Source organism: Ranitomeya imitator, chromosome 1 (genome assembly GCF_032444005.1).
Source record: "Ranitomeya imitator isolate aRanImi1 chromosome 1, aRanImi1.pri, whole genome shotgun sequence".
NCBI classification, from domain to species: domain Eukaryota; kingdom Metazoa; phylum Chordata; class Amphibia; order Anura; family Dendrobatidae; genus Ranitomeya; species Ranitomeya imitator.
The window spans coordinates 649,266,083-649,410,261 of record NC_091282.1 but is presented as its reverse complement, the minus strand read 5'-3'; the positions used below and the strand labels follow the sequence as shown (position 1 = coordinate 649,410,261).

The 144,179-nt window shown below is 47.6% G+C and overlaps 1 protein-coding gene across 2 annotated transcripts; it reads right to left on the bottom strand.

Moving 5' to 3' along the window:
* Positions 1-80,390: 80,390 nt before the first annotated feature.
* On the bottom strand, positions 80,391-127,668 carry LOC138658000 (uncharacterized). Of its 2 annotated transcripts, XM_069745582.1 has the most exons (6): positions 127,552-127,668; positions 108,319-108,642; positions 93,261-93,566; positions 84,412-84,555; positions 82,642-82,676; positions 80,391-81,307 (listed from the first exon to the last, which is right to left on the bottom strand). In XM_069745582.1, the coding sequence occupies exons 1-6, from the start codon at positions 127,592-127,594 to the stop codon at positions 81,281-81,283; spliced, it is 879 nt and encodes a 292-aa protein (XP_069601683.1). In that variant the 5' UTR covers positions 127,595-127,668; the 3' UTR covers positions 80,391-81,280. The 2 variants fall into 2 exon arrangements, with proteins under 2 accessions (XP_069601683.1, XP_069601684.1); XM_069745583.1 differs by lacking the exon at positions 93,261-93,566 and having other exon boundaries at positions 81,137-81,307.
* Positions 127,669-144,179: the final 16,511 nt, after the last annotated feature.

Below are 144,179 nucleotides of genomic sequence, written 5' to 3'. Positions count from 1 at the left end.
GCACTGTTCATATTCCCCCTTGGCTGTCCCATATTGTGCTCTGCACTTTTCATACTCCCCCTTGGCTGTGCCCCATACAGTGCTCTGCACTGTTCATATTCCCCCTTGGCTGTGTCCCATATAGTGCTCTGCACTGTTCATACTCCCCCTTGGCTGTGTCCCATACAGTGCTCTGCACTGTTCATATACCCCCTTGGCTGTGCCCCATACAGTGCTCTGCACTGTTCATATTCCCCCTTGGCTGTGCCCCATATAGTGCTCTGCACTGTTCATATTCCCCCTTGGCTGTGCCATATAGTGCTCTGCACCGTTCATATTCCCCCTTGGCTGTGCCCCATATAGTGCTCTGCACTGTTCATATTCCCCCTTGGCTGTGCCATATAGTGCTCTGCACCGTTCATATTCCCCCTTGGCTGTGCCCCATATAGTGCTCTGCACCGTTCATATTCCCCCTTGGCTGTCCCATATAGTGCTCTGCACTGTTCATATTCCCCCTTGGCTGTGCCCCATATAGTGTTCTGCACTGTTCATATTCCCCCTTGGCTGTGCCCCATACAGTGTTCTGCACTGTTCATATACCCCCTTGGCTGTGCCCCATACAGTGCTCTGCACTGTTCATATTCCCCCTTGGCTGTGTCCCATACAGTGCTCTGCACTGTTCATATTCCCCCTTGGCTGTGTCCCATACAATGCTCTGCACTGTTCATATTCCCCCTTGGCTGTCCCATATAGTGCTCTGCACTGTTCATATTCCCCCTTGGCTGTGCCATATAGTGCTCTGCACCGTTCATATTCCCCCTTGGCTGTGTCCCATATAGTGCTCTGCACTGTTCATATTCCCCCTTGGCTGTGCCCCATACATTGCTCTGCACTGTTCATATTCCCCCTTGGCTGTGCCCCATACAGTGCTCTGCACTGTTCATATTCCCCCTTGGCTGTGCCCCATATAGTGCTCTGCACCGTTCATATTCCCCCTTGGCTGTGTCCCATACAGTGTTCTGCACCGTTCATATTCCCCCTTGGCTGTGTCCCATACAGTGCTCTGCACTGTTCATATTCCCCCTTGGCTGTGTCCCATACAGTGCCCTGCACTGTTCATATTCCCCCTTGGCTGTGTCCCATACAGTGCTCTGCACTGTTCATATTCCCCCTTGGCTGTGTCCCATACAGTGTTCTGGACTGTTCATATTCCCCCTTGGCTGTGACCCATACAGTGTTCTGCACTGTTCATATTCCCCCTTGGCTGTGCCCCATACAGTGCTCTGCACCGTTCATATTCCCCCTTGGCTGTGCCCCATACAGTGCTCTGCACTGTTCATATTCCCCCTTGGCTGTGTCCCATATAGTGCTCTGCACCGTTCATATTCCCCCTTGGCTGTGCCCCATACAGTGCTCTGCACCGTTCATATTCCCCCTTGGCTGTGCCCCATACAGTGCTCTGCACTGTTCATATTCCCCCTTGGCTGTGTCCCATATAGTGTTCTGCACTGTTCATATTCCCCCTTGGCTGTGCCCCATACAGTGTTCTGCACTGTTCATATTCCCCCTTGGCTGTGCCCCATATAGTGCTCTGCACTGTTCATATTCCCCCTTGGCTGTGCCATATAGTGCTCTGCACCGTTCATATTCCCCCTTGGCTGTGTCCCATATAGTGCTCTGCACTGTTCATATTCCCCCTTGGCTGTGCCATATAGTGCTCTGCACCGTTCATATTCCCCCTTGGCTGTGTCCCATATAGTGCTCTGCACCGTTCATATTCCCCCTTGGCTGTGTCCCATACATTGCTCTGCACTGTTCATATTCCCCCTTGGCTGTGCCCCATATAGTGCTCTGCACTGTTCATATTCCCCCTTGGCTGTGCCCCATACAGTGTTCTGCACTGTTCATATTCCCCCTTGGCTGTGTCCCATACAATGCTCTGCACTGTTCATATTCCCCCTTGGCTGTGTCCCATACAATGCTCTGCACTGTTCATATTCCCCCTTGGCTGTGTCCCATACAGTGTTCTGCACTGTTCATATTCCCCCTTGGCTGAGCCATATAGTGCTCTGCACTGTTCATATTCCCCCTTGGCTGTGTCCCATACAATGTTCTACACTGTTCATATTCCCCCTTGGCTGTCCCATATAGTGCTCTGCACTGTTCATATTCCCCCTTGGCTGTGCCATATAGTGCTCTGCACTGTTCATATTCCCCCTTGGCTGTGTCCCATACAGTGTTCTGCACTGTTCATATTCCCCCTTGGCTGTGCCATATAGTGCTCTGCACTGTTCATATTCCCCCTTGGCTGTGTCCCATACAATGCTCTGCACTGTTCATATTCCCCCTTGGCTGTCCCATATAGTGCTCTGCACTGTTCATATTCCCCCTTGGCTGTGCCATATAGTGCTCTGCACCGTTCATATTCCCCCTTGGCTGTGCCCCATATAGTGCTCTGCACTGTTCATATTCCCCCTTGGCTGTGCCATATAGTGCTCTGCACCGTTCATATTCCCCCTTGGCTGTGCCCCATATAGTGCTCTGCACCGTTCATATTCCCCCTTGGCTGTCCCATATAGAGCTCTGCACTGTTCATATTCCCCCTTGGCTGTGCCCCATATAGTGTTCTGCACTGTTCATATTCCCCCTTGGCTGTGCCCCATACAGTGTTCTGCACTGTTCATATTCCCCCTTGGCTGTGCCCCATACAGTGTTCTGCACTGTTCATATACCCCCTTGGCTGTGCCCCATACAGTGCTCTGCACTGTTCATATTCCCCCTTGGCTGTGTCCCATATAGTGCTCTGCACTGTTCATATTCCCCCTTGGCTGTGTCCCATACAGTGCTCTGCACTGTTCATATTCCCCCTTGGCTGTGTCCCATACAATGCTCTGCACCGTTCATATTCCCCCTTGGCTGTGTCCCATATAGTGCTCTGCACTGTTCATATTCCCCCTTGGCTGTGCCATATAGTGCTCTGCACCGTTCATATTCCCCCTTGGCTGTGTCCCATATAGTGCTCTGCACTGTTCATATTCCCCCTTGGCTGTGCCCCATACATTGCTCTGCACTGTTCATATTCCCCCTTGGCTGTGCCCCATACAGTGCTCTGCACTGTTCATATTCCCCCTTGGCTGTGCCCCATACAGTGTTCTGCACTGTTCATATTCCCCCTTGGCTGTGCCCCATATAGTGCTCCGCACTGTTCATATTCCCCCTTGGCTGTGTCCCATACAGTGCTCTGCACTGTTCATATTCCCCCTTGGCTGTGCCCCATACAGTGTTCTGCACTGTTCATATTCCCCCTTGGCTGTGCCATATAGTGCTCTGCACCGTTCATATTCCCCCTTGGCTGTGTCCCATACAGTGTTCTGGACTGTTCATATTCCCCCTTGGCTGTGACCCATACAGTGTTCTGCACTGTTCATATTCCCCCTTGGCTGTGCCCCATACAGTGCTCTGCACCGTTCATATTCCCCCTTGGCTGTGCCCCATACAGTGCTCTGCACTGTTCATATTCCCCCTTGGCTGTGTCCCATATAGTGCTCTGCACCGTTCATATTCCCCCTTGGCTGTGCCCCATACAGTGCTCTGCACCGTTCATATTCCCCCTTGGCTGTGCCCCATACAGTGCTCTGCACTGTTCATATTCCCCCTTGGCTGTGTCCCATATAGTGTTCTGCACTGTTCATATTCCCCCTTGGCTGTGCCCCATACAGTGTTCTGCACTGTTCATATTCCCCCTTGGCTGTGCCCCATATAGTGCTCTGCACTGTTCATATTCCCCCTTGGCTGTGCCATATAGTGCTCTGCACCGTTCATATTCCCCCTTGGCTGTGTCCCATATAGTGCTCTGCACTGTTCATATTCCCCCTTGGCTGTGCCATATAGTGCTCTGCACCGTTCATATTCCCCCTTGGCTGTGTCCCATATAGTGCTCTGCACCGTTCATATTCCCCCTTGGCTGTGTCCCATACATTGCTCTGCACTGTTCATATTCCCCCTTGGCTGTGCCCCATATAGTGCTCTGCACTGTTCATATTCCCCCTTGGCTGTGCCCCATACAGTGTTCTGCACTGTTCATATTCCCCCTTGGCTGTGTCCCATACAATGCTCTGCACTGTTCATATTCCCCCTTGGCTGTGTCCCATACAATGCTCTGCACTGTTCATATTCCCCCTTGGCTGTGTCCCATACAGTGTTCTGCACTGTTCATATTCCCCCTTGGCTGTCCCATATAGTGCTCTGCACTGTTCATATTCCCCCTTGGCTGTGTCCCATACAATGTTCTACACTGTTCATATTCCCCCTTGGCTGTCCCATATAGTGCTCTGCACTGTTCATATTCCCCCTTGGCTGTGCCATATAGTGCTCTGCACTGTTCATATTCCCCCTTGGCTGTGTCCCATACAGTGTTCTGCACTGTTCATATTCCCCCTTGGCTGTGCCATATAGTGCTCTGCACTGTTCATATTCCCCCTTGGCTGTGTCCCATACAATGCTCTGCACTGTTCATATTCCCCCTTGGCTGTCCCATATAGTGCTCTGCACTGTTCATATTCCCCCTTGGCTGTGCCATATAGTGCTCTGCACCGTTCATATTCCCCCTTGGCTGTGCCCCATATAGTGCTCTGCACTGTTCATATTCCCCCTTGGCTGTGCCATATAGTGCTCTGCACCGTTCATATTCCCCCTTGGCTGTGCCCCATATAGTGCTCTGCACCGTTCATATTCCCCCTTGGCTGTCCCATATAGAGCTCTGCACTGTTCATATTCCCCCTTGGCTGTGCCCCATATAGTGTTCTGCACTGTTCATATTCCCCCTTGGCTGTGCCCCATACAGTGTTCTGCACTGTTCATATTCCCCCTTGGCTGTGCCCCATACAGTGTTCTGCACTGTTCATATACCCCCTTGGCTGTGCCCCATACAGTGCTCTGCACTGTTCATATTCCCCCTTGGCTGTGTCCCATATAGTGCTCTGCACTGTTCATATTCCCCCTTGGCTGTGTCCCATACAGTGCTCTGCACTGTTCATATTCCCCCTTGGCTGTGTCCCATACAATGCTCTGCACCGTTCATATTCCCCCTTGGCTGTGTCCCATATAGTGCTCTGCACTGTTCATATTCCCCCTTGGCTGTGCCATATAGTGCTCTGCACCGTTCATATTCCCCCTTGGCTGTGTCCCATATAGTGCTCTGCACTGTTCATATTCCCCCTTGGCTGTGCCCCATACATTGCTCTGCACTGTTCATATTCCCCCTTGGCTGTGCCCCATACAGTGCTCTGCACTGTTCATATTCCCCCTTGGCTGTGCCCCATACAGTGTTCTGCACTGTTCATATTCCCCCTTGGCTGTGCCCCATATAGTGCTCTGCACTGTTCATATTCCCCCTTGGCTGTGTCCCATACAGTGCTCTGCACTGTTCATATTCCCCCTTGGCTGTGCCCCATACAGTGTTCTGCACTGTTCATATTCCCCCTTGGCTGTGCCATATAGTGCTCTGCACCGTTCATATTCCCCCTTGGCTGTGCCATATAGTGCTCTGCACTGTTCATATTCCCCCTTGGCTGTGTCCCATACAATGCTCTGCACTGTTCATATTCCCCCTTGGCTGTCCCATATAGTGCTCTGCACTGTTCATATTCCCCCTTGGCTGTGCCATATAGTGCTCTGCACCGTTCATATTCCCCCTTGGCTGTGCCATATAGTGCTCTGCACCGTTCATATTCCCCCTTGGCTGTGCCCCATATAGTGCTCTGCACTGTTCATATTCCCCCTTGGCTGTGCCATATAGTGCTCTGCACCGTTCATATTCCCCCTTGGCTGTGCCCCATATAGTGCTCTGCACCGTTCATATTCCCCCTTGGCTGTCCCATATAGTGCTCTGCACTGTTCATATTCCCCCTTGGCTGTGCCCCATATAGTGTTCTGCACTGTTCATATTCCCCCTTGGCTGTGCCCCATACAGTGTTCTGCACTGTTCATATACCCCCTTGGCTGTGCCCCATACAGTGCTCTGCACTGTTCATATTCCCCCTTGGCTGTGTCCCATACAATGCTCTGCACTGTTCATATTCCCCCTTGGCTGTCCCATATAGTGCTCTGCACTGTTCATATTCCCCCTTGGCTGTGCCATATAGTGCTCTGCACCGTTCATATTCCCCCTTGGCTGTGTCCCATATAGTGCTCTGCACTGTTCATATTCCCCCTTGGCTGTGCCCCATACATTGCTCTGCACTGTTCATATTCCCCCTTGGCTGTGCCCCATACAGTGCTCTGCACTGTTCATATTCCCCCTTGGCTGTGCCCCATATAGTGCTCTGCACCGTTCATATTCCCCCTTGGCTGTGTCCCATACAGTGTTCTGCACCGTTCATATTCCCCCTTGGCTGTGTCCCATACAGTGCTCTGCACCGTTCATATTCCCCCTTGGCTGTGCCCCATACAGTGCTCTGCACTGTTCATATTCCCCCTTGGCTGTGCCCCATACAGTGCTCTGCACTGTTCATATTCCCCCTTGGCTGTGCCCCATACAGTGCTCTGCACTGTTCATATTCCCCCTTGGCTGTGCCCCATACAGTGTTCTGCACTGTTCATATTCCCCCTTGGCTGTGCCCCATACAGTGTTCTGCACTGTTCATATTCCCCCTTGGCTGTGTCTCATACAGTGTTCTGCACTGTTCATATTCCCCCTTGGCTGTGCCCCATATAGTGCTCTGCACTGTTCATATTCCCCCTTGGCTGTGTCCCATACAGTGTTCTGCACTGTTCATATTCCCCCTTGGCTGTGCCCCATATAGTGCTCTGCACTGTTCATATTCCCCCTTGGCTGTGCCCCATACAGTGCTCTTTACTGTTCATATTCCCCCTTGGCTGTGTCCCATATAGTGCTCTGCACTGTTCATATTCCCCCTTGGCTGTGCCCCATACAGTGCTCTGCACTGTTCATATTCCCCCTTGGCTGTGTCCCATATAGTGCTCTGCACTGTTCATATTCCCCCTTGGCTGTCCCATATTGTGCTCTGCACTTTTCATATTCCCCCTTGGCTGTGCCCCATACAGTGCTCTGCACTGTTCATATTCCCCCTTGGCTGTGTCCCATATAGTGCTCTGCACTGTTCATACTCCCCCTTGGCTGTCCCATATAGTGCTCTGCACTGTTCATATTCCCCCTTGGCTGTGCCCCATACAGTGCTCTGCACTGTTCATATTCCCCCTTGGCTGTGTCCCATATAGTGCTCTGCACTGTTCATACTCCCCCTTGGCTGTGTCCCATACAGTGCTCTGCACTGTTCATATACCCCCTTGGCTGTGCCCCATACAGTGCTCTGCACTGTTCATATTCCCCCTTGGCTGTGTCCCATATAGTGCTCTGCACTGTTCATATTCCCCCTTGGCTGTCCCATATTGTGCTCTGCACTTTTCATATTCCCCCTTGGCTGTGCCCCATACAGTGCTCTGCACTGTTCATATTCCCCCTTGGCTGTGTCCCATATAGTGCTCTGCACTGTTCATACTCCCCCTTGGCTGTCCCATATAGTGCTCTGCACTGTTCATATTCCCCCTTGGCTGTGCCCCATACAGTGCTCTGCACTGTTCATATTCCCCCTTGGCTGTGTCCCATATAGTGCTCTGCACTGTTCATACTCCCCCTTGGCTGTGTCCCATACAGTGCTCTGCACTGTTCATATACCCCCTTGGCTGTGCCCCATACAGTGCTCTGCACTGTTCATATTCCCCCTTGGCTGTCCCATATAGTGCTCTGCACTGTTCATATACCCCCTTGGCTGTGCCCCATACAGTGCTCTGCACTGTTCATATTCCCCCTTGGCTGTCCCATATAGTGCTCTGCACTGTTCATATTCCCCCTTGGCTGTGCCCCATACAGTGCTCTGCACTGTTCATATTCCCCCTTGGCTGTGCCCCATACAGTGCTCTGCACTGTTCATATTCCCCCTTGGCTGTGTCCCATATAGTGCTCTGCACTGTTCATATTCCCCCTTGGCTGTCCCATATAGTGCTCTGCACTGTTCATATTCCCCCTTGGCTGTGCCCCATACAGTGCTCTGCACTGTTCATATTCCCCCTTGGCTGTGTCCCATATAGTGCTCTGCACTGTTCATACTCCCCCTTGGCTGTGTCCCATACAGTGCTCTGCACTGTTCATATACCCCCTTGGCTGTGCCCCATACAGTGCTCTGCACTGTTCATATTCCCCCTTGGCTGTGCCCCATATAGTGCTCTGCACTGTTCATATTCCCCCTTGGCTGTGCCATATAGTGCTCTGCACCGTTCATATTCCCCCTTGGCTGTGCCCCATATAGTGCTCTGCACTGTTCATATTCCCCCTTGGCTGTGCCATATAGTGCTCTGCACCGTTCATATTCCCCCTTGGCTGTGCCCCATATAGTGCTCTGCACCGTTCATATTCCCCCTTGGCTGTCCCATATAGTGCTCTGCACTGTTCATATTCCCCCTTGGCTGTGCCCCATATAGTGTTCTGCACTGTTCATATTCCCCCTTGGCTGTGCCCCATACAGTGTTCTGCACTGTTCATATACCCCCTTGGCTGTGCCCCATACAGTGCTCTGCACTGTTCATATTCCCCCTTGGCTGTGTCCCATACAGTGCTCTGCACTGTTCATATTCCCCCTTGGCTGTGTCCCATACAATGCTCTGCACTGTTCATATTCCCCCTTGGCTGTCCCATATAGTGCTCTGCACTGTTCATATTCCCCCTTGGCTGTGCCATATAGTGCTCTGCACCGTTCATATTCCCCCTTGGCTGTGTCCCATATAGTGCTCTGCACTGTTCATATTCCCCCTTGGCTGTGCCCCATACATTGCTCTGCACTGTTCATATTCCCCCTTGGCTGTGCCCCATACAGTGCTCTGCACTGTTCATATTCCCCCTTGGCTGTGCCCCATATAGTGCTCTGCACCGTTCATATTCCCCCTTGGCTGTGTCCCATACAGTGTTCTGCACCGTTCATATTCCCCCTTGGCTGTGTCCCATACAGTGCTCTGCACCGTTCATATTCCCCCTTGGCTGTGCCCCATACAGTGCTCTGCACTGTTCATATTCCCCCTTGGCTGTGCCCCATACAGTGCTCTGCACTGTTCATATTCCCCCTTGGCTGTGCCCCATACAGTGCTCTGCACTGTTCATATTCCCCCTTGGCTGTGCCCCATACAGTGTTCTGCACTGTTCATATTCCCCCTTGGCTGTGCCCCATACAGTGTTCTGCACTGTTCATATTCCCCCTTGGCTGTGTCTCATACAGTGTTCTGCACTGTTCATATTCCCCCTTGGCTGTGCCCCATATAGTGCTCTGCACTGTTCATATTCCCCCTTGGCTGTGTCCCATACAGTGTTCTGCACTGTTCATATTCCCCCTTGGCTGTGCCCCATATAGTGCTCTGCACTGTTCATATTCCCCCTTGGCTGTGCCCCATACAGTGCTCTTTACTGTTCATATTCCCCCTTGGCTGTGTCCCATATAGTGCTCTGCACTGTTCATATTCCCCCTTGGCTGTGCCCCATACAGTGCTCTGCACTGTTCATATTCCCCCTTGGCTGTGCCCCATACAGTGTTCTGCACTGTTCATATTCCCCCTTGGCTGTGCCCCATACAGTGCTCTGCACTGTTCATATTCCCCCTTGGCTGTCCCATATTGTGCTCTGCACTTTTCATACTCCCCCTTGGCTGTGCCCCATACAGTGCTCTGCACTGTTCATATTCCCCCTTGGCTGTGTCCCATATAGTGCTCTGCACTGTTCATACTCCCCCTTGGCTGTGTCCCATACAGTGCTCTGCACTGTTCATATACCCCCTTGGCTGTGCCCCATACAGTGCTCTGCACTGTTCATATTCCCCCTTGGCTGTGCCCCATATAGTGCTCTGCACTGTTCATATTCCCCCTTGGCTGTGTCCCATACAGTGTTCTGCACCGTTCATATTCCCCCTTGGCTGTGTCCCATACAGTGCTCTGCACTGTTCATATTCCCCCTTGGCTGTGCCCCATACAGTGTTCTGCACTGTTCATATTCCCCCTTGGCTGTGCCCCATACAGTGTTCTGCACTGTTCATATTCCCCCTTGGCTGTGTCCCATACAGTGCTCTGCACTGTTCATATTCCCCCTTGGCTGTGCCCCATACAGTGTTCTGCACTGTTCATATTCCCCCTTGGCTGTCCCATACAGTGCTCTGCACTGTTCATATTCCCCCTTGGCTGTGTCCCATACAGTGCTCTGCACTGTTCATATTCCCCCTTGGCTGTGCCCCATACAGTGTTCTGCACTGTTCATATTCCCCCTTGGCTGTGCCCCATATAGTGCTCTGCACTGTTCATATTCCCCCTTGGCTGTGCCCCATACAGTGCTCTGCACTGTTCATATTCCCCCTTGGCTGTGTCCCATACAATGCTCTGCACCGTTCATATTCCCCCTTGGCTGTGTCCCATATAGTGCTCTGCACTGTTCATATTCCCCCTTGGCTGTGCCATATAGTGCTCTGCACCGTTCATATTCCCCCTTGGCTGTGTCCCATATAGTGCTCTGCACTGTTCATATTCCCCCTTGGCTGTGCCCCATACATTGCTCTGCACTGTTCATATTCCCCCTTGGCTGTGCCCCATACAGTGCTCTGCACTGTTCATATTCCCCCTTGGCTGTGCCCCATACAGTGTTCTGCACTGTTCATATTCCCCCTTGGCTGTGCCCCATATAGTGCTCTGCACTGTTCATATTCCCCCTTGGCTGTGTCCCATACAGTGCTCTGCACCGTTCATATTCCCCCTTGGCTGTGCCATATAGTGCTCTGCACTGTTCATATTCCCCCTTGGCTGTGTCCCATACAATGCTCTGCACTGTTCATATTCCCCCTTGGCTGTCCCATATAGTGCTCTGCACTGTTCATATTCCCCCTTGGCTGTGCCATATAGTGCTCTGCACCGTTCATATTCCCCCTTGGCTGTGCCCCATATAGTGCTCTGCACTGTTCATATTCCCCCTTGGCTGTCCCATATAGTGCTCTGCACTGTTCATATTCCCCCTTGGCTGTGCCCCATATAGTGTTCTGCACTGTTCATATTCCCCCTTGGCTGTGCCCCATACAGTGTTCTGCACTGTTCATATTCCCCCTTGGCTGTGCCCCATACAGTGTTCTGCACTGTTCATATACCCCCTTGGCTGTGCCCCATACAGTGCTCTGCACTGTTCATATTCCCCCTTGGCTGTGTCCCATACAGTGCTCTGCACTGTTCATATTCCCCCTTGGCTGTGTCCCATACAATGCTCTGCACTGTTCATATTCCCCCTTGGCTGTCCCATATAGTGCTCTGCACTGTTCATATTCCCCCTTGGCTGTGCCATATAGTGCTCTGTACCGTTCATATTCCCCCTTGGCTGTGTCCCATATAGTGCTCTGCACTGTTCATATTCCCCCTTGGCTGTGCCCCATATAGTGCTCTGCACTGTTCATATTCCCCCTTGGCTGTGCCCCATACAGTGTTCTGCACTGTTCATATTCCCCCTTGGCTGTGCCCCATATAGTGCTCTGCACCGTTCATATTCCCCCTTGGCTGTGTCCCATACAGTGCTCTGCACCGTTCATATTCCCCCTTGGCTGTGTCCCATACAGTGTTCTGCACCGTTCATATTCCCCCTTGGCTGTGTCCCATACAGTGCTCTGCACTGTTCATATTCCCCCTTGGCTGTGCCCCATACAGTGCTCTGCACTGTTCATATTCCCCCTTGGCTGTGCCCCATACAGTGCTCTGCACTGTTCATATTCCCCCTTGGCTGTGCCCCATACAGTGCTCTGCACTGTTCATATTCCCCCTTGGCTGTGCCCCATACAGTGTTCTGCACTGTTCATATTCCCCCTTGGCTGTGCCCCATACAGTGTTCTGCACTGTTCATATTCCCCCTTGGCTGTGTCCCATACAGTGTTCTGCACTGTTCATATTCCCCCTTGGCTGTGTCCCATACAGTGTTCTGCACTGTTCATATTCCCCCTTGGCTGTGCCCCATATAGTGCTCTGCACTGTTCATATTCCCCCTTGGCTGTGTCCCATACAGTGTTCTGCACTGTTCATATTCCCCCTTGGCTGTGCCCCATATAGTGCTCTGCACTGTTCATATTCCCCCTTGGCTGTGCCCCATACAGTGTTCTGCACTGTTCATATTCCCCCTTGGCTGTGCCCCATATAGTGCTCTGCACTGTTCATATTCCCCCTTGGCTGTGTCCCATACAGTGTTCTGCACTGTTCATATTCCCCCTTGGCTGTGCCCCATATAGTGCTCTGCACTGTTCATATTCCCCCTTGGCTGTGCCCCATACAGTGCTCTTTACTGTTCATATTCCCCCTTGGCTGTGCCCCATATAGTGCTCTGCACTGTTCATATTCCCCCTTGGCTGTGCCCCATACAGTGCTCTGCACTGTTCATATTCCCCCTTGGCTGTGTCCCATATAGTGCTCTGCACTGTTCATATTCCCCCTTGGCTGTCCCATATTGTGCTCTGCACTTTTCATACTCCCCCTTGGCTGTGCCCCATACAGTGCTCTGCACTGTTCATATTCCCCCTTGGCTGTGTCCCATATAGTGCTCTGCACTGTTCATACTCCCCCTTGGCTGTGTCCCATACAGTGCTCTGCACTGTTCATATACCCCCTTGGCTGTGCCCCATACAGTGCTCTGCACTGTTCATATTCCCCCTTGGCTGTGCCCCATATAGTGCTCTGCACTGTTCATATTCCCCCTTGGCTGTGTCCCATACAGTGTTCTGCACCGTTCATATTCCCCCTTGGCTGTGTCCCATACAGTGCTCTGCACTGTTCATATTCCCCCTTGGCTGTGCCCCATACAGTGTTCTGCACTGTTCATATTCCCCCTTGGCTGTGCCCCATACAGTGTTCTGCACTGTTCATATTCCCCCTTGGCTGTGTCCCATACAGTGCTCTGCACTGTTCATATTCCCCCTTGGCTGTGCCCCATACAGTGTTCTGCACTGTTCATATTCCCCCTTGGCTGTGCCCCATATAGTGCTCTGCACTGTTCATATTCCCCCTTGGCTGTGCCCCATACAGTGTTCTGCACTGTTCATATTCCCCCTTGGCTGTCCCATACAGTGCTCTGCACTGTTCATATTCCCCCTTGGCTGTGTCCCATACAGTGCTCTGCACTGTTCATATTCCCCCTTGGCTGTGCCCCATACAGTGTTCTGCACTGTTCATATTCCCCCTTGGCTGTGCCCCATATAGTGCTCTGCACTGTTCATATTCCCCCTTGGCTGTGCCCCATACAGTGCTCTGCACTGTTCATATTCCCCCTTGGCTGTGCCCCATACAGTGCTCTGCACTGTTCATATTCCCCCTTGGCTGTGTCCCATATAGTGCTCTGCACTGTTCATATTCCCCCTTGGCTGTGTCCCATACAGTGCTCTGCACTGTTCATATTCCCCCTTGGCTGTGTCCCATACAATGCTCTGCACTGTTCATATTCCCCCTTGGCTGTGTCCCATATAGTGCTCTGCACTGTTCATATTCCTCCTTGGCTGTGTCCCATATAGTGCTCTGCACTGTTCATATTCCCCCTTGGCTGTGCCCCATACAGTGCTCTGCACCGTTCATATTCCCCCTTGGCTATGCCCCATACAGTGTTCTGCACTGTTCATATTCCCCCTTGGCTGTGTCCCATATAGTGCCCTGCACTGTTCATATTCCCCCTTGGCTGTGTCCCATACAATGCTCTGCACTGTTCATATTCCCCCTTGGCTGTCCCATACAGTGCTCTGCACTGTTCATATTCCCCCTTGGCTGTCCCATACAGTGTTCTGCACTGTTCATATTCCCCCTTGGCTGTGCCCCATATAGTGCTCTGCACTGTTCATATTCCCCCTTGGCTGTGCCCCATACAGTGTTCTGCACTGTTCATATACCCCCTTGGCTGTGCCCCATACAGTGCTCTGCACTGTTCATATTCCCCCTTGGCTGTGCCTCATACAGTGTTCTGCACTGTTCATATTCCCCCTTGGCTGTGCCCCATACAGCGTTCTGCACTGTTCATATTCCCCCTTGGCTGTGCCCCATACAGTGTTCTGCACTGTTCATATTCCCCCTTGGCTGTCCCTTATAGTGCTCTGCACTGTTCATATTCCCCCTTGGCTGTGCCCCATACAGTGCTCTGCACCGTTCATATTCCCCCTTGGCTGTGTCCCATACAGTGCTCTGCACCGTTCATATTCCCCCTTGGCTGTGTCCCATACAGTGTTCTGCACTGTTCATATTCCCCCTTGGCTGTGCCCCATATAGTGCTCTGCACTGTTCATATTCCCCCTTGGCTGTGTCCCATACAGTGTTCTGCACTGTTCATATTCCCCCTTGGCTGTGCCCCATACAGTGCTCTGCACCGTTCTTATTCCCCCTTGGCTGTGCCCCATACAGTGCTCTGCACTGTTCATTTTCCCCCTTGGCTGTGCCCCATACAGTGCTCTGCACCGTTCATATTCCCCCTTGGCTGTGTCCCATATAGTGCTCTGCACTGTTCATATTCCCCCTTGGCTGTGCCCCATACAGTGCTCTGCACTGTTCATATTCCCCCTTGGCTGTGCCCCATACAGTGTTCTGCACTGTTCATATTCCCCCTTGGCTGTGTCCCATACAGTGCTCTCCACTGTTCATATTCCCCCTTGGCTGTGCCCCATACATTGCTCTGCACTGTTCATATTCCCCCTTGGCTGTGCCCCATACATTGCTCTGCACCGGTCATATTCCCCCTTGGCTGTGCCCCATATAGTGCTCTGCACTGTTCATATTCCCCCTTGGCTGTGCCATATAGTGCTCTGCACTGTTCATATTCTCCCTTGGCTGTCCCATATAGTGCTATGCACTGTTCATATTCCCCCTTGGCTGTGCCCCATATAGTGCTCTGCACCGTTCATATTCCCCCTTGGCTGTGTCCCATATAGTGCTCTGCAATGTTCATATTCCCCCTTGGCTGTGCCCCATACATTGCTCTGCACTGTTCATATTCCCCCTTGGCTGTGCCCCATATAGTGCTCTGCACTGTTCATATTCCCCCTTGGCTGTGCCATATAGTGCTCTGCACTGTTCATATTCCCCCTTGGCTGTCCCATATAGTGCTCTGCACTGTTCATATTCCCCCTTGGCTGTGCCATATAGTGCTCTGCACTGTTCATATTCCCCCTTGGCTGTCCCATACAGTGCTCTGCACTGTTCATATTCCCCCTTGGCTGTGCCTCATACAGTGCTCTGCACTGTTCATATTCCCCCTTGGCTGTGCCCCATACAGTGTTCTGCACTGTTCATATTCCCCCTTGGCTGTGCCCCATACAGTGTTCTGCACTGTTCATATACCCCCTTGGCTGTGCCCCATACAGTGCTCTGCACTGTTCATATTCCCCCTTGGCTGTGCCCCATATAGTGCTCTGCACTGTTCATATTCCCCCTTGGCTGTGTCCCATACAATGCTCTGCACTGTTCATATTCCCCCCTGGCTGTCCCATATAGTGCTCTGCACTGTTCATATTCCCCCTTGGCTGTGCCAGATAGTGCTCTGCACTGTTCATATTCCCCCTTGGCTGTGCCCCATATAGTGCTCTGCACTGTTCATATTCCCCCTTGGCTGTGCCCCATACAGTGCTCTGCACTGTTCATATTCCCCCTTGGCTGTGCCCCATACAGTGTTCTGCACTGTTCATATACCCCCTTGGCTGTGCCCCATACAGTGCTCTGCACTGTTCATATTCCCCCTTGGCTGTGTCCCATACAGTGCTCTGCACTGTTCATATTCCCCCTTGGCTGTGTCCCATACAATGCTCTGCACTGTTCATATTCCCCCTTGGCTGTCCCATATAGTGCTCTGCACTGTTCATATTCCCCCTTGGCTGTGCCATATAGTGCTCTGCACTGTTCATATTCCCCCTTGGCTGTCCCATACAGTGCTCTGCACTGTTCATATTCCCCCTTGGCTGTGCCCCATACAATGCTCTGCACTGTTCATATTCCCCCTTGGCTGTGCCCCATACAGTGTTCTGCACTGTTCATATTCCCCTTTGGCTGTGTCCCATACAATGCTCTGCACTGTTCATATTCCCCCTTGGCTGTGCCCCATATAGTGTTCTGCACTGTTCATATTCCCCCTTGGCTGTGCCCCATACAGTGTTCTGCACTGTTCATATTCCCCCTTGGCTGTGCCCCATACAGTGTTCTGCACTGTTCATATACCCCCTTGGCTGTGCCCCATACAGTGCTCTGCACTGTTCATATTCCCCCTTGGCTGTGTCCCATACAGTGCCCTGCACTGTTCATATTCCCCCTTGGCTGTGTCCCATACAATGCTCTGCACTGTTCATATTCCCCCTTGGCTGTCCCATATAGTGCTCTGCACTGTTCATATTCCCCCTTGGCTGTGCCATATAGTGCTCTGCACTGTTCATATTCCCCCTTGGCTGTCCCATACAGTGCTCTGCACTGTTCATATTCCCCCTTGGCTGTGTCCCATACAGTGCTCTGCACCGTTCATATTCCCCCTTGGCTGCGCCCCATACAGTGCTCTGCACCGTTCATATTCCCCCTTGGCTGTGCCCCATACAGTGTTCTGCACTGTTCATATTCCCCCTTGGCTGTGTCCCATATAGTGCCCTGCACTGTTCATATTCCCCCTTGGCTGTCCCATATAGTGCTCTGCACCGTTCATATTCCCCATAGCTGTGCCCCATACAGTACTCTGCACTGTTCATATTCCCCCTTGGCTGTGCCCCATACAGTGTTCTGCACTGTTCATATTCCCCCTTGGCTGTGCCCTATACAGTGCTCTGCACTGTTCATATTCCCCCTTGGCTGTCCCATATAGTGCTCTGCACTGTTCATATTCCCCCTTGGCTGTGCCCCATACAGTGTTCTGCACTGTTCATATACCCCCTTGGCTGTGCCCCATACAGTGCTCTGCACCGTTCATATTCCCCCTTGGCTGTGTCCCATACAGTGCTCTGCACCGTTCATATTCCCCCTTGGCTGTGTCCCATACAGTGCTCTGCACTGTTCATATTCCCCCTTGGCTGTGCCCCATACAGTGTTCTGCACTGTTCATATACCCCCTTGGCTGTGCCCCATACAGTGCTCTGCACTGTTCATATTCCCCCTTGGCTGTGTCCCATACAGTGCTCTGCACTGTTCATATTCCCCCTTGGCTGTCCCATATAGTGCTCTGCACTGTTCATATTCCCCCTTGGCTGTGCCATATAGTGCTCTGCACTGTTCATATTCCCCCTTGGCTGTCCCATACAGTGCTCTGCACTGTTCATATTCCCCCTTGGCTGTGCCCCATTCAGTTGTAAGAGGGTGAACTGTAGTCCCACTGAGAGGACACTAGGACCCTGTGGTTTTTGCCTGTTGCAGCAGAGGACAGACCTCCCAGAGACAATGTGTGCTGCGGGGTGGGGTCTAGTGTCTCGAGTGTAAAGTGAAAGTAGGAAGTGAGAGCTGAGAGAGAAAAGGCGGGAAGAAAAGGAGAAGCTGCTGTGAGATCTTAAAAAGAGACTGTGTGGATTTACTGCAAGTGTTTTTGGAGGAAAAGAAGCTTTTGAGAGACTTTTTGTTGCTAACGTTCCCCTGGAGAAGAGCTAACCTTTTGTTTAACTCTGTGAGAGACTTGTGTTGCTAACGTTTCCTGGAGAGGAGCTAACCCTTTATCTAAGAAAAGACGGAGACTTTGCTAAGAACCCAGTACGAATTTGGAAGTCTGTGGATTCCCTGTGCATTGAGTGGAGAAACAAGTCTGGACAGACTGCTGATACAGAGACGGACGGATTGTCGTGGAAGCATTCCTAGGAGCTACAGAAGCAGAGACTACATCGTGAGACCACTAACTAAGTCCCCGGCATTTGGGCTCGGCATCGGCCGACAAGACAAGAGGAGCTTGCTGTAACTTATTGGCGCTGAAGATAAGGATTGGCTGCAGCCTGTGCGGATTCCTGCCTGAGAGGAAATCCATTTCAGGATACGGTACCATAGTTATAGATACCCGGGTATCTCTGCTCAGAGTGTTAAATTGTTACTTTAGAGGTGTATCTTATATTAGAGTTGTGTAAGTTATACTCAATGTGCCGTTCCAGGGGCTCCCTTGATAACACTACATTCAATTTACACTTGTTCCTGTTTTTAGTTGCCTGTTAGGTAAATTTCTTACTAGTCTGCTGTAGTATACAGTTCTCAGGAGACCTTGGAGTGGCACAGTGATTTCAGCTGCTGCTGAGCTAGTGTATCTTTGGGGTACATCTGCCTTAATATTCTCCATATTACCTTGATTAATTTGCCTTTGAGTAAATACCGTTGGAGATTTCTGCCTTGGTCTTGGTTTGTGACTCACTGGATCTTATTCGGACCTCTGGTCATTACATTTTTGGCGTAGTCGGCAGGATCCAGTGTTTGTCATGGACGAGGGCGAGGGTGGAAATGACCCCGCTGTATCCGCATCCTCCTCGGGGGTTGGGGTTCCCCTGGCGGCCGCTGCGACTCCGGGAGGGTATGTGCCTGTAGGAGCTTTACTTCAGCACATGCCGAAATACGATGGGCGCAATATGGCGTTGCAAGATTGGGCTGAGAGAATCCGGAGTATTCTGCGCATGTGTAATTTGACCCCCGCGTTACGCGCTGAGCTGGCATTAAATGCACTGGAGGGTGATATTAGGCGTATGGTGATGGTGCGCCCAGAATCAGAGAGGGATACATTAGAAAAGATTTTGGAACTGTTAGAGGGGAGTTTGGGGGGCCGAGCGCGTGTGGCCCAGCTTCGGTCCCTATTCTTTAATCGTCCCCAGAGAGAGTGTGAGTCCCTGATGCAGTACTCTAATATTTTACAAGAGATGTTGAATGAGATGCAGCGACTAGACCCGGGGGCCATGGGGGCATTCCGGGAGGTAGACCGCTTGCTCCGGGACCAATTCATCACCGGTTTAGCCCATAGACTTCTCCGGGACAAGCTGTTGGAAATGGCCCGGGTTGCACCAGAGTTATCTTTCTGGCAGATTTACCGAGCTGCAGTGGAAAGGGAAGAGAAATCAGCCTATGTTCCCGAGGGGTCAGTGAACAGTGCCCAGCTGGAGGAAGGTGGGTCATCAGGGTCGGGGGGAGAGGGGCTGGTAAGCGTGGTACAAGCTTTGCGTGCTGAGGTGAAGGAGTTGAAGCTGAAATTGTCTCAACTGACAGTTGATCCCGCCTCTACCCCCTCACGGGAACCTCCTGCCCCACCCCCTGGAACGGTGACCCCGCAAATGGCCAGGTCGTCCTATCAGAATGAGTCAAGCCCTCGCCCACGAGGAACAATCACCTGCTGGAAGTGTGGCCGCCAGGGACACATCTCGCGTTACTGCCGGGTGCTTACAGCCCCAGAAACCCCGTCGCCGGCTTTAAACTTCCGGCCGCTGCCATGAGAGGGCAAGCAGCAGCGGCCCCACCCACACAAAGCCCTCGACGGAATGAACAAGATTTGTTTGCATGTAGTCCAGTGATAGAAGCAGAGTTTGAAGGGTGGAAGATGAGGTGCTTGGTTGACACGGGATCCGAATGTACTATAATGCCTCTAGAAGTATATGAGAGATACTTCAGTCGACTAGTGATTCCAGAGGATGGCCGAGTGATACGACTGACCGCCGCAAATAATGGTCAATTGTCAGTCAAAGGGATCGTGTGGATGCAACTAAAAATGTTTGGTCAAGAGCTGGGGCAGAAAGGGGTAGTACTGGTGGATCACCCCCCTAGAAGAGGGATGGAAGTGACGCTCGGAATGAACATGCTGCGAGATTTGAATCACCAGATGTATGCCAGTGAAGGACCCCGATACTGGGCCCGTGCGACAAGACACCGACCCACACAGAGAATTCTACACCGTCTAGTGCTGAGTTGCGACTTGCTGAAAAGTGCGGTCCCAGGTGGCCGGGTGGGCCGGGTCCGAGTGACTTCGAGGGCCCCGATCCTGCTGGGACCCAGACAAGAGGAACTCTTAATGCTGCCTGTGGGAGCTGCACAGAGATTGAATGGGCTTGAAGTGCTACTTGAGCCCGCCCGAGAGGGTTCCTCATTTGCCAAGGTACATGTGGCCCGGTCTTTGGCGATTGTGAAGAATGGACGAGTGCCGGTCCGATGCATCAATGTTTTAGATGAAGCTGTTGCAATTCCCGCTGGGACCATACTGGCTGAACTGTTCGTGCCGGCAGAGAAGGTGCCGGAAAATGCAGGGTTCGAATTGCGACCAGACCAACAGTCATCCTGGACATTCGCGGTCGAGGTAGGCCGGACTGAACCTCCTACGGAGGAATGGAATGTTCATGTGATCATGGAGCAGATGGGAGTGGATCGGGAGAAGCTGACCCCCGTGCAGTTGGAGCAGTTGGAGAGAGTTTTGTGGGAACATCAAGAGACATTTTCCCGACATGGAGAGGACTTCGGGTGTACCCAGACGATTGAGCATGAGATTCCAACGGGGGATACTCCACCCATTAGAGAAAGATATCGTCAAATTCCTCCAGCGCTCTATCAAGAGGTGAAGAGCATGGTGGCCAGTATGCTGGAAAACCAAGTGATCCGAGAGAGCCGGAGTCCCTGGGCGGCCCCTGTAGTCTTGGTCCGCAAGAAGGATGGGACACTCCGATTTTGTGTGGACTATCGGAAATTGAATGCCCACACCGTACGGGACGCATATCCTTTACCCCGTATTGAAGAATCCCTGTCGGCCCTGGGTCGGGCCAAGTATTTCTCAACGTTGGATTTGGCAAGCGGGTACTGGCAGGTCCCAATGGCTGAAAAAGATCGGGCCAAGACGGCGTTTGTCTTGCCAATGGGGCTCTTTGAGTTCAACCGGATGCCCTTTGGCCTCGCTACCGCCCCAGGAACCTTCCAACGCCTGATGGAACATTGCTTGGGCGATCTAAATTTTGAATCAGTCCTGATATATCTAGACGACATTGTGGTGTTCGGAACCTCATTTGAAGATCATCTGGAGAAGCTGCGTCAAGTTCTCCGGCGGCTCAAGAGCTACGGCCTGAAAATAAAGCCAAAAAAATGTCAACTGTTACGAAACCAGATTGAATATTTGGGGCATCTGGTGACCCCGGACGGGGTACTACCTTTAGCCAGTAAGATTAAGGCAGTACAAGAGTGGCCACCTCCTTGTGACCTGCGAGAAGTGCGGGCCTTCCTGGGCCTAGCAGGATACTATCGGTGGTTTGTGCCTAAATTCTCACAAGTGGTGAGTCCCTTGAATGAACTTTTGAGAGGGACAGCGCTGGGTCCTCGAAATCGCCCCATTCCATGGGGGCCCCTACAGAAAAAGGCATTTGATGGAGTGAAAACCGCCCTAACGAGTGCCCCATTGCTGGCCTACGCCCGGTTTGACACCCCTTTTTTGTTGTATACCGATGGTAGTCTTCATGGGTTGGGGGCAGTACTAGCACAGGTGCAGGACGGCCGAGAACGAGTGATTTCTTATGGCAGCAGATCTTTAAGAGACTCCGAGCGAAATCCGGCTAACTACAGCTCATTCCGGCTGGAATTGCTGGCCCTGGTGTGGGCAATGACAGAACGCTTCGCCGAGTATCTAACAGGAGCTGAGGTGCTAGTCATGACAGATAACAACCCGCTAGCTCACTTAGAGAATGCAAAACTGGGGGCGTTGGAGCAGCGGTGGGTCGCCAGACTGGCCAAGTTCAATTACCGCATTAAATTTCGCTCTGGTCGAGAGAACGGCAATGCAGATGCATTGTCAAGGGTGCCCCTTGGGTCATCCGGGGAAGATGTTGACAAACAACTTGAGGATACTGAAACTCCAGCTTTGGGGCAGATACCTATCTTCCAAAGTGTGGTACACTCAAGTGGGGTGGCCACCGGGATGCCCTGTGTCCTGGGTAAAACACCCTCAGATTGGACAAGAGTCCAGGATGAGTGTCCGGACATTGCACTTGTGCGCCGTTGGGTACAAAACAAGGCCTGGCCCAGTGCAGAGGACAAGGCTCAGTTGTCCATGGAAGGAATGAAACTCCTTCGACAATGGGATAAATTGTGTGTGGAGCAAGGTCTTTTGTATCGTAAGGTGTACCTGCCATCGGAGCTGCAGCATCGGTACCAACTGATAATTCCTGTGGGGATGGGGCCGGTGGTCGCTCGTGAGGCGCATGAGAAGGGGGCCCATTTTGGAAGTGAAAAGACACTTCAGTGGTTGCAGCGAGTCCTCTACTGCCCTGAGTTGGGAGGGATGGTGGCCGACGCATGTCGGCAGTGCCGAATTTGTGGGCTCAACAAAAGCCCTGAGCAGCGGGCTCCCACACAGTCTATTAAGACTTCAGCTCCACTGGAGCTACTCATGATTGACTACGTGTTGATAGGGTACTCTACGTCAGGGTACTCCTATTGCCTGGTGATGACAGATCACTTTACCAAGTATGCTGTAGCAGTGCCGACAAGAGATCAGACGGCCAAGTCGGCGGCTGAGGCAGTGTGCCGACATTTCTTCCAAGTGTTCGGGTGTCCGCAGAGAATACATTCAGATCAAGGGGCCTGCTTTCAGGGGACGCTGATGAAAGAGTTGCACCAGCTCTATGGTATCGAGCAGTCGAGAACAACGCCTTACCACCCTCAGGGTAACGGGGCGTGTGAGCGTTTTAATCGGACCCTGTTGCAAATGTTGAGGTCCTTAGAGAGTCAGCAACAGACATGCTGGCCTGAGTATCTCCCCGAATTGATGTGGGCTTACAATAACAGGGTGCACAGTACTACTGGTTACTCACCACACATGTTGATGTTTGGTAGACCTGGCCGAGACATTGAGGATTTGAACATGCCAGATCCCTCCTCCGCCCCCCTTCGGACTGCATCCGAGTGGGTACGAGAGCATCGGCGGCGGTTGAGGGTGGTGCATCAGGTGGTGGGCGACCGCCTTCGACAGGTGGTCCATAAGGACACGCGACCTGTACAAACAGAGCTGTTCTCTCCGGGGGACAGAGTGTTGGTAAGGACAAAACGACGGTCAGGAAAGCTGAGTGACCGATGGGAGGCGATACCGTATCTGATAAAAAAACAGGTGAACCCTGAGATTCCAGTGTACGAGGTCAAACCGGTGGGGACAGGGGGGCCAACCCGTAATTTGCATCGTAACATGTTACAACGGTGCTGGTTTGAAGATTCGGCGCCTACTCCCCTAGAGCCAGAGGCCATGTTCCAAGGGGCGGAAGCTCTGAATGATCTTGAGTTTGATGGTGTGCTTACTCCTGCGCCTGCTTATTTGCCCCCTGTGACCGATCTGGCCTCGGGTGATGAGAATGTTGGGGATATGGAGGATGTTGTTGAGGAGAGTGCATCAGGTCAACTGCTTGGTCGTGACGCTGTATCACAGGACATCGAGCCGCAGGAGGAGACAACTCCACTTACGCCCACTAACACGACCACGGAAGAGACTCTAGCTCCCTCTAAGGTCGCACCTGTTGATGTAGGACTCAGGAGAACTACACGATCTACGGCAGGAATACCGCCTCAGCGATATGCTCAAGATGAATTTGAGTGGGAAGGTATGTCGAGGACGCCAACCTCTAGTGGGGTGGCATGTAAGAGGGTGAACTGTAGTCCCACTGAGAGGACACTAGGACCCTGTGGTTTTTGCCTGTTGCAGCAGAGGACAGACCTCCCAGAGACAATGTGTGCTGCGGGGTGGGGTCTAGTGTCTCGAGTGTAAAGTGAAAGTAAGAAGTGAGAGCTGAGAGAGAAAAGGCGGGAAGAAAAGGAGAAGCTGCTGTGAGATCTTAAAAAGAGACTGTGTGGATTTACTGCAAGTGTTTTTGGAGGAAAAGAAGCTTTTGAGAGACTTTTTGTTGCTAACGTTCCCCTGGAGAAGAGCAAACCTTTTGTTTAACTCTGTGAGAGACTTGTGTTGCTAACGTTTCCTGGAGAGGAGCTAACCCTTTATCTAAGAAAAGACGGAGACTTTGCTAAGAACCCAGTACGAATTTGGAAGTCTGTGGATTCCCTGTGCATTGAGTGGAGAAACAAGTCTGGACAGACTGCTGATACAGAGACGGACGGATTGTCGTGGAAGCATTCCTAGGAGCTACAGAAGCAGAGACTACATCGTGAGACCACTAACTAAGTCCCCGGCGTTTGGGCTCGGCATCGGCCGACAAGACAAGAGGAGCTTGCTGTAACTTATTGGCGCTGAAGATAAGGATTGGCTGCAGCCTGTGCGGATTCCTGCCTGAGAGGAAATCCATTTCAGGATACGGTACCATAGTTATAGATACCCGGGTATCTCTGCTCAGAGTGTTAAATTGTTACTTTAGAGGTGTATCTTATATTAGAGTTGTGTAAGTTATACTCAATGTGCCGTTCCAGGGGCTCCCTTGATAACACTACATTCAATTTACACTTGTTCCTGTTTTTAGTTGCCTGTTAGGTAAATTTCTTACTAGTCTGTTGTAGTATACAGTTCTCAGGAGACCTTGGAGTGGCACAGTGATTTCAGCTGCTGCTGAGCTAGTGTATCTTTGGGGTGCATCTGCCTTAATATTCTCCATATTACCTTGATTAATTTGCCTTTGAGTAAATACCGTTGGAGATTTCTGCCTTGGTCTTGGTTTGTGACTCACTGGATCTTATTCGGACCTCTGGTCATTACACAGTGCTCTGCACCATTCATATTCCCCCTTGGCTGTGCCATATAGTGCTCTGCACTGTTCATATTCCCCCTTGGCTGTGCCCCATACAGTGCTCTGCACTGTTCATATTCCCCCTTGGCTGTCCCATATAGTGCTCTGCACTGTTCATATTCCCCCTTGGCTGTGCCCCATACAGTGTTCTGCACTGTTCATATTCCCCCTTGGCTGTGTCCCATACAGTGTTCTGCACCGTTCATATTCCCCCTTGGCTGTGCCATATAGTGCTCTGCACTGTTCATATTCCCCCTTGGCTGTGCCCCATGCAGTGCTCTGCACTGTTCATATTCCCCCTTGGCTGTGCCCCATACAGTGCTCTGCACTGTTCATATTCCCCCTTGGCTGTGCCCCATACAGTGTTCTGCACTGTTCATATTCCCCCTTGGCTGTGCCCCATACAGTGCTCTGCACTGTTCATATTCCCCCTTGGCTGTGCCCCATACAGTGCTCTGCACTGTTCATATTCCCCCTTGGCTGTGCCCCATACAGTGCTCTGCACTGTTCATATTCCCCCTTGGCTGTGCCCCATACAGTGCTCTGCACTGTTCATATTCCCCCTTGGCTGTCCCATATAGTGCTCTGCACTGTTCATATTCCCCCTTGGCTGTGCCCCATACAGTGCTCTGCACTGTTCATATTCCCCCTTGGCTGTGCCATATAGTGCTCTGCACCGTTCATATTCCCCCTTGGTTGTGCCCCATACAGTGCTCTGCACTGTTCATATTCCCCCTTGGCTGTGCCCCATACAGTGTTCTGCACTGTTCATATTCCCCCTTGGATGTGCCCCATACAGTGTTCTGCACCGTTCATATTCCCCCTTGGCTGTGCCCCATATAGTGCTCTGCACTGTTCATATTCCCCCTTGGCTGTGCCCCATACAATGCTCTGCACTGTTCATATTCCCCCTTGGCTGTCCCATATAGTGCTCTGCACTGTTCATATTCCCCATTGGCTGTGCCCCATACAGTGCTCTGCACTGTTCATATTCCCCCTTGGCTGTGCCCCATATAGTGCTCTGCACCGTTCATATTCCCCCTTGGCTGTGCCCCATACAGTGCTCTGCACTGTTCATATTCCCCCTTGGCTGTGCCCCATACAGTGTTCTGCACTGTTCATATTCCCCCTTGGATGTGCCCCATATAGTGCTCTGCACTGTTCATATTCCCCCTTGGCTGTGCCCCATATAGTGCTCTGCACTATTCATATTCCCCCTTGGCTGTGCCCCATACAGTGCTCTGCACTGTTCATATTCCCCCTTGGCTGTGCCCCATACAGTGCTCTGCACCGTTCATATTCCCCCTTGGCTGTGTCCCATATAGTGCTCTGCACTGTTCATATTCCCCCTTGGCTGTGCCATATAGTGCTCTGCACTGTTCATATTCCCCCTTGGCTGCCCCATATAGTGCTCTGCACTGTTCATATTCCCCCTTGGCTGTGTCCCATACAGTGTTCTGCACTGTTCATATTCCCACTTGGCTGTGCCCCATACAGTGTTCTGCACTGTTCATATTCCCCCTTGGCTGTGCCCCATACAGTGTTCTGCACTGTTCATATTCCCCCTTGGCTGTGTCCCATATAGTGCTCTGCACTGTTCATATTCCCCCTTGGCTGTGCCCCATACAGTGCTCTGCACCGTTCATATTCCCCCTTGGCTGTGTCCCATATAGTGCTCTGCACTGTTCATATTCCCCCTTGGCTGTGCCCCATACAGTGTTCTGCACTGTTCATATTCCCCCTTGGCTGTGTCCCATATAGTGCTCTGCACCATTCATATTCCCCCTTGGCTGTGTCCCATACAGTGTTCTGCACTGTTCATATTCCCACTTGGCTGTGTCCCATATAGTGCTCTGCACTGTTCATATTCCCCCTTGGCTGTGCCCCATACAGTGCTCTGCACTGTTCATATTCCCCCTTGGCTGTGCCCCATACAGTGTTCTGCACTGTTCATATTCCCCCTTGGCTGTGTCCCATATAGTGCTCTGCACTGTTCATATTCCCCCTTGGCTGTGTCCCATACAGTGCTCTGCACTGTTCATATTCCCCCTTGGCTGTGCCCCATACAGTGCTCTGCACTGTTCATATTCCCCCTTGGCTGTGCCCCATACAGTGCTCTGCACTGTTCATATTCCCCCTTGGCTGTGCCATATAGTGCTCTGCACTGTTCATATTCCCCCTTGGCTGTGCCATATAGTGTTCTGCACTGTTCATATTCCCCCTTGGCTGTGCCATACAGTGCTCTGCACTGTTCATATTCCCCCTTGGCTGTGCCCCATACACTGCTCTGCACTGTTCATATTCCCCCTTGGCTGTGTCCCATACAGTGCTCTGCACTGTTCATATTCCCCCTTGGCTGTGCTCTATATAGTGCTCTGCACTGTTCATATTCCCCCTTGGCTGTGCCATATAGTGCCCTGCACTGTTCATATACCCCCTTGGCTGTGTCCCATACAGTGTTCTGCACTGTTCATATTCCCCCTTGGCTGTGCCATATAGTGCTCTGCACTGTTCATATTCCCCCTTGGCTGTGTCCCATATAGTGCTCTGCACCGTTCATATTCCCCCTTGGCTGTGTCCCATATAGTGCTCTGCACTGTTCATATTCCCCCTTGGCTGTGCCCCATACAGTGCTCTGCACTGTTCATATTCCCCCTTGGCTGTGCCCCATACAGTGCTCTGCACTGTTCATATTCCCCCTTGGATGTGTCCCATACAATGCTCTGCACTGTTCATATTCCCCCTTGGCTGTGCCATATAGTGCTCTGCACTGTTCATATTCCCCCTTGGCTGTGTCCCATACAGTGCTCTGCACTGTTCATATTCCCCCTTGGCTGTGCCCCATACAGTGCTCTGCACTGTTCATATTCCCCCTTGGCTGTGCCATATAGTGCTCTGCACTGTTCATATTCCCCCTTGGCTGTGCCATACAGTGCTCTGCACTGTTCATATTCCCCCTTGGCTGTGCCCCATACAGTGCTCTGCACTGTTCATATTCCCCCTTGGCTGTGTCCCATACAGTGCTCTGCACTGTTCATATTCCCCCTTGGCTGTGCTCTATATAGTGCTCTGCACTGTTCATATTCCCCCTTGGCTGTGCCATACAGTGCTCTGCACTGTTCATATTCCCCCTTGGCTGTCCCATACAGTGCTCTGCACTGTTCATATTCCCCCTTGGCTGTGCCCCATACAGTGTTCTGCACTGTTCATATTCCCCCTTGGCTGTGCCATATAGTGCTCTGCACTGTTCATATTCCCCCTTGGCTGTGTCCCATACAGTGCTCTGCACCGTTCATATTCCCCCTTGGCTGTGTCCCATACAGTGCTCTGCACTGTTCATATTGCCCCTTGGCTGTGCCCCATACAGTGCTCTGCACTGTTCATATTCCCCCTTGGCTGTGCCCCATACAGTGCTCTGCACTGTTCATATTCCCCCTTGGCTGTGCCATATAGTGCTCTGCACTGTTCATATTCCCCCTTGGCTGTGCCATATAGTGCTCTGCACTGTTCATATTCCCCCTTGGCTGTGCCCCATACAGTGCTCTGCACCGTTCATATTCCCCCTTGGCTGTGTCCCATACAGTGCTCTGCACTGTTCATATTCCCCCTTGGCTGTGTCCCATACAGTGCTCTGCACTGTTCATATTCCCCCTTGGCTGTGTCCCATACAGTGCTCTGCACTGTTCATATTCCCCCTTGGCTGTCCCATACAGTGCTCTGCACTGTTCATATTCCCCCTTGGCTGTGTCCCATACAGTGTTCTGCACCGTTCATATTCCCCCTTGGCTGTGCCCCATACATTGCTCTGCACTGTTCATATTCCCCCTTGGCTGTCCCATATAGTGCTCTGCACTGTTCATATTCCCCCTTGGCTGTGCCCCATACAGTGCTCTGCACTGTTCATATTCCCCCTTGGCTGTGTCCCATACAGTGCTCTGCACTGTTCATATTCCCCCTTGGCTGTGTCCCATAGAGTGCTCTGCACTGTTCATATTCCCCCTTGGCTGTCCCATATAGTGCTCTGCACTGTTCATATTCCCCCTTGGCTGTGCCCCATACAGTGTTCTGCAGCGTTCATATTCCCCCTTGGCTGTGTCCCATACAGTGCTCTGCACTGTTCATATTCCCCCTTGGCTGTGTCCCATACAGTGCTCTGCACTGTTCATATTCCCCCTTGGCTGTGCTCTATATAGTGCTCTGCACTGTTCATATTCCCCCTTGGCTGTGTCCCATACAGTGCTCTGCACTGTTCATATTCCCCCTTGGCTGTGTCCCATACAGTGCTCTGCACTGTTCATATTCCCCCTTGGCTGTGCCATATAGTGCTCTGCATTGTTCATATTCCCCCTTAGCTGTGTCCCATACAGTGTTCTGCACTGTTCATATTCCGCTTTGGCTGTGCCCCATACAGTGCTCTGCACTGTTCATATTCCCCCTTGGCTGTGCCATATAGTGCTCTGCACTGTTCATATTCCCCCTTGGCTGTGCCCCATACAGTGCTCTGCACTGTTCATATTCCCCCTTGGCTGTCCCATACAGTGTTCTGCACTGTTCATATTCCCCCTTGGCTGTCCCATATAGTGCTCTGCACTGTTCATATTCCCCCTTGGCTGTGCCCCATATAGTGCTCTGCACTGTTCATATTCCCCCTTGGCTGTGCCCCATATAGTGCTCTGCACTGTTCATATTCCCCCTTGGCTGTGTCCCATACAGTGATCTGCACTGTTCATATTCCCCCTTGGCTGTGCCCCATACAGTGCTCTGCACTGTTCATATTCCCCCTTGGCTGTGCCATATAGTGCTCTGCACTGTTCATATTCCCCCTTGGCTGTGCCCCATACAGTGCTCTGCACCGTTCATATTCCCCCTTGGCTGTGTCCCATATAGTGCTCTGCACTGTTCATATTCCCCCTTGGCTGTGCCATATAGTGCTCTGCACTGTTCATATTCCCCCTTGGCTGTGCCCCATACAGTGCTCTGCACCGTTCATATTCCCCCTTGGCTGTGTCCCATACAGTGCTCTGCACTGTTCATATTCCCCCTTGGCTGTGCCATATAGTGCTCTGCACTGTTCATATTCCCCATTGGCTGTGCCCCATATAATGTTCTGCACTGTTCATATTCCCCCTTGGCTGTGCCCCATACAGTGCTCTGCACCGTTCATATTCCCCCTTGGCTGTGTCCCATATAGTGCTCTGCACTGTTCATATTCCCCATTGGCTGTGTCCCATATAGTGCTCTGCACTGTTCATATTCCCCCTTGGCTGTGCCCCATATAGTGCTCTGCACTGTTCATATTCCCCCTTGGCTGTGCCCCATACAGTGCTCTGCACCGTTCATATTCCCCCTTGGCTGTGCCCCATACAGTGCTCTGCACCGTTCATATTCCCCCTTGGCTGTCCCATATAGTGCTCTGCACCGTTCATATTCCCCCTTGGCTGTGTCCCATATAGTGCTCTGCACTGTTCATATTCCCCCTTGGCTGTGCCCCATATAGTGCTCTGCACTGTTCATATTTCCCCTTGGCTGTGTCCCATATAGTGCTCTGCACTGTTCATATTCCCCCTTGGCTGTGCCCCATACAGTGCTCTGCACTGTTCATATTCCCCCTTGGCTGTGCCATATAGTGCTCTGCACTGTTCATATTCCCCCTTGGCTGTGCCCCATATAGTGCTCTGCACTGTTCATATTTCCCCTTGGCTGTGTCCCATATAGTGCTCTGCACTGTTCATATCCCCCCTTGGCTGTGCCCCATACAGTGCTCTGCACTGTTCATATTCCCCCTTGGCTGTGTCCCATACAGTCTTCTGCACTGTTCATACACCCCCTTGGCTGTGCCATATAGTGCTCTGCACTGTTCATATTCCCCCTTGGCTGTGTCCCATACAGTGCTCTGCACTGTTCATATTCCCCCTTGGCTGTCCCATATAGTGCTCTGCACTGTTCATATTCCCCCTTGGCTGTGCCCCATACAGTGTTCTGCACTGTTCATATTCCCCCTTGGCTGTGTCCCATATAGTGCTCTGCACTGTTCATATTCCCCCTTGGCTGTGCCCCATACATTGCTCTGCACTGTTCATATTCCCCCTTGGCTGTGCCCCATACAGTGCTCTGCACTGTTCATATTCCCCCTTGGCTGTGCCCCATACAGTGCTCTGCACTGTTCATATTCCCCCTTGGCTGTGCCCCATACAGTGCTCTGCACCGTTCATATTCCCCCTTGGCTGTCCCATATAGTGCTCTGCACCGTTCATATTCCCCCTTGGCTGTGTCCCATACAGTGCTCTGCACTGTTCATATTCCCCCTTGGCTGTGCCCCATACAGTGTTCTGCACTGTTCATATTCCCCCTTGGCTGTGCCCCATACAGTGCTCTGCACCGTTCATATTCCCCCTTGGCTGTCCCATATAGTGCTCTACACCGTTCATATTCCCCCTTGGCTGTGTCCCATATAGTGCTCTGCACTGTTCATATTCCCCCTTGGCTGTGCCATATAGTGCTCTGCACTGTTCATATTCCCCCTTGGCTGTGCCCCATATAGTGCTCTGCACTGTTCATATATCCCCTTGGCTGTGTCCCATATAGTGCTCTGCACTGTTCATATTCCCCCTTGGCTGTGCCCCATACAGTGCTCTGCACTGTTCATATTCTCCCTTGGCTGTGTCCCATACAGTGTTCTGCACTGTTCATACACCCCTTGGCTGTGCCATATAGTGCTCTGCACTGTTCATATTCCCCTTTGGCTGTGCCCCATACAGTGCTCTGCACTGTTCATAATCCCCCTTGGCTGTCCCATATAGTGCTCTGCACTGTTCATATTCCCCCTTGGCTGTGCCCCATACAGTGCTCTGCACTGTTCATATTCCCCCTTGGCTGTGCCCCATACAGTGTTCTGCAGCGTTCATATTCCCCCTTGGCTGTGTCCCATACAGTGCTCTGCACTGTTCATATTCCCCCTTGGCTGTGTCCCATACAGTGCTCTGCACTGTTCATATTCCCCCTTGGCTGTGCTCTATATAGTGCTCTGCACTGTTCATATTCCCCCTTGGCTGTGTCCCATACAGTGCTCTGCACTGTTCATATTCCCCCTTGGCTGTGTCCCATACAGTGCTCTGCACTGTTCATATTCCCCCTTGGCTGTGCCATATAGTGCTCTGCATTGTTCATATTCCCCCTTGGCTGTGTCCCATACAGTGTTCTGCACTGTTCATATTCCGCCTACGCTGTGCCCCATACAGTGTTCTGCACTGTTCATATTCCCCCTTGGCTGTGCCCCATACAGTGCTCTGCACTGTTCATATTCCCCCTTGGCTGTCCCATACAGTGTTCTGCACTGTTCATATTCCCCCTTGGCTGTGCCATATAGTGCTCTGCATTGTTCATATTCCCCCTTGGCTGTGTCCCATACAGTGTTCTGCACTGTTCATATTCCGCCTACGCTGTGCCCCATACAATGTTCTGCACTGTTCATATTCCCCCTTGGCTGTGCCCCATACAGTGCTCTGCACTGTTCATATTCCCCCTTGGCTGTCCCATACAGTGTTCTGCACTGTTCATATTCCCCCTTGGCTGTGCCATATAGTGCTCTGCACTGTTCATATTCCCCCTTGGCTGTGCCCCATACAGTGCTCTGCACTGTTCATATTCCCCCTTGGCTGTCCCATACAGTGTTCTGCACTGTTCATATTCCCCCTTGGCTGTCCCATATAGTGCTCTGCACTGTTCATATTCCCCCTTGGCTGTGCCCCATACAGTGCTCTGCACTGTTCATATTCCCCCTTGGCTGTGCCCCATACAGTGCTCTGCACTGTTCATATTCCCCCTTGGCTGTGCCATATAGTGCTCTGCACTGTTCATATTCCCCCTTGGCTGTGCCCCATACAGTGCTCTGCACTGTTCATATTCCCCCTTGGCTGTCACATACAGTGTTCTGCACTGTTCATATTCCCCCTTGGCTGTCCCATATAGTGCTCTGCACTGTTCATATTCCCCCTTGGCTGTGCCCCATATAGTGCTCTGCACTGTTCATATTCCCCCTTGGCTGTGCCCCATATAGTGCTCTGCACTGTTCATATTCCCCCTTGGCTGTGCCATATAGTGCTCTGCACTGTTCATATTCCCCCTTGGCTGTGCCCCATACAGTGCTCTGCACCGTTCATATTCCCCCTTGGCTGTGTCCCATATAGTGCTCTGCACTGTTCATATTCCCCCTTGGCTGTGCCATATAGTGCTCTGCACTGTTCATATTCCCCCTTGGCTGTGCCCCATACAGTGCTCTGCACCGTTCATATTCCCCCTTGGCTGTGTCCCATACAGTGCTCTGCACTGTTCATATTCCCCCTTGGCTGTGTCCCATATAGTGCTCTGCACTGTTCATATTCCCCATTGGCTGTGCCATATAGTGCTCTGCACTGTTCATATTCCCCATTGGCTGTGCCCCATATAATGTTCTGCACTGTTCATATTCCCCCTTGGCTGTGCCCCATACAGTGCTCTGCACCGTTCATATTCCCCCTTGGCTGTGTCCCATATAGTGCTCTGCACTGTTCATATTCCCCATTGGCTGTGTCCCATATAGTGCTCTGCACTGTTCATATTCCCCCTTGGCGGTGCCCCATATAGTGCTCTGCACTGTTCATATTCCCCCTTGGCTGTGCCCCATACAGTGCTCTGCACCGTTCATATTCCCCCTTGGCTGTGCCCCATACAGTGCTCTGCACCGTTCATATTCCCCCTTGGCTGTGTCCCATACAGTGCTCTGCACTGTTCATATTCCCCCTTGGCTGTGCCATATAGTGCTCTGCACTGTTCATATTCCCCATTGGCTGTGCCCCATATAATGTTCTGCACTGTTCATATTCCCCCTTGGCTGTGCCCCATACAGTGCTCTGCACCGTTCATATTCCCCCTTGGCTGTGTGCCATATAGTGCTCTGCACTGTTCATATTCCCCATTGGCTGTGTCCCATATAGTGCTCTGCACTGTTCATATTCCCCCTTGGCGGTGCCCCATATAGTGCTCTGCACTGTTCATATTCCCCCTTGGCTGTGCCCCATACAGTGCTCTGCACCGTTCGTATTCCCCCTTGGCTGTGCCCCATACAGTGCTCTGCACCGTTCATATTCCCCCTTGGCTGTCCAATATAGTGCTCTGCACCGTTCATATTCCCCCTTGGCTGTGCCCCATATAGTGCTCTGCACTGTTCATATTCCCCCTTGGCTGTGTCCCATATAGTGCTCTGCACTGTTCATATTCCCCCTTGGCTGTGCCCCATACAGTGCTCTGCACTGTTCATATTCCCCCTTGGCTGTGCCATATAGTGCTCTGCACTGTTCATATTCCCCCTTGGCTGTGCCCCATACAGTGCTCTGCACCGTTCATATTCCCCCTTGGCTGTGTCCCATATAGTGCTCTGCACTGTTCATATTCCCCCTTGGCTGTGCCATATAGTGCTCTGCACTGTTCATATTCCCCCTTGGCTGTGCCCCATACAGTGCTCTGCACCGTTCATATTCCCCCTTGGCTGTGTCCCATACAGTGCTCTGCACTGTTCATATTCCCCCTTGGCTGTGCCATATAGTGCTCTGCACTGTTCATATTCCCCATTGGCTGTGCCCCATATAATGTTCTGCACTGTTCATATTCCCCCTTGGCTGTGCCCCATACAGTGCTCTGCACCGTTCATATTCCCCCTTGGCTGTGTCCCATATAGTGCTCTGCACTGTTCATATTCCCCATTGGCTGTGTCCCATATAGTGCTCTGCACTGTTCATATTCCCCCTTGGCGGTGCCCCATATAGTGCTCTGCACTGTTCATATTCCCCCTTGGCTGTGCCCCATACAGTGTTCTGCACTGTTCATATTCCCCCTTGGCTGTGTCCCATATAGTGCTCTGCACTGTTCATATTCCCCCTTGGCTGTGCCCCATACAATGCTCTGCACTGTTCATATTCCCCCTTGGCTGTGTCCCATATAGTGCTCTGCACCATTCATATTCCCCCTTGGCTGTGTCCCATACAGTGTTCTGCACTGTTCATATTCCCCCTTGGCTGTGTCCCATATAGTGCTCTGCACCATTCATATTCCCCCTTGGCTGTGTCCCATACAGTGTTCTGCACTGTTCATATTCCCACTTGGCTGTGTCCCATATAGTGCTCTGCACTGTTCATATTCCCCCTTGGCTGTGCCCCATACAGTGCTCTGCACTGTTCATATTCCCCCTTGGCTGTGCCCCATACAGTGTTCTGCACTGTTCATATTCCCCCTTGGCTGTGTCCCATATAGTGCTCTGCACTGTTCATATTCCCCCTTGGCTGTGTCCCATACAGTGCTCTGCACTGTTCATATTCCCCCTTGGCTGTGCCCCATACAGTGCTCTGCACTGTTCATATTCCCCCTTGGCTGTGCCCCATACAGTGCTCTGCACTGTTCATATTCCCCCTTGGCTGTGCCATATAGTGCTCTGCACTGTTCATATTCCCCCTTGGCTGTGCCATATAGTGTTCTGCACTGTTCATATTCCCCCTTGGCTGTGCCATACAGTGCTCTGCACTGTTCATATTCCCCCTTGGCTGTGCCCCATACAGTGCTCTGCACTGTTCATATTCCCCCTTGGCTGTGTCCCATACAGTGCTCTGCACTGTTCATATTCCCCCTTGGCTGTGCTCTATATAGTGCTCTGCACTGTTCATATTCCCCCTTGGCTGTGCCATATAGTGCCCTGCACTGTTCATATACCCCCTTGGCTGTGTCCCATACAGTGTTCTGCACTGTTCATATTCCCCCTTGGCTGTGCCATATAGTGCTCTGCACTGTTCATATTCCCCCTTGGCTGTGTCCCATATAGTGCTCTGCACCGTTCATATTCCCCCTTGGCTGTGTCCCATATAGTGCTCTGCACTGTTCATATTCCCCCTTGGCTGTGCCCCATACAGTGCTCTGCACTGTTCATATTCCCCCTTGGCTGTGCCCCATACAGTGCTCTGCACTGTTCATATTCCCCCTTGGATGTGTCCTATACAATGCTCTGCACTGTTCATATTCCCCCTTGGCTGTGCCATATAGTGCTCTGCACTGTTCATATTCCCCCTTGGCTGTGTCCCATACAGTGCTCTGCACTGTTCATATTCCCCCTTGGCTGTGCCCCATACAGTGCTCTGCACTGTTCATATTCCCCCTTGGCTGTGTCCCATATAGTGCTCTGCACTGTTCATATTCCCCCTTGGCTGTGCCATATAGTGCTCTGCACTGTTCATATTCCCCCTTGGCTGTGCCATACAGTGCTCTGCACTGTTCATATTCCCCCTTGGCTGTGCCCCATACAGTGCTCTGCACTGTTCATATTCCCCCTTGGCTGTGTCCCATACAGTGCTCTGCACTGTTCATATTCCCCCTTGGCTGTGCTCTATATAGTGCTCTGCACTGTTCATATTCCCCCTTGGCTGTGCCATACAGTGCTCTGCACTGTTCATATTCCCCCTTGGCTGTCCCATACAGTGCTCTGCACTGTTCATATTCCCCCTTGGCTGTGCCCCATACAGTGTTCTGCACTGTTCATATTCCCCCTTGGCTGTGCCATATAGTGCTCTGCACTGTTCATATTCCCCCTTGGCTGTGTCCCATACAGTGCTCTGCACCGTTCATATTCCCCCTTGGCTGTGTCCCATACAGTGCTCTGCACTGTTCATATTCCCCCTTGGCTGTGCCCCATACAGTGCTCTGCACTGTTCATATTCCCCCTTGGCTGTGCCCCATACAGTGCTCTGCACTGTTCATATTCCCCCTTGGCTGTGCCATATAGTGCTCTGCACTGTTCATATTCCCCCTTGGCTGTGCCATATAGTGCTCTGCACTGTTCATATTCCCCCTTGGCTGTGCCCCATACAGTGCTCTGCACCGTTCATATTCCCCCTTGGCTGTGTCCCATACAGTGCTCTGCACTGTTCATATTCCCCCTTGGCTGTGTCCCATACAGTGCTCTGCACTGTTCATATTCCCCCTTGGCTGTGTCCCATACAGTGCTCTGCACTGTTCATATTCCCCCTTGGCTGTCCCATACAGTGCTCTGCACTGTTCATATTCCCCCTTGGCTGTGTCCCATACAGTGTTCTGCACCGTTCATATTCCCCCTTGGCTGTGCCCCATACATTGCTCTGCACTGTTCATATTCCCCCTTGGCTGTCCCATATAGTGCTCTGCACTGTTCATATTCCCCCTTGGCTGTGCCCCATACAGTGCTCTGCACTGTTCATATTCCCCCTTGGCTGTGTCCCATACAGTGCTCTGCACTGTTCATATTCCCCCTTGGCTGTGTCCCATATAGTGCTCTGCACTGTTCATATTCCCCCTTGGCTGTCCCATATAGTGCTCTGCACTGTTCATATTCCCCCTTGGCTGTGCCCCATACAGTGCTCTGCACTGTTCATATTCCCCCTTGGCTGTGCCCCATACAGTGTTCTGCAGCGTTCATATTCCCCCTTGGCTGTGTCCCATACAGTGCTCTGCACTGTTCATATTCCCCCTTGGCTGTGTCCCATACAGTGCTCTGCACTGTTCATATTCCCCCTTGGCTGTGCTCTATATAGTGCTCTGCACTGTTCATATTCCCCCTTGGCTGTGTCCCATACAGTGCTCTGCACTGTTCATATTCCCCCTTGGCTGTGTCCCATACAGTGCTCTGCACTGTTCATATTCCCCCTTGGCTGTGCCATATAGTGCTCTGCATTGTTCATATTCCCCCTTGGCTGTGTCCCATACAGTGTTCTGCACTGTTCATATTCCGCTTTGGCTGTGCCCCATACAGTGCTCTGCACTGTTCATATTCCCCCTTGGCTGTGCCATATAGTGCTCTGCACTGTTCATATTCCCCCTTGGCTGTGCCCCATACAGTGCTCTGCACTGTTCATATTCCCCCTTGGCTGTGCCATATAGTGCTCTGCACTGTTCATATTCCCCCTTGGCTGTGCCCCATACAGTGCTCTGCACCGTTCATATTCCCCCTTGGCTGTGTCCCATACAGTGTTCTGCACTGTTCATATTCCCCCTTGGCTGTCCCATATAGTGCTCTGCACTGTTCATATTCCCCCTTGGCTGTGCCCCATATAGTGCTCTGCACTGTTCATATTCCCCCTTGGCTGTGCCCCATATAGTGCTCTGCACTGTTCATATTCCCCCTTGGCTGTGTCCCATACAGTGATCTGCACTGTTCATATTCCCCCTTGGCTTTGCCCCATACAGTGCTCTGCACTGTTCATATTCCCCCTTGGCTGTGCCATATAGTGCTCTGCACTGTTCATATTCCCCCTTGGCTGTGCCCCATACAGTGCTCTGCACCGTTCATATTCCCCCTTGGCTGTGTCCCATATAGTGCTCTGCACTGTTCATATTCCCCCTTGGCTGTGCCATATAGTGCTCTGCACTGTTCATATTCCCCCTTGGCTGTGCCCCATACAGTGCTCTGCACCGTTCATATTCCCCCTTGGCTGTGTCCCATACAGTGCTCTGCACTGTTCATATTCCCCCTTGGCTGTGCCATATAGTGCTCTGCACTGTTCATATTCCCCATTGGCTGTGCCCCATATAATGTTCTGCACTGTTCATATTCCCCCTTGGCTGTGCCCCATACAGTGCTCTGCACCGTTCATATCCCCCTTGGCTGTGTCCCATATAGTGCTCTGCACTGTTCATATTCCCCATTGGCTGTGTCCCATATAGTGCTCTGCACTGTTCATATTCCCCCTTGGCTGTGCCCCATATAGTGCTCTGCACTGTTCATATTCCCCCTTGGCTGTGCCCCATACAGTGCTCTGCACCGTTCATATTCCCCCTTGGCTGTGCCCCATACAGTGCTCTGCACCGTTCATATTCCCCCTTGGCTGTCCCATATAGTGCTCTGCACCGTTCATATTCCCCCTTGGCTGTGTCCCATATAGTGCTCTGCACTGTTCATATTCCCCCTTGGCTGTGCCCCATATAGTGCTCTGCACTGTTCATATTTCCCCTTGGCTGTGTCCCATATAGTGCTCTGCACTGTTCATATTCCCCCTTGGCTGTGCCCCATACAGTGCTCTGCACTGTTCATATTCCCCCTTGGCTGTGCCATATAGTGCTCTGCACTGTTCATATTCCCCCTTGGCTGTGCCCCATATAGTGCTCTGCACTGTTCATATTTCCCCTTGGCTGTGTCCCATATAGTGCTCTGCACTGTTCATATCCCCCCTTGGCTGTGCCCCATACAGTGCTCTGCACTGTTCATATTCCCCCTTGGCTGTGTCCCATACAGTCTTCTGCACTGTTCATACACCCCCTTGGCTGTGCCATATAGTGCTCTGCACTGTTCATATTCCCCCTTGGCTGTGTCCCATACAGTGCTCTGCACTGTTCATATTCCCCCTTGGCTGTCCCATATAGTGCTCTGCACTGTTCATATTCCCCCTTGGCTGTGCCCCATACAGTGTTCTGCACTGTTCATATTCCCCCTTGGCTGTGTCCCATATAGTGCTCTGCACTGTTCATATTCCCCCTTGGCTGTGCCCCATACATTGCTCTGCACTGTTCATATTCCCCCTTGGCTGTGCCCCATACAGTGCTCTGAACTGTTCATATTCCCCCTTGGCTGTGCCCCATACAGTGTTCTGCACTGTTCATATTCCCCCTTGGCTGTGCCCCATACAGTGCTCTGCACCGTTCATATTCCCCCTTGGCTGTCCCATATAGTGCTCTGCACCGTTCATATTCCCCCTTGGCTGTGTCCCATACAGTGCTCTGCACTGTTCATATTCCCCCTTGGCTGTGCCCCATACAGTGTTCTGCACTGTTCATATTCCCCCTTGGCTGTGCCCCATACAGTGCTCTGCACCGTTCATATTCCCCCTTGGCTGTCCCATATAGTGCTCTACACCGTTCATATTCCCCCTTGGCTGTGTCCCATATAGTGCTCTGCACTGTTCATATTCCCCCTTGGCTGTGCCATATAGTGCTCTGCACTGTTCATATTCCCCCTTGGCTGTGCCCCATATAGTGCTCTGCACTGTTCATATATCCCCTTGGCTGTGTCCCATATAGTGCTCTGCACTGTTCATATTCCCCCTTGGCTGTGCCCCATACAGTGCTCTGCACTGTTCATATTCCCCCTTGGCTGTGTCCCATACAGTGTTCTGCACTGTTCATACACCCCTTGGCTGTGCCATATAGTGCTCTGCACTGTTCATATTCCCCTTTGGCTGTGCCCCATACAGTGCTCTGCACTGTTCATAATCCCCCTTGGCTGTCCCATATAGTGCTCTGCACTGTTCATATTCCCCCTTGGCTGTGCCCCATACAGTGCTCTGCACTGTTCATATTCCCCCTTGGCTATGCCCCATACAGTGTTCTGCAGCGTTCATATTCCCCCTTGGCTGTGTCCCATACAGTGCTCTGCACTGTTCATATTCCCCCTTGGCTGTGTCCCATACAGTGCTCTGCACTGTTCATATTCCCCCTTGGCTGTGCTCTATATAGTGCTCTGCACTGTTCATATTCCCCCTTGGCTGTGTCCCATACAGTGCTCTGCACTGTTCATATTCCCCCTTGGCTGTGTCCCATACAGTGCTCTGCACTGTTCATATTCCCCCTTGGCTGTGCCATATAGTGCTCTGCATTGTTCATATTCCCCCTTGGCTGTGTCCCATACAGTGTTCTGCACTGTTCATATTCCGCCTACGCTGTGCCCCATACAGTGTTCTGCACTGTTCATATTCCCCCTTGGCTGTGCCATATAGTGCTCTGCACTGTTCATATTCCCCCTTGGCTGTGCCCCATACAGTGCTCTGCACTGTTCATATTCCCCCTTGGCTGTCCCATACAGTGTTCTGCACTGTTCATATTCCCCCTTGGCTGTCCCATATAGTGCTCTGCACTGTTCATATTCCCCCTTGGCTGTGCCCCATACAGTGCTCTGCACTGTTCATATTCCCCCTTAGCTGTGCCCCATACAGTGCTCTGCACTGTTCATATTCCCCCTTGGCTGTGCCATATAGTGCTCTGCACTGTTCATATTCCCCCTTGGCTGTGCCCCATACAGTGCTCTGCACTGTTCATATTCCCCCTTGGCTGTCACATACAGTGTTCTGCACTGTTCATATTCCCCCTTGGCTGTCCCATATAGTGCTCTGCACTGTTCATATTCCCCCTTGGCTGTGCCCCATATAGTGCTCTGCACTGTTCATATTCCCCCTTGGCTGTGCCCCATATAGTGCTCTGCACTGTTCATATTCCCCCTTGGCTGTGCCATATAGTGCTCTGCACTGTTCATATTCCCCCTTGGCTGTGCCCCATACAGTGCTCTGCACCGTTCATATTCCCCCTTGGCTGTGTCCCATATAGTGCTCTGCACTGTTCATATTCCCCCTTGGCTGTGCCATATAGTGCTCTGCACTGTTCATATTCCCCCTTGGCTGTGCCCCATACAGTGCTCTGCACCGTTCATATTCCCCCTTGGCTGTGTCCCATACAGTGCTCTGCACTGTTCATATTCCCCCTTGGCTGTGCCATATAGTGCTCTGCACTGTTCATATTCCCCATTGGCTGTGCCCCATATAATGTTCTGCACTGTTCATATTCCCCCTTGGCTGTGCCCCATACAGTGCTCTGCACCGTTCATATTCCCCCTTGGCTGTGTCCCATATAGTGCTCTGCACTGTTCATATTCCCCATTGGCTGTGTCCCATATAGTGCTCTGCACTGTTCATATTCCCCCTTGGCGGTGCCCCATATAGTGCTCTGCACTGTTCATATTCCCCCTTGGCTGTGCCCCATACAGTGCTCTGCACCGTTCATATTCCCCCTTGGCTGTGCCCCATACAGTGCTCTGCACCGTTCATATTCCCCCTTGGCTGTGTCCCATACAGTGCTCTGCACTGTTCATATTCCCCCTTGGCTGTGCCATATAGTGCTCTGCACTGTTCATATTCCCCATTGGCTGTGCCCCATATAATGTTCTGCACTGTTCATATTCCCCCTTGGCTGTGCCCCATACAGTGCTCTGCACCGTTCATATTCCCCCTTGGCTGTGTGCCATATAGTGCTCTGCACTGTTCATATTCCCCATTGGCTGTGTCCCATATAGTGCTCTGCACTGTTCATATTCCCCCTTGGCGGTGCCCCATATAGTGCTCTGCACTGTTCATATTCCCCCTTGGCTGTGCCCCATACAGTGCTCTGCACCGTTCATATTCCCCCTTGGCTGTGCCCCATACAGTGCTCTGCACCGTTCATATTCCCCCTTGGCTGTCCAATATAGTGCTCTGCACCGTTCATATTCCCCCTTGGCTGTGCCCCATATAGTGCTCTGCACTGTTCATATTCCCCCTTGGCTGTGTCCCATATAGTGCTCTGCACTGTTCATATTCCCCCTTGGCTGTGCCCCATACAGTGCTCTGCACTGTTCATATTCCCCCTTGGCTGTGCCATATAGTGCTCTGCACTGTTCATATTCCCCCTTGGCTGTGCCCCATACAGTGCTCTGCACCGTTCATATTCCCCCTTGGCTGTGTCCCATATAGTGCTCTGCACTGTTCATATTCCCCCTTGGCTGTGCCATATAGTGCTCTGCACTGTTCATATTCCCCCTTGGCTGTGCCCCATACAGTGCTCTGCACCGTTCATATTCCCCCTTGGCTGTGTCCCATACAGTGCTCTGCACTGTTCATATTCCCCCTTGGCTGTGCCATATAGTGCTCTGCACTGTTCATATTCCCCATTGGCTGTGCCCCATATAATGTTCTGCACTGTTCATATTCCCCCTTGGCTGTGCCCCATACAGTGCTCTGCACCGTTCATATTCCCCCTTGGCTGTGTCCCATATAGTGCTCTGCACTGTTCATATTCCCCATTGGCTGTGTCCCATATAGTGCTCTGCACTGTTCATATTCCCCCTTGGCGGTGCCCCATATAGTGCTCTGCACTGTTCATATTCCCCCTTGGCTGTGCCCCATACAGTGCTCTGCACCGTTCATATTCCCCCTTGGCTGTGCCCCATACAGTGCTCTGCACCGTTCATATTCCCCCTTGGCTGTCCAATATAGTGCTCTGCACCGTTCATATTCCCCCTTGGCTGTGCCCCATATAGTGCTCTGCACTGTTCATATTCCCCCTTGGCTGTGTCCCATATAGTGCTCTGCACTGTTCATATTCCCCCTTGGCTGTGCCCCATACAGTGCTCTGCACTGTTCATATTCCCCCTTGGCTGTGCCATATAGTGCTCTGCACTGTTCATATTCCCCCTTGGCTGTGCCCCATATAGTGCTCTGCACTGTTCATATTTCCCCTTGGCTGTGTCCCATATAGTGCTCTGCACTGTTCATATCCCCCCTTGGCTGTGCCCCATACAGTGCTCTGCACTGTTCATATTCCCCCTTGGCTGTGTCCCATACAGTCTTCTGCACTGTTCATACACCCCCTTGGCTGTGCCATATAGTGCTCTGCACTGTTCATATTCCCCCTTGGCTGTGCCCCATACAGTGCTCTGCACTGTTCATATTCCCCCTTGGCTGTCCCATATAGTGCTCTGCACTGTTCATATTCCCCCTTGGCTGTGCCCCATACAGTGTTCTGCACTGTTCATATTCCCCCTTGGCTGTGTCCCATATAGTGCTCTGCACTGTTCATATTCCCCCTTGGCTGTGCCCCAGTGTTCTGCACTGTTCATATTCCCCCTTGGCTGTGCCCCATACAGTGCTCTGCACCGTTCATATTCCCCCTTGGCTGTCCCATATAGTGCTCTGCACCGTTCATATTCCCCCTTGGCTGTGTCCCATACAGTGCTCTGCACTGTTCATATTCCCCCTTGGCTGTGCCCCATACAGTGTTCTGCACTGTTCATATTCCCCCTTGGCTGAGCCCCATACAGTGCTCTGCACCGTTCATATTCCCCCTTGGCTGTCCCATATAGTGCTCTACACCGTTCATATTCCCCCTTGGCTGTGTCCCATATAGTGCTCTGCACTGTTCATATTCCCCCTTGGCTGTGCCATATAGTGCTCTGCACTGTTCATATTCCCCCTTGGCTGTGCCCCATATAGTGCTCTGCACTGTTCATATATCCCCTTGGCTGTGTCCCATATAGTGCTCTGCACTGTTCATATTCCCCCTTGGCTGTGCCCCATACAGTGCTCTGCACTGTTCATATTCCGCCTTGGCTGTGTCCCATACAGTGTTCTGCACTGTTCATACACCCCTTGGCTGTGCCATATAGTGCTCTGCACTGTTCATATTCCCCTTTGGCTGTGCCCCATACAGTGCTCTGCACTGTTCATAATCCCCCTTGGCTGTCCCATATAGTGCTCTGCACTGTTCATATTCCCCCTTGGCTGTGCCCCATACATTGCTCTGCACTGTTCATGTTCCCCCTTGGCTGTGCCATATAGTGCTCTGCACTGTTCATATTCCCCCTTGGCTGTGCCCCATACAGTGCTCTGCACCGTTCATATTCCCCCTTGGCTGTGTCCCATACAATGCTCTGCACTGTTCATAATCCCCCTTGGCTGTGCCATATAGTGCTCTGCACTGTTCATATTCCCCCTTGGCTGTGCCCCATACAGTGCTCTGCACCGTTCATATTCCCCCTTGGCTGTGTCCCATACAGTGCTCTGCACTGTTCATAATCCCCCTTGGCTGTCCCATATAGTGCTCTGCACTGTTCATATTCCCCCTTGGCTGTGCCCCATACATTGCTCTGCACTGTTCATATTCCCCCTTGGCTGTGCCATATAGTGCTCTGCACTGTTCATATTCCCCATTGGCTGTGCCCCATATAGTGCTCTGCACTGTTCATATTCCCCCTTGGCTGTGCCCCATACAGTGCTCTGCACCGTTCATATTCCCCCTTGGCTGTGTCCCATATAGTGCTCTGCACTGTTCATATTCCCCATTGGCTGTGTCCCATATAGTGCTCTGCACTGTTCATATTCCCCCTTGGCTGTGCCCCATATAGTGCTCTGCACTGTTCATATTCCCCCTTGGCTGTGCCCCATACAGTGCTCTGCACCGTTCATATTCCCCCTTGGCTGTGCCCCATACAGTGCTCTGCACCGTTCATATTCCCCCTTGGCTGTCCCATATAGTGCTCTGCACCGTTCATATTCCCCCTTGGCTGTGTCCCATATAGTGCTCTGCACTGTTCATATTCCCCCTTGGCTGTGCCCCATATAGTGCTCTGCACTGTTCATATTTCCCCTTGGCTGTGTCCCATATAGTGCTCTGCACTGTTCATATTCCCCCTTGGCTGTGCCCCATACAGTGCTCTGCACTGTTCATATTCCCCCTTGGCTGTGCCATATAGTGCTCTGCACTGTTCATATTCCCCCTTGGCTGTGCCCCATATAGTGCTCTGCACTGTTCATATTTCCCCTTGGCTATGTCCCATATAGTGCTCTGCACTGTTCATATTCCCCCTTGGCTGTGCCCCATACAGTGCTCTGCACTGTTCATATTCCCCCTTGGCTGTGTCCCATACAGTCTTCTGCACTGTTCATACACCCCCTTGGCTGTGCCATATAGTGCTCTGCACTGTTCATATTCCCCCTTGGCTGTGCCCCATACAGTGCTCTGCACTGTTCATATTCCCCCTTGGCTGTCCCATATAGTGCTCTGCACTGTTCATATTCCCCCTTGGCTGTGCCCCATACAGTGTTCTGCACTGTTCATATTCCCCCTTGGCTGTGTCCCATATAGTGCTCTGCACTGTTCATATTCCCCCTTGGCTGTGCCCCATACATTGCTCTGCACTGTTCATATTCCCCCTTGGCTGTGCCCCATACAGTGCTCTGCACTGTTCATATTCCCCCTTGGCTGTGCCCCATACAGTGTTCTGCACTGTTCATATTCCCCCTTGGCTGTGCCCCATACAGTGTTCTGCACTGTTCATATTCCCCCTTGGCTGTGCCCCATACAGTGCTCTGCACCGTTCATATTCCCCCTTGGCTGTCCCATATAGTGCTCTGCACCGTTCATATTCCCCCTTGGCTGTGTCCCATACAGTGTTCTGCACTGTTCATATTCCCCCTTGGCTGTGCCCCATACAGTGCTCTGCACCGTTCATATTCCCCCTTGGCTGTCCCATATAGTGCTCTGCACTGTTCATATTCCCCCTTGGCTGTGCCCCATACAGTGTTCTGCACTGTTCATATTCCCCCTTGGCTGTGCCCCATACAGTGCTCTGCACCGTTCATATTCCCCCTTGGCTGTCCCATATAGTGCTCTGCACCGTTCATATTCCCCCTTGGCTGTGTCCCATATAGTGCTCTGCACTGTTCATATTCCCCCTTGGCTGTGCCATATAGTGCTCTGCACTGTTCATATTCCCCCTTGGCTGTGCCCCATATAGTGCTCTGCACTGTTCATATATCCCCTTGGCTGTGTCCCATATAGTGCTCTGCACTATTCATATTCCCCCTTGGCTGTGCCCCATACAGTGCTCCGCACTGTTCATATTCCCCCTTGGCTGTGTCCCATACAGTGTTCTGCACTGTTCATACACCCCTTGGCTGTGCCATATAGTGCTCTGCACTGTTCATATTCCCCTTTGGCTGTGCCCCATACAGTGCTCTGCACTGTTCATAATCCCCCTTGGCTGTCCCATATAGTGCTCTGCACTGTTCATATTCCCCCTTGGCTGTGCCCCATACATTGCTCTGCACTGTTCATATTCCCCCTTGGCTGTGCCCCATACAGTGCCCTGCACTGTTCATATTCCCCCTTGGCTGTGTCCCATACTGTGCTCTGCACTGTTCATATTCCCCCTTGGCTGTGCTCTATATAGTGCTCTGCACTGTTCATATTCCCCCTTGGCTGTCCCATACAGTGCTCTGCACTGTTCATATTCCCCCTTGGCTGTGCCATATAGTGCTCTGCACTGTTCATATTCCCCCTTGGCTGTGTCCCATACATTGCTCTGCACTGTTCATATTCCCCCTTGGCTGTGCCCCATACAGTGTTCTGCACTGTTCATATTCCCCCTTGGCTGTGCCCCATACAGTGCTCTGCACTGTTCATATTCCCCCTTGGCTGTGCCCCATACAGTGCTCTGCACTGTTCATATTCCCCCTTGGCTGTGCCCCATATAGTGCTCTGCACTGTTCATATTCCCCCTTGGCTGTGCCCCATACAGTGCTCAGCACTGTTCATATTCCCCCTTGGCTGTGCCATATAGTGCTCTGCACTGTTCATATTCCCCCTTGGCTGTGTCCCATATAGTGCTCTGCACTGTTCATATTCCCACTTGGCTGTGCTCTATATAGTGCTCTGCACTGTTCATATTCCCCCTTGGCTGTCCCATACAGTGCTCTGCACTGTTCATATTCCCCCTTGGCTGTGCCCCATACAGTGCTCTGCACTGTTCATATTCCCCCTTGGCTGTGCCATATAGTGCTCTGCACTGTTCATATACCCCCTTGGCTGTGCCCCATACAGTGCTCTGCACTGTTCATATTTCCCCTTGGCTGTCCCATACAGTGCTCTGCACTGTTCATATTCCCCCTTGGCTGTCCCATATAGTGCTCTGCACTGTTCATATTCCCCCTTGGCTGTGCCATATAGTGCTCTGCACTGTTCATATTCCCCCTGCACTGTTCATATTCCCCCTTGGCTGTGCCCCATATAGTGCTCTGCACTGTTCATATTCCCCCTTGGCTGTGCCCCATACAGTGCTCTGCACTGTTCATATTCCTCCTTGGCTGTGCCATATAGTGTTCTGCACTGTTCATATTCCCCCTTGGCTGTGCCATATAGTGCTCTGCACTGTTCATATTACCCCTTGGCTGTGCCCCATACAGTGCTCTGCACCGTTCATATTCCCCCTTGGCTGTGTCCCATACAGTGCTCTGCACTGTTCATATTCCCCCTTGGCTGTGCCATATAGTGCTCTGCACTGTTCATATTCCCCATTGGCTGTGCCCCATATAGTGCTCTGCACTGTTCATATACCCCCTTGGCTGTGCCCCATACAGTGCTCTGCACCGTTCATATTCCCCCTTGGCTGTGCCCCATACAGTGCTCTGCACCGTTCATATTCCCCCTTGGCTGTGCCATATAGTGCTCTGCACTGTTCATATTCCCCATTGGCTGTGTCCCATATAGTGCTCTGCACTGTTCATATTCCCCCTTGGCTGTGCCCCATACAGTGCTCTGCACCGTTCATATTCCCCCTTGGCTGTGCCATATAGTACTCTGCACTGTTCATATTCCCCATTGGCTGTGTCCCATATAGTGCTCTGCACTGTTCATATTCCCCCTTGGCTGTGCCCCATATAGTGCTCTGCACTGTTCATATTCCCCCTTGGCTGTGCCCCATACAGTGTTCTGCACTGTTCATATTCCCCCTTGGCTGTGCCCCATACAGTGCTCTGCACCGTTCATATTCCCCCTTGGCTGTGCCCCATACAGTGCTCTGCACTGTTCATATTCCCCCTTGGCTGTGTCCCATACAGTGTTCTGCACTGTTCATACACCCCCTTGGCTGTGCCATATAGTGCTCTGCACTGTTCATATTCCCCCTTGGCTGTGCCCCATACAGTGCTCTGCACTGTTCATATTCCCCCTTGGCTGTGTCCCATATAGTGCTCTGCACTGTTCATATATCCCCTTGGCTGTGCCCCATATAGTGCTCTGCACTGTTCATACTCCCCCTTGGCTGTGTCCCATACAGTGCTCTGCACTGTTCATACTCCCCCTTGGCTGTGCCCCATACAGTGCTCTGCACTGTTCATATTCCCCCTTGGCTGTTCCCCATACATTGCTCTGCACTGTTCATATTCCCCCTTGGCTGTGCCCCATACAGTGCTCTGCACTGTTCATATTCCCCCTTGGCTGTGCCCCATACAGTGTTCTGCACTGTTCATATACCCCCTTGGCTGTGCCCCATACAGTGCTCTGCACTGTTCATATTCCCCCTTGGCTGTCCCATATAGTGCTCTGCACTATTCATATTCCCCCTTGGCTGTGCCCCATACAGTGTTCTGCACTGTTCATATACCCCCTTGGCTGTGCCCCATATAGTGCTCTGCACTGTTCATATTCCCCCTTGGCTGTCCCATACAGTGCTCTGCACTGTTCATATTCCCCCTTGGCTGTGCCCCATATAGTGCTCTGCACTGTTCATATTCCCCCTTGGCTGTGCCCCATACAGTGTTCTGCACTGTTCATATTCCCCCTTGGCTGTGTCCCATACAGTGCTCTGCACTGTTCATATTCCCCCTTGGCTGTGCCCCATATAGTGCTCTGCACTGTTCATATTCCCCCTTGGCTGTGCCCCATACAGTGTTCTGCACCGTTCATATTCCCCCTTGGCTGTGCCCCATACAGTGCTCTGCACTGTTCATATTCCCCCTTGGCTGTGCCCCATACATTGCTCTGCACTGTTCATATTCCCCCTTGGCTGTGCCCCATACAGTGCTCTGCACTGTTCATATTCCCCCTTGGCTGTCCCATATAGTGCTCTGCACTGTTCATATTCCCCCTTGGCTGTGCCCCATACATTGCTCTGCACCGTTCATATTCCCCCTTGGCTGTGCCCCATACAGTGCTCTGCACCGTTCATATTCCCCCTTGGCTGTGTCCCATACAGTGCTCTGCACTGTTTATATTCCCCCTTGGCTGTGCCCCATACAGTGCTCTGCACCGTTCATATTCCCTCTTGGCTGTGTCCCATACAGTGCTCTGCACCGTTCATATTCCCCCTTGGCTGTGCCCCATACAGTGCTCTGCACTGTTCATATTCCCCCTTGGCTGTGCCCCATACAGTGTTCTGCACTGTTCATATTCCCCCTTGGCTGTGTCCCATATAGTGCTCTGCACTGTTCATATTCCCCCTTGGCTGTGCCCCATAGAGTGTTCTGCACTGTTCATATTCCCCCTTGGCTGTGTCCCATATAGTGCCCTGCACTGTTCATATTCCCCCTTGGCTGTGTCCCATATAGTGCTCTGCACTGTTCATATTCCCCCTTGGCTGTGCCCCATACAGTGCTCTGCACCGTTCATATTCCCCCTTGGCTGTGCCCCATATAGTGCTCTGCACTGTTCATATTCCCCCTTGGCTGTGTCCCATATAGTGCTCTGCACTGTTCATATTCCCCCTTGGCTGTGCCCCATACAGTGTTCTGCACTGTTCATATTCCCCCTTGGCTGTGCCCCATACAGTGTTCTGCACTGTTCATATTCCCCCTTGGCTGTGTCCCATATAGTGCTCTGCACTGTTCATATTCCCCCTTGGCTGTGCCCCATAGAGTGTTCTGCACTGTTCATATTCCCCCTTGGCTGTGTCCCATATAGTGCCCTGCACTGTTCATATTCCCCCTTGGCTGTGTCCCATATAGTGCTCTGCACTGTTCATATTCCCCCTTGGCTGTGCCCCATACAGTGCTCTGCACCGTTCATATTCCCCCTTGGCTGTGCCCCATATAGTGCTCTGCACCGTTCATATTCCCCCTTGGCTGTGCCCCATATAGTGCCCTGCACTGTTCATATTCCCCCTTGGCTGTGTCCCATATAGTGCTCTGCACTGTTCATATTCCCCCTTGGCTGTGCCCCATACATTGCTCTGCACTGTTCATATTCCCCCTTGGCTGTGCCCCATACAGTGTTCTGCACCGTTCATATTCCCCCTTGGCTGTGCCCCATACAGTGCTCTGCACTGTTCATATTCCCCCTTGGCTGTGCCCCATACATTGCTCTGCACTGTTCATATTCCCCCTTGGCTGTGCCCCATACAGTGCTCTGCACCGTTCATATTCCCCCTTGGCTGTGTCCCATACAGTGCTCTGCACTGTTTATATTCCCCCTTGGCTGTGCCCCATACAGTGCTCTGCACCGTTCATATTCCCTCTTGGCTGTGTCCCATACAGTGCTCTGCACTGTTCATATTCCCCCTTGGCTGTGTCCCATATAGTGCCCTGCACTGTTCATATTCCCCCTTGGCTGTGTCCCATATAGTGCTCTGCACTGTTCATATTCCCCCTTGGCTGTGCCCCATACAGTGTTCTGCACTGTTCATATTCCCCCTTGGCTGTGTCCCATATAGTGCCCTGCACTGTTCATATTCCCCCTTGGCTGTGTCCCATATAGTGCTCTGCACTGTTCATATTCCCCCTTGGCTGTGCCCCATACAGTGCTCTGCACCGTTCATATTCCCCCTTGGCTGTGCCCCATATAGTGCTCTGCACTGTTCATATTCCCCCTTGGCTGTGCCCCATACAGTGTTCTGCACCGTTCATATTCCCCCTTGGCTGTGCCCCATACAGTGCTCTGCACTGTTCATATTCCCCCTTGGCTGTGCCCCATACATTGCTCTGCACTGTTCATATTCCCCCTTGGCTGTGCCCCATACATTGCTCTGCACTGTTCATATTCCCCCTTGGCTGTGCCCCATACAGTGCTCTGCACCGTTCATATTCCCCCTTGGCTGTGCCCCATACAGTGCTCTGCACTGTTCATATTCCCCCTTGGCTGTGCCCCATACATTGCTCTGCACTGTTCATATTCCCCCTTGGCTGTGCCCCATACAATGCTCTGCACTGTTCATATTCCCCCTTGGCTGTGTCCCATACAGTGCTCTGCACTGTTCATATTCCCCCTTGGCTGTGTCCCATATAGTGCTCTGCACCGTTCATATTCCCCCTTGGCTGTGCCCCATACAGTGTTCTGCACCGTTCATATTCCCCCTTGGCTGTGTCCCATACAGTGTTCTGCACTGTTCATATTCCCCCTTGGCTGTGTCCCATACAATGCTCTGCACTGTTCATATTCCCCCTTGGCTGTGCCCCATACAGTGCTCTGCACTGTTCATATTCCCCCTTGGCTGTGTCCCATACAGTGCTCTGCACTGTTCATATTCCCCCTTGGCTGTGTCCCATACAGTGTTCTGCACTGTTCATATTCCCCCTTGGCTGTGTCCCATACAGTATCTGCACTGTTCATATTCCCCCTTGGCTGTGCCCCATACAGTGCTCTGCACTGTTCATATTCCCCCTTGGCTGTGCCCCATACAGTGTTCTGCACTGTTCATATTCCCCCTTGGCTGTGCCCCATACAGTGCTCTGCACTGTTCATATTCCCCCTTGGCTGTGTCCCATACAGTGTTCTGCACTGTTCATATTCCCCCTTGGCTGTGCCCCATACAGTGCTCTGCACTGTTCATATTCCCCCTTGGCTGTCCCATACAGTGCTCTACAATGTTCATATTCCCCCTTGGCTGTGCCCCATACAGTGCTCTGCACTGTTCATATTCCCCCTTGGCTGTGTCCCATACAGTGCTCTGCACTGTTCATATTCCCCCTTGGCTGTGCCATATAGTGCTCTGCACTGTTCATATTCCCCCTTGGATGTGTCCCATACAGTGTTCTGCACTGTTCATATTCCCCCTTGGCTGTGTCCCATACAGTGTTCTGCACTGTTCATATTCCCCCTTGGCTGTGTCCCATACAGTGTTCTGCACTGTTCATATACCCCCTTGGCTGTGTCCCATACAGTGTTCTGCACTGTTCATATTCCCCCTTGGCTGTGTCCCATATAGTGCTCTGCACTGTTCATATTCCCCCTTGACTGTGTCCCATATAGTGCTCTGCACTGTTCATATTCCCCCTTGGCTGTGCCCCATATAGTGCTCTGCACTGTTCATATTCCCCCTTGGCTGTGCCCCATACAGTGTTCTGCACTGTTCATATTCCCCCTTGGCTGTGTCCCATACAATGCTCTGCACTGTTCATATTCCCCCTTGGCTGTGCCCCATACAGTGTTCTGCACTGTTCATATTCCCCCTTGGCTGTGCCCCATACAGTGTTCTGCACTGTTCATATTCCCCATTGGCTGTGTCCCATACAGTGTTCTGCACTGTTCATATTCCCCCTTGGCTGTGTCCCATACAGTGTTCTGCACTGTTCATATTCCCCCTTGGCTGTGCCCCATACAGTGTTCTGCACTGTTCATATTCCCCCTTGGCTGTGTCCCATACTGTGTTCTGCACTGTTCATATTCCCCCTTGGCTGTGTCCCATACAGTGCTCTGCAGTGTTCATATTCCCCCTTGGCTGTGTCCCATACAGTGCTCTGCACTGTTCATATTCCCCCTTGGCTGTGTCCCATATAGTGTTCTGCACTGTTCATATTCCCCCTTGGCTGTGTCCCATACAGTGCTCTGCACTGTTCATATTCCCCCTTGGCTGTGTCCCATACAGTGCTCTGCACTGTTCATATTCCCCCTTGGCTGTGCCCCATACAGTGTTCTGCACTGTTCATATTCCCCCTTGGCTGTGTCCCATACAGTGTTCTGCACTGTTCATATTCCCCCTTGGCTGTGTCCCATACAATGCTCTGCACTGTTCATATTCCCCCTTGGCTGTGCCCCATACAGTGTTCTGCACTGTTCATATTCCCCCTTGGCTGTGTCCCATACAGTGTTCTGCACTGTTCATATTCCCCCTTGGCTGTGCCCCATACAGTGCTCTGCACTGTTCATATTCCCCCTTGGCTGTGTCCCATACAGTGCTCTGCACTGTTCATATTCCCCCTTGGCTGTGTCCCATACAGTGTTCTGCACTGTTCATATTCCCCCTTGGCTGTGTCCCATACAGTGTTCTGCACTGTTCATATTCCCCCTTGGCTGTGCCCCATACAGTGCTCTGCACTGTTCATATTCCCCCTTGGCTGTGCCCCATACAGTGTTCTGCACTGTTCATATTCCCCCTTGGCTGTGCCCCATACAGTGCTCTGCACTGTTCATATTCCCCCTTGGCTGTGTCCCATACAGTGTTCTGCACTGTTCATATTCCCCCTTGGCTGTGCCCCATACAGTGCTCTGCACTGTTCATATTCCCCCTTGGCTGTCCCATACAGTGCTCTACAATGTTCATATTCCCCCTTGGCTGTGCCCCATACAGTGCTCTGCACTGTTCATATTCCCCCTTGGCTGTGTCCCATACAGTGCTCTGCACTGTTCATATTCCCCCTTGGCTGTGCCATATAGTGCTCTGCACTGTTCATATTCCCCCTTGGCTGTGCCATATAGTGCTCTGCACCGTTCATATTCCCCCTTGGCTGTGCCCCATACAGTGTTCTGCACCGTTCATATTCCCCCTTGGCTGTGTCCCATACAGTGTTCTGCACTGTTCATATTCCCCCTTGGCTGTGTCCCATACAATGCTCTGCACTGTTCATATTCCCCCTTGGCTGTGCCCCATACAGTGCTCTGCACTGTTCATATTCCCCCTTGGCTGTGTCCCATACAGTGCTCTGCACTGTTCATATTCCCCCTTGGCTGTGTCCCATACAGTGTTCTGCACTGTTCATATTCCCCCTTGGCTGTGTCCCATACAGTGTTCTGCACTGTTCATATTCCCCCTTGGCTGTGCCCCATACAGTGCTCTGCACTGTTCATATTCCCCCTTGGCTGTGCCCCATACAGTGTTCTGCACTGTTCATATTCCCCCTTGGCTGTGCCCCATACAGTGCTCTGCACTGTTCATATTCCCCCTTGGCTGTGTCCCATACAGTGTTCTGCACTGTTCATATTCCCCCTTGGCTGTGCCCCATACAGTGCTCTGCACTGTTCATATTCCCCCTTGGCTGTCCCATACAGTGCTCTACAATGTTCATATTCCCCCTTGGCTGTGCCCCATACAGTGCTCTGCACTGTTCATATTCCCCCTTGGCTGTGTCCCATACAGTGCTCTGCACTGTTCATATTCCCCCTTGGCTGTGCCATATAGTGCTCTGCACTGTTCATATTCCCCCTTGGATGTGTCCCATACAGTGTTCTGCACTGTTCATATTCCCCCTTGGCTGTGTCCCATACAGTGTTCTGCACTGTTCATATACCCCCTTGGCTGTGTCCCATACAGTGTTCTGCACTGTTCATATTCCCCCTTGGCTGTGTCCCATATAGTGCTCTGCACTGTTCATATTCCCCCTTGACTGTGTCCCATATAGTGCTCTGCACTGTTCATATTCCCCCTTGGCTGTGTCCCATATAGTGCTCTGCACTGTTCATATTCCCCCTTGGCTGTGCCCCATACAGTGTTCTGCACTGTTCATATTCCCCCTTGGCTGTGCCCCATACAGTGTTCTGCACTGTTCATATTCCCCATTGGCTGTGTCCCATACAGTGTTCTGCACTGTTCATATTCCCCCTTGGCTGTGTCCCATACAGTGTTCTGCACTGTTCATATTCCCCCTTGGCTGTGTCCCATACTGTGTTCTGCACTGTTCATATTCCCCCTTGGCTGTGCCCCATACAGTGCTCTGCACTGTTCATATTCCCCCTTGGCTGTGTCCCATACAGTGCTCTGCAGTGTTCATATTCCCCCTTGGCTGTGTCCCATACAGTGCTCTGCACTGTTCATATTCCCCCTTGGCTGTGTCCCATACAGTGCTCTGCACTGTTCATATTCCCCCTTGGCTGTGTCCCATATAGTGTTCTGCACTGTTCATATTCCCCCTTGGCTGTGTCCCATACAGTGCTCTGCACTGTTCATATTCCCCCTTGGCTGTGTCCCATACAGTGCTCTGCACTGTTCATATTCCCCCTTGGCTGTGCCCCATACAGTGTTCTGCACTGTTCATATTCCCCCTTGGCTGTGTCCCATACAGTGTTCTGCACTGTTCATATTCCCCCTTGGCTGTGTCCCATACAATGCTCTGCACTGTTCATATTCCCCCTTGGCTGTGCCCCATACAGTGCTCTGCACTGTTCATATTCCCCCTTGGCTGTGTCCCATACAGTGTTCTGCACTGTTCATATTCCCCCTTGGCTGTGTCCCATACAGTGCTCTGCACTGTTCATATTCCCCCTTGGCTGTGCCCCATATAGTGCTCTGCACTGTTCATATTCCCCCTTGGCTGTGCCCCATACAGTGTTCTGCACTGTTCATATTCCCCATTGGCTGTGTCCCATACAGTGTTCTGCACTGTTCATATTCCCCCTTGGCTGTGTCCCATACAGTGTTCTGCACTGTTCATATTCCCCCTTGGCTGTGCCCCATACAGTGTTCTGCACTGTTCATATTCCCCCTTGGCTGTGTCCCATATAGTGCTCTGCACTGTTCATATTCCCCCTTGGCTGTGTCCCATATAGTGCTCTGCACTGTTCATATTCCCCCTTGGCTGTGTCCCATATAGTGTTCTGCACTGTTCATATTCCCCCTTGGCTGTGTCCCATACAGTGCTCTGCACTGTTCATATTCCCCCTTGGCTGTGTCCCATACAGTGCTCTGCACTGTTCATATTCCCCCTTGGCTGTGCCCCATACAGTGTTCTGCACTGTTCATATTCCCCCTTGGCTGTGTCCCATACAGTGTTCTGCACTGTTCATATTCCCCCTTGGCTGTGTCCCATACAATGCTCTGCACTGTTCATATTCCCCCTTGGCTGTGCCCCATACAGTGCTCTGCACTGTTCATATTCCCCCTTGGCTGTGTCCCATACAGTGTTCTGCACTGTTCATATTCCCCCTTGGCTGTGTCCCATACAGTGCTCTGCACTGTTCATATTCCCCCTTGGCTGTGCCCCATATAGTGCTCTGCACTGTTCATATTCCCCCTTGGCTGTGCCCCATACAGTGTTCTGCACTGTTCATATTCCCCATTGGCTGTGTCCCATACAGTGTTCTGCACTGTTCATATTCCCCCTTGGCTGTGTCCCATACAGTGTTCTGCACTGTTCATATTCCCCCTTGGCTGTGCCCCATACAGTGTTCTGCACTGTTCATATTCCCCCTTGGCTGTGTCCCATACTGTGTTCTGCACTGTTCATATTCCCCCTTGGCTGTGTCCCATACAGTGTTCTGCACTGTTCATATTCCCCCTTGGCTGTGTCCCATACAGTGCTCTGCACTGTTCATATTCCCCCTTGGCTGTGCCCCATATAGTGCTCTGCACTGTTCATATTCCCCCTTGGCTGTGCCTGTTGGAATAAGTTTAAATGCAACAACTCCATTCCTGTTGTAGTCTGCATTGAATGTCTATGAGTGTTCATTTGTCAGCTATGCTGTGATTGTTAAAGTTTGTACAAAAAGGTCAGAGGACTCTCACTGATTGCATCATTCTGCTGCTGTTTCCTTCACAGAGAGACATGTGTTACATGGACTAGATTATATCGGTAGTTACTGTCAAAGCTTTCTTATTTTGTTCCAGTTCAAGCTGTATATATTAAACACAGTTTGCCTTACGTTGGATTCTGCTGCTTATATGAAGTAACACGCGCTGCTGTGGTAATACTCCGGCTAACAGGTTATGGGCCCAGCCACCGGAAAGTAAATGGTAAAAAGCCCAGTCACCGGAATAAGCAGCGAGCCAAGCGCAGACAGCACAGAGGAACCCCCGGAATACAAGGACACCGGAACGCAAAGGTACCGCAGTGTACAGAGCACCGGACAGCGCAGCTTAAAGGGCCAGTAACAAACAAAAAAAAAAAAAAAAAAGGTACAAGAGACAAGAATGTCTACAGAAAGGAATGCAGTGAAGTACACAGTGCCAAGTCTCACAAATCACAATTACAGCTCCTGGAAATTCAAGGTAAAGATGTTACTTATAAGAGAGGGTACATGGAAATGTATTGAACAGCCTGTGCCTGACCCAGTACCGGGTGATTGGCTAGAGACTGATCAGAAAGCACAAAGCACTATTTCCCTCAGCATAGATGATAACCAGATTGTACATGTATGCAAATGTGATACTGCAAAGAAAATGTGGGAAGAATTACAGAAAGTGCATGAAAGGTCAAATCTCAGCAATAAGCTATATCTTATGAGAAAGCTGTATCAGTCTAAATTAAGTGATGGCCAGCATATGCAGGACTATATCAGAAACACCCTAGAGATTGTGGAGCGCCTAAGGGGTATTGGTGAAGAAATTAAAGATTTTCATGTTGCTGCATTACTATTAAGTGGTCTTCCAGAAAGTTATGACACGCTTGTGACTGCATTAGATGCCAGACCAGATGATGAACTCACACTAGAATATGTGAAAGGGAAACTTGCAGATGAATACAAGAGAAAGTCAGAGACTATTAGCAATAATATATGCAAAGCAGAAGCAGCATTAAAGACACAGTACTTTTCTAAAGCTCAGAGTCATTTAAAGGAAACTCGTGAATGTTTTGTCTGTAAAAAGCCTGGTCACCTTAAAGCAGACTGCAGAGTGTGGAAAGCAAGAATGAATCAGTTTAAAAAGCAGGACAGTCATCAAAAGGTTAAAACAGCTGTAAAGAAGGAAGATGCATGTATTGCGACTGCATTTGGGGTCAGCACAAGCCCATATGCAAACCATGTTTGGTGTATTGACTCTGGAGCGACTGCTCACATGACACGTGATAAAGATTTCTTCATTAATCTAGATGAAAGCAAGTCTGAAAAGGTAATTTTAGCTAATGGTCACTATATGACATCAGAAGGAATAGGAGATGGTTATCTCCATTGTCAAGTTCAATCCTCAGCACAAGTCAGAAAAATCCCAGTTAAAGACGTGCTGTATGTTCCCAAACTTGAAAGTAACCTTTTATCTGTAAAGAAGCTTGCACAACAGGGAAATATAGTTACATTTAAGGATGACAGATGCATCATTTCAAAGAAGGGTCATACCCTTGCCGAAGGAAAAATCAAAGATGAACTTTATCAGCTGAAATGCAATGAAACTGTTTACAGTGCTAGACAAGATTTTCATAAGGACTGTATTCATGTGTGGCACAGACGCCTAGGCCACAGAGATCCAGAAGCAGTAAAGAAACTAGCTCAACTTGCAAATGGTATTGCAATCAACCAGTGTAATCAAACAATGAAGTGCACAAGTTGCCTAAAAGGGAAAATGTCCAGAAAATCGTTTCCTAAAGTAAGCACTACTAAATCTGCACAGATACTGGATTTGATACATACAGATGTGTGTGGTCCAATGAGTGTTCTTACTCCCAGCAAGAAGAGATATTTTCTCACATTCATTGATGATTATTCCAGATATACTGTTACTTACCTACTTCAAAGTAAAGATGAAGTTCCACAGAAACTTGAAGAATATCTTGCTGCAGTTCTTAACAAATTTGGAAGAATACCAAAGGTACTGCGAGCAGATAATGGAACTGAATATACAAGTGGTAAAGTGCAAACCATCCTGAAAAAGAATGGAATCGTGTTCCAGACAACCGTTCCATACAACCCAGAGCAGAATGGGACAGCAGAGAGAAAGAACCGAACTCTTTGTGAAAGTGGAAGAAGTATGCTATTTGATGGAAACCTACCTACAACATATTGGGGAGAAGCCATCATGACTGCTACCTATCTTCAAAATCGACTGCCAAGTAAAGCTACAAGTAAAACTCCATATGAGCTATGGAACTGTGAGAAGCCCAACCTGAAGCATCTCAGGATATTCGGAAGCAAAACTTTTGTGCATGTTCCCAAAGAAAAACGTTCTAAGTGGGAATCTCATGCAAAGGAAGGAGTTCTTGTGGGGTACAGTGAAACTCAGAAAGGATACAGAATCCTGCACCCACAGACCAACACAGTAACAATCAGCAGAGATGTAGTGATTGATGAAAACTCAGTATCGCTCAAATTTCATGAGGTTACGCAAATAATTCAACCTAAGGAACAAGAATTTCAGTCAGTGATTCCAGACATTGAAGAGAATCTCAAAGAAAATACTGAAGTCTGGATATGCTCTGAAAATACTGAAAAAGAAACAGAAGAACCAAGCCAACCTCAGGAGATCAGAAGATCAGAAAGATCAAATAAAGGAATTCCAGCTAAACGCCTTTCTTATATGGTCAGATCAATTCCAGAAGAAGAGCCACAGTCATGGCAGGAAATGCAAAAACTGCCTATTCATAAGAAGCAAAAATGGATAAAAGCTGCTGATGAAGAAATGGAATCCCTTCATAAGCTCAAAACATGGGAGCTCACAGAGCTACCTCAAGGCAAGAAAGCAATTGGATGTAAGTGGGTCTTTAAGAACAAATATGACTCCGAAGGTAATGTTCACCGTTTTAAAGCAAGATTGGTCGCAAAAGGATATTCACAAAAATATGGTGAAGATTATGATGCTACTTTTGCTCCAGTTGCCAAGCAAACTACATTCAGAACTTTATTATCCATAGCTGCTGTTCAGCAGATGAAAGTAAGACATTTTGACATCAAAACAGCCTTTCTACATGGAGACATTGAAGAAGAGCTGTACATGACTCAACCAGAAGGCTATGTTAAAAGGGGTAAAGAGAACCTTGTTTGCAGAATGCAAAAATCTCTCTACGGCCTTAAGCAATCAGCAAGAGCATGGAACACTAAGATGAACAAAGTGTTAATCGACGAAGGATTTAAAAGGTCTCAAGCGGATCCATGTTTGTATACAAAAGGTGTATCACAAGATTGGATGTATGTTATTCTATATGTGGATGATGTAATAATAGCGCATCAAGAAGAGAGAGAAATTTCAAAACTAGGTCAAATTCTGAACAAGCATTTCGAGACCAAGGACCTTGGAGATGTGACATACTATTTGGGAATCCAAATCCAGAGAGAGGAAGATGGAAGTTTTCTTCTTAATCAAAATTCTAAAATCTCCACAGTTCTAAACCAGTTTGGAATGTCAGAAGCCAAAGGCATATCAACTCCAATGGATCCATCTTACCTAAAATTGGAAGGAGAAGAAGATCTGCTACCCACAAATGACAGTTACAGACAAGCAGTGGGGGCACTTCTATACATAGCAACCACAACCCGTCCAGATATCTCAGCCACAGTGGGAATTCTCTGCCGACGTGTAAGCAAGCCACGCCAAAGAGATTGGAATGCAATTAAGAGACTTCTTCAGTATCTTAAGGCAACCCAAGAGTTAAGTCTAAAGATTTCTGCATCAGGAGATCTAATTCTCAGAGGATATGTAGATGCAGATTGGGCTGGAGACTCAAGTGATCGAAGATCAACAAGTGGTTACTTGTTCAAGTTAGGACACACTTCAATCTCATGGTCCAGTAGAAAACAAGTGTCAGTTGCATTGTCTTCTACAGAAGCAGAATATACATCAGCTGCTCATGCAAGTCAAGAGTTAATTTGGTTGAAGCAACTTTTGGAAGAATTCGGCAAACCACTAGCTGAACCAACTGTTATCTATGAGGACAACCAAGGATGTATCAAGCTCGCCAGCAGTGAAAGGATAAGTGCAAGAACAAAGCACATTGATGTTAAACATCATCGTTTGCGTGACTTAGTAGAGCGTGAAGTTCTAAAGTTTGTTTACTGTGAATCTGACAAGATGTTAGCAGATGTTTTGACAAAGCCATTGTCAAGAGCCAAGTTTGAAGAATTCAGAACTGCAATGGGACTAACAGGATAAGCAGTTGTTGAGTGGGGGTGTTGGAATAAGTTTAAATGCAACAACTCCATTCCTGTTGTAGTCTGCATTGAATGTCTATGAGTGTTCATTTGTCAGCTATGCTGTGATTGTTAAAGTTTGTACAAAAAGGTCAGAGGACTCTCACTGATTGCATCATTCTGCTGCTGTTTCCTTCACAGAGAGACATGTGTTACATGGACTAGATTATATCGGTAGTTACTGTCAAAGCTTTCTTATTTTGTTCCAGTTCAAGCTGTATATATTAAACACAGTTTGCCTTACGTTGGATTCTGCTGCTTATATGAAGTAACACGCGCTGCTGTGGTAATACTCCGGCTAACAGTGCCCCATACAGTGTTCTGCACTGTTCATATTCCCCATTGGCTGTGTCCCATACAGTGTTCTGCACTGTTCATATTCCCCCTTGGCTGTGTCCCATACAGTGTTCTGCACTGTTCATATTCCCCCTTGGCTGTGCCCCATACAGTGCTCTGCAGTGTTCATATTCCCCCTTGGCTGTGTCCCATACAGTGCTCTGCACTGTTCATATTCCCCCTTGGCTGTGTCCCATACAGTGCTCTGCACTGTTCATATTCCCCCTTGGCTGTGTCCCATATAGTGTTCTGCACTGTTCATATTCCCCCTTGGCTGTGTCCCATACAGTGCTCTGCACTGTTCATATTCCCCCTTGGCTGTGTCCCATACAGTGCTCTGCACTGTTCATATTCCCCCTTGGCTGTGCCCCATACAGTGTTCTGCACTGTTCATATTCCCCCTTGGCTGTGTCCCATACAGTGTTCTGCACTGTTCATATTCCCCCTTGGCTGTGTCCCATACAATGCTCTGCACTGTTCATATTCCCCCTTGGCTGTGCCCCATACAGTGCTCTGCACTGTTCATATTCCCCCTTGGCTGTGTCCCATACAGTGTTCTGCACTGTTCATATTCCCCCTTGGCTGTGTCCCATACAGTGTTCTGCACTGTTCATATTCCCCCTTGGCTGTGCCCCATACAGTGCTCTGCACTGTTCATATTCCCCCTTGGCTGTGCCCCATACAGTGTTCTGCACTGTTCATATTCCCCCTTGGCTGTGCCCCATACAGTGCTCTGCACTGTTCATATTCCCCCTTGGCTGTGTCCCATACAGTGTTCTGCACTGTTCATATTCCCCCTTGGCTGTGCCCCATACAGTGCTCTGCACTGTTCATATTCCCCCTTGGCTGTCCCATACAGTGCTCTACAATGTTCATATTCCCCCTTGGCTGTGCCCCATACAGTGCTCTGCACTGTTCATATTCCCCCTTGGCTGTGTCCCATACAGTGCTCTGCACTGTTCATATTCCCCCTTGGCTGTGCCATATAGTGCTCTGCACTGTTCATATTCCCCCTTGGCTGTGCCATATAGTGCTCTGCACTGTTCATATTCCCCCTTGGATGTGTCCCATACAGTGCTCTGCACCGTTCATATTCCCCCTTGGCTGTGCCATATAGTGCTCTGCACTGTTCATATTCCCCCTTGGCTGTGCCATATAGTGCTCTGCACTGTTCATATTCCCCCTTGGCTGTGCCATATAGTGCTCTGCACTGTTCATATTCCCCCTTGGCTGTGCCATATAGTGCTCTGCACTGTTCATATTCCCCCTTGGATGTGTCCCATACAGTGTTCTGCACTGTCCATATTCCCCCTTGGCTGTGCCCCATACATTGCTCTGCACTGTTCATATTCCCCCTTGGCTGTGCCCCATACAGTGTTCTGCACTGTTCATATTCCCCCTTGGCTGTGTCCCATACAGTGCTCTGCACTGTTCATATTCCCCCTTGGCTGTGCCATATAGTGCTCTGCACTGTTCATATTCCCCCTTGGCTGTGCCCCATACAGTGCTCTGCACTGTCCATATTCCCCCTTGGCTGTGCCCCATACATTGCTCTGCACTGTTCATATTCCCCCTTGGCTGTGTCCCATACAGTGCTCTGCACTGTTCATATTCCCCCTTGGCTGTGCCATATAGTGCTCTGCACTGTTCATATTCCCCCTTGGCTGTGCCCCATACATTGCTCTGCACTGTTCATATACCCCCTTGGCTGTCCCATACAGTGCTCTGCACTGTTCATATTCCCCCTTGGCTGTGCCCCATATAGTGCTCTGCACTGTTCATATTCCCCCTTGGCTGTGCCCCATACAGTGCTCTGCACTGTTCATATTCCCCCTTGGCTGTGCCCCATACAGTGCTCTGCACTGTTCATATACCCCCTTGGCTGTGCCCCATATAGTGCTCTGCACTGTTCATATTCCCCCTTGGCTGTCCCATACAGTGCTCTGCACCGTTCATATTCCCCCTTGGCTGTGCCCCATATAGTGCTCTGCACTGTTCATATTCCCCCTTGGCTGTGCCCCATACAGTGTTCTGCACTGTTCATATTCCCCCTTGGCTGTGTCCCATACAGTGCTCTGCACTGTTCATATTCCCCCTTGGCTGTGCCATATAGTGCTCTGCACTGTTCATATTCCCCCTTGGCTGTGCCCCATACATTGCTCTGCACTGTTCATATACCCCCTTGGCTGTCCCATACAGTGCTCTGCACTGTTCATATTCCCCCTTGGCTGTGCCCCATATAGTGCTCTGCACTGTTCATATTCCCCCTTGGCTGTGCCCCATACAGTGCTCTGCACTGTTCATATTCCCCCTTGGCTGTGCCCCATACATTGCTCTGCACTGTTCATATTCCCCCTTGGCTGTGCCCCCATACAGTGCTCTGCACCGTTCATATTCCCCCTTGGCTGTGCCCCATATAGTGTTCTGCACTGTTCATATTCCCCCTTGGCTGTGCCCCATACAGTGCTCTGCACTGTTCATATTCCCCCTTGGCTGTGCCCCCATACAGTGCTCTGCACCGTTCATATTCCCCCTTGGCTGTGCCCCATATAGTGTTCTGCACTGTTCATATTCCCCCTTGGCTGTGCCCCATACAGTGCTCTGCACTGTTCATATTCCCCCTTGGCTGTGCCCCATACATTGCTCTGCACTGTTCATATTCCCCCTTGGCTGTGCCCCATACAGTGCTCTGCACCGTTCATATTCCCCCTTGGCTGTGTCCCATACAATGCTCTGCACTGTTCATATTCCCCCTTGGCTGTGTCCCATACAATGCTCTGCACTGTTCATATTCCCCCTTGGCTGTGCCCCATACAGTGTTCTGCACTGTTCATATTCCCCCTTGGCTGTGTCCCATACAGTGCTCTGCACTGTTCATATTCCCCCTTGGCTGTGCCCCATACAGTGCTCTGCACTGTTCATATTCCCCCTTGGCTGTGCCATACAGTGCTCTGCAGCGTTCATATTCCCCCTTGGCTGTGCCCCATACAGTGCTCTGCACCGTTCATATTCCCCCTTGGCTGTGCCCCATATAGTGCTCTGCACTGTTCATATTCCCCCTTGGCTGTGCCCCATACATTGCTCTGCACCGTTCATATTCCCCCTTGGCTGTGCCCCATATAGTGCTCTGCACCGTTCATATTCCCCCTTGGCTGTGCCCCATACAGTGCTCTGCACCGTTCATATTCCCCCTTGGCTGTGTCCCATACAGTGCTCTGCACTGTTCATATTCCCCCTTGGCTGTGTCCCATACAGTGCTCTGCACTGTTCATATTCCCCCTTGGCTGTGCCCCATACAGTGTTCTGCACTGTTCATATTCCCCCTTGGCTGTGTCCCATACAATGCTCTGCACTGTTCATATTCCCCCTTGGCTGTGTCCCATACAGTGTTCTGCACTGTTCATATTCCCCCTTGGCTGTGCCCCATATAGTGCTCTGCACTGTTCATATTCCCCCTTGGCTGTGTCCCATACAGTGCTCTGCACTGTTCATATTCCCCTTTGGCTGTGCCCCATACAGTGCTCTGCAGCGTTCATATTCCCCCTTGACTGTTTCCCATATAGTGCTCTGCACTGTTCATATTCCCCCTTGGCTGTGCCATATAGTGCTCTGCACCGTTCATATTCCCCCTTGGCTGTCCCATACAGTGCTCTGCACTGTTCATATTCCCCCTTGGCTGTCCCATACAGTGCTCTGCACTGTTCATATTCCCCCTTGGCTGTGCCATATAGTGCTCTGCACTGTTCATATTCCCCCTTGGCTGTCCCATATATTGCTCTGCACTGTTCATATTCCCCCTTGGCTGTGCCCCATACAGTGTTCTGCACTGTTCATATTCCCCCTTGGCTGTGCCCCATATAGTGCTCTGCACTGTTCATATTCCCCCTTGGCTGTGCCCCATATAGTGCTCTGCACTGTTCATACACCCCCTTGGCTGTGCCCCATACAGTGCTCTGCACTGTTCATATTCCCCCTTGGCTGTGCCCCATACAGTGCTCTGCACCGTTCATATTCCCCCTTGGCTGTCACATATAGTGCTCTGCACTGTTCATATTCCCCATTGGCTGTGTCCCATACAGTGCTCTGCACCGTTCTTATTCCCCCTTGGCTGTGTCCCATATAGTGCTCTGCACTGTTCATATTCCCCCTTGGCTGTGCCATATAGTGCTCTGCACTGTTCATATTCCCCCTTGACTGTGTCCCATATAGTGCTCTGCACCGTTCATATTCCCCCTTGGCTGTCCCATATAGTGTTCTGCACTGTTCATATTCCCCCTTGACTGTGTCCCATATAGTGCTCTGCACCGTTCATATTCCCCCTTGGCTGTCCCATATAGTGCTCTGCACTGTTCATATTCCCCCTTGGCTGTGTCCCATACAGTGTTCTGCACTGTTCATATTCCCGCTTGGCTGTGTCCCATATAGTGCTCTGCACTGTTCATATTCCCCCTTGGCTGTGCCATATAGTGCTCTGCACCGTTCATATTCCCCCTTGGCTGTGTCCCATATAGTGCTCTGCACTGTTCATACTCCCCCTTGGCTGTGCCATATAGTGCTCTGCACTGTTCATATTCCCCCTTGGCTGTGCCCCATATAGTGCTCTGCACTGTTCATATTCCCCCTTGGCTGTGCCCCATATAGTGCTCTGCACTGTTCATATTCCCCCTTGGCTGTGCCCCATATAGTGCTCTGCACTGTTCATATTCCCCCTTGGCTGTGCCCCATACAGTGTTCTGCACTGTTCATACACCCCCTTGGCTGTGCCCCATACAGTGCTCTGCACTGTTCATATTCCCCCTTGGCTGTCCCATTTAGTGCTTTGCACTGTTCATATTCCCCTTTGGCTGTGCCCCATACAGTGTTCTGCACTGTTCATATACCCCCTTGGCTGTGTCCCATACAGTGCTCTGCACTGTTCATATTCCCCCTTGACTGTGTCCCATATAGTGCTCTGCACTGTTCATATTCCCCCTTGGCTGTCCCATATAGTGCTCTGCACTGTTCATATTCCCCCTTGGCTGTGCCCCATACAGTGCTCTGCACTGTTCATATTCCCCCTTGGCTGTGCCCCATACAGTGTTCTGCACTGTTCATATTCCCCCTTGGCTGTGCCCCATACAGTGTTCTGCACTGTTCATATTCCCCCTTGGCTGTGCCCCATACAGTGTTCTGCACTGTTCATATTCCCCCTTGGCTGTGCCCCATACATTGCTCTGCACTGTTCATATTCCCCCTTGGCTGTCCCATATAGTGCTCTGCACTGTTCATATTCCCCATAGCTGTGCCCCATACAGTACTCTGCACTGTTCATATTCCCCCTTGGCTGTGCCCCATATAGTGCTCTGCACCGTTCATATTCCCCCTTGTCTGTCCCATATAATGCTCTGCACTGTTCATATTCCCCATAGCTGTGCCCCATACAGTGTTCTGCACTGTTCATATTCCCCCTTGGCTGTGCCATATAGTGCTCTGCACTGTTCATATTCCCCCTTGGCTGTGCCCCATACAGTGCTCTGCACTGTTCATATTCCCCCTTGGCTGTGTCCCATACAGTGTTCTGCACTGTTCATATTCCCCCTTGGCTGTGCCCCATATAGTGCTCTGCACTGTTCATATTCCCCCTTGGCTGTCCCATATAGTGCTCTGCACTGTTCATATTCCCCCTTGGCTGTGCCCCATACAGTGTTCTGCACTGTTCATATTCCCCCTTGGCTGTGCCCCATACAGTGCTCTGCACTGTTCATATTCCCCCTTGGCTGTGCCCCATACATTGCTCTGCACTGTTCATATTCCCCCTTGGCTGTGCCATACAGTGCTCTGCAGCGTTCATATTCCCCCTTGGCTGTGCCCCATACATTGCTCTGCACTGTTCATATTCCCCCTTGGCTGTGCCCCATACAGTGCTCTGCACCGTTCATATTCCCCCTTGGCTGTGTCCCATACAATGCTCTGCACTGTTCATATTCCCCCTTGGCTGTGTCCCATACAGTGCTCTGCACTGTTCATATTCCCCCTTGGCTGTGTCCCATACAATGCTCTGCACTGTTCATATTCCCCCTTGGCTGTGTCCCATACAGTGCTCTGCACTGTTCATATTCCCCCTTGGCTGTGCCCCATACAGTGCTCTGCACTGTTCATATTCCCCCTTGGCTGTGCCATATAGTGCTCTGCACTGTTCATATTCCCCCTTGGCTGTGTCCCATACAATGCTCTGCACTGTTCATATTCCCCCTTGGCTGTGTCCCATACAGTGTTCTGCACTGTTCATATTCCCCCTTGGCTGTGCCATATAGTGCTCTGCACTGTTCATATTCCCCCTTGACTGTTTCCCATATAGTGCTCTGCACTGTTCATATTCCCCCTTGGCTGTGCCATATAGTGCTCTGCACCGTTCATATTCCCCCTTGGCTGTCCCATACAGTGCTCTGCACTGTTCATATTCCCCCTTGGCTGTCCCATACAGTGCTCTGCACTGTTCATATTCCCCCTTGGCTGTGCCATATAGTGCTCTGCACTGTTCATATTCCCCCTTGGCTGTCCCATATATTGCTCTGCACTGTTCATGTTCCCCCTTGGCTGTGCCCCATACAGTGTTCTGCACTGTTCATATTCCCCCTTGGCTGTGCCCCATATAGTGCTCTGCACTGTTCATATTCCCCCTTGGCTGTGCCCCATATAGTGCTCTGCACTGTTCATACACCCCCTTGGCTGTGCCCCATACAGTGCTCTGCACTGTTCATATTCCCCCTTGGCTGTGCCCCATACAGTGCTCTGCACCGTTCATATTCCCCCTTGACTGTGTCCCATATAGTGCTCTGCACCGTTCATATTCCCCCTTGGCTGTCCCATATAGTGCTCTGCACTGTTCATATTCCCCATTGGCTGTGTCCCATACAGTGCTCTGCACCGTTCATATTCCCCCTTGGCTGTCCCATATAGTGCTCTGCACTGTTCATATTCCCCCTTGACTGTGTCCCATATAGTGCTCTGCACCGTTCATATTCCCCCTTGGCTGTCCCATATAGTGCTCTGCACTGTTCATATTCCCCCTTGGCTGTGTCCCATACAGTGTTCTGCACTGTTCATATTCCCCCTTGGCTGTGTCCCATATAGTGCTCTGCACTGTTCATATTCCCCCTTGGCTGTGCCATATAGTGCTCTGCACCGTTCATATTCCCCCTTGGCTGTGTCCCATATAGTGCTCTGCACTGTTCATATTCCCCCTTGGCTGTGCCATATAGTGCTCTGCACTGTTCATATTCCCCCTTGGCTGTGCCCCATATAGTGCTCTGCACTGTTCATATTCCCCCTTGGCTGTGCCCCATATAGTGCTCTGCACTGTTCATATTCCCCCTTGGCTGTGCCTCATATAGTGCTCTGCACTGTTCATATTCCCCCTTGGCTGTGCCCCATACAGTGTTCTGCACTGTTCATACACCCCCTTGGCTGTGCCCCATACAGTGCTCTGCACTGTTCATATTCCCCCTTGGCTGTCCCATTTAGTGCTTTGCACTGTTCATATTCACCTTTGGCTGTGCCCCATACAGTGTTCTGCACTGTTCATATACCCCCTTGGCTGTCCCATATAGTGCTCTGCACCGTTCATATTCCCCCTTGGCTGTCCCATATAGTGCTCTGCACTGTTCATATTCCCCCTTGGCTGTCCCATATAGTGCTCTGCACTGTTCATATTCCCCCTTGGCTGTGCCACATACAGTGCTCTGCACTGTTCATATTCCCCCTTGGCTGTGCCCCATACAGTGTTCTGCACTGTTCATATTCCCCCTTGGCTGTCCCATATAGTGTTCTGCACTGTTCATATTCCCCCTTGGCTGTGCCCCATACAGTGTTCTGCACTGTTCATATACCCCCTTGGCTGTGCCCCATACAGTGTTCTGCACTGTTCATATTCCCCCTTGGCTGTGTCCCATATAGTGCTCTGCACTGTTCATATTCCCCCTTGGCTGTGCCCCATATAGTGCTCTGCACTGTTCATACTCCCCCTTGGCTGTGTCCCATACAGTGCTCTGCACCGTTCATATTCCCCCTTGGCTGTCCCATATAGTGCTCTGCACTGTTCATATTCCCCATAGCTGTGCCCCATACAGTACTCTGCACTGTTCATATTCCCCCTTGGCTGTGCCCCATATAGTGCTCTGCACCGTTCATATTCCCCCTTGTCTGTCCCATATAGTGGTCTGCACTGTTCATATTCCCCATAGCTGTGCCCCATACAGTGTTCTGCACTGTTCATATTCCCCCTTGGCTGTGCCCCATACAGTGTTCTGCACTGTTCATATTCCCCCTTGGCTGTGCCATATAGTGCTCTGCACTGTTCATATTCCCCCTTGGCTGTGCCCCATACAGTGCTCTGCACTGTTCATATTCCCCCTTGGCTGTGTCCCATACAGTGTTCTGCACTGTTCATATTCCCCCTTGGCTGTGCCCCATATAGTGCTCTGCACTGTTCATATTCCCCCTTGGCTGTCCCATATAGTGCTCTGCACTGTTCATATTCCCCCTTGGCTGTGCCCCATACAGTGTTCTGCACTGTTCATATACCCCCTTGGCTGTGCCCCATACAGTGCTCTGCACTGTTCATATTTCCCCTTGGCTGTGCCCCATACAGTGCTCTGCACTGTTCATATTCCCCCTTGGCTGTGCCCCATACAGTGCTCTGCACTGTTCATATTCCCCCTTGGCTGTGCCCCATATAGTGCTCTGCACTGGTCATATATCCCCTTGGCTGTGCCCCATATAGTGCTCTGCACTGTTCATATTCCCCCTTGGCTGTGTCCCATACAGTGTTCTGCACTGTTCATATTCCCCATTGGCTGTGTCCCATACAGTGCTCTGCACTGTTCATATTCCCCCTTGGCTGTGCCATATAGTGCTCTGCACTGTTCATATTCCCCCTTGGCTGTGTCCCATACAGTGTTCTGCACTGTTCATATTCCCCCTTGGCTGCGTCCCATATAGTGCTCTGCACTGTTCATATTCCCCATTGGCTGTGTCCCATATAGTGCTCTGCACTGTTCATATTCCCCCTTGGCTGTGCCATATAGTGCTCTGCACCGTTCATATTCCCACTTGGCTGTGTCCCATATAGTGCTCTGCACTGTTCATATTCCCCCTTGGCTGTGCCATATAGTGCTCTGCACTGTTCATATTCCCCCTTGGCTGTGCCAAATATAGTGCTCTGCACTGTTCATATTCCCCCTTGGCTGTGCCCCATATAGTGCTCTGCACTGTTCATATTCCCCCTTGGCTGTGCCCCATATAGTGCTCTGCACTGTTCATATTCCCCCTTGGCTGTGCCCCATACAGTGTTCTGCACTGTTCATACACCCCCTTGGCTGTGCCCCATACAGTGCTCTGCACTGTTCATATTCCCCCTTGGCTGTCCCATATAGTGCTCTGCACTGTTCATATTCCCCCTTGGCTGTGCCCCATACAGTGTTCTGCACTGTTCATATACCCCCTTGGCTGTCCCATATAGTGCTCTGCACTGTTCATATTCCCCCTTGGCTGTCCCATATAGTGCTCTGCACTGTTCATATTCCCCCTTGGCTGTCCCATATAGTGTTCTGCACTGTTCATATTCCCTCTTGGCTGTGCCATATAGTGTTCTGCACTGTTCATATTCCCCCTTGGCTGTGCCCCATACAGTGTTCTGCACTGTTCATATTCCCCCTTGGCTGTGCCCCATATAGTGCTCTGCACTGTTCATATTCCCCCTTGGCTGTGCCCCATATAGTGCTCTGCACTGTTCATATTCCCCCTTGGCTGTGCCCCATACAGTGTTCTGCACTGTTCATACACCCCCTTGGCTGTGCCCCATACAGTGCTCTGCACTGTTCATATTCCCCCTTGGCTGTCCCATATAGTGCTCTGCACTGTTCATATTCCCCCTTGGCTGTGCCCCATACAGTGTTCTGCACTGTTCATATTCCCCCTTGGCTGTGCCCCATATAGTGCTCTGCACTGTTCATATTCCCCCTTGGCTGTGCCCCATACAGTGTTCTGCACTGTTCATACACCCCCTTGGCTGTGCCCCATACAGTGCTCTGCACTGTTCATATTCCCCCTTGGCTGTCCCATATAGTGCTCTGCACTGTTCATATTCCCCCTTGGCTGTGCCCCATACAGTGTTCTGCACTGTTCATATACCCCCTTGGCTGTGTCCCATACAGTGCTCTGCACTGTTCATATTCCCCCTTGGCTGTCCCATATAGTGCTCTGCACTGTTCATATTCCCCCTTGGCTGTATCCCATATACTGCTCTGCACTGTTCATATTCCCCCTTGGCTGTGCCCCATATAGTGCTCTGCACTGTTCATACTCCCCCTTGGCTGTGTCCCATACAGTGCTCTGCACCGTTCATATTCCCCCTTGGCTGTCCCATATAGTGCTCTGAACTGTTCATATTCCCCATAGCTGTGCCCCATACAGTACTCTGCACTGTTCATATTCCCCCTTGGCTGTGCCCCATATAGTGCTCTGCACTGTTCATATTCCCCCTTGTCTGTGTCCCATATAGTGCTCTGCACTGTTCATATTCCCCCTTGTCTGTGTCCCATATAGTGTTCTGCACTGTTCATATACCCCCTTGGCTGTGCCCCATACAGTGTTCTGCACTGTTCATATTCCCCCTTGGCTGTGCCCCATATAGTGCTCTGCACTGTTCATATTCCCCCTTGTCTGTCCCATATAGTGCTCTGCACTGTTCATATTCCCCATAGCTGTGCCCCATACAGTGCTCTGCACTGTTCATATTCCCCCTTGGCTGTGCCCCATATAGTGCTCTGCACTGTTCATATTCCCCCTTGTCTGTCCCATATAGTGCTCTGCACTGTTCATATTCCCCATAGCTGTGCCCCATATAGTGCTCTGCACTGTTCATATTCCCCCTTGGCTGTGCCCCATACAGTACTCTGCACTGTTCATATTCCCCCTTGGCTGTGCCCCATACAGTGTTCTGCACTGTTCATATTCCCCCTTGGCTGTGCCATATAGTGCTCTGCACTGTTCATATTCCCCCTTGGCTGTGCCATATAGTGCTCTGCACTGTTCATATTCCCCCTTGGCTGTGCCCCATATAGTGCTCTGCACTGTTCATATTCCCCCTTGGCTGTGCCCCATATAGTGCTCTGCACTGTTCATATTCCCCCTTGGCTGTGCCCCATATAGTGCTCTGCACTGTTCATATTCCCCCTTGGCTGTGCCCCATACAGTGTTCTGCACTGTTCATACACCCCCTTGGCTGTGCCCCATACAGTGCTCTGCACTGTTCATATTCCCCCTTGGCTGTCCCATATAGTGCTCTGCACTGTTCATATTCCCCCTTGGCTGTGCCCCATACAGTGTTCTGCACTGTTCATATACCCCCTTGGCTGTCCCATATAGTGCTCTGCACTGTTCATATTCCCCCTTGGCTCTGCCCCATACAGTGTTCTGCACTGTTCATACACCCCCTTGGCTGTGCCCCATACAGTGCTCTGCACTGTTCATATTCCCCCTTGGCTGTCCCATATAGTGCTCTGCACTTTTCATATTCCCCCTTGGCTGTGCCCCATACAGTGTTGTGCACTGTTCATATACCCCCTTGGCTGTCCCATATAGTGCTCTGCACTGTTCATATTCCCCCTTGGCTGTGCCCCATACAGTGTTCTGCACTGTTCATATACCCCCTTGGCTGTCCCATATAGTGCTCTGCACTGTTCATATTCCCCCTTGGCTGTGCCCCATACAGTGTTCTGCACTGTTCATACACCCCCTTGGCTGTGCCCCATACAGTGCTCTGCACTGTTCATATTCCCCCTTGGCTGTCCCATATAGTGCTCTGCACTGTTCATATTCCCCCTTGGCTGTGCCCCATACATTGCTCTGCACTGTTCATATTCCCCCTTGGCTGTGCCCCATACAGTGCTCTGCACTGTTCATATTCCCCCTTGGCTGTGCCCCATATAGTGCTCTGCACTGTTCATATTCCCCCTTGGCTGTGCCCCATACAGTGTTCTGCACTGTTCATACACCCCCTTGGCTGTGCCCCATACAGTGCTCTGCACTGTTCATATTCCCCCTTGGCTGTCCCATATAATGCTCTGCACTGTTCATATTCCCCCTTGGCTGTGCCCCATACAGTGTTCTGCACTGTTCATATACCCCCTTGGCTGTCCCATATAGTGCTCTGCACTGTTCATATTCCCCCTTGGCTGTGCCCCATACAGTGTTCTGCACTGTTCATACACCCCCTTGGCTGTGCCCCATACAGTGCTCTGCACTGTTCATATTCCCCCTTGGCTGTCCCATATAGTGCTCTGCACTGTTCATATTCCCCCTTGGCTGTGCCCCATACAGTGTTGTGCACTGTTCATATACCCCCTTGGCTGTCCCATATAGTGCTCTGCACTGTTCATATTCCCCCTTGGCTGTGCCCCATACAGTGTTCTGCACTGTTCATATACCCCCTTGGCTGTCCCATATAGTGCTCTGCACTGTTCATATTCCCCCTTGGCTGTGCCCCATACAGTGTTCTGCACTGTTCATACACCCCCTTGGCTGTGCCCCATACAGTGCTCTGCACTGTTCATATTCCCCCTTGGCTGTGTCCCATACAGTGCTCTGCACTGTTCATATTCCCCCTTGGCTGTGCCCCATACATTGCTCTGCACTGTTCATATTCCCCCTTGGCTGTGCCCCATATAGTGCTCTGCACTGTTCATATTCCCCCTTGGCTGTGTCCCATATAGTGCTCTGCACTGTTCATATTCCCCCTTGGCTGTGCCCCATACAGTGTTCTGCACTGTTCATATTCCCCCTTGGCTGTGCCCCATACAGTGCTCTGCACTGTTCATATTCCCCCTTGGCTGTGCCCCATACAGTGTTCTGCACTGTTCATATTCCCCCTTGGCTGTGTCCCATATAGTGTTCTGCACTGTTCATATTCCCCCCTGGCTGTGCCCCATACAGTGTTCTGCACTGTTCATATACCCCCTTGGCTGTGCCCCATACAGTGTTCTGCACTGTTCATATTCCCCCTTGGCTGTGCCCCATACAGTGGTCTGCACTGTTCATACTCCCCCTTGGCTGTGTCCCATACAGTGCTCTGCACTGTCCATATTCCCCCTTGGCTGTGTCCCATATAGTGCTCTGCACTGTTCATATTCCCCATAGCTGTGCCCCATACAGTACTCTGCACTGTTCATATTCCCCCTTGGCTGTGCCCCATACAGTGTTCTGCACTGTTCATATACCCCCTTGGCTGTGCCCCATACAGTGTTCTGCACTGTTCATATACCCCCTTGGCTGTGCCCCATACAGTGTTCTGCACTGTTCATATTCCCCCTTGGCTGTGCCCCATACAGTGCTCTGCACTGTTCATATTCCCCCTTGGCTGTGTCCCATATAGTGCTCTGCACTGTTCATATTCCCCCTTGGCTGTGCCCCATATAGTGCTCTGCACTGTTCATACTCCCCCTTGGCTGTGTCCCATACAGTGCTCTGCACTGTTCATATTCCCCCTTGGCTGTGCCCCATACAGTGCTCTGCACTGTTCATATTCCCCCTTGTCTGTCCCATATAGTGCTCTGCACTGTTCATATTCCCCCTTGGCTGTCCCATATATTGCTCTGCACTGTTCATATTCCCCCTTGGCTGTGCCCCATATAGTGCTCTGCACCGTTCATATTCCCCCTTGTCTGTCCCATATAGTGCTCTGCACTGTTCATATTCCCCATAGCTGTGCCCCATACAGTACTCTGCACTGTTCATATTCCCCTTTGGCTGTGCCCCATACAGTGCTCTGTAGCGTTCATATCTCCCCATAGCTGTGCCCCATACAGTGCTCTGCAGCGTTCATATATCCCCATAGATGCTCCACATAAATCTGTGCCATGGCCGCTGCTGCTGCAATAAAAAAAAAAAAAGCCATACTCACCTCTCTTGATTGCAGCTCCCAGCGTCCGGTCCCGGCGTCTCGACCTGGCGTCTCCGCTCTGACTGATCAGGCAGAGGGCGCCGCGCACACTATATGCGTCATCGCGCCCTCTGACCTGAACAGTCAGAGCGGAGCGACGCCGGGAAGATGGAGCGGTGCCCGGCGGCTGGAACGCGGACAGGTGAATATTGCATACTTACCTGCTCCCGGCGATCCTGGCGCTCCCTCTGCCTGTCACAGCTGTCTTCGGTGCCGCAGCTTCTTTCTCTATCAGCGGTCACCGGCACCGCTGATTAGAGAAATGAATAGGCGGCTCCACCCCTATGGGAGGTGGAGCCGCTTATTCATTTCTCTAATGAGCGGTCCCACGTGACCGCTGAAGAGGGGAAGAACTGCAGCACAGAAGACCGTGGGACGGCAGGGGGCGCGCCAGGATCGCTGGGACTAGGTAAGTATACCTCAGCGCCCTCTCCCCCTCACCCGCCGACCCCACCGCTACCGTGACTCGAGTATAAGCCGAGAGGGGCACTTTCAGCCCAAAAATTTGGGCTGAAAATCTCGGCTTATACTCGAGTATATACGGTATTTTTCCTCTCTGGAAGTCAGACACAGTTCAAAAATATTCTAAGCCTAAAAAAAGTATTTCTTTTCTGCCAAGCACACATATCACCCAACATTTTAGGGACACTTTTGGGATACCCTCAAACACATATTTCCCTCTGTAGGTGAAAAAAAGATTATTCACAGATTTTGACAAAGTCCAGAAATTTGCTGGAACTGAAATCGGACACTCTCACAGTCATTTTCCCCTCTCTTAAAGGTAACCTGTCACCCCGTTTTTTCTCGGCTGCAGGAAAATGGCCACCGCGATCTCCATCTGCGCACACGCGGCATCCCGCGGCCATTTTCCTGAAGCCCCGGGAAGCCGAGAAGAACCATCTGCGCACGCGCGGCCTCACAAAGATGGCCGCGCCCACCGATAAACGGCTGAATAGTTCAGATCGCGCCATTTTCCTTGAAGCTGCGCAGTGGATTCACCACTTGGACATGCGCACACCACTACGCCACCAATGGAGATCTGGGGGAGAAACAGCGCTGTCACCACGCCCATATGACCTGACCAGCGTGAGTGACAGCCCAAAACGGCGACTTTACAAAGGTATTTCGGCAGCTTAGGTGGGGAATAAAGGCTCCAAAATACACTAATGTAAAGCACAGCTCTGCCCCTATTTAACGCTATTTTTAGCTCTTCTTGAAAAAACGGGGTGACAGGTTCCCTTTAAAGTCAGACACAGGACAAAAATATTCTGTTTTAAAAAAAATTTGATCATCCAAAATTTTTTTCCCTTCTGAAAATCACACATTTCACCCAACACCTTTGGGACTCTTTTGGGACACCCTCAAACACATATTTCCCTCTGCAGGTAAAAAAAAGATTTTTCACAGATTTTGACAAAGTCCAGAAACTTGCTGAAAGACAACTAAGTCCCAAGGACTGGAACTAAAATTGAACACTTTCATAGACATTTCCCCCTCTCTGGAAGTCAGACACAGTGCAAAAAGAATTTTATGTCTAAAAATATTTTTTTCTTTCAGACATTTTGTTTTTTTGTTTTTCCAAGCACACATTTCACAACACACCTTTGGCACTCTTTTGGGACACCCTCAAACATATATTTCCCTCTCTAGGTGAAAGTCCAAAAATATGCTGAAAAAGTCCCAACATACCATAAGGAAACAGCCTTACCAAAACCTGTCAGATGATAAATGCACTAGCAGGAGATTGGATTACGAGCTTATCTATTTTGCCAAAACAACCAATACCACCATAATTTGGCAGGTGTGTGGGTGGCTGTCTCTATCAGTAGTTTGCACATGTGCTGCCCCTGCCTTTATCGTGAGGGCTTGCTGCATCCTGCTAGTGCATTTATCATCTGACAGATTTTGGCAAGGCTGTTTTGTGAGTAGGTTGCGGGATGCAGTAACAGATAGGAGGCAGAGTAAGGGTTAAACTCAACTTTACTATAACAGGGGTATACTCCACACAGGGAGGAGAGGAGGTAGAGACAGGAGCACCTGAACTCTCCCGCTGCTCTCTGCATCCGCCCGCCAAGTGTCTCCTGTATTTTGTGCGCTCAGCCCTTTTCATCCTCCCTCCGCCCCAAGCTTTTGAGTGTAAAGGTCGGTCCCAGTCTTTAATCTTTCCCCCAGACAACAAAGGTGACAGCCCAGTCATGGTGCTGCTTGTCAATATACTGGAGCCTTTGTCTGCCATCCAACCCACAACATCCTGGCAATTGTCTGGGTTCATCAGTGGTGTATCCCACTGACCACATTTTGACAGGAAGCTAGAACGAGGTCCAGTCACCTTCTGATCTATAACACGACCTTGGCGGGCACCACCACATCCATGACCCTTAGCGTCACCCTTTCTCATATTGAATGCTTTATGCTTATGAAAAAAAAAATTCCTGGCTTTATTATTGACAAGTACCCTAACAGAGGTGTTATGTACAAATTCAATATACAGTATCAAGCAATGTGTGGCATTTTTTTAAAGGTATCAGCTTTATTATACACGGCAAAAGCAGACTTACAAATATTATTGATAAATAGTTTACGTATCTCTGCAGGCTTTGCACCAGTTGTACAACTGCTGTTTTTTAAACCAAATAGAAAATGCATAGGCTTGTGCAGATTGGTCAATGGCACTCCTGTCTCTTTCCATTGAGGAGGCTGCTTCCAAGTAAAATGAGGCTTGTACATGTTCCTGACATGGGTTTCAGGCCTGATATACTGACCACAATACAGGTCCTTGCTTGCATACACTGTATTCAGAATGTAATTCTAATGCTTTTAGTGTCTGGTAGCATCCAATTTACTGACATTGATCATACAGCTCCCCCAACCCCTGTATTATATTCACCTTACAGCGGCTTCACCCACTATGACAGTTGTTCCATTAGGATCCGGTGGAAAAAATAAACTGTGGAACCGTGGAGCTTACAAAACTCAGGTTTCACAGCACCTGCTGCACCTCTGCTAATTGTTAGTGAGGGCCGCATAATGACATGGCAGTGAACATGGTGGCCAAAATTCAAATGGGCATGTTTGAAATGGCATTCCATTATCTTGCTATATATTTGGCATGAGGGAGGGTCTTCACAAATGTAGGAGTGAGAGCCCTCACAAATGTTATAATAAAAAATAAAGCCAAAATGCTCTATGTGAACATATGCTGAAGTGGAGATTTTTTTTTCATTTTTATTTTGCGTTATATACATGTAATCATGACGGAAATAATATTTCTTAGCATTTTTCTCTTTAAAAAAATGTTTGGTTTGGTTTCATAGGTCTTTTAAAAATCCGTAAAATGGCGCAATAAATATTCCCAGATACCATATGTGAGTCAGAAAGGCATGCAGGCATCTTCTCCATGCTGTTCCCACTTAGTCTTAGCTTTTTCCCATCCATTGCAGCTTGTTTCTCATGCCCTCAGACCTGTTTGTTGGGTCCAGCAGAAAAATATTCGGCTTTCCCATTGACGTATGAATACACGAATATTAGAAATTATTTGTGCCGATTTTCCCGAATCCAAATATTTCACTATTCGATCATCACTAATCATTACATCATTAAAAAATCCTGTAAATTAGCTCCTTCATGAGCCAAAGAAGATAAGATATTAAATAGATTGAATACGTTGTTTAAATTTATCAATGTCAGAATGTATGGAAAAATTAACAGGTGACTCAAAATACTAAGAAAATAATCCAAAATATGAAAATTTTAAAATTATTTATTGCATTATTTCACTTTTTTTTCAAAATATCATGGTTATTAATTAGAACACGAAGTAAAGAAAAATGTAAATATTTTTTTTTTTAATATGCGTTTTATAAGCCGTGAAATTCTGGGCTCACATTGACAATATGAAGGAAAATCCACAAATTGAAGATTCACTTTGTTTTTGTCTAAGCAGTTATGCAGATATCCAAGTCCATGTGACCAACTGGGACTTCAAGCCACTTATATATAAGTCTGTAAGTGGTTGAACACTACTGGAAAAACCCAACTTAATCAATTCGTCACTCCCAACTTCCTATTGGAAACATACGACTCGAGCTATCCAGTCCTGAATTTTAAAAAATGATGAGTAATAAAAGTAGTAATAGTCACCTTATAAAAAACCCTGTTGCTTCCACCCCAATATTGCCCTTTTTTTCCACAAGTCTACGTACTTCCTCTTCTGTTGGATGGACATGTGACCATGGCAGCCAATCGCTGACCACAGCAATGATGCCTCTGGATGGATCAGTAATATATTGAGAAATGTACAGAGCAAAACGCCAACACTCACCGGTCCAGGTGTGGTTCAAATCCTTTATTGAAGCATTAAAACAAAGCCGTCTTGTTCACAGCCCGGGATGGTGGAACAGGGAAGGAGGTGAGCAGGATGTGACGACGGACGTTTCACGCCTATGTCAGCGCTTCCACGGGACCCATGGAAGTGCTGACGTAGGCGTGAAACGGCCGTCATCACATCCTGCTCACCTCCTTCCCTGTTCCACCATCCCGGGCCATGAACCCGTGGGACCTGTGGAAGCGCTGACGTAGGCGTGAAACGGCCGTCGTCACATCCTGCTCACCTCCTTCCCTGTTCCACCATCCTGGGCCATGAACAAGACGGATTTGTTTTAATGCTTCAATAAAGGATTTGAACCACACCGGGATCGGTGAGTGTTGCCGTTTTGCTCTGTACATTTCTTGATTGCACACTTGTTTCTTCTGAGCACATCTACCTGGTGATCAGGCTCCTGTCCATACATCCGGACCGATGGATTGCAGTCAGCCTTTGATCCGTTAACAGCTGTGCGGCTTTGCTTTTTTCTACTTTGGACATCAGTAATATATTGGCCTGGTGATTGGATGCAGAAGTCACATTAATTAGCAAGAAAGTACACAAACTGGCTGGGGACCCAGACTGTGTTGTAATTGTAGCAATAGGAAATCGGCAAAGTAAATATACATTTTTTTTTTTTAGTTGCTGTTCGACCCCATTAATGCATATCATCTGGGCAATATTACAAGTAAAATTAGAGGTATGACTTTAAAAGCCATTAGACCAGTAATAAAAATGATGCCTATGTTATAACAATCTGATGTTCTAAAGCTGGGAAATCAAGGTTTGATTACACATGTTAATTAGAGTTTAATTTAGGGCTTTTCAGTGCACTTGCCTTCTTAATTACTAGACTCCTGGTACTACCTTTTTCTCGTTGATTAGCAGGTCCATCCTTTGCTACATAAGGCATTTAGTCAGCCAAGGGTGGAGTTGCAGATTGATTTCTGAGCACTAGCACATTGGATCATTACAAAACGTATGGTAGGGACTAGCCGGCACTGGAAGTGACTGGGAAGAGTGAAGCAATGAGTGGCGCAGATTTGGGTGACATAGAAGGCCAGTAGAGGACCCATTGAGAGTTGTGGTGAAAGGGGCTAGTTGAGTATGATATTTTATTGTTTTAACCCTTTTCAGGTCCATATCAATACATCAAAATGGTGGCTAAGTGGCCTAACTTTTTACTGGATTTGTATTAATCAATTTTCCCAATATTTGAGTTTACTCAAATTTGCTACTTTTGAAAAATTTGAATTGAATTCAATGAATTTATAATCCATTTGTTCATCCTTATTTCAGTTTCAAACCTTAAATTAAAATATTCAAATGTTAAGCAATTATAGAGAGCATGAGTGACGTAATAGAAAAGAATGTAGCAGATCCTTTAGAAAAAACACAGCTAAAAGTATGGTACATTAGAGAAGTTGAATAAGGTGAGGAATTGTTAAGCAGAACACTGGGAAAACAAAGTCTGAATACAAGTAGATAGAGCTCGATGAGCACAAAATAGTAAAATCTTGGAAGGATGGATTATGATTTTACTGCAGCATATGTCACCTGAAAAAAATTACAGAAAAAGAAAATTAATAATAAAATTAATAATGATAACAAATAAACATTATAAGGATGTCTACAGTCTAGTGGCGGACATATTGCATGTGCTCAGTCACAGAACAAGTGGAATTAGACATAACGATCGCTGTAGCAGACGTTGCGACTGGAATAGGGCCAATGTGGGAAGGAAGTCGCCAATGCCAGCTTCTATTTCAGCTGAATGTGCTTCTGAGGAGGCACATTCAGCTGAAGTGTATTGCTGGGCAGGGACACGCCAACTGCCTGCAATGCAAAACAGGCTGCCAATCAGAGGCAGACAGCTGACGATGGCATGCCAATCACTAGTGGTGCATTACAGTAACTGGCACACTGAAGAAAACACCACACGTAGGAATAGCGGAAAGTAAGCAAATTGTATATGTTTAAACATTTTATTGGAAAAGAGCAGCACAATATTATACCAGGATATTGGATGGAGAGAATTATACAAGAAAGGGGCCATTATTGGGCAAGGAAGTGGTTCAAGAAGATGAGCTTTATACAAGTAAGGGATCCTAGGATGGACAACATTATGCAAAAAAAGGGCCCAGGATGGGGAGCGTTATGCAATGAAGGGACACAGGATGGGTAGTATTATACAAGAAAAGGGACCAGGGTTGGGGGGCATTATATCAGGATGTGGGTCATTAGACCAGGAAGTAGACCAGGATAGAGTACCTTACACCAAAAAGGGCCCCACAATTGGGGCTATTATACCAGAATGGGACTCTAGATGGGTGCTCTACACCAGGAAGGGGGCAAGGATGACAGCCATTATTACAGGATTGAGGCTATGTCGATAGGGGGATATTATAAAAAAAACAGCCAGGACTGGGGACATTATTACTTGGGGGGGTGAACATGCATGTCATTGTAGGATCTAGAATGTTACAAAGGCCCATACATTCGACCAACATGCAGGCCCAGGTCCAAATTTTACATCGGCCACCATTGCATTCTAGCTATGCCACTAAAAGAAACTCTTTATGTTTGTAGATGCAGATTATCTGCACAGTACAGAAAGGAGATAGGATTTGCCATATAAGCAAGGCCAGACAGGGGACTGTGGATGTGTTACAGGTGAGCGGCAAGATATTATTATTTTTTTATGTTACTTTCATTATGATTTAATGTCTCCAGAGACAAAAAGAAGGAACATTCCATTTGCAACAATTAAATTCAGGGTCAAATTCAAGCGAGCTGCCAAATTTGAATTCACTCATCACTAGTAACGTTCCCTTCTAACATTAATCTAATCTAATAGTTTAATGTTGGCACTAATGTATTCTCATACTCACCGACTCATCTTCAGGTTTAAATCGCACATGACGTTCTAGAAAACAAAAAAATGTGTATGATTAATTTCTATTTAGGCCACTCTTACAGTCGATCACTGTTCTTTGGGCATCATAGTTACTACTATGGCAGGGAAGTTATGGTGCTTTTGCTAAAATAGGGCACTGTAGTTGTCACTGCTTATGGGTGACACAATGTTTTTCACTGCTTTAAGGCACTACTATGGAAGCACTCTGGCAGTTACAATTTCATTTTAAGCATGCACAATGGCTCAGTGGTTAGCACTAGGATTGAGCGACCTTTGCTTTTATAGGATCGGGTCGGTTTCACGAAACCCGACTTTTTCAAAAGTCGGGTCGAGTGAAATCGGCCGATCCTATAAAAAAGTCGGGGTCGGGGTCGGCCGAAACGCGAAACCCAATGCAGTGCATTGGGTTTCCATGGTTCCCAGGGTCTGAAGGAGCGGAAACTCTCCTTCAGGCCCTGCGATCCATATTTTAGTGTAAAATAAAGAATTAAAATAAAAAATATCGCAATACTTACCCTCTGACGCGCCCTGGTACTAACCGGCAGCCTTTCTTCCTTAGAATCAGCCTTCCAAGACCTTGCGGTGACGTCGCGGCTTCTGATTGGCCGCGCGGCGGTCACATGGGCGGCCGCGCGACCAATCACAAGCCGCGACGTCACCTCGACGTCACCGAAGGTCCTTCCTAAGAATCAGCGCTTCCAGGACCTTCGGTGACGTCGCGGTGACGTCGCGGCTTGTGATTGGTCGCGCGGCCGCCCATGTGACCGCCGCGCGACCAATCAGAAGCCGCGACGTCACCGCAAGGTCTTGGAAGGCTGATTCTAAGGAAGAAAGGCTGCCGGTTAGTACCAGGGCGCGTCAGAGGGTAAGTATTGCGATATTTTTTATTTTAATTCTTTATTTTACACTTAAATCTGAATTCCGATACCAATTCCCGATATCTTAAACATATCGGGAATCGGTATCGGAATTCCGATTCCAGATTCAAAAGATCGCCGACTTCATGGAACCCGACCTTGCCAAAAGTCGGCGACTTTTGAAATATTTCGACCCGTTTCGCTCAACCCTGGTTAGCACTGCAGCCTTGCAGCACTGGAGTCCTGGGTTCGAATCCCACCAAGGAAAACATCTGCAAGGAGTTTGTATGTTCTCCCCATGTTTGCGTGGGTTTCCTCCCACATTCCAAAGACATACTGATAGGAAATTTAGATTTTGAGCCCCATCGAGGACAGCAATGATAATGTGTGCAAATAATAAAGCACTGTGGAATATGGTAGCGCCATATAAAAATAAAGATTATTATTATTATTAAGCAACTTTAAGAAGCACTCTGAGCAAAACCATCAAAGTGCCAAGTGCTGGAAATAAGAGGAGCTTCATGTCTCCCCTTTAATTTGTTACCTCCACAGAGACTCCCGAGAGTCCAACATTAATTGGTTTAGTCCGAGGGTGTTCCACTGATGGTACCCCCAACAATCAGCTGAGGAAAGCTGACAGCAAGTGATCATTTTCCCTGCAGCACACTGCCGGAAAGATGAAGTTATGGATTTGCCCTTTTCTCCAGAGCAAGAGACACTCTGTGTAGCTGCACGCAATCTCTGGCTTAAAAAATGAAGGCTCTAAAGGGTGGACCCCCTCAGAATTCTCTACAAGGATGTATGGAAACAGATTTAAAACCTGACTGGGACATAGTTAGAAGACATTTATTTAAACAGTTTTCGGCCCACATTTTTGGAAAACATACCAGAGTGAGTTTCTTGGCGAGGAGTATCTTTTGACAAAGTTCTTCGTCGGATGGCAAGAATAATCTGATGTATAAGGATGATGCTGATGATAATGGGTATTCCCACATACAGCACAATATAGCACTGCATGTTAGATGACTGACCTAAACCAAAAAGAAAAAAAAATTGAGAAGAGCTTTCAGTGGTCAATTAACTTTACACTTTAGATATTTATCATCACCACGTTTCTTGATGTTCCTCTAGAACTCATAAGTAGAGATGAGCGAATAATTCATTATTCTGTTCGGGTTACTTTCATCGAATATGCAAATATTTGCCGATTAATTTAGCAAATATTCACCGAACATTACCGAACACCATTATAGTAAATGGGAGGCAAAAACAAACTCATGCACAACACCTTAGAATGGCCCCAAATGCTGCCAAAACACATCACATGAGGGACACACACCAGGAAAGTGGCCTCAATTCACCCACAGTACAAATTGCAGCATAGAACTGCAACAATCAGTCAGGCATGAGGTATCGGGCTCTGGGAACCCATTTACAGCTTTCCACTGAATGTCATAGTAAGACGAGGTGGGTGAGGGATCGGTGTAGGGCCCCTTTGCTGGGAGCCCTGATAACACATGCAACACCTCTACCTGCTTTCATGCTGAGCCACACTCAGGTGGCACAAATATCAGTTTTCTAGACTACTATTGTCAAAAAAATGTAAAGATAGTAACACAGGTAGTTGAGTGCAAGGAAGTGGAGGCCTGATGGTCTCGGAGGCCTACTGCTACAGGCAACACACATGAAGGAGACCTAACAAGGAGTGTTCACATTTCCAAAAATTATTGGCAGACACCACAAAAGTGGCATTAATTTCACCACAGTAGAAATAGTAGAATAGGGATTGACAGGTTTTCACTATACCCAATTCAGCAGATGGACACCCAGTGAGGAGTGTCCACATTTCCAAAAATTATTGGCAGACACCACCAAAGTGGCATCAATTTTACCGCAGTAGAAATAGTATAATAGGGACCGACAGGTCTTTCACTACACCCACCCCAGCAGATGGACACCCTACCAGGAGTGTTCACATTTAAAGAAATGAGGGCATTACACCATAGAAGTGACATCAATTTCACCACAGTAGAAATAGTACATTAGGGACCAACAGGTCTTTCACTACATCCAACCCAGCAGATGGACACCCAACCAGGAGTGTTCACATTTCCAAAAATTATTGGCATACACCACCAAAGTGGCATCAATTTCAACACAGTAGAAATAGTGTAATAGGGACAGACAGGTCTTTCACTACACACAATCCAGCAGATGAACACCCAGCTTGGAGTGTTCACATTTTAAAAAATGAGGGCCTGACACCACCGAAGTGGAATAACTTTCACAAGAATAGAAATGGTATAATTGGGATTGACACGTCTTCCTCTACAGCTAACTCAGCAGATGGAGACCAACCATGACTGTTCTCATTTCCACAAATTTGTGCTAACATCATCAACAGCAGCCACAGAAGCAACACTAAAGATATCACAGAGTGCAGTTAAATGACATTAATGCATCACACTAAAAAATGCAATATCACCTAGCCTGTACAGTCTGTGATTGGGTGCAAAATTCCTTGGAGATCCATGACTTGTTCATCTTAATGAAATTTAGGCAGTCAACACTTTCGGGGGACAACAGTATGTGCTTATCTGCCAGGACACCACCAGCAGCACTGAAGACACGTTCTGAGAGAAAACTAGCTGCCGGGCACGATTAAACCTCTAAGGGATGTGAGGCAAGCTCAGACCACTCCTCCATTTTGGAAAACCAAACTGTGAAAGAATCCAAACCCTCCCTGATGGTATTGATATGTAGTTTTAGATACTCCTGCACCATCCTCTCCATTCGTTCACCACGTGTAATACTCGGTCTCTGTTGTGCTGGTGCACGAGTTGGTCTAAAAAAAGTGAGAAAGGACTCACAGAAATAGCTTCTTCCCCTTCCAGCACTGCTGCTGCTAATGCTTTTGCGTTGACGAATTGACGGGCCGGAGGTTGGAAGTCTACAGCTGCTATGCAAACTGTGTGCTTCACTGCTGTCTTGGGGAAAAGATCTCTTAAGATTGTATAAAAGCGTGTTTCAATGCCCAGCATTCACTGGTCCATTTCTAGGCAGGGAATTATCTGGCAAAATTTGGTTTTATAACGTGGGTCTAATAAACCCAGTAGCCAGCATTATTACTAATCATTACTATATGGGGATCATGTTGCAGATACTGCAGCAGGAAAGCACTTATATTTCTGGCTCTACCATGAGGTCCGAGCCCATGCTGTGTTAATGGCTGGGTTACAATGAAGCTCTTTTCCTTCATCCCCTCCTGCCAACCCCGAAAAACAGAGAGGGGAGAATTATCCTTTTCATTCGACAGTTGCTCGCCCGTCACCTCTTCCTCCTCCATTTGTTCCTCGGATCTTGCACCTTTGATAACAGTTTGTCTGTTATCATCACCAGATCCCCTCGATCGCAGTACTCCACCCTCCCTTGGCACCTTCCTGTATGATGACAGTCTTGAATTTCCAGCCAATGTTATCCCTTCTGCAGCCTCCTCTGCTTCTTCCTCTTCTTACGGGATCACCATCTCCTCCTGCAGGCTACTCAAAGTATGCTCCAGCATATAAAGTGCCTTGCAAAAGTATTCGGCCCCCTGGAACTTTTCAACCTTTTCCCACATATCATGCTTCAAACATAAAGATACCAAATGTAAATTTTTGGTGAAGAATCAACAATAAGTGGAACACAATTGTGAAGTTGAATGAAATTCATTGGTTATTTTAAATTCTTGTGGAAATTCAAAAACTGAAAAGTGGGGAAAGGTTGAAAAATTCCAGGGGGCCGAATACTTTCGCAAGGCACTGTAAATGACCGGAATAGTGATGCTGATGACGGCAGCGTCAGCGCTATCCAACTTAGTAGCCATTTCAAAACTTTGCAGAAGAGTGCAGAGGTCCTTAATGTGTGCCCACTCTGTAAATGTGATATACTGCGTTGGCCCAGGCTATGCGACAAGACATACTGCGTCAGGGTTCGTTGCTGCTGCCATAGTTGCTGCAACATGTGCAGAGTGGAATTTCATTGTGTCGGCACATCGCATATCAACCTGTTAACTGGCATGGACAAAGACCTCTGTATTGATGCAAGTCGATGAGCAGAGGAGTGGGACCGGCGGATATGAGCAAACATCTTACATGCTTTCTGGAGCAGGTCACCCAGGCCAGGATAGTGGATGAGAAAACGCTGCACCACCAGGTTAAGGACATGAGCCATACAAGGCACATGTGTGAGCTTGCCTCACCGTAGGGCCGCCACAAGGTTTGCATCATTATCGGACACTGCCTTCCCTTGATGCAGGTACAGTGGATACAGCCAAATTCAAATTCAGCCTTGAGAGTTGTCCAAAATTCTTCAGATGTATGACTGCAATCTCGATGGCATGTCAATTTTAAGACTGCCTGATCATATTGAGCCCTGGCTTCGCAGTACGGAGGTGGTGGGCATTGGCTATGCACTGTTGGAACGAGTGTCTCCTGAAGGCAGAGGTTGAGGTCGCAGATGGAGGCCCTAGAGGAGATAGAGGAGGCAGAAGCAGGGGAGGAAGTGTTAAATGTAGAGGTTTGGCCTGCAAGCTTTGGGGATTCCAAGACTTGTGGAGCAGCACTTGTCCCCACAGCCACCAGAGTCACCCAGTGCCAAGTCAACGAGATGTAACACCCTTGGCCATACTTACTCGTCCAAGTGTCTGTGGTTAAATGCACCTTGGCCGACAGAGTTTTTGTCAAGGAACATGTAATGTTGTCTAATACATGCTGGTTGTCACGTCTTCATATACTTACCTGTCAGGCCGGCGCGCACCCGAAAGTGTCCCTCGCTGTTTTCCGCCCAGGTTCTTGGGGTCGCGGCGTTTCAGCGGCTCACGCATGCGAAGATATGCTTCTTCCGCTGCTAAGGTTTCTGGGAGGTTGTGACCCGGTGGTTGTGCCCCAACATGGCGGCGCCCATTGGGTATTTCAGTCCGGCGTCTACTCAGGTAAGACACCTGTGTATCTTGTGCGGTCACGTTAGCATTCTTGCTGGCACTTTTCCTCATACCCAGGCTCCCTGTCTCAGTTGTGTCTGCTTAGACTCTGCCATGCCTTTTTTGTTTCTCAGTCGTTCCTGTCCTGTGTCTCTGCCTTGTTTGTCCCTGTGTCCCAGCTGTGCCTGCCCAGTGTCTAATCTTGTTGGTCACCTCCGCCCATACCGGCCAGTCATTACTATTTTCATTTTCCCTTCTTGCAGCATCGTGCCGCTGTCGTCTTCGACACTCCTGGTTCCACCTGTCTTCCATATTCCCCTGTTTCTAGTTGTTCTCCATTGCCTATCCACACCGTCCATACTCCAGTTTCTCCTCTTCCTTGTCCAGCCCTTAGTCTCCCCTTTGGCTCTGGCAGTTGTAGTTACATCCCCCTTAGGTCTGTTCCAAACACTCCCTGTAGCTCTGTAGTCTCGACCCAGAGGGTCCTCTTTGGGGTTTTTTCCCCTGAACTCTAATACTAGTGTAGCGCAGGCACAGCCTTCTTCGAAAAATAATGGCAACTGGGTAATTGATACAGGGGGACTGCAATGACCATCAGCTTTTGGAAACCATCGATATCCATCAGATGGAAAGGCAGCATTTCCGTGGGTGGCCAACAAATTGGAGATGGTGAAGTTCAACCTCTTAGCTTTGTCATGCGTAGGAGGAAACAATCTTTTCTGTGACCACAATGGAAAAATCGTAGGCTGGCTGCAGTTCTGTGAAAAGGTGGAATATGGTGAACTGGACAAACTGTTGGACAGTGAGACAGGTGCAGCCGGAGATGTCACTGTGGATTGAGAAACTTGGGGTGTGATCGTTCCAAAACAGCAGGCATGTCCGCTTTCGTTACAGCTAAAGGCATCCTCTCAGTCAGCATGACTCGATCGTGTAAAGAACCCGAGGTTCTACAGTCAAAGACCTGCGTCTCAATAGTTGTCATGGTAAAAGAGGAGGAGGAAGCAGCAGATGCGATTGATGGGGCGGCTGATGGTGGTTGATGTCCACTGGTCCCCATTTTTGCACAGTGGGATTCCCACACTAAAGCATATTGATTGCGCATGTGAAGGTTCATGCATACAGTAGTCAAATTATTGCAGTTTTTACTTCGACTCAGTTTTTTTTTTGCAAAGCTCGCAGGTTACGTGAGTTGGCTCATCCTTTGCAGTGTCAAAAGAGGCCCAGGCTCCGCAACCCTTGCCACCCTTTCAAGCTGCAGACCCACGGACTATGCTGGTCACAGGCACAGTTGTGGCTAAGGATGCATTGCTAATCGTGGCTGCATCACTACGTGTCTGCGTGTCTGGATGGTAAATTTAAATAGAAAAAAATGGTGTGCACTCAGGTCAGGGACAGATGAGGTGCTGGTAAACCGACCATGTGGTCCAATCAATAGTAGAGAAAATTACCGCACACTCGATACTGATATAGTGCTGAAATGGGTCTATGCCAATTTTATTCAGAACAATAATACAAAAAATAATAATAGCCACATATGTAGAGGTAGACAGCAGGCTTTTCCACATTTAGCTACTGAAGTAATATCATTTAGAACAGAGGTGTCAAACTGCATTCCTCGAGGGCCGCAAACAGGTCATGTTTTCAGGATTTCCTTGTATTGCACAGGTGATAATTTAATCGCCTGCACAGAATGATTCCAGCACCTTGTGCAATGCAAAGGAAATCTTGAAAACATGCATGGTCTGAGGCCCTCGAGGAATGCAGTTTGACACCTATGATTTAGAATGCTATACTCATGCATGGAGCACAATAGAAGCTGTTGTAGGACATGTGCCCTGGTGGCTTTATCTGAGAACCTCAGTAATGCCCCCCCCCCAAAAAAAAAAAATCCAGAAGGTAAATTTTACAGCCACACTGGACACTATCTAGCTACACTAACTGACTGATAACTAACCGCCTAACTAAATAGCTGAAATCTTGATGCAAACAGTGCCAGTGTCAGGAGCAGCTTCTCTCCGCTGAATCAGTGACAAAATGGTGCTTGCACAACATGTCTGCTATTTATATGGTAAGGGACATACATACATGTGCATACATAAAGTTAGGGGGAAAAAATGACTGCTGTGCTGTGCTTCCAAGAATGCCGCACCTCTGAGCTCTGCAAACCCCCTCCCCTCATCAAACACGGGCCAAACACTCATGATTAGGGTTGAGCAAAAAGGGTCGGCCAGATTCAGAAGTCGCCGACTTTTGGCAAAGTCGGGTTTCATGAAACCCGACCCGACCCCTGTGTGGGGTCAGCCATGAGGTCAAGCGATCTTCTGATCTGGAATCGGAATTCCGATACCGAGTTCCGATATGTTTAAGATATCGGGAATCGGTATCGGAATTCATATTTAAGTGTAAAATAAAGAATAAAAATAAAAAAATATTGATATACTCACCCTCGGACGCGCCCTGGTTCTCACCGGCAGCCTTCCTTCCTAAGAATGAGCACCTGAAGGGCCTTCGATGATGTCGCGGCTTGTGATTGGTCGCGTGAGCGGTCACATGGGCGGTCACGCGACCAATCACAAGCCGCGACGTCATCTAAGGTCCTTCAGGCGCTAATTCTTAGGAAGGAAGCGTCCGAGGGCGCGTCCGAGGGTGATTATATTCCTAATAGGTATATACTCACCCTCGGACGCGCCCTGGTTCTAACCCGCAGCCTTCATTCCTAAGAATCAGCGCCTGAAGGACCTTAGATGACGTTGTGGCTTGTGATTGGTCGCGTGACGCCCATGTAACCGCTCACGCGACCAATCACATTCTTAGGAAGGAAGGCTGCCGGTGAGAACCAGGGCGCGTCCGAGGGTGAGTATAGCAATATTTTTTATTTTTATTCTTTATTTTACACTTAAATATGGATCCCAGGGCCTGAAGGAGAGTTTCCTCTCCTTCAGACCCTGGGAACCATTAGAAACCCAATGCACTGCATTGGGTTTCGTGTTTCGGCCGACCCCGACCCCGACTTTTCTATAGGATCGGCCGATTTCACTCGACCCGACTTTTGGAAAAGTCGGGTTTCGTGAAACCCAACCCGATCCTATAAAAAGAAAAGTCGCTCAACCCTACTCATGATACACTACCATTATCGTTCCTATATTTTGGTGGCAACGCAAATATTTTCCCGCACTTTTACCGAATGTTACCGTTTTTTTACTGATTTTATAACATTTTGCTCGGATTTACGATTACTAATCCGAATGTGCCATATTCATGCCGAATTTATATTTGGCGATCGTTTTCCAAACATATTCGCTCATCTCTACTCATAAAGAAACCACCGGAGACTAGACGGAGGTGGACATGACTTGGGGATGGGTGGACTGAGAACTCCTGCAGCTTTTGTTTGTATTGCGGTGTAGATTCTAAACAAGAGTGATGTTGTTTTGAGAGGAAGGTTAGATGTTTGGTGTATTACTGTGAGGAGGGTGGGGCTTATATAGGGGAGGCAACTCAGGTTCTCCCTCTTTCTCTCATAGGATGGACAGGAGATAAAAAACATTACCCGCCCTCCCACCCTGTTTATAATCTCTGTCCTAAAACTTGGTTTCCCATGATTCCCTAGAGGTTTCCTCCACTTTGGTGTTCGTAATATTGCTTTATCATCTCAATAATTTAACCCACTCACCTCTTTAACTTACCCCTTCCCCCTACCTCCACTATTGCTTTTCTATGATTATACAGATTATACAGAGAGTTGGAAGGGAGAGTATCTAGGGGAAGTGAGGGTAAGCCACCACTGAGCAGGGGCGCCACTTTGGGTACAAGATTAGGGTGCCAACCTCCGCAGCAAGGTAGGAAAATTGATTAGGGATACCAGAGGGTGAGTTAGGTTAGTTCAGGCCCCGTCAGCAATCCCCAAAGTAATTAAACTTACTTTTCTCTGGATATCTGATATTTAATTATTCCTACAGAATACTTAATTTTGGTTATGTAAATGGTACTAAGGTAACAGGCTCCATAGGTTTGTTGGAAAATTGGATGATTGGCCTTACATTGGGGCACTCTGCTTGGGTTCCATTGTATTGATTCTCCCTAACACTTCCACTCCCCTACCTCTCCCTTAACACTTTTGCTCTTCATCGGTTACTGGTCACTCCTTCAGGGTTATTTAAAAAATAAAGGGACTAGTGTGGTATCTGAAGATTTGGGTTCTTAATGGCAATTGTCAATGGTCAGAGATTTCCAGGAAGAATCTAGGGGAAGTCATCAGAGGGGGGGGGGGGGGGATGCCATTTTGTGTTCAAGATAGGGTGCCAACTTCTGCAGCAAGGAAGGGGTGAACTAAGGAGAATCAGGATTACCTATGACTTATCATGGTTTGCCCTCACACCATTTACTGTTTTTGACTTATTTCCTGGTAGGTTGTTATTAGCTTTCATTTGCTGTGGTTTAAACAGTTTAAAATAAAAGGTATATTTTAAAAGTATTAGATTTTTGTGAGCCCTCTGGTTACTATAACCTTATTATCGATACTTAGTTTTTTTCCTTGATTCTACCATAGGTATCGATTTGATAGCCATAAAGGTCTGATTAATAATAATAATCTTTATTTATATAACGCCAACATATTCCACAGCGCTTTACAGCTTAACAGTTTCAAACACAACAGTCATAAGTAATAACATAACAATAGAATAATTAAAGCAAAATAAGATGACCCTGCTCGTGAGAGCAATCGATGTTTGGTGGATGTTCCAGCTTTTAGCCCCACCTATTTTTTTTCCTTACCATCATTAGATACTGTGGGGAAATTTAAGGAGATCCTTTCATTGTTAGTAGACTCCTTTATGTGACAAGTAATTACTGGATAATGCTGAGACTGAGATTTAGACATGACAAATAAGCTTCGTAAACTCCCATCTGGATCGAGAGTTGTCCACCCAAATTGTTCTGTCTCATTCAAGGTCCATTTAATCACACCCCAATTCGTTGTCCAGTTGAAAGAAATGCACAGCAAGACAATTGATTCTGGATTTTTTGGATGCTCTTCTACTGATGACAGTATTGACAAAGTAGGTTTCCCTGGATTAGTTTCTGAAACAGAAGATAAAAATTATTCAAGGATAGTGTTCCTAAAATGTCTCCTTCATTTTTAATTTTGCGGGACACCCTGAGCTAACATAAAACTCATGGTTCCCAAAGTCTGCACCACAACTTCCAACTATCATATCTTCTTATATGACTGAAGGGTCTCCAAATGACCTAAGTTACCAGATGCAACTTCTACCTCTGAACCCCTATAATTATGTCCTTGTAGATTGCCCAACGACAATGTGATCACTTTGATTTCAACATTTTTACCAAGGAATCAATTTAGCTTGGTATCCCTACACTACAACACAACATAACATATAGCTCTGGAAAAAATTAAGAGACCACTGCAAAATATTCAGTTTGTCTGATTTTTCTCTTTATAGGTATATTTTTGAGTAAAATGTAAATTGTTCTATTAGTCTATAAACTTCTGACAACATATCTCCAAATTTCCAAGCAATAAATTTTGTATTTTTTTCCTGACAAAGAAAAATAGTAAAAATTAAAAAAGAAAACAAAACAGTGCTTTCAGATCTTAAATAATGCAAAGAAAACAAGTTCATAATCACTTAGAAACAACAATACTAATGTTTTAACTCAGGAAGAGTTCAGAAATCAATATTCTGTGGAATAACCATGATTTTTAATCACAGCGTTCATGCGTCTTGGCATGCTTTCCACCAGTCTTTCACACTACTTCTGGTGCAAAAATGTAATCAGTTCTTCTTTGTTTGATGGCTTGTGACTATCCATCATCCTCTGGATTACATTCCAGAGGTTTTCAATGGGGTTCCGGTCTGGAGATTGGGCTGGCCATGAAAGGGTTTTGATGTGGTGGTCTCTTAATTTTTGCCAGAGCTGTATATAACCCTGTATATGCTGTCATAGAAGGAACATTGATTTGTAGCTTAGCAGCCCAATCATAAACCACCTAGCCCTGCTAGCATTTGAAATTGGCTCTGTGATCTGTGGAAAGGGGCCAGGGCCGGACTGGCTATCTGTCAATTCTGGTAAATGCCAGAAGGGCCTGTCTGGTCATGGGCTGCCTTGTCTGCTATGTTGTTACCAGAATTGGTGTTCTCAAGAAACCCATACCGTTTAGAGTTGTGATGGAGCACAAAGTTGCTGACTCTGTTACCCCAGCAGGCCACGGGTGTCATTACAAATATTGGTCTTGTAGAAAATCTTCCTTTCCTCCATCCAGGGTAATATTAGTAATATATCCTATGGGGATGGGGACAACATGGGCCTGTGTGATTTCAAATGCTAGGACTGAATTTCAGCCCCAGTCTGTATCTAAAAGGGACTCTGGTGCCAAAATGGTATATAATAAAGCCTTCCCATAACAAAAGATAAGTGAACTGATTCACCGTGAATCAAATTTGTGTAGAATTTGTAGGAATTCAATGAATCCGACTAAATTGATATTTGCAGAAGTTTGCATCTGCCATAGAAGGATAACATATTTTCTGCCAAGGTTTTCCATAATGTTTTGAAGCTATCACATCACAAGGTACTATCATAGTCAGCATGAAAGCAGAGGGAGGGAATGAAGCAGCCACTTCATAGTTAATCTGAATAGATAGATGATGTCTCAGTTCACAAATTGGCCATAGAAGTGGGGAGAGAAAGCCTTAAAACACTGAAGAAACTGTACATATAGTATGACAGGACAGCAATTATGAAGTGTGTACAACAAAACAACATATTTCATCATACAGTTTTTTAGGGCTATTAAAGGATTTGAATACTCTAGAATGAATTTTGAATTTCCTAAATCTGGAAAATCTGGAGAATTTCCATTAAAAAAAGTGTTCATTTTTAGTCTTAAGATTTTCCATCTGGTGCTAGTAGTGACTCAACCACAGGGGCACATGGACATCTATGACATTGGCTAATCACAACATAAACCTGCCATTTATTGTGGGACAGAAACATTTCAAATCATTTTATTGAAGTCAGTGGACTGTCTATTAATTTTATGAGGCTACACTAGCATCTCCTAGAAGAAGAGCCATTCTTTTCAGTATCACTCCACTGTCCTGGTACTTATTGACATTATTATTACTGCATCGCGATTGTCGATGCAGAAAGGCTGTGTGCGCACGATCTCCGCAGAGTGTCAGCTGATTCTTACAGCTGACACCTGGCACTCAGTGATTGGAGCAGTCGTGCAAAACTCCTGGCACATTAACCCCCTAAATGCTGCGATCATGTTCGATCGAAGTATTTAAGGGGTTAAAGCGTCGTGAGCAGGCAGAGGCATGACAGCCCCTCTGCCCCTGGATCGGAGACCACGTGAGGTCAATAGAGCTAGGTCAACATCCAGGTCAATAGAGCTAGGAAAGTTGCTTGATCATGTGCAATGCATGATCACCAACTTTCTCTGTCAGCGCAGAACTAACAGTTTGCATAGTATGGGGATGCTGCTGCATGCCCATGCTATACAAGCGATCAGCTGTTAGGACTGGCGGAACGCACTGAGTAAATAGAGAGATAGTATAGGTGCGGGGCCCACAGTGCAGGAGTGGAACCTGCTGCTAGTAAATGGTGGCACTATATGACGGTACTACGGGTACCGTCACCCGGTCTGTATAGGAGCGAACTCTGTTGCCGGGATTAAACATAATGTTGTGCCCTGTTAGCATTCACAGAGGGCAGCAATTGGATACTAGTGGGATCCCTGCAACTCACCCCCACTAAGCTGGTGGTTGATCCCGCTCTGACCCTCGCTGGTTTTGAGCCAGCGCCTGAGGACGCCCTGAGTCAGATGCTGGGATCAAATGGAAGTTCCCACCCTACACTGACGGAATGTAAGGAGACGCTAAAGATAGCCGCAGAGAGTGCGTACAGTACAACAGCGGCAGTCACTGCAGGATAGACGCAGTATATTTTGTGCCTGGTGCTGGATGGCACTATCTGGCGCTAGACAGCTACAACACTCACGAGTAGAGTTGAGCGACTTTTCCTTTTTTCGGATCGAGTTGGGTGTTGCGAAACCCGACTTTGTCAAAAGTCGGGTCAGCTGAAATCAGCCGATTATTGCGAAAAGTCGGGGGCCGACTGAAACACGAGATCCAATGCAAGTCAATGGGGAATCAAAGTCGGCAGTGAGTGGAGGACAGGAAAATACCTAGAGTGCCCATTTTAATGCCAAAAACATCAATTCTTATACCAAGAAACAGAAAGATGATCGGCACAGAGCTTCACTATAGCGCAATTGGAGATTCGCTTAAACGATCTGTTTCAGAAGGACAGATGAGGTCTCCCTTGCTGTGAGCTGCGGGTGGTGCTATGCAATCGTCAGAGTTTTGTACAAGACCATATAATGAGAAGAAAAATGATGCAGCACTCACCCTTGCGCTTCTTCCAAGTGTGCTCTTTATTCAGCAAAACATACTATGCATAGTATGAACCGGCATACGCAGTGATCTGTGAGGGAGCGGACCGGACGACAGCTGTTTCGCGCTACGGCGCTTCTACAGGTCCATGCTAAAAACAGGTGATGTCGTTTCCTTTTTAAGGTTTTTTTTTTTTTTTTTTTTTTTGACTCACCTGATTCTATTAATTACAATTGTGCGAGTTAAAAACAATGAGATCTCTTATTACAGAATGAACATTTACAAGTATATTACAAAATGAACATTTACAAATGTATTATAAGAACACCACCATGTCAAGTTTGTCGTTAAGACCCCCTGGGCCCTGTGCGTTTGTTTGTAGGATCCATTTCGCTTCACGCTGCAGCAGTAGGCGGTCATTATTACCGCCGTTTTGTGAACATTTAACTATTTCCAAACCTGCAAACCGCAATTGATCTGGATCACTATTATGTGTCTCTGCCATATGTTCTACAAAACGCACGCGTCCCTTTCCTGTCCGAATTGAGTTATAATGCTCTCGTATTCGGACTGTGAGAGGTCTAATAGTCTTACCTATATAAAACCGTTGACACGGACAGAAAATTACGTAAACCAGAAATTTACTCTTGCAGGTTATGAAGTCTTTCACAAAATGCTCAATTATACCTATTTGCAAGGGGTTCTCAATTTTATGCAGATGGCATATGCTACAATTGCCGCATCTGTGGTTACCTTGCGGTATGGTTTTTGCTAACCAATTATTTGTTGGTGGTGATACTTTATTTTTTACAACAAGGTCTCCTATATTAATTGATCTTTTATATGAGAATAGAGGACATGTATCTGGGAGATTTCTAAAGTCCACGTCTTTCTGCAGCACATGCCAATTTTTTCGTATTGCTGTTTGTATATCTCTATCTAAAGGGCTATGTTTAAATGTAAATGTGAATCTGCGATTTTTATTTTGATATTCGTTTGCATCTTTTCTTTTTCCATTGTTTTTTCTTTTTTTGCCCTTTTCTAACAGATGAACTTGAGATAATTTGGCTGCTCTAATTTCTGCTTGTTGGAGAATATCTGTTGGATATCCTCTGTTTGAAAGGCGTGTTTTTAATTCTTCTACCTGAGTTTTATAATTTTCCTCATTATTGTTGATTTTACGTATTCTCACCATTTGACTATATGGAATACTGCGCTTCGTGTGATTCGGGTGGTCACTTTTAAAATGTAAAATGTTGTTCGTCGCTGTGCTTTTTCTGTGGACTTTCGTTACTATATTTTCATTTACAATTTCTATTTTTACATCTAGGAATTCCAATTCTTTTTTATTGAATACTGAAGTAAATTTCATGTTTTCTTTATTTTTATTGTTCAGGAAAGTTACGAATTCGTTAAATTTAATTTCTTCGCCATCCCACACCATAAAAATATCGTCGGCAAATCTTAAAAAAAGCCGTATGTGCCGAAGGTATGGGTTCTGGGGTCCGGTGACGTACCTCTCCTCAAAAGCTGCTAGAAACAGATTTGCGAAGACACACGCCACCGGAGTACCCATCGCGGTACCAACTTTTTGCAGATACCATCTCTCCATGAACTTGAAAGCATTGTGTGATAAAACGAACTCCAGACTATCCAGCACAAAAGAAATAAAATTGGCGTCTTTATTTGTATTCATTAGAATGTGATGGACTGCCTCCAAGCCTTTTTGTTGTGGGATTCTAGTGTAAAGGTTTACAATATCTATTGATGCCAGAGCAAATGTAGGTTGCCATTGGAAGTCTTTAAGGGCCAGGAGAAAATCTCCTGAATCCTTTACAAAAGAGGGAATTTTTAACAGCAGAGGTTTTAGTAACCAATCTAAAAACTGTGATAAAGGTTCGGTCAGTGATTCTTTGCCCGAGATTATTGGGCGTCCTGGCGGTTTTTCCGCATTTTTGTGAATTTTGGGGATGCTGTACCACTGTGCGAATTTAGGAAGCTCTGGCATTAATTTTTCCGCTCTCCCTCTTGTTAAAGTCCCCTTTTCCACATATTTTCTTAATAGGCTCCTCAATTTTTCTTTGAATCTATTTGTGGGGTTGCCGTCTAATTTAATATAGGTTTCTGTGTCATCTAGTTGGGATAGTGCTTCTTCTATATAATAAGATCTTTCTAATAGAACAATGTTTCCGCCTTTATCCGCCCTCCTAATGATGGTATCATTCCACATTTGTATCTCTTTTAGGGCTTTTTCTTCCTGTGTTGTTAAATTTTTTAGTGGTTTTTTGTATAATATTGCCTCTATATCTTTGATTACCAGGTCTTGGAATAGATCTATTGTATTCCCTGGTGAGATTGGCGGCATCCATTTTGATCTAACTCCTCCCTTGAATGGATCAAATTCTGTACTAGTCGGGGGTATTGGGGCTCCTTCATCTGAATCCTGACCGTTCCCATTTAAATTTATTAATAAATGTGTCATTTCTACGTCCCTCGGATCCATGGTAGAATAAGCCATGAAACCTAGGGAACTAATCTCTGCTGGACTGTCTGTGGCGACCGACATAGAAGCTCTCTCGAAGCTGTTTTTGCAAAAGTATTTATATAAATGTAACTTTCTTATGCTTTTAAATAAGTCCACTTTGAAGTCGCATAAATCGAAGGATTCTGGAAGGCAGAAGTTCAAGCCTCTTGACAGTTCTTTCTCCTGATGTATTGTCAGTGATTTTTTTGTTAGATTTATAATTTGTAGGGCTTCTTCGTTGTCCTTTGTGGTGCTTTGTTCATTCATCGTCTCCACGAAACTTGTTTGCGTTTTTTTACCGCGCTTTTTTCTCCCTCCCCGTCTGATTTTTTTCTTTCTAAAGGGATGATAGGATTCAGGGTGGGCTTTGAGGTAGATGGTAACTCTTCATTAAAGTCCTCAGCTGTACTGGAATCAGAGTCAGTGATCCAGCCATCTTTCACTATTTTCGATTTTTTTGTGGTGAATTTTCTGGAGCGATTTTTATTGAACAGTTTTTTAGTACCATTTCTATTCCATGAGAAAATCTGCCCCATTTCGAAGTCCCTCTTATCCCGGAGGAATTTTTCTTTTTTCTTTTCTTTGGTTTCCATTTGAATCACAGTTAGCTTTTTATCCAATTTTTTTTCAAAGTTTTTAAAATTTTCCTTACTAATACGGGAGGATAATTCCTGTTTCGATTTTTTCAATTGTTCGCATATCAAATCATAGTCCTTTTCATTTTGTTTCACCACCGATTATTGCGAAAAGTCGGGGGCCGACTGAAACACGAGATCCAATGCAAGTCAATGGGGAATCAAAGTCGGCAGTGAGTGGAGGACAGGAAAATACCTAGAGTGCCCATTTTAATGCCAAAAACATCAATTCTTATTACTTACGCTTGTCATTCTTAATGTACTTTATAATAATAGTCAGGCATTGAAAACTGGGGGTCATTTGGATAAAGTTGTGGGGGGGGTAGGGCTGGCTCAAGATTTTCGTGGGCACCAGGAAACGCGGAATACATCACGGTGGTGGAGCAGGGAGAGGTAAGTATTTCAACTTTGCAAGTGCTGTGATCCTGAGCAAGCAGGGGGGGCCCACTCGTTGGCACTTGGCACTGGCACAGGGCCCCTCATTGTACGACGGGTGGCGCCTCCCACTGCCAGAGACACTTTTGCGTACTATGAGGGGCCCTGTGCCAGTGATGTCGCCAATGAGTATGCCCCCCCACCTGATGATGGAACCTGCACTTTCATCTGCACCTTCCTCTTTGTCCCCATGTAAGGTGGTATATTATGCGGGAAGGGGAACCTGACTTTCAGCAGGGTCAGATTCAAGCTGTGTAGAGTGCAAGGGGAATGTAGTAGTCTGGGTCAATGTACCAGCAGACTCATCTAGCAGTGGCTGGGCAATGGGCAGGATGAGGAGGAAATACAGATATAGGCCCAAATAATAAAGTAGGCTAAATGCCGTTCAAAATTGGTAACAGGACTAAACAGGCGGCATAGCTTTGTTCAGTGGAGGACAACTGTAATGAGTGGCGCACACACAGTTAGTAGGCCCAAATACAAAAGTAGGCTAAATGCAGTTCAAAATTGGTAACAGGACTAAACAGGCGGCATAGCTTTGTTCAGTGGAGGACAACTGTAATGAGTGGCACAGACACAGTTAGTAGGCCCAAATACAAAAGTAGGCTAAATGCAGTTCAAAATTAGTAACAGGACTAAACAGGCAGCCTAGCTTTATTCAGTGGAGGACAACTGCAATGAGTGGCGCAGACACAGTAAGTAGGCCCAAAATAAAGAAAGTAGGCTAAATGCAGTTCAAAATTAGTAACAGGACTAAACAGGCAGCCTAGCTTTGTTCAGTGGAGGACAACTGCAGAGGGTGGCGCAGACACAGTTAGTAGGCCCAAAATAAAAAAAGTAGGCTAAATGCAGTTCAAAATTGGTAACAGTACTAAACAGGCGGCATAGCTTTGTTCAGTGGAGGACAACTGTAATAAGTTGCGCAGACACAGTTAGAAGGCCCAAAATAAAGAAGTTGGCTAAATGCATTTCAAAATTGGTAACAGGACTAAACAGGAAGCCTAGATTTTTTCAGTGGAGGACAACTGTAATGAGTGGCGCACACACAGTTAGTAGGCCCAAAATAAAAAAAAGTAGGCTGAATGCAGTTAAAAATAGGTAACAGGACTAAACAGGCGGCATAGCTATGAGGGGCCCTGTGCCAGTGCCAACGAGTATGCCCCCCCACCTGATGAAGGAACCTGCACTTTCATCTGCACTTTCCTCTTTGTCCCCGTGTAAGGTGGTATAGTATGCGGGAAGGGAAAACTGACTTTCAGCAGGGTCAGATTCTGGCTGTGAGTGCAAGCAGAATGTAGTGGTCTGGGTCAATGTACCAGCAGACTCATCTAGCAGTGGCTGGGCAATGGGCAGGATGAGGAGGAAACACAGATATAGGCCCAAAATAAAAAAGTAGGCTAAAAGCAGTTCAAAATTGGTAACAGGACTAAACAGGCGACATAGCTTTGTTAAGTGGAGGACAATTGTAATGAGTGGCGCAGACACAGTTAGTAGGCCCAAAATAAAAAAGTAGGCGAAATGCAGTTCAAAATTGGTAACAGGACTAAACAGGCGGCATTGCTTTGTTCAGTGGAGGAAAACTGTAATGAGTGGCGCAGACACAGTTAGTAGGCCCAAAATAAAAAAGTAGGCTAAATGCAGTTCAAAATTGGTAACAGGACTAAACAGGCGGCATTGCATTGTTCAGTGGAGGACAACTGTAATGAGTGGCGCAGACACAGATAGTTGGCCCAAAAGAAAAAAGTAGGCTAAATGTAGTTCAAAATTGGTAACAGGACTAAACAGGCGGCATAGCTTTCTTAAGTGGAGGACAATTGTAATGGGTGGCGCAGACACAGTTAGTAGGCCCAAAATAAAAAATTTGCCTAAATGCAGTTCAAAATTGGTGACAGGACTAAACAGGTGGCATAGCTAGGTACTAGGGTGGGCTCCTCTGCTAAGTAGCAGACAGTGGTAGTAGGCGCAAAGTATTAACTGGTCTAAATGGAGTCCAGGGCCCCTGTATATTTTAACTATCATCTATCATGTCAACAAATTTGTATTGGCAGTGCCACTGAAGGATTTAACAGCACAGACTACACAGTGGTGGAGCAGGGAGAGGTAAGTATTGCAAGTGGTAGAGCACTGTTCGAGCTGGGGGGAACACTCTCTCGTGGGCGGCGGTACTGGCACAGGGCCCCTCATATTACGAAGGTGTGTCTGACGTTGGTTGTGCACCACCACCGTCAGAGACACTTCAATGTACTATGAGGGACACTGTGCCAGTGCCGTCGCCCAAGAGTGGGCGCACCCACCTGTCCAGGCAAACAGCACTCGCACGGATGCTTGCACCAGGTGGTGATCACGGCCCTGTGGGGGGAGTCAGTCCATTTAGGGAGGTATAAAAATGGCCTATGGTTTACATTCAGCAGCTGCAAATGGAGGAATTGGAGAAGTCAGTAAGAGGAGGCCAAAAGCAAGACATTTTTCAGGCAAGCTACGTGTCAGCAGGAGAAGGTGGGGCAAAATAATTTGAAATCCATGATTGGTTCATTTTTATGAAGGGTAGATCATCAACATTCTGGGTAGCCAGACGTGTCCTTTTGTTGGTCATTAATGAACCAGCACTGAAGACTCTTTCTGGTAGCACACTAGAAGCAGGGCAAGCAAGTTCCTGCAATGCATATTCTGCCAATTCAAGCCAGGTGTATATTTTAGATGCCCAGTAATTAAAGGGGAATGACCTGTGAGGGAGAACATCGATAAGGGAGGAAAAGTAGTTCGTAACCATACTGGACAAATGCTGTCTCCTGTCACTCTGAATCGATGCAGCAGTACCTGTCGTGTCAGCGGTCATTGCGAAATCACTCCACAACCTGGTCATAAAACCCCTCTGTCCAACGCCACTTGGATTTGTGCACCTCTAACACCTCTGCCATGTTGCCCCCTATGGCTCGTGTGAGAACCATCACCGCCGCTGTGTGCTGGGAATGCCTGAACCAAACGGTCTACAAGAGTTTGCTCAAGGTTCTCATGTGGCATGATATTTTGTAATTTTCCTTTATATCGTGGATCCAGGAGGCAGGCCAACCAGTAATCGTCATCAATCATCATTTTGATAATGCAGGGGTCCCTTTTTAGGAAACGCAAGGCATAATCAGCCATGTGGGCCAAGGTTCCAGGTGTCAATTCACTGCTTGTGCTGGGTTGAGGAGCACTTTCTTGCAAATCAACATCACTTGTGTCCTGCAAAAACCCTGTACCTGACCTTGCAACGCCACCAGTTTCTATTGCCCCCTGAGAAGCATCCTCTTCCTATAAATATTCATCCCCATCATCCTCCTCCTCCTCCTCTTCGTCCGCCACCTCGTCCAGGAGAGTTCCCTGAGCAGACAATGGCTGACTGTCATCAAGGCTTCCCTTCTCCTCGGCTGCCGACGCCAGCTCCCTAATGTGCGTCAAAGTTTACATCAGCAGACGCATTAATGGGATGCTCATGCTTATCATGGCGTCGTCTGCACTTACCAGCCGTGTGCATTCCTCAAAACACTGAAGCACTTGACAGAGGTCTTGGAGCTTCCACCACTGCACACCAGACAACTCCATGTCTGCCATCCAACTAGCTGCCCGTGTATGTGTATCCTCCCACAAATTAATCACAGCACGCCTCTGTTCGCACAGCCTCTGAACCATGTGCAGTGTGGAGTTCCACCTTGTTGCAACATCGATTATTAGGCGGTGCTGGAGAAGATTCAGCGATCGCTGATGGTAAAGCATACGGCTGGAGTGTACGGGCGACCGGCGGATGTGCGAGCAAAGTCTTCGCACCTTCAGGAGCAGGGCTGGTAACTCCGGATAATTTTTGAGAAAGCACTGCACCACCAGGTTCAAGGTGTGAGCCAGGCAAGGTATGTGTTTAAGTTCTGAAAGGGCTATGGCAGCCATAAAATTCCTTCCATTATCACTGACTACCTTGCCTGCCTCAAAATGTACACTGCCCAGCCATGACTGAGTTTGGTGCTGCAAGTACTCGGCCAGTACTTCCGCGGTGTGTCTGTTGTCGCCCAAACACTTAATTTCTAACACAGCCTGCTGACGTTTACCACTAGCTGTTCGATAATGGGACACCTCGTGTGCAACACTGACAGCTGCAGATGGAGTGGTCGTGCGACTGCACTCTGTAGATGAGCTTTTGCTTCTGGAGGAGGAGGAGGGGTTGCGAACACCTACAGCCAACTGTTTCCTAGACCATGGGCTAGGCAGAACTATCCCACTATGGCTGTCCCCTGTGGACCCTGCATCCACCACATTAACCCAGTGTGCCGTGATGGACACGTAACGTCCCTGGCCATACCTACTGGTCCATGCATCTGTTGTGAGGTGCACCTTTCTACTGACTGATTGCCTCAGTGCATGGACAATGCGGTCTTTGACATGCTGGTGGAGGGCTGGGATGGCTTTTCTCACAAAGAAGTGTCGACTGGGTAGGTCATAGCATGATACTGCGTAGGCCATCAGTGCTTTGAAAGCTTGGCTTTCATCCAACCGGTAGGGCATCATCTCTAACGAGATTAGTCTAGCAATGGGGGCATTCAAACCCTGTGTACACGGATGAGAGGATCAGTACTTTCTTTTCCAAATGAGAGTCTCTTGTAGGGTGAGCTGGACTGGAGCGGTGCATATGGTGGAAATAGCGGTGGTGGTGGTGGAGGACATGGCGGATTGAGAGAGGGTTGGTGATGGTATTCTCGATGTTGGCCTACATGCAGTGTTTCCTACCAATAACCTTGTGATTCCCTGACTGCTTTGGCCTTGCGACGATACCTCCACATTTGCTGCTGGTGTCCTAACCAGTGGACTTACAGTGAGGGAAGCAATGTAGCGTTGCTGACTACCTTCATTCTGAGCAGGTGCACCAACGGTACGGGACGTTTGGTAGTTAGTCCAGGCTTGCAAGTGCATGCTGGTTAAATGTCTAAGCATGCACGTTGTATTTAAATTTTGAAGATTCTTCCCTCTGCTAAAGGTCTTTGAGCATTTCTTACGGATAACTTTTGACTGATCATTCGGATCTTGGTCAAAAAATTGCCACACTGCACTCTTCCTACTATGGAATACCTTTTCAGGCATTGCACACTGTGCTACTTTCACCGGCTGGCCACGCTGTCCTAAAACTGTTTCGTTTTTGACAAACGTTTTTGGCCTGATACAGGCCTGCCAGATGACAGCTGTTGCGATGTAGATGGCTGCTGCAAATCATCCTCCTCCGCTTCAGAGCTGCTGGCAGCGGCACCCTCTTCCGCAATGGCTGCCAATCTGGGTCAACAACTGGGTCAACTATCACCTCCTCTTCAATGTCATGTGCACCTTCCTCTGTGTCACTGTGTAAGGTGCTATAGCGTTCAGGACGGGGCACCATAGTCTCATCAGGGTCAGATTCTGGCTCAGTACACTGCGAGGGCAATGTAGTGATCTGAGTCAATGGAACAGCATAATAATCTAGCTGTGGCTGTGCATCAGTGCACTCCATGTCCGATTCATCTTGTAATGGGCAGTAAACAATTTCCCGTTCTAACCCAGGCACCGTATGTGTAAAGAGCTCCATGGAGTAACCTGTAGTGTCACCTGATGCATCCTTCACTTTTGGTTTGGGTGAAGGACACAAGGAAACGTCTTGTTCCTGACCGGGAGCATCCACTGACGACTCGCTGCTTTTATATTTGGAACTTTCTGAAGAGGAGGCGAAAGAGCTAGAGGCTGAGTCAGCAATGAAAGCCAAAATTTTTCCTGATGCTCCGGCTTTAAAAGCGGTTTTCCTACTCCCAGAAAAGGGAGCCTTCGAGGCCTTGTGTAGCCAGACGATGACGCTGGCTCAACACCTCCAGCCTTAGGTGCTATTGTGCTTTTGCCACTACCACCAGATGCACCATCACCACCATCAGTACCAGCTGGCAACCACCGCCCACGGCCTCTTCCACAAGACTTCCTCATTTTTTGGAAAATCTAACCAAAATAACAACCGTTATATGGTACTGTAAAACAAGGTAGAAGGTGTATATAAACTTGTTGAGAATTTGAATCTCCCTTTTTTGGGGAGACTGAACCAAAACTCAGGCCCTGTGCATAAAACAACACAATGTAAGTGGCAGAAAGTGGCTGTCTGATATAGAACAAACTAACACGACAGAAGTATATCCACTTTGTGAGAATTTGAATCTCCCCTTTTTTGGGGGAGACTGAACCACAACTTAGGCCCAGTGTATATAACAACGCAATCTAAGTGGCAGAAAGTGGCTGGCTCATATACGACAACCTAACAGGACAGAAGTATATCCACTTTGTGACAATTTGAATCTCCCCTTTTTTGGGGGAGACTGAACCACAACTTAGGCCAAGTGTATATAACAACACAATCTAAGTGGCAGAAAGTGGCTGGCTGACATACACCAAACTAACAGAACTGCAGTAGATCCACTTTGTGAGAATTTGAAACTCCCTTTTTTGGGGGGAGACTGAACCAAAACTCAGGCCCAGTGTATAAAACAACGCAATGTAAGTGGCAGAAAGTGGCTGGAAGATATATGAAAAAATGCAAGGACTGTAGTACAAATTCAATCTCCCTACAATGATCTCAGGAAAAGTATGGCAGCAATAAAAAGGACTGCTGCACACAAAAGTGTGGACAAATAAACAAGATAACTGTGCAGAAAGGAGCAACAGGATTTTTGCTTTTAAAAAAGCAGTTGATTTGCACAGCGGCATGCAAACAGCAATGCAGCTATCAGGGAGCCTTATAAGGCAGCCTAATAAGCTACAGAGCTGATGCACAAAAATATAGCCTCCACTGTCCCTGCAAACAAATGGTGGTGTTGGACAGTGGAAATCGCTACAGCACAAGCAGTTTTGGGGTTAATCTTCCCTCCCTAACTATATCCCTTCTTCTGATGAAGCTGCGGCAACCTCTCCCTATGCTACGATCGGCAGAAGTAAGATGGCGGCCGGCGTGCACACCCCTTTATAGCTCCTGTGATGCCTCAGAAAGCATGCCAATCACTGTCATGCCCTTCTCTAAGATGGTGCAGACCGAGACCTATGTCATCACGCTGCCCACACTCTGCATCCTCCTTCATTGGCTGAAAAATGGCGCTGAAAACATCATACGAAACGCGACTTTGGCGCAAAGATCGCCGACCTCATCGCCGATCCCACACTAGGATTGGGTCGGATTTCACAAAACCCGACTTTGCCGAAAGTCGGCGATTTTTGAATTTGTCCGATCCGTTTCGCTCAACCGTATCTTTGACATTTACCGGTCGCTGCTGCATTTTCCACCCTAGGCTTATACTCGAGTCATTAAGTTTTCCCAGTTTTTTGTGGCAAAATTAGGGGGGTCGGCTTATAGTCGGGTCGGCTTATACTCGCGTATATACGGTACTTGCAGACATAACTAGAAATGACCGGAGACATGCAGGATCTATGCAGTAGTTGAATGAGCTATATACTATAAGATATACTGGCAGACATGAGTAGAAATGACTGGAGACATGCAGGATCCAGTAGATGAACCAATGAGATACTGTAAGCATCAATCATCCTGTCCCGGCCAACACCTGACAAATTGTCAACTTAACATGTTTCCACTAATTCTGGATCATAACATTTAAAAAAAAAAAATTACATTTTTATGGACTTTATGGTAAATTATTGACTGAATAATGACCAAATACATATTAACAAATGCAATCTAACACTTTTTTGCATGATAAATATGAGATAGGTAGGTAGGAAGGTAGGTAGATAGCTAATTTAAATAGATAAACAGACAGATGTGTACTTACCTGTCACAATTAAAGTGCTGGCTAGATTGAAGGTCATGTCCAGTCCCGATAAAGAGCAGTAATACACCCCGGAGTCGGATGTCAGGACATTTCTAATCTCCATGCAGAGAACAACCATATTTTCACAGTAGGTCTGATATCTACTCTTGTTTTGTGTGTAACATCCACTTCGTGCCACAAACTCCAATCCCCCGTCCTCTTTCTCTTTGTACCATTGAATATTATTGGCTTTATTACCAAGGCCACATGTGATGTTAGTGTTCTTGCCTTTTTCTACAAAGAGAACATGTGAAAAATCTGGGATGTTTTCATCTGTAATTGTACCTGGGGAACACAATATTCTGTTATTTGAACTGATCAGTATGCAGGTCACAGAAAAGTATGTAATATAGGTATCTATCTCCTATCTCTCTAGATCTATCTATCATCTTTCTATCTATTATCTATCCATCTATTATCTATCTATCATCTATTATATATCTTCTATCTTTCTATCTATTGTCTATCTATCTCATATCTATCTCTTATCAAATCTGTTATCTATTATATATCTATCCCATATATATCTAGCTACAGTATCTATCTATCTATCTATCTATCAATCATATATCTATCTATCTATCTATCTATATGCAGTATATCTATATATTATCTATCATCTATCCATTATCTATCTATTATGTATGTATCTATCTGTTATCTTTATATTATCTATTTATTACCTATCATCTATCAATATCTATCTATCTATCTATATCTATATATATCTATCTATCTATATATATCTATCTATATATTATCAATCTATCATCTATCTATTATCTATCGATCTAATATCCACCTATCTCTTATCTATCTATTATCTATCTATCTATTGCAATGCTGCTTCTTACTGCTTGTGTTGGGGACACTCGCTTGGCAACAGAATAAACATAGACAGGCATGGGTTTTTCACATAAACAGTCTATTTTGGTTTATTTAAACATCATAAACTGCTGTAGGCCATTTTACACATCACAGACCGCACACATAGTCCACAACATTTCATATTACACGGCTTTAACTTGCAGTCACTAAACACGCCAGACCTCTTTGTCCAGTTAGCGCAGGTGACCCCACGCCGAACAGTTCATTAATGTCCATGGAACACAACAGCACCAACACACGACATTAGGTTGCAGTCTCTAAACATGCTGGACCTTACTCTGTTCGGTTTCCATGGGTGGCCGCACAGTTCATTAACTGACCCCTTGTCAGTGCACACAGTTCCTCAACTCTGGGTTACCATCCTGGAGCTCCTGCTCCACACGCTGACTGCTTGTCAGTCCTCACTCCTGGGGAAACAGCCTTACTGGGATCACCATCCCGGATGATGCCTTCCTCACCAGGCCACCCAACAGTCCAGATACACAGAAGGAATGGTAGCTTCCCCAACGCAGTGCCTTCACAGACTCTGCAGGACCATGGCCTCACCATGTGCTTTTCAGGACTCCGGTCCTACTCCCAGGACCATCCAACACTGAGACCATCCAGGTCCACAGCCTCTCTGTGTGCTATTCAGGTATCCATTCCTACTCCCAGGACCTCCCAACACACAGGCCTTCCAGGTCCACAGCCTCTCAGTGTGCTATTCCGGACATCCATCCACTCATAAAAACGTCCAACACACAAGCCTTCCAGGACCTGACACACCGACCATGTGACCAGACCTCGGTCACATTATATCACAGAACACCTCTCACAGGTGGGAGGTGTGTGCTGTTAGTCAGACCCACCCAGCTCTCCAACTAACCCTGTAAGCCTCCCTTATTATAAACTGCACAAACACTTGTGGGACTACAAGTCCCAGAGCAACATTACTGGCTTACAGCACAGAGGATCTCCTCTAGGACACATACCGACCATTCACAATGACGCCAGTCACCATCTCATTATCACATTTACGCATCCATGCATATCCTGAGGAGCACATGCAGTGCCCCCTAGCTGTAGCAGGGGTCACTATGATACTATTATCTATCTATCTCATATCTATTTATTATCTGTCAGTCTAATCTCCTGTCTATCTATCTATCTATCTATCTATCTATCTATCTATCTATCTATCTATCTATCTATCATCTATCTATCATCTATCTATCTATCATCTATCTATCATATATCTACTATTTATGTAATCTATTTATTATCTATCAACTATCTCCTAACTATCTTTCAATCTATTATCTATCTTTTATCTATCTACCTATCTACCTACCTATCTATATCTCCTATCTATCTATCTATCTTCTATATACAGTGGGTACGGAAGTATTCAGATCCCTTTACATTTTTCACTCTTTGTTTCATTGCAGCCATTTGGTAAAGTCAAAAAAGTTTTTTCTCATTAATGTACACTCTGCACCCCATCTTGACTGAAAAAAAACTGAAATGTAGAAATTTTTGTAAATTTATTAAGAAAGAAAAACTGAAATATCACATGGTCATAAGTCTACAGACCCTTTGCTCAGTATTGAGTAGTAGCACTCTTTTGAGCTAGTACAGCCATGAGTCTTCTTGGGAATGATGCAACAAGTTTTTCACACCTAATATCTATTTCTAAACAGCAATAGCACAAAAAGAGGATTCAGAGATCCTCCAAAAATTTCAGAAAACAGCAAAAAGGGCAGAGATGCTTACCTGCCTAGGCCTCCAAAGAAATGTACTATCAGGATGCAGTGGACCCATGTGGTTAAGATGGCGGCAACACATCAATTACCGATGAGGCAACCACTCACAACCTACCAAATAAATACAGGGGGTGGCTGCTTGGCATATGACTGCACATAAAAGACTTGTATGTGGCTCTGTTCACACAATGGAGATGCACAGCATCCAGGTTAACAGCCTAGTAGTGACACCCTTCTATTAGATCAGGCGGGCCTGCCCAGCGCTATCCAAATGCACCCCATGTGCACAGACACCACAGTTTACAAGACAAAATGGGCCCAACTGCACCCTGAAAAAAAGTGCGAAAAAACACATATAAAAAAAAAATATGTGAGGTATTAGTTTATATTTTGGTCAAAATACGCAAGCTCGTAACCCACACCTAATATTTATCTAATATCTATCTATCTATCTATCTATCTATCTATCTATCTATCTATCTATCTATCTATCTATCTATCTATCTATCATCTATCTTTCATATCTATCTATCTATCTATTTATTTTTCTATACATGTTTGCTTACATGTTCCCATTACAAGCAGCATAATAAAATGAGCACATGCTAATGCATAATTTACACACAATTACACATTACACACACATATACATAGTACAAACGTACACACAAGCAACTATAAAATACACACATACACATAACACATACATATGCATTTTTGTGATGCACTTGTTAGGAGTCTGCCAACCAGACAATTTTTTTTAGTCATTCATAGTTATAGCAGCCATTCTTCTTAATTTTTTTGAAAGATTTCACTATTTGACATTTTGTCTTTGTGCTTGACAATCTTTTTTTTTGTTGTTGCCATTTAGGCAAAAACATATGTATACATTACATTGTTTTTTTTAAATGGATTTAATGAAGAAGAAACAGCAATCAACATTTTTAATGACACATACTGATCATCACCATAAATAATTAGTTTTCTGTATTGTACAGGTTTTAGGATTAATGTTGATACCAAATACATTCATAGTATTTATTGATCATTTTCTGAAAGTGTGATTAACCCCTTCCCGACCTTTGACGCATACGCTGCGTCATGAAAGTCGGTGCCATTCCGACCCATGACGCAGCATATGCGTCATGGAAAGATCGCCTCCCTGCAGATCGGGTGAAAGGGTTAACTCCCATTTCACCCGATCTGAAGGGACAGGGGGAGTGGTAGTTTAGCCCAGGGGGGGTGGCTTCACCCCCTCGTGGCTACGATCGCTCTGATTGGCTGTTGAAAGAAGTGAAACTGCCAATCAGAGCGATTTGTAATATTTCACCTAAAAAAATGGTGAAATATTACAATCCAGCCATGGCCGATGCTGCAATATCATCGGCCATGGCTGGACACACTAATGTGCACCCACCCCACCCCACTGATCGCCCCCCCAGCCCCCCGATCTGTCCGGTACACTGTACCGGCTCCCCGCCGTCCTGTGCTCCGCTCCCCCCGTGCTCCAATCACACCCCCCGTGCTCCAATCAAACCCCCCCGCACTCCGATCCCCCCCCCCCGCACAGCGATCCCCCCCCCGCACAGCGATCCCCCCCCTGCACAGCGATTCCCCCCCCATGCTCCGATCCACCCGCCCGCACAGCGATCCCCCACTCCGTGCTCCAATCCACCCCCCCGTGTTCCGATCCACCCCCCCGTGCTCCGACGCCCCCCCCGTGCCCTGATCTCCCCCCCCTATACTTACCTGGACTCCCGGGGACCGTCCGTCTTCTTTCCTGGGCGCCGCCATCTTCCAAAATGGCGGGCGCATGTGCAGTGCGCCCGCCGAATCTGCCGGCCGGCAGATTCGTTCCAGAGTGAATTTTGATCACTGAGATAGGTTATATCTCAGTGATCAAAATAAAAAAAAAAAGTAAATGACCCCCCCCCCCCCCTTTGTCACCCCCATAGGTAGGGACAATAAAAAAAATTTTTTTTTTTTCCACTAAGGTTGGGGTTAGGGGTAGGGTTAGGGTTAGGGTATGTGCACACGTATTCTGGTCCTCTGCGGATTTTTCCGCTGCGGATTTGATAAATCCACAGTGCTAAACCGCTGCGGATTTATGGCGGATTTACCATGTTTTTTCTGCGCATTTCAATGCGGTTTTACAACAGCGATTTTCTATTTGAGCAGTTGTAAAACCGCTGCGGAATCCGCAGAAAGAAGTGACATGCTGCGGAATGTAAACCGCTGCGTTTCCGTGCAGTTTTTCTGCAGCATGTGTACAGCGATTTTTGTTTTCCATAGGTTTGCATTGAACTGTAAACTCATGGGAAACTGCTGCGGATCCGCAGCGTTTCCCGCAGCGTGTGCACATACCTTTAGAATTAGGCTATGTGCACACGGTGCGGATTGGCCGCTGCGGATTCGCAGCAGTGTTCCATCAGGTTTACAGTACCATGTAAACATATGGAAAACCAAATCCGCTGTGCCCATGGTGCGGAAAATACCGCGCGGGAACGCTGCGTTGTATTTTCCGCAGCATGTCAATTCTTTGTGCGGATTCCGCAGCGTTTTACACCTGTTCCTCAATAGGAATCCGCAGGTGAAATCCGGACAAAAAACACTGGAAATCCGCGGTAAATCCGCAGGTAAAACGCAGTGCCTTTTACCCACGGATTTTTCAAAGATGGTGCTGAAAAATCTCATACGAATCCGCAACGTTGGCACATAGCCTTAGGGCTAGGGTTGGGTTGGAATTAGGGTTGTGGTTAGGGTTAGGGGTGTGTTGGGGTTACGGGTGTGTTGGGGTTAGGGTTGTGATTAGGGTTACGGCTACAGTTGGGATAAGGGTTAGGGGTGTGTTGGAGTTAGAATTGAGGGGCTTCCACTGTTTAGGCACATCAGGGGGTCTCCAAACGCAACATGGCGCCACCATTGATTCCAGCCAATCTTGTATTCAAAAAGTCAAATGGTGCTCCCTCACTTCCGAGCCCCGACGTGCACCCAAACAGTGGTTTACCCCCACATATGGGGTACCAGCATACTCAGGACAAACTGCGCAACAATTACTGGGGTCCAATTTCTCCTGTTACCCTTGTGAAAATAAAGAAATGCTTGCTAAAACATCATTTTTGAGGAAAGAAAAATGATTTTATATTTTCACGGCTCTGCGTTGTAAACGTCTGTGAAGCACTTGGGGGTTCAAAGTGCTCACCACATATCTAGATAAGTTCCTTGGGGGGTCTAGTTTCTAAAATGGGGTCACTTGTGGGGGATTTCTACTGTTTAGGCACACCAGGGGCTCTGCAAACGCAACGTGACGCCCGCAGAGCATTCCATCAAAGTCTGCATTTCAAAACGTCACTACTTCAATTCCGAGCCCCGGCATCAGGGCCGCCATCAGGGCATTACAGCCGTGACTGGCGTAAGGGGCCCGGTGAGCAGAGGGGGCCCGCATCGGGCCCCCTCTTACCTGCTCACCGGGCCCCTACTGGCAGCCGCAGGCTGAACCGGGCCCTTAGCGGCGGCCGGCGCTGCAGCTGTACGCTATTGACATGCGGGCCCGCGCCCGCACGTCAATAGTTGCCAGCCGCAGCGTGCAGGTCACCGGCGTCTGACGTCATTGTCAGTCGCCGGCGAGTGCACAGTGCAGCTGCGTGGAGAGATCAGGAGCGCGGTAGGTAAGTAGAACTTTTTTTTTTTCTATTAAGAGCGGAGAGCGGAGAGCGGCGATTGGGGGGGGGGGAGGTTTGGGCAGAAGGCAGCTGGACACAGAGGGGGCAGAAGGCAGCTGGACACAGGGGGGCAGAAGGCAGCTGGACACAGAGGGGGCAGAAGGCAGCTGGACACAGGGGGGCAGAAGGCAGCTGGACACAGAGGGGGCAGAAGGCAGCTGGACACGGGGGCAGTAAAGCTGGACACAGAGGGGGCAGAAGGCAGCTGGACACAGGGGGGCAGTAAAGCTGGACACAGAGGGGGCAGAAGGCAGCTGGACACAGGGGGGCAGAAGGCAGCTGGACACAGAGGGGGCAGAAGGCAGCTGGACACAGGGGGGCAGAAGGCAGCTGGACACAGAGGGGGCAGAAGGCAGCTGGACACAGAGGGGGCAGAAGGCAGCTGGACACAGAGGGGGCAGAAGGCAGCTGGACACAGAGGGGGCAGAAGGCAGCTGGACACAGGGGGGCAGAAGGCAGCTGGACACAGGGGGGCAGAAGGCAGCTGGACACAGAGGGGGCAGAAGGCAGCTGGACACAGGGGGGCAGAAGGCAGCTGGACACAGAGGGGGCAGAAGGCAGCTGGACACAGGGGGGCAGAAGGCAGCTGGACACAGAGGGGGCAGAAGGCAGCTGGACACAGGGGGGCAGAAGGCAGCTGGACACAGAGGGGGCAGAAGGCAGCTGGACACGGGGGCAGTAAAGCTGGACACAGAGGGGGCAGAAGGCAGCTGGACACGGGGGCAGTAAAGCTGGACACAGAGGGGGCAGAAGGCAGCTGGACACGGGGGCAGAAGGCAGCTGGACACAGGGGGGCAGTAAAGCTGGACACAGAGGGGGCAGAAGGCAGCTGGACACAGGGGGGCAGAAGGCAGCTGGACACAGAGGGGGCAGAAGGCAGCTGGACACAGGGGGGCAGAAGGCAGCTGGACACAGAGGGGGCAGAAGGCAGCTGGACACAGAGGGGGCAGAAGGCAGCTGGACACAGAGGGGGCGGAAGGCAGCTGGACACAGGGGGGCAGAAGGCAGCTGGACACAGGGGGGCAGAAGGCAGCTGGACACAGAGGGGGCAGAAGGCAGCTGGACACAGGGGGGCAGAAGGCAGCTGGACACAGAGGGGGCAGAAGGCAGCTGGACACAGGGGGGCAGAAGGCAGCTGGACACGGGGGGCAGAAGGCTGGACACAGGGGGGCAGTAAAGCTGGACACAGGGGGGGCAGAAGGCTGGACACAGAGGGGGCAGTAAAGCTGGACACAGGGGGCAGTAAATCTGGACACAGAGGGGGCAGTAAATCTGGACACAGAGGGGGCAGTAAATCTGGACACAGAGGGGGCAGTAAATCTGGACACAGAGGGGGCAGTAAATCTGGACACAGAGGGGGCAGTAAATCTGGACACAGAGGGGGCAGTAAATCTGGACACAGAGGGGGCAGTAAATCTGGACACAGAGGGGGCAGTAAATCTGGACACAGAGGGGGCAGTAAATCTGGACGGGGGGGGGGCAGAAAGCTGGACACGGGGGGGGGCAGAAAGCTGGACACGGGGGGGCAGAAAGCTGGACCGGGGGGTGCGGGGCAGAAGGCTGGACACAGAGGGGGCAGTAAAGCTGGACACAGGGGGCAGTAAATCTGGACACAGAGGGGGCAGTAAATCTGGACACAGAGGGGGCAGTAAATCTGGACACAGAGGGGGCAGTAAATCTGGACACAGAGGGGGCAGTAAATCTGGACACAGAGGGGGCAGTAAATCTGGACACAGAGGGGGCAGTAAATCTGGACACAGAGGGGGCAGTAAATCTGGACACAGAGGGGGCAGTAAATCTGGACACAGAGGGGGCAGTAAATCTGGACACAGAGGGGGCAGTAAATCTGGACACAGAGGGGGCAGTAAATCTGGACACAGAGGGGGCAGTAAATCTGGACACAGAGGGGGCAGTAAATCTGGACACAGAGGGGGCAGTAAATCTGGACACAGAGGGGGCAGTAAATCTGGACACAGAGGGGGCAGTAAATCTGGACACGGGGGGGGGCAGAAAGCTGGACACGGGGGGCGGGGCAGAAAGCTGGACACGGGGGGGCAGAAAGCTGGACACGGGGGGGCAGAAAGCTGGACACATGGGGGGCAGAAAGCTGGACACATGGGGGCAGAAAGCTGGACACGGGGCAGAGTGCTGGACAGAGATGAGGCAGAGTGCTGGACAGAGATGGGGCAGAGTGCTGGACAGAGATGGGGCAGAGTGCTGGACAGAGATGGGGCAGAGTGCTGGACAGAGATGGGGCAGAGTGCTGGGCAGAGATGGGGCAGAGTGCTGGGCAGAGATGGGGCAGAGTGCTGGACAGAGATGGGGCAGAGTGCTGGACAGAGATGGGGCAGAGTGCTGGACAGAGATGGGGCAGAGTGCTGGACAGAGATGGGGCAGAGTGCTGGACAGAGATGGGGCAGAGTGCTGGACAGAGATGGGGCAGAGTGCTGGACAGAGATGGGGCAGAGTGCTGGACAGAGATGGGGCAGAGTGCTGGACAGAGATGGTGCAGGATTGGAAACAGATGGGGCAGGATGGATACGATGGAGACAGATGGGGCAGGATGGGGAGATCATATGGGGTAGAATGGATACTCATGAGGGCAGGATGAGAGAACATATGGCTGGAGCCTGAAATGAGACACACGGTGGCCAGGATGGCGAATATTACCATAGGGGCTAATTAAGGGATATTATTATTGCAGTGATGTATTTATTTTATTTTTTGAGTATACTGTTTTAAATGGGGGGGCGGTCCTGTTACTGTGTAGAGTGATACTATGTTGCCTTCTTCATGTGGTGTAATGTAGAAGTTGGGAAAATTAAGTAATGTGTTCTACAAGCGGAACTCGAGATAACTGTTTTATTTCCTGCAGAGACGAGTCCTGGCTGGATAAAGTGATGGCGGTCTGTGCTGGATGAAAGATGAAGGACTTCACCTAGAGACGTCACTGGTGAGTCAGTGTTACCTATACACTTACACTATACACTGTATACTATATACAGAGGTCCTGTGTACAATGTCACCAGTGATCACTGTATTATCTATACAATATATACAGAGCTCCTGTGTGTAATGTCACCAGTGATCACTGTATTACCTGTACACAGACACTGCTTACTAATTACAGATCTCCTGTGCATAATGGCACTGATGGTGATAGTATTGTGGGTTTTTTTTGTATTACTGATCAGTATTGTAGTATTCAGTCATTGTTGGTAATATGTGGTCTGGTCATGATGTGGAGGTAATATGTGGTCTGGTCATGGTGTAGCGGTATTTGTTCCTTGTATTTTATATTATTCGATCACTGTGGTGGTAATATGTCATCTGGTCATAGTGCTGTGGTATTTGTTCCTTGTATGTAGTATTATAGGTCATTTTAAAAATTGAAAAATAAATAAAAATATACCTAAATTGTATTGCATATTTTAACAAATATTTAGTAGGTTACAGTAGAGTAGGGCCCGGCCAAAAGTGTCTACCTTGTTGTGGTGGCGGCTTAAAAAATCTTTTGGCCAAAACAAAAGCTGCCGGCTATATGTGTGATCTGGTGATGGGAACTGTCAATGTGTGATAGGTGAGAAGTGGAGATTTTCCAAGAGAGAGTGGTGGGACTGTGGACAGTTCGTGGGGTGGAGCCTGCAGGCGGGGCTGGGGTGGAGCCTGCGCGGAGTTTCAAGGGGGCCCCGAAAATTTTGCCAGTATGGGGCCCCAAAATTTCTAGTGGCAGCCCTGCCCGGCATGTGCCCAAACAGTAGTTTACCCCCACATATGGGGTATCACCGTACTCAGGAGAAACTGGACAACAAATATTGAGGTCAAATTTCTCCTGTTACCCTTGGGAAAATTAAAAAATTCTGGGCTAAATAATTATTTTTGAGGAAAGAAAACGTATTTATTATTTTCACGGCTCTGCATTATAAACTTCTGTGAAGCACTTGGGGGTTCAAAGTGCTCACCACACATCTAGATAAGTTCCTTTCGGGGTCTAGTTTCCAAAATGGGGTCACTTGTGGGGGGTTTCTACTGTTAAGCCACATCAGGGGCTCTGCAAACGCAACGTGACGCCCACAGAGCATTCCATCAAAGTCTGCATTTCAAAATGTCACTACTTCACTTCCGAGCCCCGGCATGTGCCCAAACAGTGGTTTACCCCCACATATGGGGTATCAGCGTACTCAGGAGAAACTGGACAACAACTTTTGGGGTCAAATTTCTCCTGTTATCCTTTGTAAAATAAAAAATTGCAGGCTAAAAGATCATTTTTGAGAAAATAATTTTTTTTTTATTTTCATGGCTCTGCATTATAAACTTCTGTGAAGCACTTGGGGGTTCAAAGTCCTCACCACACATCTAGATTAGTTCCTTTGGGGGTCTAGTTTCCAAAATGGGGTCATTTCTGGGGGATCTCCAATGTTTAGGCACACAGGGGCTCTCCAAACGTGACATGGGGTCCGCTAATGATTGGAGCTAATTTTCCATTTAAAAAGCCAAATGGCGTGCCATCCCTTCCGAGCCCTGCCGTGCGCCCAAACAGTGGTTTACCCCCACATATGGGGTATCAGCGTACTCAGGACAAACTGGACAACAATATTTGGGGTCCAATTTCTCCTATTATCCTTGGCAAAATAGGAAATTCTAGGCTAAAAAATCATTTTTGAGGAAAGAAAAATTATTTTTTATTTTCATGGCTCTGCGTTATAAACTTCTGTGAAGCACCTGGGGGTTTAAAGTGCTCAATATGCATCTAGATAAGTTCCTTGGGGAGTCTAGTTTCCAAAATGGGGTCACTTGTGGGGGAGCTCCAATGCATAGGCACACAGGGGCTCTCCAAACGCGACATGGTGTCCACTAACAATTGGAGCTAATTTTCCATTCAAAAAGTCAAATGGCGCGCCTTCCCTTCCGAGCCCTGCCGTGTGCCCAAACAGTGGTTTACCCCCACATATGAGGTATCGGCATACTCGGGAGAAATTGCCCAACATATTTTATGATCCATTTTATCCTACTGCCCATGTGAAAATGAAAAAATTGAGGCGAAAAGAATTTTTTTGTAAAAAAAAAGTACTTTTTCATTTTTACAGATCAATTTGTGAAGCACCTGAGGGTTTAAAGTGCTCACTAGGCATCTAAATAAGTTCCTTGGGGGGTCTAGTTTCCAAAATGGGGTCACTTGTGGGGGAGCTCCAATTTTTAGGCACACGGGGGCTCTCCAAACGTGACATGGTGTCCGCTAAAGAGTGGAGCCAATTTTTGATTCAAAAAGTCAAATGGCGCTCCTTCCCTTCCAAGCCCTGCCGTGCGCCCAAACAGTGGTTTACCCCCACATATGAGGTATCAGCGTACTCAGGACAAATTGGACAACAACTTTCGTGGTTCAGTTTCTCCTTTTACCATTGGGAAAATAAAAAAAATTGTTGCTAAAAGATAATTTTTGTGACTAAAAAGTTAAATGTTCATTTTTTTCTTCCATGTTGCTTCTGCTGCTGTGAAGCACCTGAAGGGTTAATAAACTTTTTGAATGTGGTTTTGAGTACCTTGAGGGGTGCAGTTTTTAGAATGGTGTCACTTTTGGGTATTTTCAGCCATATAGACCCCTCAAACTGACTTCAAATGTGAGGTGGTCCCTAAAAAAATGGTTTTGTAAATTTCGTTGTAAAAATGACAAATCGCTGGTCAAATTTTAACCCTTATAACTTCCTAACAAAAAAAATTTTGTTTCCAAAATTGTGCTGATGTAAAGTAAACATGTGGGAAATGTTATTTATTAACTATTTTGTGTCACATCTCTCTGGTTTAACAGAATAAAAATTCAAAATGTGAAAATTGTGAAATTTTCAAAATTTTCGCCAAATTTCCGTTTTTATCACAAATAAACGCAGAATTTATTGACCTAAATTTACCACTAACAGGAAGCCCAATATGTCACGAAAAAATAATCTCAGAACCGCTAGGATCCGTTGAAGCATTCCTGAGTTATTACCTCATAAAGGGACACTGGTCAGAATTGCAAAAAACGGCAAGGTCTTTAAGGTCAAAATAGGCTGGGTCATGAAGGGGTTAACAGAATTATTTTTCATTATTTTTGTAATAATTTTGTTGGAAATAAATCTCGTCTTTTTTTTTCTTACAACATTCAGTACATGTATACAGAAATGCACTGGAACATGGAGATGTACCAGCACAATATGCCTGTAAATACAATTCAGCTTTTCAGGCAGAGAAAGTCCTCCTATATCTGGCAGTGCAGCCTATGGCTAGTTGGTGAAGCAAGAGGTTGTGAACGTGAATCTGTGGACTAGCCACATATCAAGAATAAAAATAAGTATAGATGGTGGCGCAAAATGTTAGAAAAAGGAGGGGAAAGGCTATCAATCCTTGCTGCAATACCAAACCAACCCCCACACTAGGTTGGTGGGAAATAAATAATACAATAAAATGATGCACCTAAGTGCAAACAGGTGTGCGCTTGATAATAGCCTCTAAAATATCAATAACCCCAATAGAAAATGAAAATAGGACGTAATTTCTCTATATGTATACCACAATGGTAGTAATAGACATCCGTAGTGAATAGGTGGAATTACAACATCGATGTTCCTACCTTCAAACGAAGGACTGTAATGAATAAGGAGTCCGTGAGGAGTAAAATCCTTCTCGTGCTGCCGCTGTATTTACAGGAGGTTCCAGGTGCAGAGCGCCGTAATAAAGTCCACATAGGTGGCTACCCCGGCCGGTAGCAGCCACCTAAAACGAGCCTTCGGGTTGGAGCGGGGTCCCGGAACAACAGACGCCGCGCAGTGCAAGAGCGGTGAGTCTAGGTAAACCGAAGGACCTGTGTGACGTGCGCAGTCACGTGACCGATCCCGGAGCCCGAGAGTGAGTACGGAACGATGTGAGGGTCAATCTACCAACGCGTTTCAGAGACTGCTGTCTCCTTCTTCAGGGTTAACCCTTACCCCGTACTCTTCCTCTTTAGATAGTTTCTCCTACCCTCTGGGGTGATGGTATGGCAGCTAGATGGTATAACTTCCCACAGGTGAAGTAAATGTACCAGGGTGCGAACTGCTGGGGGCGAAACATCCAAATCCCGCGCGGAGCAGAGGTAAAGCTGCAAGAGAGCAGAGCACAGGCAAAGTCACAAGGAAACAGAGCAGGCAGAGCAGCAAGAGTGTGGAGCATAAGCAAACAGAGCAGACACAAGGAAAGACACAGCAGGGAAAGAAGCCCCAGACAAAGAGACAGGGAGCCAGAGATAGGACAAAGTTCAGGCAAGGTAATAGAACAAGACAAGGTGCAAGAACAAGTATACAGGGACCAGGATATTCTGCCTCCTGGAGGGCGGACAAACAAGATCAAGGCAAGGCTAGAACAAGGATACAGGGACCAGGATATTCTGCCTCCTGGAGGGCGGACAAACAAGATCAAGGCAAGGCAAGGAGAAAAGCCTCCAGAGAAGGCAAACCACAGAGCAAGGTCTGGCAGCTCAGAAGCAAGACACTAAATGAGTTTAGACATGCACAGGCCTTTGTGTGACAGGCACAGGCCTGTGCATGTCTAAACTCATTTAGTGTCTTGCTTCTGAGCTGCCAGACCTTGCTCTGTGGTTTGCCTTCTCTGGAGGCTTTTCTCCTTGCCTTGCCTTGATCTTGTTTGTCCGCTCTCCAGGAGGCAGAATATCCTGGTCCCTGTATCTTTGTTCTAGCCTTGCCTTGATCTTGTTTGTCCGCCCTCCAGGAGGCAGAATATCCTGGTCCCTGTATACTTGTTCTTGCACCTTGTCTTGTTCTATTACCTTGCCTGAACTTTGTCCTATCTCTGGCTCCCTGTCTCTTTGTCTGGGGCTTCTTTCCCTGCTGTGTCTTTCCTTGTGTCTGCTCTGTTTGCTTATGCTCCACACTCTTGCTGCTCTGCCTGCTCTGTTTCCTTGTGACTTTGCCTGTGCTCTGCTCTCTTGCAGCTTTACCTCTGCTCCGCGCGGGATTTGGATGTTTCGCCCCCAGCAGTTCGCACCCTGGTACATTTACTTCACCTGTGGGAAGTTATACCATCTAGCTGCCATACCATCACCCCAGAGGGTAGGAGAAACTATATAAAGAGGAAGAGTACGGGGTAAGGGTTAACCCTGAAGAAGGAGACAGCAGTCTCTGAAACGCGTTGGTAGATTGACCCTCACATCGTTCCGTACTCACTCTCGGGCTCCGGGATCGGTCACGTGACTGCGCACGTCACCCAGGTCCTTTGGTTTACCTAGACTCACCGCTCCTGCACTGCGCGGCGTCTGTTGTTCCGGGACCCCGCTCCAACCCGAATGCTCGTTTTAGGTGGCTGCTACCGGCCGGGGTAGCCACCTATGTGGACTTTATTACGGCGCTCTGCACCTGGAACCTCCTGTAAATACAGCGGCAGCACGAGAAGGATTTTACTCCTCACGGACTCCTTATTCATTACAGTCCTTCGTTTGAAGGTAGGAACATCGATGTTGTAATTCCACCTATTCACTACGGATGTCTATTACTACCATTGTGGTATACATATAGAGAAATTACGTCCTATTTTCATTTTCTATTGGGGTTATTGATATTTTAGAGGCTATTATCAAGCGCACACCTGTTTGCACTTAGGTGCATCATTTTATTGTATTACATATCAAGAATAGCAAATAACTGTAAATGAGAGCGTAGAGAGACACACAGGGGCTCCTGCCCCCAAAACCCTGAATTGAAAAATAAGAATATATATGAGGATAAAGTGGAATGATCAGAGTCCGAGCAACCTGCAGCATTACTGGGCCCACTTGACCTAGTGTAGGAAAGCTGACTGCATATGTGGAATTTCCACCCCTGTTTACTTTCCTAAACGCTCTATTTACTGTGTTATCATATAGATCTAACAGTACCTTTCTATTTGTCTATCTATCTAAATAATAAAAGAGAAAAAAGCTGTTCACCGACGAAACGTTGCTACACCATGTGGTCTAATAAAGTCCACTTTTTTCATCACTTATTGGGGTGCTGCCTCCTTTTTTTTTATTATTTATACAAATGGATATTTGCTCGGAGGACCCTGCACCCTGAATTTATCTATAGGGTGCGGTTCAATTTTTTCTTCTATTATCTATCTATCTATCTATCTATCTATCTATCTATCTATCTATCTATCTATCTATCTATCTACCTATCTATTATCTATTATCTATCCATTATTATCTATCCATCTATTATCTATCTATCTACCTACCTATATATCTATATCTATTATCTATCTATTATATGTTATCTAAATATTATATATCTATTATCTATCATCTATTATCTATCTATCTATCTATTACATATCTATTATCTATCTATTTATCTATCAATCATCTATATATCTATTTTTTATCTGGCTATTATCTATCTATATATCTATCTATCTATCTATATGTCCATCTATCTATTACACTGGTCTACAAAAAAAAAAATTCTGGCATGGACTTTAACCCCTTACCGGCATCGGACGTACTATACCGTCCGATGCCGGCTCCCCTGCTTTGATGCAGGGCTCCGCGGTGAGCCCGCATCAAAGCCGGGACATGTCAGCTGTTTTGAACAGCTGACATGTGCCCGTAATAGGCGCGGGCAGAATCGCGATCTGCCCGCACCTATTAACTAGTTAAATGCCGCTGTCAAACGCAGACAGCTGCATTTAACTACCGCTTCCGGCCGGGCGGCCGGAAATGACGTCATCGCCGACCCCGTCACATGATCGGGGGTCGGCGATGCTTGTATATTGTAACCATAGAGGTCCATGAGACCTCTATGGTTACTGATGACCGGTGGCTGTGAGCGCCACCCTGTGGTCGGCGCTCACAGCACACCTCCATTTCTGCTACATAGCAGCGATCAGCAGATCGCTGCTATGTAGCAGAGTCGATCGCGTTGTGCCTGCTTCTAGCCTCCCATGGAGGCTATTGAAGCATGGCAAAAGTTAAAAAAAAAGTTTAAAAAAATGTGAAAAAAATAAAAAAAAACATAAAAGTTTAAATCACCCCCCTTTCGCCCCAATGAAAATAAATCAATAAAAAAATATCAAATCTACGCATATTTGGTATCGCCGCGCTCAGAATCGCCCAATCTATCAAATAAAAAAAGTATTAACCTGATCGCTAAACAGCGTAGCGGGGAAAAAATTTGAAACGCCAGAATTACGTTTTTTTGGTCGCCGTGACATTGCATTAAAATGCAATAACAGGCGATCAAAAGAACGTATCTGCACCAAAATGCTATCATTAAAAACGTCATCTCGGCACGAAAAAAATAAGCCCTCAACCTACCCCAGATCATGAAAAATGGAGACGCTACGAGTATCGGAAAATGGCGCAATTTTTTTTTTTTTTTTTTAGCAAAGTTTGGAATTTTTTTTCACCACTTAGATAAAAAATAACCTAGTCATGTTATGTGTCTATGAACTTGTACTGACCTGGAGAATCATAATGGCAGGTCAGTTTTAGCATTTAGTGAACCTAGCAAAAAAGCTAAACAAAAAACAAGTGTGGGATTGCACTTTTTTTGCAATTTCACCGCACTTGGAATTTTTTTCCCGTTTTCTAGTACACGACATGCTAAAACCAATGATGTCTTTCAAAAATACAACTCGTCCCGCAAAAAATAAGCCCTCACATGGCCAAATTGACGGAAAAATAAAAAAGTTATGGCTCTGGGAAGGAGGGGAGCGAAAAACGAACACGGAAAAACGAAAAATCCCCTGGTCATGAAGGGGTTAAGAACAGTTTTAGACTAATTTGAGGGTGCTGAAATCAAATCTGATCTTATAATTTCTCTATCACATCACGTTTTTGCGCTATAGGTATATAGCCCATTTTCATGAATTCCATGATAAATATAAGTAGTGTATGAAAAGTGCCGGTTTATACGGTTCACTAAGGTAAATTTAGTTTTCATTTAGTCTCCCAATAAATGTGAGAATATCTTTGTTTTCTTTGAACATGCATAATTCCCATTTGTTATGACAACACCCTTGTTTTCTGTGCTACTGGGACAGTAGAGCTACAGCAGAGCATTGGGTGAAAACTGAATGGCCTCAGCGACAGAGTTTGGCATCTGGCGATAAGAATGTCCATGATCCTCTAGTGGATAGGAAGGACATTGTCTTTCCTCCCTTACACATACAACTTGGATTGATGAAGCAGTTCGTCAAAGCTCTCAATCACAGTGGAGAATGCTTTAACTATATATGTTCAACTTTTCCTGGTCTTAGTGAAGAGAAGAAAAAGGCTGGAATATTTGATGGACCTCAAATAAGAACACTTATGAGAGACCCAAATTTCATCACATCAATGAATGAGACAGAAGAAAGAGCTTGGAATGCATTTTGTAATGTGGTGCAGAATTTTCTAGGGAATAAGAAAGCAGACAACTATGAAGAGATTGTGGAAGAGCTACTAATGAGTCTGTGGAATCTGGGATGTAGAATGAGGATCAAGATTCACTATTTACACAGCCATTTGGACTTTTTTCCAGAGAACCTTGGGGATGTGAGCGAGGAACAAGGGGAGCGTTTTCATCAGGACCTTAAAACAATGGAAGAACGGTATCAAGGCCGGTGGGACTCACATATGATGGCTGACTATTGCTGGAGCTTGATGAGAGACAACCCAGAAGCCGTACATCACAGATCAGCCAAGAAAAGAAAGTTCAAATAACTGCCATTAGTCATTCATCTGTGTGCCATATATGTGTTTTTATATGTTGTAGTTTAATTCTGTAAGTATATTTGATTTGCTGTACATAGACTTGTAATCTTTGTTATTCCTTGATTAAAAATATACAAAATGTAGTACCGAAAATCATGTGTTTTTATCATAAAACATTAGGAGTAATTTTCATCACAAATTGAAAATATCTCAAAATCCTGATGTGATTGCCAAAAACGGAGTTCATATTCGTAATCAGCAGCCAAAATTGACTTAAAATATGTTTTAAAACCTTTTGCCAGAAAAATTGCGTTGACCAGTGCTATCATCTATTATCTATCTATTATCTATCTATCCATTATTATCTATCCATCTATTATCTATCTATTATATGTTATCTAAATATTATATATCTATTATCTATCATCTATTATCTATCTATTTATCTATCAATCAATCATCTATTGATCTATCTATTTATTATCTATCTATCTATCTATCTAGGCTTGAAAAAGGATTTTGTATCCAAAACGTCGCCACGCCGTTCAGGCAATAAAGTCCACTTTTTTTCTATTTTGTTCTGTGCTGCTTTTCTTTTTTTGTTACTATCATTGGAGACTTTTGGACTGCTGGTTGGAAGAGCTCTGCATAAAGTTGAGGTATTTTTGGATGCTGTTCCTTTTTTTTTCTTTTTTATCTATCTATCTATCTATCTATCTATCTATCTATCTATCTATCTATCTATCTATCTATCTATCTATCTATCTATTATCTATCTATCTATCTATCTATCTATCTACCTGTATATCTATTTATTATCTATCTATTTATCTATTATAAATCTATTATCTATCTTTATTTCTTATATATATATATATATATACATATATATATATATATATATATATATATATATATATATACGTATTTATTATTTTTTATCTTTTTACCCTTTTCAATATTATTCTATCCCACACTCTCATATCTATATTTTTATTCATCGAGACAATAGATATACTTTTGCTATACCAGTTTTTACACATCTTCAACGTGAGCAGAGCAAGAAAACCCTTGTAGCAGTCATCATCACAATATGGCTGGACAATTCGATGTAAAATAATTAGATTAATTTATGACTTACCCAGAATAAAAGTAGAAAACGCAAAAACAATCCAGAAGTTCATGTTTCCTAATACAGTAGCAGCAGGTTTATAATAAGAAGAGCGCTCACTGACTTCCTGTCCTCTCAACAGGAGGAAAGTCAAAGTGTTACAGAGACGACAGCAGTGATAAATAATGCTGGTACACAGTGAGGGGACAGTCAGCGGTAATGCACAGTGACATTTGCTTTTTTGCAGTTGTTTTGTGTGATGATGTCTGAATTATGTGCCCATTAGTGATGAGCGAGAGATATCTCAAGCACGCTCGGGTGTCCTCCGAGTATTTTTTAGTGCTCGGAGATTTGGTTTTCTTGCCGCAGCTGAATGATTTACATCTGTTAGCCAGCATAAGTACATGTGGGGATTCCCTAGCAACCAGGCAACCCCCACATGTACTTATGCTGGCTCACAGATGTAAATCATTCAGCTGCGGCAAGAAAAACTAAATCTCCGAGCACTAAAAAATACTCGGAGGACCCCCGAGCATGCTCGAGAAATCTCGAGTAACAAGTATATTCGCTCATCACTAGTGACCATGTGATAGTTATATACTATATACACTAGTGTGTGTGTGTGTGAATGGACCTGATAAACTAAGCAAGGGAGGCTCCAAAATATATTTTTCACCAAGTAATAAACTTTGCTGTGAGAGGGGGCTCGTAGCTAAGGCAATTTCCTGAATTACTGATGATTATTGCACTACACATCAAGAACATGGAAATAGACCCCCAAAGCCATTTAAAGGTCTTCTATCTACAATACTTACACACAGCTGCCTAAAGATGGGATTTGTTTTAAAGAGGACACATCAAAACATTAAAAGGGGCCAGATTTTGCTTCATCTATTCACACTGCTCGCTTGAGTGTCACTTTCTTTTAAAATCGTCTACGTGGTTCAGGAGATATGAGCATTTTTTTAGTATGGGGGCATTGCTCACAGGATCCTTGGTGGTGTGGCTTTAGCCTGCTTAGCACGACTAACCTGTAAGCATTGCACTCTTTGTAGAAGACGATAAAAATTAGAACTAAAAAGAAAGGCTCATATCTCTGGATAAAAAGAGAATGAAAAGAAAAATTGGCTACTCAAGTGAGCAGTTAAAATAAGTTTTAACTTTGTGATATGTCTTTCAGGTTATTCACTTCGGGCCATAAAACATATGGAACGCCCCCAGATGCAGGGATGCGGGTTACTCGGTACCGGTCCTCTCTGTCTCAGTTCTGGGGTTGTCACGGTGGCTGGACCCGGTCCGTGACCCTGCTAAGGGGCGTCCAATAAAAGGGTGAAGGAAGTTGTTAGGTGTTTGTGACGCCACCTATGGTATTCAGTCAGGTCGACCGACGCTGCTCGGGGTCCATTGGGGTGATGTGATGGCAGCTGGATGGTATACCTTCCCACAGGTGAAGTGAGTCCCCAGGGCTTCCCAGTAGTGTAGGTAGCGATGGTGTGAGGTACAGTCAATAACGAGGACACAGGGTTGCAGTCTCTTTACCTCTTTACTGGTGACTTCAGGATCCTCAATCCAGAGCACTATCAACCGGGCTATCTGAGACCGGCCGGTCCGAAGGCACATCCAGAGTTCCCTTTGCAGGTGGAAATCATTGCCTACCACTAGCGCCTGTGTGTTGTAGTGCTTCCCTGCTGAGCATTCGGGATAGTCTTCACAACTTCTGTTCTCGTTCTTTCTCGTTCTTTTTTCGTTCTTTCTATTCTCCGTCCCCCAAGTTTGTTATGGCTAGGACGCACCCGTTTGACGGGAAGGCTCGAAGCTATTCTGGGACCCTAGAGATGCCCCTCTCCACAGTTGCCCCCTATGTCTGCTTAGGTGATGTATGGTAGACAGCCAACCTATAATTAACTGTCCTGCGGTATTTGACGTAAGGCATAGAGTCAGTTACTTCCTCTGTGTTCCGGTCACCGGCTACACGCCTCAGTAGGAAGTTGCCGTTCTTGGGGCACGACTCCTACTGGCTCTCCTTTGTGCTTGATCTCGTTTCTCACTGTCCACAATATCCTTCGCTTCGTGTCCTTTCTTTAGATGCCGCTGCAAGGTAGTGCAGGCGCAGCTCTGTAACGATCTGTCCTTGTCACTAAGTCACTGCCAGGTTTCCACGCCTGACAGGAACCCCTCTGAATCTTCCCCGCAACACCCCCTGCCACGGGAAGTGGCCTGGGCAAAACCCAGCCAGCTTCTGTCTAACTTCCTATCCAACCCCTAGTTTTACCAGTGTGAGGAGTGGCCTAATAAATAAAACCTTTTGCTCCCCCTAGTGGCCGGAGTGGGAAGTGTAATGTGTGCTTGTGATACCTGGTCAGGTGAACTCCTTTAGTGCCATCAGACGTACCATCACTCCCCTTAGTGGCAGAGCGACACTACTGCAACGACCAGGTCTCTGGGGCGCTGCACATACATTCTAGTTACAAGTAGATTTCTGTACTTGTCACTTTTAGCTTCAAGTCAAAAATTAACCCAGGGGTGTTGATTACAGCTCCTGGTCCTACTCTTCACTCTTTAAAAGGCCACCCACCATATGCAATATGTAATAATAGAATCTTCTTATGTAGCAGAGGGGACCTACTGACATCTCTAGATGTGAAGCACACCTGCCAGTGCCACTCATATGCCCTCTATGCTTGGTTACTGACACCCTTTATGGTTGTCCATCTAATAAGGATGAATCTAAATTGAAATTTGGCAGATTCGCTTGAATTTTGCCAGGAAATTGGATTTTCAATTAATTAATTCAGAGCCAAATTAATCTGCTGGTAAAGGGTGATACAATCATCTCTTCTGAGCCTTTACCATACCTCTTCCACCACTGTTAGTAATCCAATCGGTGCCTATATTTTCACTCTTTTGTCTTCTATCTTCTTCTCATTCTAGGACTTCAGTTTGTTCACTGTTCTTCACCGTTCTTCATGTCATCGTGTGGGTCTCAATGCCTGTCATTATTATTATTATTATTTATTATCATAGCGCCATTTATTCCATGGTGCTTTACATGTAAGGAGGGGTATACATAATAAAAAACAAGTACAGGGTGGGACATTTATATGGATACACCAAAATAAAATGGGAATGGTTGGTGATATCAACTTCCTGTTTGTGGCACATTAGTATATGGGAGGGGGAAAGCTTTTCAAGATGGGTGGTGACCATTTTAAAGTTGGCCATTTTAGATCCAACTTTATTTTTTCAATGGGAAGAGGTCATGTGACACATCAATCTTATTGAGAATAAGAATAACAATGGTGTGCTTGGTTTTAACATAACTTTATTCTTTCATGAGTTATTTACAAGTTTATATGTATAACAAAAGAAAGAAAAAAATAGACGGCACCGCTGCACATTTGTGACCATAATTCGATACAGTCCACGGGTGTTGCAACCAACCTGCACGGTTGTATGCTGTACAAAAAGATCATGGGTGCTCTTCTTGGAAACAACAGGTAAATCCACTTGCATGAAAGAAAAAAAGAAGGCACTCACCGATCTGAAAACTTTCTTGCTTTATTACATCTTCGTTAAAAATTCATGGCCGGGAAAGTGAGGACAGGAGCCCCTGTGAGCAGGCATTCACACCTGCTCACAGGGGCTCCTGTCCTCACTCTCCCGGCCATGAATTTTTAACGAAGATTTAATAAAGCAAGAAAGTTTTCAGATCAGTGAGTGCCTTCTTTTTTTCTTTCATACAAGTGTATTTACAAGTTTATGACTACTTATAAAATATGTTCAAAGTGCTGCCCATTGTGTTGGATTTTCAATGCAACCATCTTTTCCCACTCTTGACACACTGATAGCAAAACCGCAGAAGAAATTCTAGCACAGGCTTCCAGTATCCGTTGTTTCAGATGCTGCACATCTCGTATCTTCACAGCATAGACAATTGCCTTCATATGACCCCAAAGATAAAAGTCTAAGGGGGTCAGATCGGGAGACCTTGGTGGCCATTCATCTGGCCCATGACGACCAATCCACTTTTCAGGAAACTGTTCATATAGGAATGCTCAGACAAGACACCCAAGATGGTGCACCACCACATTATGGGTGTCAAGTCTGATCATTCCTATATGAACAGTTTCCTGAAAAGCGGATTGGTCATCGTGGGTTAGTTGAATGGCCACCAAGGTCTCCCTATCTGACCACCTTAGACTTTTATCTTTGGGGTCTAGGAGGAGGACAGAGAAGTATCGCTTGGCTTTTGCAATTAATTGGTCATTGGTGACTTTAGTTAGGGCAATTTCAGTAGAGTGATGCGACCGGAAGCCAGATTGAAAGTGGTCGAAGAGGGAGCAGGAAGAGAGGTGGGAGGACAGTTCAAGATGGATGTGTTGTTCCAGTGGTTTTGAGGCATAGGGAGAAGTGATATGGGGCGATAGCTAGATGCAGAGGATGAGTCAAGAGTGGGTCATTGATGTGTGTCACACTATGCACGATCATGTTGGACACAACGCATGTCAATAACATGCATCTCACCCTGCATGACACCATGGGGTCTAGTGAAGAATGAGATGACTTGATGAAGAAGTCACAGGTTATGACCTTTGAATAACTTAAACATGACATCGTATTCCATTGATTCTAAAGTAAAAAATCACAATAAAAAATATCAGGAGAAATGACCTGTTCATAGAGTGTACACATGTCAATGATTATATTTGTTAAATGTTGTCTTGTGGAAATTTTAAGATCTGTGTATGTGTGTAGGTTGCGGTTAACAACCAGTATTAATTTCTCCTCAACACATAGCAGGACGTTCAGTGGTTTCCTCCATCTCATGTAACAAAATCACTCTTCTGAAGTTCTCATCTGTATAATTAACCACCATAAAGCTTTGCTTGATGGAAAGCAGGGTTTAAAAGCTCTCGTTGCTCATTTGTTCCTTCAATTTGACCCTCTGATTTTCATTTTGACCCTGTGATTTTCATTTTGACCTTCACTGTCTCAAAATGAAAAATTGAGTACTGCAGTAAATATTCATGAAATATGTGATCATGAAGTGAGAGTTTGAGTCTCTCCTTAAAGCCCTATCAATGTATTGTAAAGCTTTGTCCTTGGCCCCTTCTTTGTCTATGGACAGGTCATGCACACCTCATCAGTTCTTTTGGTTCCTCAGATGTCCAAACCTACTATTTTATAGAGAGACTGACTTTTTATGTCTTTTAGTTTTCTCAAACCTAACAGGTTTAAAAACAAAAACATTTCCAATAATAATTGAAGAATACCACTTTTATATGTCTTACCATTCTATGGTCATCTGTCTCTTTGGAGGACTCACTACATGTAATACATCATTTGGCCTCAAATGGCACTGCAGATGAATTGAACACAGCTGTTACTTTGCATTGGAGATTATTGATGGCTACTGGAGCTTCCAAGCACAGGAGACCTTATGTTCAGCATATATTTGGGTTTCTCCTCTAACAAAAAGGCTTTGATATGATTTCTGTCCCTATCTCTATGGCTAAGCTATTACAATGACATACCAGGTTCACCTGCATTCCTTGATTTTACTTTTATGTATAGTGAGCTATGATAGTCTCTCTTGATTTGCTGTGGTATGCCATGTGATGTAAAAGCTGCAATGCTTTACGAAGCCCGCCTAAGATCATGTGATCCTTCTCTGGCAGATGCAATCCTCTGCAATGTGTAAAATGGCAGCAAAGAAAATCACTAATTATTTGATTTCATCAGATTCAGCGAATTCTGCGAAAATTCAACGTAAAATCAATTTGCTGATCTCTATGTAACGCTCATTAACCCCTTTCCGACATCGGGAGTAATAATACGCCGATGTCGCACACCCTCCCTTTGATGTGGGCTCCTGCACTGAGCCCACATTTTTTCCAGCACATGACAGATGTTTTGAACAGCTGACATGTGTCGCTAACAGCCATGGGAGGAATCGCAATCCTCCCGCAGCTGTTAACCTGTTAAATGCTGCTGTCAAACTCTGACAGCGGCGTTTAACACAAGCTTCTGGCAGGCGCACAGGAAATCTGCCCATCGGTGACCCCTGTGATCGTGGGTCACTGATGGGTTGGCATGAGAACCTGCAGACCTCTATGGTTGTCACTGCAAGGTTGCTATGAGCACTGCCTGGTGCAAGTGAGTAATTGTGCTACATACAGGTGATCTGATCGTCGCCTGTGTGTAGCAGAGCCGATCGAGTAACGGTAGCTTGTAGTCTTCCATGAAGACTATAAAAGCATGCCAAAAGTAAAAAATTTTTTTTAAAGGTTTCTAAAAATATATGTAAAGAAATAAATAAAAGTTTAAATCACCCCCTTTCACTCCATTCAAAATAAAACAATAAAAAATCAAACATGCAAACATTTGGTATCGCCGCGTTCAGAATCACCCAATATATCAATGAAAAAAAGGATTAACCTGATTGCTAAACGACTTAGCGAGAAAAAAGTTAAAATGCCAGAATTACTTTTTTTGGTGGCCATGATATTGCATTAAAATGCAATAACGGGAGATCAAAGGAACATATCTGCACCAAAATGGTTAAAAACGTCAGCTCGGCACACAAAAATAAGCCCTCACCCGACTCGAGATCATGAAAAATGGAAACGCTACGGGTATCGGAAAATGGCAATTTTTTTTTTTTTTAACAATGCTTGGAATTTTTTTCCTGTTTTCCAGTACACAATATGATAAAATGAATAGTGTTGTTCAAAAGTCGTCCCACAAAAAACAATCCCTTACGTGGTCAGATTGACCAAAAAATAAAAAAGGTATGGCTCTGGGATGGAGGGGAGCGAAAAACAAAAATGCAAAACCGAGGAAAGCTCCTGTCATGAAGGGGTTAAATGAAAAAAGAGGCCTATCAAAGAGATACTTCTATCAATGGCCGATCAAGTAGTTACTTTGTTTTATGCTTGTTTTGATTGATGATGTCACCAGGGCAAACATTTTTCATGGTTTTATAAGTTTGATGGTTTGAGGCTTAATGGTAAAAATATAGCAGCATATGGTCTTTCTGCTTAGAATTGACTAAGTACTCAATGATACATTATTTTTCCAAAACAGTAATTTGATATAGAAAAAATAACTTTCTGGCATTATTAACTTCCTTACCTTACACCACCAGGCATACTGGCAGTAATGACTTGATTACACTAGAATACAGGGATGCTCACATTATTTAAATCATGACTCTAGACGATCAGGATGCTGGCCGCCAATGAAGCTGGTATTGCTAACTTCATTACCCTAGACCACCAGGGATGTTGGCACTATTCACGATACAACCGCGGATGCTGAAAATATTTAGTAAATCGCTTTTTGGATGCTGGCATTAATCACTTCATTATCATAAACCACAAGGAATTCTGACATTAATGACTATAAAACCAGGGTTTTGGATGTTTTCACTTCAATTTTATAGACCACCTGAGAGGCTGGCATAATTAATCACTTCATTACCCTAGACCACCAGGGATTCTGATATTGTTTACATCATTACCCAAGACCACAAAAGATGCAGGCATTAATTACTTAATCACCCAAGACCACCACCCTTACCCCTTCAGGTATATTGGCATTAGTCACTTGATTATCCTAGAATACAGCAATGTTGACATTATTTATTTCATGATTGTAGACCACCAGTGTGCTGGCATTAATCAGCGGACCACCAGGGATGCTGTTATCTTCATTTAATTAATCTAGACCATCAAGGAAGTTGGTACTGTTAAGTTCTTTAGCATAGACCATCAGGGATGTTGGCATTATTACAACTAGTTTATGTATACCTGAAGAAGGAGTTTATCCAAATCCAAAATGCGTCATATTACATTTAAAAAAAAATAAATCTGATCCTCTACACTTGGTCCACCATTCCTCCTTGGCATCTTTTTCTCCCTCATCTTGATTCTCTTCTCCACCTGCTGGATGCGAGTGCAGCAGCCTTCTATCATTTGGCTCTATACCTACATCAGACTTGTGCAGCACAACTTACCCAGGTGAGCGACATACATCCTAACATCCTGTCTATCACTCTGCGTTATTAATCAGGGAGTGTTCCCTCTTTCTCATTTTTCTTAGTATAGACTTATAGGGTTACTTCCAGTTCCAGTAGGAAGGCCTACCATTTTGTCTTATCGGCGTGTGCAATGTTCTTTTGGGCAGTATCAAACATATATTCTAGTTGGAAATTATACAGTATTGTGCGCTGGTCTTCTTATTAATGTGAGAAAACACGGTGAGCACAGCTACAAAGTGGTGCTATTGCTAGGCTCCCATGCCATATACTATAATCAAGATAAAACTTGGCACTCAACTTGGGATGCTTGAATAGAAGTTTTTAATTTGAAGTATACTCAACGTTTCGGTTCAACATGAACCTTCTTCAGTTACGTATACAAAATGCATGTGATGAAATGGGCCTGAAAGTCAGTGGGCCAAGGCAAATAACGCAGCCGTGGTATGCGGAGTGAGGTACTTTAGAAGAGCGTAGTGTGGGCATGCATGCTGCCAGACACGGTGTCCACCACTAGACTAACTGTCTAGTCTGACTAGACTAGCGGTGGACACTGCGTCTGGCAGCATGCATGCCCACACTACGCTCTTCTAAAGTACCTCACTCCGCATACCACGGCTGCGTTATTTGCCTTGGCCCACTGACTTCCGGGCCCATTTCATCACATGCATTTCGTATATGTAACTGAAGAAAGCTCTTCTCATTAATGTCCTGTAATGAGTGTAAATGTTACTTTTACACCTCCAGTTGCATTTCTGCTCTTATGACTTTACGGTCAGAGGTGTTACATCCTGTGATGGGCTAACTGGAAAAAGAAAGAAGTAAAAACATAATAAGCAAAACTTAACACTATAAATCAAATGTTTTATTAGCCATATTGAAGCCTTTTCTTTTTCAGACTTAGTTTGCACAATGATTTTTAGAAAATTGAACCATGATGTGAATGATCCGCAAGCAGTGGTGTAGTATGGTGGTTCATAGGGGCAATGACCCTGTGTGCCAAATTAGGTATGGGATTATAATTAGGGACAGAAGTAGGGCTGGGTGTTGTGAATTCTGTGATCGAACTCCCTCCTGTGGTCATGAATGGTACTTCGGCGAATTCTGTCCATGGACTCCCTCTGGTGGCTGTGAGTGGAGCTGCTGCTTCTGAGGTTCCTTCCACAGGTGACGGAGTTTATTCTTTGGCTGGCTGCTCTATTTAACTCCACACAGATCGTTACTCCATGCCAGCTGTCAATGTTCTTGTACTGGTTCAGTTCGCTCTTGGATCTTTCTGGTGACCTGTCTACTCCAGCAGAAGCTAAGTTCCTGCTTGTTAATTATTTGTTCATTGTTTTCTTGTCCAGCTTGCTATCATGATTTTGCTAGCTGGAAGCTCTGGGATGCAGAGTGGCACCTCCACACCGTGAGTCGGTGCGGAGGTCTTTTTGCACACTCTGCGTGGTCTTTTTGTAGTTTTTTGTGCTGACCGCAAAGATACCTTTCCTATCCTCAGTCTGTTTAGTAAGTCTGGCCTCCCTTTGCTGAAACCTGTTTCATTTCTGTGTTTGTGACTTCATCTTAACTCACAGTCAATATATGTGGGGGGCTGCCTTTTCCTTTGGGGAATTTCTCTGAGGCAAGGTAGGCTTTTTTTCTATTTCTAGGGCTAGTTAGCTCTTAGGCTGTGAAGAGGCGTGTAGGCCGAGTTAGGTACGCTCCACGGCTATTTCTAGTTGTGTGTTAGGATTAGGGGTTGTGGTCAGCAGAGATCCCACTTCCCAGAGCTTGTCCCTGTGAGTTTAACCATCAGGTCGTTCCGGGTGCTCCTAACCACCAGGTCCATAACAGTACAGCTGGCCCAAAGTATTAATGCATCTCAATAGAGGGATAAGAGAAGTTCTGAGACCATTTTTTTTTCTCTGCAGTGTGTTTTGTCTTTCTTTTCCCCTTAACCTCTGGGTGGTTAAGGACACAGGTGTAGATATGGACATTCAAGGTCTGTCCTCTTGTGTGGATCATCTCACTACAAGGGTACAAAACATTCAAGATTTTGTGGTTCAGAATCCGATGTTAGAGCCTAGAATTCCAATTCCTGATTTGTTTTCTGGGAATAGATCTAAGTTCCTGAATTTCAAAAATAATTGTAAATTGTTTCTAGCTTTGAAACCCCGCTCCTCTGGTGACCCCGTTCAACAAGTAAAAATCATTATTTCTTGGTTGCGTGGTGACCCTCAAGACTGGGCATTTTCCCTTGCGCCAGGAGATCCTGCATTTCGTGATGTTGATGCGTTTTTTCTGGCGCTTGGATTGCTTTATGATGAACCTAATTCAGTGGATCAGGCAGAGAAAATCTTGCTGGCTTTGTGTCAGGGTCAGGATGAAGCTGAGGTGTACTGTCAGAAGTTTAGAAAGTGGTCTGTGCTTACTCAGTGGAATGATTGTGCCCTGGCTGCAATTTTCAGAAAGGGTCTTTCTGAAGCCCTTAAGGATGTCATGGTGGGATTTCCCACGCCTGCTGGTCTGAATGAGTCTATGTCCTTGGCCATTCAGATCGATCGGCGCTTGCGGGACCGCAAAGCTGTGCACCATTTGGCGGTATTCTCTGAGCATAGGCCTGAGCCTATGCAGTGTGATAGGACTTTGACCAGAGCTGAACGGCAAGAACACAGACGTCGGAATGGGCTGTGTTTTTACTGTGGTGATTCCACTCATGCTATCTTTGATTGTCCTAAGCACACTAAGCGGTTTGCTAGGTCTGCCACCATTGGTACGGTACAGTCTAAATTTCTTTTGTCCGTTACTCTGATTTGCTCTCTGTCGTCCTATTCTGTTATGGCATTTGTGGATTCAGGCGCTGCCCTGAATTTGATGGACTTGGAGTTTGCCAGGCGCTGTGGTTTTTTCTTGGAGCCCTTGCAGCATCCTATTCCATTGAGAGGAATTGATGCTACGCCTTTGGCCAAGAATAAGCCTCAGTACTGGACTCAATTGACCATGTGCATGGCTCCTGCACATCAGGAGGATATTCGCTTTTTGGTGTTGCATAATCTGCATGATGTGGTCGTTTTGGGGTTGCCATGACTACAGGTCCATAATTCAGTATTGGATTGGAAATCTATGTCTGTGTCCGGCTGGGGTTGTCAGGGGGTACATGGTGATGTTCCATTGCTGTCAATTTCGCCTTCCATTCCTTCTGAAGTCCCTGAGTTTTTGTCAGATTACCGGGATGTATTTGAAGAGCCCAAATTCGGTGCCCTACCTCCTCATAGGGATTGCGATTGTTCTATTAATTTGATTCCTGGTAGTAAGTTTCCTAAGGGCCGACTGTTTAATTTATCTGTGCCAGAGCACGCCGCTATGCAGAGTTATATAAAGGAATCCTTGGAGAAAGGTCATATCCGCCCGTCGTCATCACCGTTGGGAGCAGGGTTCTTTTTTGTGGCCAAGAAGGATGGCTCTTTGAGACCTTGTATTGATTACCGCCTTCTTAATAAGATCACAGTCAAATTTCAGTACCCTTTGCCGCTGCTGTCTGATTTGTTTGCTCGGATTAAGGGGGCTAGTTGGTTCACCAAGATAGATCTTCGAGGGGCGTATAATCTTGTGCGAATTAAACAGGGCGATGAATGGAAAACCGCATTTAATACACCCGAGGGCCACTTTGAGTACCTGGTTATGTCATTCGGGCTTTCTAATGCTCCATCTGTGTTTCAGTCCTTTATGCATGACATCTTCCGTGAGTACCTGGATAGATTCATGATTGTATATTTGGATGATATTTTGGTCTTTTCGGATGATTGGGAGTCTCATGTGAAGCAGGTCAGAATGGTGTTCCAGGTCCTTCGTGTGAATTCCTTGTTTGTGAAGGGGTCAAAATGTCTCTTTGGAGTTCAGAAAGTTTCATTTTTGGGTTTCATTTTTTCCCCTTCTACTATCGAGATGGACCCTGTTAAAGTTCAGGCCATTTATGATTGGACTCAGCCGACATCTGTGAAGAGCCTGCAGAAGTTCCTTGGCTTTGCTAATTTTTACCGTCGCTTCATCGCTAATTTTTCTAGTGTTGCTAAACCGTTGACTGATTTGACCAAGAAAGGTGCTGATGTGGTCAATTGGTCCTCTGCGGCTGTAGAGGGTTTTCAGGAGTTGAAGCATCGTTTTTCTTCTGCCCCTGTGTTGTGCCAGCCAGATGTTTCACTCCCGTTTCAGGTCGAGGTTGATGCTTCTGAGATTGGAGCAGGGGCTGTTTTGTCGCAAAGAAGTTCTGATGGCTCGGTGATGAAACCATGTGCCTTCTTTTCTAGAAAATTCTCACCTGCTGAGCACAATTATGATGTTGGCAATCGAGAGTTGTTGGCCATGAAGTGGGCATTCGAGGAGTGGCGACATTGGCTTGAAGGAGCCAAGCATCGCGTGGTGGTCTTGACGGAAGAATTTGACTTATCTCGAGTCTGCCAAACGGTTGAATCCTAGACAGGCTCGATGGTCGCTGTTTTTCTCCCGTTTTAATTTTGTGGTTTCGTACCTTCCGGGCTCTAAGAATGTGAAGGCTGATGCCCTGTCAAGGAGTTTTGTGCCTGACTCTCCGGGTGTTCCTGAGCCGGCGGGTATTCTCAAAGAGGGGGTGATTTTGTCTGCCATCTCCCCTGATTTGCGGCGGGTGCTGCAGAAGTTTCAGGCTGATAGACCTGACCATTGTCCAGTGGAGAAACTGTTTGTCCCTGATAGATGGACTGATAGAGTTATGTTATGAACAGGTAATTCAGAACCACAATGGACCTTGAAGTTCAGAGCACACAAGGTGACCTGACATTTACCAAAAACATAGGACGAGCTCTGAGACATGGAAACTCTGCTGACCGCAATCCCTAATCCTATCACACCACACTAGAGGTAGCCGTGGATTGCTCCTAACGCTCCCTATGCAACTCGGCACAGCCTACCTTGCCTCAGAGAAATTCCCCAAAGGAAAAGGCAGCCCCCCACATATAATGACTGTGAGTAAAGATGAAATACAAACACAGAGATGAAATAGATTTAGCAAAGTGAGGCCCGACTTACTGAATAGACCGAGGATAGGAAAGATAGCTTTGCGGTCAACACAAAAACCTACAAACAACCACGCAGAGGGGCAAAAAGACCCTCCGCACCGACTAACGGTACGGAGGTGCTCCCTCTGCGTCTCAGAGCTTCCAGCAAGCAAGAAAACCAATATAGCAAGCTGGACAGAAAATATAGCAAACAAAAATAACACAAGCAGAACTTAGCTTATGCAGGATAGAGAGGCCACAGGAACGATCCAGGAGGAAGCAAGACCAATACTAGAACATTGACTGGAGGCCAGGATCAAAGCACCAGGTGGAGCTAAATAGAGCAGCACCTAACGACTTAACCTCATCACCTGAGGAAGGAAACTCAGAAGCCGCAGTACCACTCTCATCCACCAAAGGAAGCTTATAGACAGAACCAGCCGCAGTACCACTCACGACCACAGGAGGGAGCTTGGCCACAGAATTCACAACAGAGTTATCTCTGAGGTTCATTGTTCGGTGTTGGCTGGTCATCCTGGAATCTTTGGTACCAGAGATTTGGTGGCTAGATCCTTTTGGTGGCCTTCTTTGTCACGGGATGTGCGTTCTTTTGTGCAGTCTTGTGGGACTTGTGCTCGGGCTAAGCCCTGCTGTTCTCTTGCCAGTGGGTTGCTTTTGCCCTTGCCGGTGCCGAAGAGGCCCTGGACGCATATTTCCATGGATTTTATTTCAGATCTCCCTGTCTCTCAAAGGATGTCGGTCATTTGGGTGGTTTGTGATTGCTTCTCTAAGATGGTCCATTTGGTACCCTTGTCTAAATTGCCTTCCTCCTCTGATTTGGTGCCATTGTTTTTCCAGCATGTGGTTCGTTTGCATGGCATTCCGGAGAACATCGTCTCGGAGAGAGGTTAACTAGTTAAAGCTTGCATTGATGTTATGTGGGAGTTTGATGACGAGCAGGTGGTTTAGGTGGTCACAAAGTAACGAGAAGAGTAAGAGGACGAATATCGTGCACAGTTAGAAATACATGTACATTTGAAGATTGACTAAAACCCAACCTGTTGGTTTTTATTTATATATTTTCTCCAAACACTTGCTATTAACTTAAGGTAGACATTTACTTTGTACTTTCATTCTCTCGTGTGATGAAGCCTGCAAATGTAACAAAAAGATTGTCACTTAGTTTTTCATGATTGAGAGTGCAAAGATGTAGCAAAATAGCTTAGATGTAAAAACTAATTTGGAATCAGTTAATTCTGTACATCCTTCAGTCTGTGACAACAACTTACTCCTTGTGTGGAAATTCATATTCCTATCAGAGGCATGAAAACATTGTGCAGATCTTAAGCTGTTTTAGAAGGCTACCAGTAGAGGAGAGTATGCAATCCAAAGAAAGGGGGAAGCATTGATACCCAAGTCAATATTTACAGAATGTCTTTATTCAAAATACCAAAAGGGCATGATTAAAAAAATATAAAAAAATTGGGGATGTAGTCAGAAACACCCCATAGCTCTAAGGTTTTATCAATATATAGGTATAACAGGTGTTGTACAACACAAAGTATTACATTTGCATGATTACTGCAATGAAGGTAAAGAATTACCTATTTAGTCTAATATAAAAATATATAGATGCAAAAAATGTGTTTGAGCAACAAATTATATAGTTAGCTACTGAATGTGGATGAAAGTCGTACACAGAGCTGAACAAAATAAATAAATACATGCAGAAATATAAAAAAAACTTAGAAAAATGTATGAATATCTCAAAATATTTATGTAGTAAAAATATAGCCTGATTAGACAGGACCATAAAAAAGTATATATATAGTGAACACATACTGTAGGTATTTCAGAAAATGCACAAAAGATCATATAATGTGCAGTAACCAGGCAATAGAGATCTTATGTGCAAAATAAGCAATCACTAAGAGCAGATAATAGACGTATACATACAGAACCAGGAGGTATGGGATGCAGAGATCCCGATAACTGTTTCGCAGTACACGAGAGCGCTGACTTGATGGAGTAATATAGTTATAGATCCACAACTTATTACATGATAAGGCAAGAGTTTTGGACGCTCCAGTCAGGTGTTATATTGGAAATTGAGAAGAAGATATTGACCTTTGTTATAGGTTTGTTGGGTAAGTATGTAAACCCTCCTGCCTTGGTTCATCTACTGTACAGATTAAATTTGGAGACATAGAAATATTGTGATCATAACCATTTTGTGATTTTAAATGAAGATCAGCTGCTAACTAAAAAATCTTCTGGTGGAAACATAAATGTGGCAAATTGATGGAACCTTTATGCTCCAGCAGCAGACCAGCCATTACGAAGCTCGTTGTATGCGATCTCTGAGATCTCTTTATTGGTTTTATGGCCTACAAGGACAACTAATAGGTACATTAACATATTACGTAGTGTTAAAAAGGGTGCCCACATAATAATTTCCTCGGGTTCGTCCTGGTTACCATTTATTATGGTTATCAAACCTGCATCACAAAGGATCACACACATACATGTATAAACTAATAAAGTAATTTATTATATCTCATGATGTGACAGAATGTATCCACTACCAAGTACTATAATAAACAAGTTAGGAGGAGTATCCAGCTTATGGTTCAAAATATGATTTTCTGAAAAATTCTAACTACAGTATTTTACAATAAACGTATAATTTGTTACATGATAGGACAAGGCATTAATAGGGGTCGATGAAGCAGACATGTCTATTTTCTTCCTTTGTTGAGCTCATGCATGTTCAGCTGTGCATACGTAATTTCATCCTAAAAATGAAAATAATATTGTCATTCTTAATATCAGCCAGGGTACGAAACCCAAATCATACATGACTCAATATTACTAGTCCCTTCGGAACAAATTTCCTTGGGCATTCTGACAAACCAGATAAAAGATCCTTTGTTCAAAATGTTGCTTCAGAAAAGTTGGATTATTCCTGGGCATCACAACATAGATGGGCTATCAACCAAATTTTTTAGATTACCAACCAGATGTGGAGGTAGCAACATACTTACCAGAACTCAACCTACACCAACAATAGTTCTGTTCACACTGCCCAGAACCTCAATTGGTAGTCCCATTTGGATTTTCCTGCCAAACCAAGAGCACCATGACAGCACCCCATGAACACTGCTGAAAGTCATTGCTGTCCATCAAGCTCCTGTGGTTTTTGTCATATGGTGGGTAGGGCATTATGTTACATACTTACATTTAGTTACATAGGTTGAAAAGGTCCATCAAGTTCATCTTTTCTCCATCAGTTGTACATTGCATCACTAATTTAACTATAACCCGCAATGTTATGCATATTTAGGAAATCGTCCAGCCCCTTTTTAAAAGCTGTTATAGTTTCAGCCATTATTACCTCTTGTGGTCGGCATTCCACAATCTGACTGCACTAACTGTAAAGAACCCCTTCCTGTCTAGCTGTTGGAATCGCCTTTCTCCCACTTGTAATGAGTGCCCCCTATTCCTCAGCATAATATTGGAAGGAATACATCTTGCGCCAGTCCTTTGTACTAACCACACATATATTTATACATGTAAATGAGATCTCCTCTGAGGCGTCTTTTTTCTAA

What these genes read in the sequence shown, in the direction of transcription:
- LOC138658000 (XM_069745582.1), bottom strand. Translation starts at nt 127,594, where the DNA reads ATGAACTTCTGGATTGTTTTTGCGTTTTCTACTTTTATTCTGG. An exon ending in GTTTTCTACTTTTATTCTGG is followed by an intron (nt 108,643 to 127,551) that starts GTAAGTCATAAA and finishes TGTGTTCCCCAG; the next exon opens with GTACAATTACAGATGAAAAC. An exon ending in CAGCACTTTAATTGTGACAG is followed by an intron (nt 93,567 to 108,318) that starts GTAAGTACACAT and finishes CTTCTGTTTCAG; the next exon opens with AAACTAATCCAGGGAAACCT.